Source organism: Bactrocera dorsalis, chromosome 2, assembly GCF_023373825.1.
Source record: "Bactrocera dorsalis isolate Fly_Bdor chromosome 2, ASM2337382v1, whole genome shotgun sequence".
NCBI lineage: Eukaryota > Metazoa > Arthropoda > Insecta > Diptera > Tephritidae > Bactrocera > Bactrocera dorsalis.
Genome location: NC_064304.1, coordinates 89911597 through 90055775, shown reverse-complemented (window position 1 = coordinate 90055775; position 144179 = coordinate 89911597). Strand labels below are relative to the sequence as shown.

Below are 144179 nucleotides of genomic sequence, written 5' to 3'. Positions count from 1 at the left end.
CCGCTCTTTTGATGTTTTAATAATGTATTATGCACCCAACTCTTTCGTTCGCCTCTCTGTATTTACCTTGTTTTCGCAGGTAACTGGTGTCGCGTAATTATTCACACACTCACACCCGCAAACACACTCACACCCTCGTTGCGGTTGTCATGTTTGGTACTTGTTTATGTTTACACTTCATATTTCATTTAATGAAGGTACATAAAGAAAATAAAACAGAACAATATTTGTACATGCATGCTGTTCTTCCCACGAAGTGTTCTACACGGCGTATACGCAACTTCAGCATTTGACATCTAATTTAACAGCGTAATGCCTGCGCGCGCCAGCAAGGTTAGTTGCTACTTGTGCTTAGACTCTTTTGGCAGGTCAGCCTGAATTTTGTAGTTACAGTTATAATGTTATTTGAAACTTTTCAAGGCTAAGGTGTCAGCGTTATCTCACGATGTTGTTTAATATTAAATTGCCACAAAAACTTATTTAAGTTGTTATTCAAACTCGCGACGTAAGAGTTAGTTACCATTTTATGTATTTGCAACAAAGAATTCTACAATTAAATAAAAATTTGCATTAAAAGTAAAATCTAAATTCATCAAAAATATTTTATTTAAATTTTAATAAATTTAATTAACAAAAAAATTTTTATTTCCAGGGATTTTGCAACCGATTAAGCCGGAGCATGTTATTTTTAAATCGTTATGCTATCTTGGCGAACCTTTTTGCTTTAACGAATATTTTAAAATAAAAAAAAAATAATGAAAAATAGTAAAGGCTGTATAAGAAATTATAGAAATTACTGATTTGACTTTATTAACTCGCAAAATTTATGAAAACATCGAACATATCAGCAGAATGCTGAATTTTGGGCAATCGCTTACCGGCATATTGTACTCGTATAAGAAGCATCCTGTCGGTCCAACTTTGTACTGACACGCTTTTGTACTTTCTCAACAATTTTGCAGGGATTCTGAGGCATATTTGAACTTTAAATATGTAAATTTTTATTAGAAATTCTGTTCAATAAAGTAACCCAAACTCAAATACTTACTTTGACAGCTGATTCTTCCGTAAATTCTCTTGTTAGTTGTGTACCCCCACAAGAGCACCCTTTATTATAGATAAAAATAAAAGCAACAATCGCATATGCTGCATGGCAAAGGCATAAGAAATTAACAAAAAATTTTGCTCTGCCTGCACACCAACATCCAAAGAGCTGGCAACCCTTTTGAGCTTTACACATTTTTCCTACAATATTCCAGTAGCAACTCTCCACTGTTATTATTGCATGCGTATTTTTGTATAAAGTGCCTGCTTTCGGGGAACATGTGTGCCTACATTTTGATCCCGAGCATGTCAATTTATCCTCGAGTAAAAAATTACTGAAATTCTAAAGTAGAAAAAATTTGGCAAAAGTGCGTGAATGTGGTGAGGACAAAAACAAAATAAAAAATTATAAAACTGGAACATGCTTACATATTTATGTATGTTATATGTTTTTTGGCTCATTTTTTATCCGCGTTCATTAAACAGTTGGCCATTCTCACGCTGTCGCTCACATGATCTGGCTGCTTCTACTCTTACGCTGCCGTAGGCCACGAGTTTTTAATGGTTTAACAGCTAACGTAGTCACTGAAATATTTATCGGTTTGTCGACTCTTGTGAAAAATGCACTTGTGCGCATTTAAAAATGTTCTATATGCTATTTGTGGTTCCATCGTGGCAAAAATAGTTAAAGGCATAAAAAGTGGCGAGGAAATTGGTTACCAAAAATGCCTCGCTAAAATTTTTTGTTAATTTGTGTAACTGTAAATTTGCAACATTCACTTACCAAATAGTATATGTTGTATGGATGACCGAAGCTGGATGTACATATTTTATAATTGACGTTGTGGTGATTACTAGCATGCGAGTAAAAGATCTTTTTCTGTTTGGTATGCTCAACCTCAGTTTGGTATGCTTCAACGCAGAAGCTGGTATGTATCCAATGGAAAGGTGGAAAATAGCATTGACATATGCACTCATATTTTTCCAGATATATTCACTGCTTTGATATATAAAAAAAATAGTTATACCTTTACATAGCTATTTTTACAAATGAGTTTATGGAAGCAGTGCGTCAGGCCATACTTTTCGAATTTAATTTGAAATAATTATTTAAATAGCGAAATTGATTTTTTTTTTCAAATAACGCCAACTTTGCTTTTAAATGGCATTATAACTCCTAGAATGTGCAAAAGCAGAGTTAATTATTACTTTAGGGACATTACGAAATTACCGTGGCAGGCTAAACAATTATAGCGCTGAAGTGGTCATGAAAGCCACTTCAATCTACTTCGTTCTTAATTATTTAGACCACTGCTACGTAAAGCTAACCTTTTGTTTCTACTTTGCTCTAACTCTTTTGGCCCTCACTATTTTGCTTATCATGAGCCCAGCGAGCTCTAGTCAATACTTTTTGCTAGTAAATTTAGTAAATTTCTGAGCTCAGCTGGAGTCACTTTCGGTATTTGTATCCGACTAAGAAAAGGCAAAGGTTAAAATAACCTGGTTCTCATATCTTCTTCCATATATACATGGTAAGTAAACTATATAATATAAGAATAAGTCAACTTAGTCACTTTGTGATTTATTGAAGACGATCATCGATATATAAAATCTCTGTCGTAAGATATTTAGCATCACAAAGGACATAACTGCAAGTTGTATAAATGCTGCCACATGTAAGGGTATTAGCCGTAATTATTACCCAACATATCTATAACGTATTAATTATTTGAGATACAATTATCTGCGAGTACTTAAAGTTTCTTAAGGTTTTCTTAAGTAGAGAAGCACAGGAACAGGTTTTAAAACAGATTGTCAAGCACATGGGTTAATATTATAATGGTCCAGAGAATCTGGCACGTGCTGACCATTTGTTTGAAGACGGTATAATGAGTATATATTTAGTTATATGTATACTTCCTTACTATGCTGTTCACTTGTGACAGAGGAAAGTTTCTAGCTAAGCAGTTCAGCGCTGGAATTCCGAAGAAATGTTAATCGTGTGAAAAAAATCCCACTGAAGAGGGTCACTTTAGCCGACTGATTGCTCTGTGTCAAAGAGATCGTCAGGGTCAAAAACAATCCAGGAAGATTTCCCGGCATTGCGCAGTGCCACTTGATACAGTAAAATAACTAATGCGGGTCGAGGCACTGAATACAGAATATATTAGCGTTTGCACAATGGCATGCCACTTTAAACTTCTAATCAAATTTACTTCACCCCTCCAACATAAATTTACCGCAATTAAGTGAGTTCAAGTAACTTACGCATGTACGCCATTCACGTTACTGAAAGACTTCATTTGAAACGAGGGTAAGTAATTTATGCCAGTTTGAAATTGCCAGAAAATTAAGCAAGAAATGGAAGAGCCGCTGACAGAGGTCCGCGCCGAATTCATAAGAAGTTATATATTTTCGTATGTAGATGTGAAAAAATGTTTAATGTTGCAATATACCAAGCCAATTAACTGCAATCATTGGCAATTATTTTAATTTAATTTTTTTTTTACGGATTCCTTTTTTAATTTTCCAACTAAACATGCCTTTCAAAGGAAAGCCTACGCTGTAATTGTGGCTGATGGTGTGTAGGAAGCGCAGCATAGGTAATGAAGACGGTGAATAATGGCAGCTGCGAGCGGTCGTCGTTGACTACAACTCACGCGCTGAATAGCCAGTAAATGAGCAATTAAATTTGGCGTAAAATTTATTTGAAATAAGTAAAAGAAAAAACGTAAACTAATAGCAGACTGCCGAGTTTGAGTAGGATTGTGTGAGAAAACAAAAGATCTTAAATAAGAAGGCAATTTCATTTGCTTTAAAAATGCTTTCACAAGAGTGGTGGATATAAAGTGAAACTTGAATGAGGCAATAAAATTGTGTAAAGCGTGGCAAGACTTTTTTTATATACCCACTTTATGCACTCTGGCTTCATGAGCTTAATTGAAGAACTTGCTTATGTGTTTTAATTGTTTATACTTCTTCGAAAAAAAAGGGTTACGATCTGAAACATTGTAAGCGGCTTGTGTTTTAAAGTAAAATCCCCCACAAGTTGCCGAATTATGTAGATAAAGGCTTTGCTGTTATAATAATCTATGAGAGTTCACAGAAAACTCATAGAAAAAAAGGAATCAGCTACAGTTTATACTCGTATGCGAATTCTCTAGGTTACAGAAATGTAGTGAAACTTAAATACATTCATATTCAAGCCATTAATATGCAGTTGACAACTCTTTTGCAAGAGCTTTGTAAATAATTTCTTCCCACATTCTACGAATAAGCAATTCACAAACGATTTAAAACCGCGTAGCCTCTTATTACTGAGCCCACTGACATTCTCAATGCCAACCTTCGCACTTCTTATATTCTTACCACTTCATGCAATTCAACCCTCAGAAAATCGAATTGCAATATATATAACTGTTGTATGCGCGCATTAAATAATTCATACCATATTTCTTCAAGCGTTCCACCACTTATGCGGCCAAGAGTCCTTGCTTTCCACAGAATTCGCGGCATTTCTCAGGTCGACATTTGAGCGCTTTAATTGCCAATAATGAGATTTATAATCGACTTAGGTCGTTAGCGTAAAACGCAAGCATCTATACTTATATATATTCTTTATATATACAATGCGTATATATATACTTGTACAATAGGGTGCTTCGAAAAGCATTTTTAATTTTTTTTTCAACCCCCCTCAAATGTTAGTGATTGACACAAAAAAAAACTCCTCCCTCAAGCCAGGCGCTGTAGCTTAACTCTAAGGGGTCGTTTATTTTTTTTTTTTGTTTCCTATATATTTAGCATAGGAATTTTCGTTTTTTTCATTCAAAGTAAAATTTCACCAATTAATTTTCATTTCTCAAAAATAACCATCACATATTCTGAAAGTTGACTTTTCAAACATTAAAAAGTCCCGTTTCATTATCTCAGTTAGACGATTTAACATAGTGATTTGAAATTTTTTCAATAAAAATAAAAAACGTTTCTGAAAACAATAATTTTGTCGAGGCTTGAAGGAGGATTGCCTTTCGTGTCAATCACTAATATTTGAGGGCGTAAGAATTGAAAAAAAAAAAAAATTAAAAAAATTTTTTTTGAAGCACCTTATTTGTACCATATATTTTTAGCACCATTATAAATGACTGTGCACACCTATAGCGCGAAGGATCTTTTATTGATTGGCATGCGATTCACTTCAATATTATTGCTGTGCAAATAACTGAGCGAGAAATAAGAATGTGAAGTCAATTAAATAAAAATGCCAGCGCAAAGCAGCTTGACGCCAGCTGCAGTGTGGCATCATTTGCCTTCAGCACAAAACCAACGACGTCAAAGGCACAACACATACACAGGCGCTTAAATGGAGTACTTTGTGTAATACGAGTACGCTATGCTAAGTTATTATTTTCTGAAAATGATTATTGATACGTTGCCAGCGATTGTGAGTAAGTTCAAGCGTTCGTGTGCATTGATGTATAATTGCTTTTTGTAATTATATGTAGATGGAGGTGGATATTAATGGGTGTGTGTATTAATCATGTGCCTACGCACTGCTTTATATGTGTTAGGTTATTAAAATATGCCAGGTGCGTATCGCTTGCGTTTTTGCCTGCATGTAATCATTAATGTTTATGCCTCTATTAAAAAGGCCAAAGCACATGAGTACATGTTGGCACATCATTTGTGGTTTTATGTGCTCACAAAATTATGCAAACCTTCCAGGCAATGCGTGTTGGTATGTCTGCTGGAGTATAATATCTGAATTCTTTCCTGCATTTGCTCGTAACTGTGCGCCTTCAGGTGAGTATAGAAATGGTAGTGTGAATGCAGGATAAATGAATATGACTGATTAGAGTGAAAGGCTATATAAAGGTTTAATGGATAGTGAAGTAGTTACGATTATACCATTAATAAGGGCAAGAGGAACTGAAAGACAAATCTTATCCATAATCCATACAACTGATACCAAACTTTTAATACATATATTAGTAAGAAACGCGTTCGAATTTTAATAGGAATCCGAAGGATTTGGATAAGATCAATCGGAAGCTGGTAGAATTTCGTTCTCTATAAATAACGGCTATGGATGGCAGCGCTCTTTATTTCTCCGCAAGTCAGGGACTCAATCGTAAATCTGACTTTTCCCATATAGCATTTAAACGTAGGACGATTGAACAGGTAGTCACACACTTAACAAACTCACCTACGCCTGTTTTATTTACATACTCCATGAAAAAAGTCTTTCACTTAATACTGTACACATATATTATTTGTTTACATGCGGCACCATAAATTTTCCTTTTCACAGATTTCATCAGACTTCAATTCGATTCCATTTAATCATATACTCGCAGCACATATGTCGGCGCAGTCGCCATAAATATTTTCAGTATATCATTACCGACATCGTTTCATTTAATGGCAGCGCTTTATAAATAGGCTTGCTGATGTTTTTATTTACTTACCGCCAACGGAAGGCCTGCTTGCATATGCTCATTCATTATATGCCAAGTGAAATCGCTCCCGTATATTAATTTCTCTTAATTTAATTTCATTGTTATACATTAATAAATTCGCTACGCACGGCAACACCTGTCACACTTTGCAAGGCTGTGGATTCTAATAAACTGCGAGCATATTAATCCAGTACTGGCAAGGATAATAAATTTATATGGACGTATGAGTTCAGCTTTTTTATGAGATTTCATTTGGCTTTATTAAATAATTGAAGCAAAGAAATAAGAAATAATAAACAAAAATCGGTTTATTCGATTTGCTACGTTTACGAAAATCATGTGTGTTTCCAAGTTTCAGTTAAATGATGATGGAGAAGGTAGAACGTAAGTGGAAACTGTGGTGTGATATAAAGCTCTTAAAGTGATTATTATTATTCATTTTCCATTAAAAGCTTCGTTGCATATACATACACATCAGTTTAGGTTAATGAGTGCATAAATAAATAAAATATGAAACGAAATGATTTGAAACGAAGCATTTACATGTGTGTGTATTTGTATATAAGTATATTACAGGAAATCAGTGGCAAACGCATTCCATATGAAATACACTTATAAATAATAAATATGTGAATAAAAGCACATTAATTATAATTCTTTTGTAAAATACGTCAGCCTACAGTTTCCATTCTCATTTCATTACGACGGATTTTGCTGGTTTTCAAGTTGTGCGGATATGACATACTGAAACATTTTTCAACAGTTAGCATTTTAAAATTTCTCTATTAAACTTCAAACAGGAAAATGGATATTATTGCAACTTTCAAACATCAGAGTAAAAGTTTCACTGGCAATTTATTTATCTTCTTTATACGGTTACCCCTAGTGAACTTGGTAATTAAGGCTGTCGAACAGAGGCGGAGCTCGAGAAGAATTTTTGAGGGGAAATACATAATTTTGTAATTGATTTGAAAAATGTGTAACTGTAAATTATAATTTTATTTTTATTACATATTTCAACATTTATTTTACAGCATAAAATAATGCGATTTTACTAAATACATAATTTTGTACTTGATTTGATCGTCGTATTTATATCGCAAGTGCTGAGGATTTCAAATCAATCATGGTATGCCGTTTGCAGCCTTTGAAAGGTCGATTGATTCGTTCTGCAGAATCACACTAAGCGGCTGCGTCAGTAACAAAACATCACTGAGACAGAAAATTCCCACAAAAAACTCGCAGATTTCTACCACTATTTCTTTTCTTGAGAGCGCACACCCTTGAAATACATTTATTTGAATTGAATAGGGTAAATTAATATATTAGCAACTCAAAATCGATGATGGACAAGCGAAAACTTATAATATACTATTTTCGGTAATATTATAATCGATTGTTAAATTGTTGATTTTTAGAATTTTTGTGGCTCACTGGAATAAATGTATAACTTTTATAATTGAACTCTCGCGCTCCTGCTATCGAAAAAGTCGCAGTGTTTCGCATATAGTTTGGATGAGGTCTAAGAAAAACAATGTGAATTATTAATTTTCTTTGTCTAATTGGCATGACATTCATTATAATTTTTGACATAGTAAACCTGAAGCTGAATCACTACAAAATGGTTGCATGATTTGATAATGTTTAGGTTAAGTAAAGTTCAGTATTACATTTGAACCGCGGAACGCAAGTCGCGGAGATCGAACTTGTTTAAATGTAGAAGGATCATTGCAACTGCCATTAATATTGTAGTATGCTTCCACTATTTTTCGCTCTTACTGGTTTTATGAGCTGACAGCCCGTCACACTTGCCAGTTTTTGGACTCACAGCTGGAAAGAGAACAAAGTAAATGTTGAGAATAAAATGCAGTGATGATTGTACCTAACATTTTCCACGCATTATCTAAAATTGGATTTATGAAAAAATTTCACATTCATCCCATGGCAACGGTCTTCCTGTCGAAGATGAACACACAGAAATAATTGAGTGTAAAATTGAGTGATTATTGATAATCTGTTCTCTTCGATTTTTTAACATTACATTCAGAAGGCACATACATTGACAACACTACTTTTTGACTTAATCAAAAAATTTTTCATGCTGCCATATTTTAACGAAATTTTAATGCGTCATTTTAATTTTCATCGACCAGTACCATTGTTTTCAATATCAGAGTGTCAAAGCACAGGTTTGCCATAGTAATTAAACTTTCTACATAAAACCTAATTTAATTAATTTTAACGCCGAATGCCGTAATCTCTTACCAGAGTCTGTCAGTCTGTTTCTGGCTTATTACCACATTAATCACATACATGAAAAAAAATTTGAACAGAATTAGAGGCTTCAAGAAAATTTTACATTAAAAGCTACACAGAATCATTTCTAATTATTACACAATGTACTCGGTGCACTTTCTCCGCCGATTTACGGTGCGAGACAAACACACAAACAAGAATACAGCTGACAACAATGTCGGTGCCGACGTTGGCGCAAACAAATTAGGTTCATTATGGCAGTGACATGTGTCAGTTGAGTGTAATGCAACAGCAATAAATACAGCAACAACAACAATGACTACAGCAACCTTTCAACTATGCAACGAAAAACAGAACATAAATACACAAGTGGCAAAATAAAAGTTAAGAAAGTAGTAGAACTAACTGAAAAAGAAGTAGCGAAAACTTATGGCACATACTGCGGCCGTGTTGTTGTAAACTGCCCGCTTTGTGACGCACCACGTCCCGGTCTAACAGCAGTCAAATACATCGTTGGTGTCGACAGTAACGTCAAAGGCGTCAACAGCTTGCCGACAGCGCATGAAATTGCTACAACAGTAGCACATTGCCACCAATGGTGGCGCCACACTGCATGTTGGCAGCTGGTAAACATTTTTATTAGTGCTGCAAATATTTTGTACGCTGCAACAAGCACAACAAAAACACAACATAATATAGAGAGCGCAGCACAAGCGCCGACTACACGACCGACTATAACACAAATGCAACATTAGAAGACGCTGGCGGCGCAGTGCAACAAGAACGGGAAGTTCTTCCACTTGTTGGCAATATGGCTGAGACAAATTTGCGCTTATCAACTGTGGTGTGTTGGCAGCATAACTGGTGGAAGAAGCTGTGTCTGGAAGAAAAGTGAAGAATAAGTGCGGTTTCAGTGGCAAAGTAGCAAGTTGATGACTTGCAGATGCAGCTGTCATCCACAGGCATCGAATAGTGAGTGTTGACTGCATGGCGTTTGCTGAAGAACAGTGCGAAATCGCAACAACAGCAACACTGTGTATAGAGCCTTACTGGTCCTTAGTACTGCTGCCGCTGCAGCTGCTGAATTTTGTTTAGATTGACAACAATTTGGCTTTATGGCGTGCCAGTTGCAATAACACCGCCAGCAGCTGGTGAGGGAAGCGCACATCATCAGACATACACCACCGATATTTACACATGCAGACGCGTTGATTGCTGTTCACGCCCTGCAGCTTTAGCGACGCTATGCCAAAGTGTCAACTTCGATTCCAAAAGTCAACCTCAACTGCTAAAGGATAACGACATTCACTTCGTGTGTGTGAATACCAAAGCAAGTGGCATAACACTCGAGCGCAGTTAGTTTTGTTTTCACATATTTATCTCTGTATGACTAGGAGGAATAGCTGCATTATGTAGTCGCAACAAGTTTTCACTTCCGTTCTTTTATGCGACATGCTGCTTTAACTTGTAACTAGTACAAGCGAAAGCATATCCATAACATAATATATGTGTGTATATAAATACACACTTTTATCTGTGCATTCATTTGCAGCATATTTACGAATGCTCCCGTAGCTGTGAAAAGTCATAGAACTCAATTTAATGATATCAACCCTGACAGCTACCGCCTCAGTTGGGTTAAATGAAATGTCTGCGCATTATGCCTGAGTATACAGCGCACATATACATACATACATACTCACTTGTGTCTAATGGTTTAAAGAAGTGAGGTGTGTCGTGCGCAGATAAAGACTGGCTTGGTTACGGTTGTTGACGTATTGAAATAATTAGGAAGTATCACAGGAAGTAAGTGCAGAAAGCAGTAAAAGTTCTAGCAAAATTTATACAAAAAGCGGAATTTTAGAACAGCTTTCAAGCTCAAATTTTATATATAAGTTTCACATGGTTAAGGCAAGTAACCTGTACATAGGTTACCAGGCAATTAAATCAGGTCCGAATAATGCACTCAATATACTCCTGCATCAAACGTCTCCAAAATGGACGGCGCAGTTGTGGCCGGGTATACTCCAATGATCTTGACATCTCCCTTTCTATCCTCCCACTAAAATCGGCCAACTCGAAATACTTACAATGCAGAATAATACTTGCCAACAGATGTTACTTCGGACTAAGTAGGCAATTGAGAAGTAAAGTCCTCGACGAACAAAAGCAAAACCGTCTTGGTATATGGTGCAGAGACATGGACGATGATAACATCAGATGAGTCGGCGTTACGAGTTTTCGTAGGAAAGGTTCTGCTGAAGATTTATGGTCTTTTGCGCATTGGCAACGGCGGATACCGAAGTCTATAAAACCATGACCTGTAGGAGAAGTACGAAGAAAATGACACATATCAGCGAATTAAGAGGCAGCGGCTTCGCTGGGTAGGTCATGTCGTCCGAATGGATGAAAACATTCCAGTTCTGAAAGTATCCAACACAGTACAAGCCGTAAGTAGAGAAAGAGGGAGCTTCATGCCGTTGGAAAGACCAGGTGGAAAATATATACAACGCGATTCTTTTGTCGTCTCTTTTCGTCGTCTTAATGAACTAAAGCCAACTATGTATTTCACGCCAAACATAGGCACAAATCAATAGGGATCTCTGGAAAAATAACAGCTTTAGTTAAATTCAGAAAATTTTGTCTTTTGTCCCTCACAGCGGTCGCTTCTAAGAGAGCAATAAATCTGTTTTCTAGCTCCAAGCGTACTCGCTTTCATAATTCATTCGTCATTTAACATTTATGGTGTAGTTTTGTCGCAATTTATCTTTTGCCATTTAAAATTAACCACAATGCCATTTATGACACCTCGGTTTACACGTTGTCTTTGTCACTAAAACAAGCCACTAATAAAAATGCATTGCTCTGTCGACACACCAACTTAAAATATCAACACATGGACGCTCCACCACCCCCACGCCAAACTGCCGAACTGCCTAACTGTGCGTTCTTGCAGCACCGAGAAATTATTTATGAGAATGTGTTGAATATCATAAATGCCTAATGTGCTGACGAGCAACTTGTGCCGGCAGTCGTTATTGCTGACAACGCCAGTTGCTTTGAATTTGCATGAATGAGCAATGCGAGAGTGCCATCGGTTAGCGCTGCAGGCGTGGGTAGGTGGTGTGCTGGAAATAACATTCACACACTTCATCTTTTCGCAATAGCGCTTTCTTCGCCGCTTTCACTCGCCGGCACGCTCATGCGTATTTTTATTGTCACACGTTATATTGTCATTTATTTATGCAATTGACTAGTTAGTTAGTGCATGAATTCTTCAAGGTGAGCGAAAGCGTGAAACATTTTCACTTTGTGGTAAACGAAAAGCTGTTACTCAACTCAAACTGTCTTTGGCACACAAGTGAATGCATGAAAGCCTGTAAACGGAAATTGATTGTAAGTAATTGGAAGGGTGCATTTATTTACCGTTGCTCGGAAGGGTAGTGTAATTTATGGGGTGCCAAAAAGATTGATTTTGAATTGTTTCTGTTTTTTTGTTACGCTATGACCCACTAAGTGCATGTCATAGATCAACTTAAATACTCCATACTATTAGCAAGTGTACTATGAAATAGCAGCAGTCAATGGAAGTTATAATATCTCACAAAATGTATGGAAAAACATTACAATAATATATACGAGGTGCTTTCCAAAGTAAACAGGATTAAAAAAAAACAGAAAAAATGGTTTTTTCGGCAAAATCAATTTATTTTATTTAAAATAGTCTCCTTCTGTTTCAATACAGCTTTGTGCACGGTCCAAAAGCATGTCGAGCGAGTGTTTTAGCTCGTTGGCCGGTATGGCCGCCAGATGCTGGTGCAGAGGCCTGATTGGCCTCTACGTCTGCATAACGCTTTCCTTTCGTAGGCAAATGCATTTTTCCGAAGAAGAAGAAGTCGCACGTTGCCACATCAGGTGAATACGGGAAATAATTAATGGTGAAAATGGGATTTTTGGTCAAATAATCGGTCCCAAGCGTCGATCGATGAGATAGATTCTGAGCAATTTTTGGTCGTCAGTCAATTTGTGCTGAACAAACCGTGCACACACCTTTCGTAAGCCATTTGAAATGGTTCGGTGAATGTTGTACCAATTTGAAAACAAAATTTGGTGTTGGCTCTTTGTTCGAAGGTCATTTTCGCACCGATAACACAAACACACTGACGCTTAAAACGCAATAACTTCACTTTCAATCGACGAAATGTCATGAAACTCACTGGACAATCGATAAAGATAGCCGATTCTAACGCACCAGTGAACATATAGATGGCACCACGGGTTAAGTAATAGTAAATCGATTAAAATATTTTTTATATTTGTTTAGCATATACGAGGGCTGCTATATATATTTCTGGCCTAGGCAACACTAAGTGTTGCCAGGTGCAATCTGACATTTCCATTGGAAAGTTTGACATTTTTTAGCATAACATCACTCAGAACGTTTTGTCATTTAATCGTGAATTGTTTTATTTACAGGGAATTAAAAAATTCATCTCGGCCAAAAAATGGAATAACCTCGTGAACATTTTCGTGCGATCATTTTTCACAACTTTCGACGTGGATTATCACGACAAGAGTGCATCGATGAACTAAAATCTTTGTATGGCTATGAAGCACCATCATATAGCACTGTGCTCGCTCAAAGACGAATTCCGTGAAGGTCGTCCAAAAACAGCCGTTGTGCCAGAAAACACCGTCATGTAACATACCTTCAGATAGAGGCATGCCTATGCATTTCTCCCACCAGCATACATTCGATATTGCATGAACACCTGGCCGTAAAAAAGGTTTGTTCTCGTTGGATCCCGCACAATTTGACAATCGCTCAAAAAAGGCTCGTGTGGATTGGTGTAAAGAAATGTTGAAAAAATACGATCGCGGTGCTTCAAAAGACGTTTATAAGATCGTCACAGGTGACGAATCATGGATCTATGCGTATGAGCCCGAAACAAAACAGCAATCGACCGTGTGGGTCTTCCAAGACGAGCCAAATCCAACGAAAGTTGTTCGCGCAAGAAGCACTTCGAAGCAAATGGTCGCCTGTTTCTTCGGCAAAAAAACATTTTTGACTAAGATTATGCTTTCCGGGAGTGACGATTCTGATTTTGGAATTACTAAACCCCAAAGTTCTATAAATACGAGTTTAGCTAAAAAATTCTACACAAATTATTGCATGTATGGAAGAAGAACGGATAGAAAGACGTCATATATAACATTATTGCTTAAACTCTAAACTCATTCATTCAGTTCAAGACATTTGATATTGTTAACTAAGTTTTCTGCGAAATAAGTGTGTTATGCTGAAATATTTCTGCGACTGCTTTAAAATAAAAAAAAAAAAATTGTCTTACTTTGCTTTTGCTGTTTTCATTTCGCGAGTGGCCGTCTGACAGCATAAATAAACTACTAAGTCAATTTGCAAAGTAAACAACACATTTTGCATACAATATTCATGACTTTTATTTTGCGGGCTTAAGTTCATTTACTTTTTGTAAAATTAAAATTCATAATTTGACGCGCACACTTTATTTCGTTTGCCACTGTGTGGGTATACAGACACATGCCCATTTAGACGCAGACTCTAGGTGAAACTACCCCACAGGAAACATGAAACTAGTTTTGAAGGAAATACTGGTTACTTCTGTACTAAAACCGAATTAGATAGAAAGTGGTCAAACTTGAAGTCATCTTGCATAGAGTTGGTTTTCAGCAGCTGATAGGGCATACAATTTTTGCATGAAAACGCGAAGGACTTCAACTGAAAAAGTTAAATGTACGCAACTGTTTTCAACTAGTATATAACTGGTGCATTTCTGACTGCAATCTGACAATTGACATTTCACTAACAACTATCAATGGAAAACTTGCCAGAGAAAGCGACGGTCGACTTGTGGTTCCTATTATTTGTAAAGTACTTCATAAATAGATGATTTAGGGCAACGCATATACATATACTCAACATATAAGCACATAAGCACTCGTACACGCACAAGCACATATTCCTAATGTTTGTCAAGTTTTCAGACAAATTTAATTGAAGTCTGCGCGCTGCTCTCCGCTAACACTTTCGATCTTTTTTTAAGTCAGTATATGCATGCGCAAGTAGTTACTTGGGGTATATACTCTCTACATGTACCACACATATACTTAAATACGTGTATTTGCATCTAAGTTCCTCGATGTGTGTGTGTGCGCTTTGTTGCCATTATAGCTGTCACCGTGTGGTGCCCAGCGTGCCGCAATAATCACCAACCAGGCACGTTTTTGTAGTGAAAATTACACCCTGGGGTGCCGATGGCGTGGCCGTACATAAGACGAATGTGGTCGAGCGCATAAAACGTGACAAGAATTTTCGCAGCGGCGCAGCGGTGCGCACAAATCCGCCCATGCACACAACCAGTGATTTTCGTAAGTCAAGTAGCTGTTGTTTGTTATTGTTTTTTCCTTTCGCTTTCCTTGCTCGCCGGAGGTTGGGATTGGAGGTTGGAGTGGTAGCAAAATTTTCGTGTGTTTTTAATGAGTTTGTATGCATATGAGTATAATGGGGTTGCTAAGGTAATTATATTTAAATATGCATGCAAATGTGTGGCTGCTTAATGTTGTGCACTCTAACTCAGGTGTAGATTTTACCGCAGTTACCCAGGTACAAGCCGTGAGACTTCGGTAAACAAGCGGGGCGACTTCACATTCCTTCACTTGCTAATGCTTGCGTGTTTTAAATTTGTTTCAAGGAACTTAAAGTTACCGTAGTTTTTACATATGTATGTGCTATATGTAGAAAATTGAGATAAAAAGAGGGAGAAGAGAGAAAAATAAAGTTTCTCTAAAGCCAGGTTTCATGGTTACTCTGATTATGTAAAATATCATAGTTTTATTACATGAAATTTGAAAACCTTCTTTATCAACAAAGTCTTGTTGTTTGCCATTACCCATTCTGAGAATTGTGAATTTTCTGTTCCTAATCAGAAAGCTCTGTTCCATTTTGCTTACAGAGGTATGATGTGCTTAGCCTGCTTGGTCTTGCTTTTGTATCCCCACACAAAGCCCTAGAGTTAGCGGCTACTTACGTTGCTTTTGTCGAGTTCAAGGTTGTTTTTAAAAATAACAAGCTTTTACTTTACAACCAATGTGGATAATGTGTTTTTACTTTTTTTTTGAATATAACAGAATTCTAAACTAAACCGTATTTGCATTTTTGATGAAAACTTTAGCTGCGCAAAATTCCACAGCATTTACAAAATTAAAACTTTTCTAATATACTTGTGGAAAACATTTTCCATTTTAAATACCTATGTGCATATATGTAGTATACTGTCAAAATGTACACTTATCGGCCCATACAATAACAACAAAGGTAGAGCAGGGTTAAATTGTGGGCAACTACATCTAATCACCCTAATTATTGTAAATCGGCACCAACATATATTAGCACTTGCTTTCTACTACTACTTTCTCTCTTTCACTCGCTAATGTGCGTAAATATGTATGTTTACAATAGGGTGTCCATTATGTGCCGAATTATATGGTTTTTTGGAAATACCCCTGTTGTTTTAGTTTTTGTCTCAAAAAGAAGGATCCAACATAAACAAACTTTTTATTTTTAATATAAATTTCTTTTCCCATGTATATAATTTTTTTTCATATTTTGCATTAAGCAACTAAATTTAAAGCTTCGAGAAAGCAATATTCTAATGCAAAATTTTCCGGTACACATAAAAGTCTTAATCATTTTTTCCATGCAAGTTTTTGTTTCAAAGTTATACACAGTTAAAGTTATACTGTACATCAAATGACCTGAGCAATCATACAAGAGATTTATGCATTTTGTGTTGCTCATACGACACGGTGTACTCTGTGAATATACTATTGGGGTACTCACAACCTGTCGTAAAGCATCGTAAAATCGTAAAATTATAAAAAAAAACAAGTGTAAAAAAATTGTTGTTGGATTTTATACAAAAATGAGTTTACACATTTACAATTCTCAATGCTATGTTATCGAATCGTTATAACTTTTAACTTTATGAGACTTGTGAAAACCCTATATATACCTTTAAGAGGAATCTTTTATGAAAAAAAATATTCGAACATTTTTTGTAGATCGAGAAGTTCTTTAATACTATTGAACTTTCTGAAAATTTTAGATTTATCTGCTTTTGAGATAAAAGATATTGGAAAAAATCAAAAACTCCTATATAAAATATATGGTTTAAATTGAAAATAAAAGGCTTGTACCCTTAGTTTTAGGACAAAAACTGAAACTGCAACCGTCGTATCTATCTGGGAAATAACGGACACCCAAATATACATCCATACATATGTACTATAGTATACATGCGCTCCCTTCCGTTTGCTTTAAAGCACCAGTATATGAGTACGAGTGCAGACAAACATGAAAATCTATACATTGGCGATAAAACGGTAAATTAATTAAACTGAATTTTATGTTTGTTTGTTCGATGGGAAATTGTGTAACAAATGCAGCAAAATTTCGAGAGACAGGATTCGTTCGCATGTACATGTTAGACATGTAGATTTTGGAAATAGGAATCAAATGCACGTTGAAACTTTCATAAAAACTGATAAATGTGTATTACATACTTCGATGGTAAATATTAACAGGCATTTAGTTCACCTTTCCATAGTAAGTATATTTTGAAAGTTTGAAAGGTGCTTTAAATATAATTTCCGATTGTCTTTACCCGAGAGGTTTGTGCGATTTTAAATTAGTAAAAATTAGCTAATAAAGGAGATTTATCAAAAAAAAGAAATTTAGTTAGAAAAAATAGTTATTTTCCAACAGCACTGATATGATAAATACACCCATTTTAAAAGATAATTTTGGATATTCAGCTAGATTTTATAAGCTAAGTAAGTTCCTCCATCAATTAATACAATTCCGCCCAAAAACGGGTTCTTAACTCATTTCCAAAGACCACCTATTTGATACTTGCAAACTTTGAGCCAACACTTTTTTCTATTACGTAAAATGTTATTACGTTTCTATTACGTAATATGTTATTTCAGGAAATTCATTTCGTTAAGATTATCGGGTTTTTCGCTTCATTAGAAGAAAGTTAGTTTCTGCTGATCAGTACACTTACAATTATGCCAAAGAATTGATGCGTTAATATTGTATTAGGCAAAATTAATCTCTGCGCCTTCATCGCTACTACATACCTCCATTCGATTGTGCCAGTCTGTTCGCTTTATGTCACTTGCATGTTCAAAATGCACGGCATTAAACGCTATAGTTATTACTGCTACAAATATTGCATTACAATTAAAGATCTTCATCCGAGAAATATCTCTATTCAGATTTTATTTCATTTTGTTTGTCTTCTCAAATACAACTGCAAGCTTTCATGTGCTTTCATTCTTTTGATGTAGCTCACACAGCCGCTGTGATGTCTCGCTCATATAATTGCCATCAACGCGACGACGCTGTTGACATGCATGCAATCAACATTCAGTGCCCCAACAACAAAAACAATATGGAATGAAGAAACTACAAATACAACGCTTCTGTTATTCTTCTCTCAGTGAACTGCGTTGTGTGGCTTACAATACACCTACAGCGCTTATCGCTCTGTTTGCGTGGAAGTAGCTGAGCAACCATGTGAAGATCGCAGAAGAATTCAATTTAAATGCTGCTGAAGGGAGGCTTCTGACATGTGAGTTTCATTTTCCATAACGTGTTCTTCAACATTGTCATTGAAACTCGAAAAGGGTGGAAAATATTCAAGTATAATTCATTTTGTGTACGTTAGTTAGTATATTTATTTAATTAATTTTAAATACAGAAATATGCAGGTGTTTCTTTTTTCAGAGAAAAAGAGTGCTCGGTTAAATTTAAAATCGCTTTGTATCGTATGAAGACAACACATGTTCCCAACCAACACATTTGTAACTCAAAGCTCACTTAATATCGGTTACATCACATTGTTCAGATGAGTTTGCGCTTCTTCTTAGCTAGATGACGTTTTTCGCTAATTATATTTTAATATTTTTTAACAAAAAAAAAAAAAATGTACAAACAAAAACAAATAAAACAAAAAAAGGTATTTCCATATTGAAAATTTGTATATTTCTTCATTGCTCAGTTGCCATTTTGCTCCATAAAATACTAACCTAATTGCGGACGCAAACCTAATTCAGTTAAAACTTTTTGGAAACTTTTAATTTGCCCATACTTTTTGGTGGAACTCCACCTAAACTATCAAGCTGTTAACCTACAAACAATAACTCAACTACTCTTTACACGAAACGCGAAGGAAAAATTTACGAAAGTACCGCAGTGTGCAATGTGAAAGTCAAATGAAATTGCGAGTGGAATTATTTTCGGTAAAAACAAGTTCTACTCTCATAACCGCAACCAAAGCAATTTTCCAGTACAGAAACGCAATCAAATTATATTTGTCTTTCGTTTCACTTCGATAGCCTATGAAGAGATGGGGATGGGAGAAGGGGTGTATTTCGTCTATACCAAAGCACTGTATTTGCTGAATACTCACCTACATATTTAGATACGGTTGCTTATTTACGACTACATATATAGACATATTTACTTATGTATATTCCTCTGTGTGTATATGTATATGCGAATTTTTTGCTCATTAACTCAAATTGTTATCAAACTGCTGGGACCAAGTAAATTTGGCGACACACAGCCTCGTCAAGTGGACCAACTTTTACCCATTCACTATTTATAGTCCGTCACGTCAGCGTCAAAGTATCGGTATGCGGGGCGTTGCGGCCTGTCACGTCCAACAGTCGGTGTGTGCGGTCTCAGCTGTGATGTCCAACGCAACACGGTTGTGGTTGCGCCACAAAACGTGCAGTACGCGTTAACCTGCAACAAATTGTATCTGACAGCAACAGTAAAAGCATGCGTCGTCAATCTTCGAGCTAACTGCCACTTACCTATACAACAATGTACATATGTGCAAGCAATTTTGCGTTTAATTTTCTTGTTGTTCCGTTTCTTTTTGTTTTTTGGTTTAATAATTTTGATGGAACTGTAAATGAAATGTGGTGACAGCCAAGGACGCCAATGAGACAAACTTATACGGCTTGACAATAGAACTTAACTATGTTCAAAGTAACCACAAGTGCAGTAAATTATAATTATGTAAGCGTAGAAGAGAAACAGAGTGATTTTGACTGTCACTAAGCAATCGCTTTTCAATTACAATGCGCAATGTGGTCATTATTTATCACAGGGCACATGCAAACGAAGGGAGATTTAAAATTAGTAAAACTAGTAATTACTGGTGGGAAGTGGCATTCGTAAGGATTGGATTGTGGAAGTAAATTGTATACATTATTAGGTACTTATGCATTTGTATGCCGTCATGTTTCGTTTGATCTTGTAATATCTGCGGATTTTATCGAAAAAGTTTCAAGGCATATGCAAACGTTGATTAAGACTTGCAGGAATGAGATGTTTATATCAAGTGATTCCTAAGAAGTTTGTATTTGGCTCCCGAAGTAGAAAATATCGATTCAATGTACTTATGAAGTAAATATACTCGATCGCATTTAGTTATTGCTGAGAAAGCTTTGAATATTTTCGAAACAGTTTTGTTGAAACCGCTTTGATTTGAGTTCTTGACGGTATTTAATGTACAAAGGCTTTGGTTTAATAAAGTTTAGAGCTTAAGCTCTTCATCTTCCTTCTTTGATCTCGCATCGTTCAATGAGCACAGCATTTTCCTGTACATCTCAGCTCGACCCATAACAATAACTAAGCGATTGAAAAAACAAGTTACACATTCATTTGTACACCCATTTGACAGTTTCAATCTAAGCTCCATATGACAGTGGAATTCTGACAAAAGGTATACGACATGTATTGGCACAAATACTCCTTTTGCTGATCTTCTTTAAGTTTATAATTCATATGTTATAGTTAAATAATACGTTAGAGCGAGCAGTTAAAAGAAACAAAACATTTGTTGGCATCAGCTCATGACAAACTTTCTGCTATTTAAATAAAAAACGTATTGCCTAATTAACTTCTCATCGTCCCATTTAACTGTTTTGGAGCATCACGCCACATAACAGAACAGCTCCAAATTCTCCCAACTTAAATATTACATTCTCAATTAACATTACTCGAATATGTAAATATATAATAGTAAAACAATGACTCTTGTAGAAACCCAAAGGTGATCTAGTCACCGATGCCCAGAGCATACTTAAATTATGGAGGGAACACTTCTCCAGCCTGCTGAATGGCAATGAACGCACAACGCCAGGAGAAGGCGAACCCGATTCCTCAATCTATGACGATGGAGCAGACGTTCCATTATCCGACCATGAAGAAGTCCGAATAGCAATTGCCCGCCTGAAGAGCAACAAAGCGGCCGGCCGAGCTATTCAAACACGGCGGCGAAGAACTGATAAGGATGCATCAGTTTCTTTGTAAGATATGGTCGGACGAAAGCAAGCCCAACGACTGGAATTTAAGTGTGCTATGCCCAATCCATAAAAAAAGAGACCCCACAATCTGCGCCAACTACCGTGAGATTAGCCTCCTTACCATTGCAAATAAGGTTCTATCGAGCGTATTGTGTGAAAGATTAAAGCCCACCGCCAACAAACTGATTGGACCTTATCACTGCGGCTTTAGACCTGGCAAATCAACAACCGACCAGATATTCACCATGCGCCAAATCTTGAAAAAGACCCGTGAAAGGAGAATCGACATACATCACCTCTTCGTTGATTTTAAAGATGCTTTCGACAGCACGAAAAGGAGCTGCCTCTTTGGCGCGATGTCTGAATTTGGTAAGTCGCTCATAATTCCCGTCCTGCTATATGGTGCAGAGGCTTGGACGATGTCAACGGATGAGTCGACGTTGCGAGTTTTCGAGAGAAAAGTTCTGCGAAAGATTTATGGTCCTTTGCGCGTTGGCCACGGCGAATACCGCATTCGATGGAACGATGAGCTGTACGAGATATACGATGACATTGACATAGTTCAGCGAATTAAAAGACAGCGGCTACGCTGGCTAGGTCATGTTGTCCGGATGGACGAAAACACTCCAGCTCTGAAAGTATTCGACGCAGTACCCGCCGCGGGAAGCAGAGGAAGAGGAAGACCTCCACTCCGTTGGAAGGACCAAGTGCAGAAGGACCTGGCTTTGCTTGGAATATCCAATTGGCGCCACGTAGCGAAAAGAAGAAACGACTGGCGCGCGGTTGTTAACTCGGCTAAAATCGCGTAAGCGGTTTCTGCGCCAATTAAGAAGAAGAAAGCAATGACTTAACATGATTTCTCTCTTTTACATTAATTTTAACATTGAAATTTAACATACTTATTAACATACGCATATTTATGTACGTGGGGTCTTATACTTAGCCCACGTAGCATCAAAGTATTAGCATATTTAAACTTAAGCCCTGCTTGAGGACATAAATTTAGGCTGCAGGGCGAGTATTTGAGTTAAGCAAGCTTATTGAAATTCAGTGAAATCTCCAGTGCTTGTCAAAAGAATTACACTCTAGTGGATATGTTGACTGCTGGTATTGGCACTGCTAAAGTGTTAAATGTGCACCCGAAAAATCTGAAAAAAGTTAAAAATATCGAGGTGATGACCTATTGGGTTGTTGGACTTTGCCCACTTCATAAAAATTTCCCCAATTGTTGCTGTTTATTATTTACATATGCACATTTCATTCTTGTGTTTCATATATAGATTGATTAGCTCCATTGTTATGCTTAGTTTGCCAAAACAATTTACTATTTCTGCCATTGTTTGATAGTGTAAGCCTGTGTTGTTGTATGGTAAACACTATAGTAAGCCACACACGAATATTTGTGTGTTGTCATATTATGAATTATTCATAGGCGTGAAATGGTTGTGTTTCCAATGTTGAGCCATATTTTTGCATACATTACCAGATATTTATATTATATAGCGATTATGCTCAGCATATTTGCAACACCCACCAATTTGGTGTTTAGAACAAGCTGTTGAATTGGGGAATTCATATTCTTAAGTGGAAAACAGGCACATGTATGTAACATAAATAATATAAATACATCTATAAATAAACTGTTAAGATAGTTAAAAAATAACAGAAAGAAGGGATGCCTCGTGACTCGGAAGTTCACTTAAACAACCACAGAGAAAGGAAAGTGAGATAGTAGGTGAGAAACTAAAGAAAATTTCTTGAACAAAATCGAAGATTTAAACATATATGTATATAAAAGTCTAAAACTTTAGTATTGATATTCGTCAGATGAGTTTGTGCAACAAAATTGCATTGACTGGGAATTGAAAAATACTTCAAGCAATACAAATAATTTTATACTTTCAAGCTAATTGCTAGCTTCCTTTTAAGTCCACAAGGAAAAAACTTCAATTTGTTTTTTTATATTTTACATAAAATGTAGCTACATATAAACAGGATATAGTACTTAAAATCTGGCATTTTTTTTTCAGTGTGCAATCTCTGGAGGTCCTCAAGTTTATGACGCTTTCATTGGTTTCTGGAATTGAATGCAAAGAATGTTGCCAATGCGTTATTAGTTAGAGTGGGTTATATTTCCTTTCCTTTCACAAAACCAAATTTTTATGAACACAATGTTCTTTCGTTATCTTTGGAGCGTTAGTGATCCCAATCAACTTCATTTTACTATTACCTAAACCCGTTTTTCATGTTTTCTGCCACAATAGTCTCTTTGGGACGTTCACTGCTCTCATCGACATCGGAGTTGATGTAATCACTTCGACCTTTTGTAAACCCCCTAAACTTTAGTTCAACAAGTGTGCTAAATTTGATCAAAAAGTGGCTTCAATAACGCACTAACTGGTCTAATAGACTTCACTAGAAAAGTGGTTGCCAATAAAGTAATAAAAATGAAGTAAGCTTACATTTCTATAGAATATCAAATGAGTGTTGAAATATGGCTGTAATCTAAATAATTCACTGTATTATTAAGTCCCACCCAGTTGTCTGCGTTTTATGTCAATCAAAATTTAATCAACTTGCGTGGGAATTTAATTAACACATAGTCTTCTCAGAACCTAAGGCTGCCTGATCTATCATTTTACATTCAGTCTGGCTCTATCAGCTCCAACAGCCAGCTGTCAGTAAAATACGAAAATTACGTTTTTAAATTCAGTATAAATTTGGCACGAGCTAGCTGAGCTGATGCAAGCAGTAAAATTGGTATTAATGAATTTCATGTTTAACTAATACCAACATTACGATATATGTATGCATGTTTAAACAGAAATTTGTAATGAAATTGGTTGCTATGGCACCTTGAGAGTTTGATGAATGTTGTTGCTTGTCTGTCATAATTGTCTCGTCAGAGCTTGTATTATTTTGAGCCGTCAACGAAAACTTGTTGCGCAAATTCATGTAAGTTTATAATATAAGTAGATGTGAGTGCTAACTAAATAATAATATTGCCTTTGCGCACATATTTGCCGTTTAATTCAGTTTTGGTTAGAGTTAATTTTACAGTATGATTATGGAAATTTCAATTTGTATATAAAAATGGTTTTCTGGTTTGCCGAAAAGAAAGATATTATTTCTTAAAAAAAAAACATATATTATTATGGAAATTTAAATGTTTTCTTATTTATTGTGAAAAACAATAGAATGAAGGTCTGAATATGATATCTTTGGCAATTTTTGAGTAAATTTTCCACTAAACCAAGTCGTATATCCTAAATAGTACGTTCAATATTGACTACTAAAGCCTAAAGGTTGCCCGGTTCATTTCCAAAGACCAATGACTTCAAATATCCTCACAATGAGTAGTCTAATGGTATTAAATGGCTTATTCCTGGAGGCTATACACTGACACAATTTCTTGAAATAATAATTTCCAAAGTTTTCTCGCAATAATTTATTTTTGGACATGCTGTGTGGCATGTAAACCTGTTTTTTTGGAACCAAATGTGGTCAAGATCAACTTCTTCCAATTGCGGCCATAAAAAAAATTGGTTATCATCGTTCTATACGGCTCTTCATTGGCAGCAACGGTGTCACCAGCTTCATTTTGAAAGAAGTACGCACCGATGATTACACCAGAACAAAAACCACATCACACAAAACTGTCAATTTATGTGAATATAATGATTGTTGATGAATAATTTGTAAATTTTTTTCGCACCAGAATCGAAATTTTTGTTTATTTTCCACGTCAATCAGATGAAATTGAATGTCAACAGAGAAAATGATTTTCTTAAACAGTCGTTTTCAAGTTGTTCGATGGCAAAATCAGCAAACTCACGTGTTTTAGGGTGGTCCAGTGACTTCAGTTCTTGGATAAGAATAATTTTATAATGATGCAAGCCAAATCCTTTCTCAAAATCCGCCAGATTGAGGTTTGATATAGTCCCAATTCTTGATATTTGAAGACTGATAGTATTTCCAACAAAAGTTTAATATAAATTAAAAAAAAAGTCTTTAAGCTGGAACGTGTTATTAAAATGATTTTCAATATTTCACCGAAAACTCTCCGCAAGCAGAGCCATTGGGAGTTAGGCTCTGCGTGCGGATTGTTTGGGTTCCCTTTTCTTTATACATAAATCATATTCAGAGTAAAACACAATAATCTTAATATTATGTAATCCAAGTTTTGAATGGACACTGAAACTTTCTGTTTAAATACCATAATTAATAGTTTTTGCCATTCAAGTGTATGTTGAAACGAGTAATAATTGGAGCAATGGCGGAGATAATTAAAATTAAATGAGACAATTTAATAAATATGCAAGTTAAAATATTTAATATATTGCAGAGCAAAAGTAAATGAACCTTAACTTAATTAATGTAGCTTTTTCGATTTTCCCCTCTTAATGTTTGTGTATATTGAGCTCGTTATGCCAAAGGGCTTGTAATAGTAATAATATATTTACCGGCAATAAAATAAAGCGGTTATTATTAAATGTTGCATGCCCCAGGTTTCTTGGCAGTTGATGGAATATGCTTTAATATTATTGAATTTATGAAAACTTACATATGTCGTGTTTGTTGTTTGTTGCTTTATGCACTAGTAATTACAAGTATTTTCTGGTGTAGGACATCAGTGGATGGCAAGGTAAGAAAATCTGATATACATATGTACACATATAACTTATTGCTCGCTTCATAATAGCGTGACATACCATTCCATCGGAAGATCGCTGTAACTGTATAATAGGTAGATCATAGTAGAAGCACTGATAGACACTCAAAAAAAGCTAAAATATTTAACTTCATATTCAATTAAGAGATGGTGTCTCGGCAGTGATATATTCTATCTCTATTAGAACAAAAACAGTTTACTATTAATTTGCTTCCAATATAATTTATATAATTATTGGAGAAGAGAATGACTTTCGAAGGTTTTTAGTAAACATATTTCGAATGTTTCTTCTGAATGACCTCCTTTCAGACTTAGGATTAACATATTCGGGAAAAAATTAATATTTATATTAGTCATATATTTCATTTTATATATGAACTGACGCGACTTTCAATCAAGTTTTATTAGAAAGTATTTCCACTTTTCATATACTTATTATTTATTTACACTATTCTGAAATTAATCTCCGAAGCAAGCTGAGCGGCAATGTCAAACCGATTTGTTCAGTTTGCCAGCTGTTTCTCTTGGAAACTCTAAACCTTCCCAATTGTATTTGCTGTGAGATTTAAAATTAAATTTAAACCATTCAATGAAACGGCTTAAAATAGCTAATTATAAATGGAAAATATTTTTATTGTTATTATTTACATTTTATATTTGCCTATTTTACACACCGCTTATTCGACTTTATGCTTAATTAGTACTTAAAAACAATTTCATTTGAAAAACTAGCAATACGCCATAATCATACCGTTAATTACAAATTTAATACTTAATTAGGCAATTTGGGTTTAAGTGCAAACATTTGTTGATATTGTTATGGCCAGCAAACATGGGTGCTTAGTTATTCTAAAAATTAGCTGCGGTATTAGATTACGGTTCAAAAATTTTATTCTGTCATTTGAAAATTAATATTAAATGTGACTGGTTGCAGTTTTGTTGCTCGAGCAATGTTGGTTGTCATTAAAATTATTTGTGACCTCAATCTGGTATAAATTTGCGGGTAAATTAATTTTTCACTTTCTACCATATATAGCATAGTGTTAGGCGCGTAGCAGCTAGTTATTGCGGGTCAAATAAATGAATAAATTATGCAATGACAATAGTCCAAGGTAATTAATTTTCAGCTCATATTTTGTAGCCTTATTATGTTGCATAATAAGCATTGAAATATTTGTGCAAACTATAGTACATACTATACATACATAATAATTTTCGGTATTTCCTAATGATGTGTTGGCATAAAAAAATTGTAAAAGATTTTTATTTTCAATTTCGATTCATTTTAGTGAATGCTAGTGACAGTAGCTGGGATCATGTACGAGTAACAATGGCAGAGTTGGAATTAAGTTGATTGGATACTATAGAGAAGTTTTAGATTTTATTCAATTTGTATGTATAAATGTCGGACACTGGTATAATGATGATTTTAAAGTAAATCTTTCGCAATTTTGTGCATTGTATTTACCTTTGATTTTCTTTCATAAAAAATTTGTTCAGCAGGACTACACAAAGATGCCAAAAGAAAGTCTCTTTAATTGTATTACGTATCGTAATATGTACATAGGTTGTCGTACATAAACTTTAGACTTGTGGAAAATGTGAATGAATACAATGATCTTTGGCTTTATATTACACTATGATAAAATACAAGTAAGAAAGGTAGCGATCTGAATTCACTCACTTTTACTTTTAAATTTCTAAAAATGTTAGCGAAAAATTAAAATTACTGAAAAAGCTGTCCATATATAATAGTTACAGTACTCGTAGTAACCTTCTGTAAAAGTGTTTTGAAATATAAACTGTGCCTCCTGTCTGTCCATTTATGTAGAAATGTGCTTCGCCTGAGCAAAAATATTGGAAAAGCTGGTAAATGTCGTCAAGCGTTCTTCATTAATGTGAGCTACGAAAAAAATGCTGGCGAATAATGTCATTGTAATATGACTTGAAGGGACATTAGGTGTTTCAGCGCTATGATTTTCGAATAGAGTTTCCAAAATAATTACAAAGCCGACTTTTTCGATGCTAAACGATATAGGCATTTGGTATTGCTTAACTTGTCAGTTTTAGTTAATTTCTCCCATTTTCTCTATCAATTTCTTCGATGAAACTGGATGATTGCTTTTCTTTCCTTGCTTCAAACATAGTCGCTTACATCCCTCATATAAGCATCACTATTTACTATTAACTCTAAAGACTGAAACTATAATAACATGCAGCAACGTTTGTCGATCAAATTTTAAATCGAATATTAATACACTCTGCATTTAAATAGGAATTATGTAAAAATTCAAAAATTCAATTTAATTTTTTTTATTGTCTAACTCATTACAACTAACCTCGAATCGCTAATTAATGATGTAGATTAGGAGTGGATTTCATTATACAAATGTGTCACTGCTGTTTTTGTTTTCATTTAATTTGTATTTGTAATTAAGTCCATATGTTCGCTTATGTTTGGGTGATTTGATAAAAGTTTATTTACTTTTTACACCTGCGCGTGGTCTCGTAAATTAAACTTTAGTCGGCAAATGCAGCAGACATCCACTTTAACTGTATATATGTATTTCGCATATGTTTATATTTATAAGCCTGTGAACTGTAAATGAAATTTCTGTCAAACCATAATTGAATTCGTTTAAAGTGTTTTTATTAACTGGTGTAGTTTTAATATTTTGGTAAATATTTTTTCATTGCTGGCAAATATTAGACACTTAATTGCGTTTAAGTGTAATTACATAGATACTTCATGATAATACTTTGTGCATATGCACATTTTGTTTGCTTTATTTTAATGTAATTTATTCAATAGGGAAAAAATTCTAATTTGAATTGCGGTGTGTATGTGCAAATATTTTATATAATGGTTGGTGTTTGGTTGCTGGCGATGTTGTATCAAAAAAAATATGTTATTAAGGTTACGAGTTTAAACTATTGATGTGTAATAAAAAATTGTGGTAATTATTTTTTTAAAGACTTTCATAAAGTTTGCATATTTAATAATGGAAAATCATTGATTTAAACGAACACGTTGGTATTTATTTATTAACAAAATTATGGCAGCTCTTTAAATTACTAAAGAGGCAATATTCTACTACAGACATGTAAATGTTATGGCCCTGAACATAGAAAAATCTGTCGAAAAGCGGTTATTTATATAAATAACTTGAACACTGTCATAAACAAAAAAAACATAATTTTTTAAATAATTTTTGTTTAATTTGTGTGAATTAAGAAAAATTTTAAGAAATTTTTTGAGTCAAGGGCTAATTAAAAGCTATGAAATTGAGCTCAAAATCATTTTGAGGGTATCAATTGAGGACTATTTTGTTTTGTGGAAACTGTGGCTAAGGAGATTATACCAGCTGCTCCGCTTACTTGTTAAAGAGACTAGGAAAATAGTTAAAAGCACGATAAATATCTTCCTTTCTTCATCAGAAGAAAACGTAAGAACACAAAACCCTTATCCCGTTGGATTAATGTGATAGAAAGTCCGCTTTAACTTCTCTAAGCTGCCACTACTTTACTGCTCTTGAACGTTGGTGCTAGGGTGCAGTGCAGTTTACAAATTGTGGAATTATACTAGTGAAGCTAGTTTTATATAAGCTGCAAAATTTTACTAAGTATCTTTCCAAAATAAACTTTTGCACAAAAATTGCTTATATGGTACACCAGGTTAAACACCGAAATAAGTAAGAAATAACGACTGCAAACTTAGCATACATTTATGAGCTAGATGATAACAAAAAGTCGTAAAGGGGCTTTTACTCTCAACTAGTACGTGATCAGCTATCTGAAACGATAAACAAGTAACCATAATAAAAGTAATGAGATAATATGTGGGTTCACATTTATAGTAGAGAAAGATAGAAGTAATAGGTAGTCGAATGCAATGATCGGTACAGGAGTAGTTCTCAATTAAAATGACAATATTATCAGATACTGTAGTTATTTATAGAAATAAAAATTTTATCAGATAATTTAGCACATCCGAATACAGTAGTTCGAAAGCCAAACTAAAAATCTTTGATTTGAACCGCAGAACTGCTTGATGGTATTGCTGAATAACGATTTTCACTACTTGTATTATTAGTTATTGTAGAAATTGTAGATTGTGAAACGACTGTGTCTTACTGCGGGTATTTCGCTGTCAACCGACTATGGTCTCCCGCTCTCTTGAGGTAAAAAAGAGTGCTCAGTTAACGTTTAAGCCAGTTTGAAACAGCTTTTGTGTGTTCAAACCATATATTATTACAAATATACCAAAATATTATATTATTATTACATTTCATTAATTTTCAATTTTATTAAAAAACTTAAATTTTCGTGCATTTTTTGCGTATACTGATAAGAGCATTGTACATTATTCCTATTTTCTTCAAATAGTACAAGCATAGCCTTTACTTAATACTAATACAAATTAAAACTAAATTAAAGGTATTCAAAACCATTAAGGCCAGCGCTTGCTATTTCTTTAATAGATTATGTGTTGTTACCTCTGCTTTTAATAACTATTATATTGTAATATTACATTCTTATGTCTAAATAAAGTCTAATTTAAGCATATATTTTATGGGTTGCATAATAGTTAAAGATTATAACAATTTAGCTGATTTCTTATATAATAATTAATTCTAATAATGACTACGTTCAAACCGTACCTGAAGAACTATAAGCAGTTTAATGATTTTCTACTTCCTACTTATAAATAATTGTGTTTTTGCTTTAACCGCAACTTATAAATACATAAACGAAGCTGTGCAAATATAATATATATTTGTGTATTATATACACGTGCATGTAGTGATGACAAGTAATTGCTCACACTCACGCTTGATTTTAATGTGCAAAGTTTGTCTTCGTCAATTTGCCGCTCGCTTGCCGCATACTTTGCACTGAAATCATCTAAGCTAAATGTTTTACGCACAAATACATAAGTACATATACACTTTTAGACAAGGCTACATTTGCCCATTGTTTTGGATTGTATTGTGAGGTTCCTTGGTATGGCATACATGGCGTATACGTAATTGCATTAAATGCAAACTTTTGTTAAATTTCTTGGTCCACACACTAGTTTCGTTGCCAACGACACAATTCACCTGCTCACCAGCCATTGTTGACTTATCTGCACGTTGTGATTGTTATTTTTAGTTGTTTGCGCTTTTGGTGTTATTATTGTTGTTGTGTAAGTATTCCGTACTCATTTCATTGATTGCTTGTTGGTATTAAATTTGTGTTGGTCGTTTGGTGCCACTAATCCTGTAAATAGATATCGTAGTAATATATATGATAGATATTTGAAGGGTTTCAGTCAACGAAACTTGTAACAATAGCAAGGCAAAAACAAATACAACAATATGTAGTGGTAGCAAAAACACAATTGACTATGTTTACAGACAGTATTGTTTACTTATATACTTATACGTTTAAGCAGTTGGTACGAGTGCTTGTCATTCATACACATACATATATAAATTCGCTAACAACAGGCGCATACATGGACTATACCGACCTGCTTAAGCGACAAACTGCCAAGCTGTCTCTTATTAACAATTACATGTATCTTGCCTTCTGCATTTCTGCTCAAACAAAGCTCATTTCACTCACTGTCAGCACCAATGCACTAACACACACACATTAAATAGACATTACACGTATGCAAATACATACATAAATAGCAGCTAGTGGTTGTACTGCCTTGCAGCTGTTGCTTAGATTTCAACAAAGCAAATTACTACAGAAATTATTTCCAGCGCTTGCATTGAATTAAGGTATCCTGATCATCATTAGTATCTGATTTCGTGAAATTTAAGCACACAAACAAAGTTTGCCTGTATGTTTATACCAATAAATTACCTTTAGCACTTCTGTGATAGGATTTATAAGCCTCTTTGATTTAGAATGTAAGGTAAAGCAGATTTATTTATTATATCATATTCTTCCTATGAAAATGAAAGAGATGCAAGCAGATCACTGAGAGCAGAGTTGGCTACATTGAATATTTAAGCCTACTTAAGCTAAGCATTTCACTTTGTTATTTTGGATGGATAGCCAGACACAGGAAGGCAACATTTTCATCAAATTGATAAGTTTTTGTTACATTTCGAGTACGAGGAGAGCAATTTTGGTAATTTATTAAACTTTATGTATATTTGATGCTTAAGTTCCCATGAAATTTGTAGAAATTTTGAAAATATGTTTGCATCATAAGAAGAGTGTTGCAGCTGGTATTCTGATTATATAAGCATAAAACTGACAATACAACAGCAGTAACACGATTGATGAGTAGTTGCCAGTGAACTAGACATCGCTAGTATAACAACAAGACAGTAAACTGAAAGGTCCACGGCCTACCATAGTAAAATACATTTTTTAGCAAAATTTGTTTTATATTCAACAGAAGATTTATTCTATGTTTCAAAATAGTCCTCAGTTTCGGCGATGACCACTTCATTCGACCAGCCAGCGCTCTTTTGAGACCTGAGAATTAGAAATAATCGCTAGATCTGCGTAATACAGTGGATGCACAAGCAATTCAAAGCCGAATTCCTGATTTTTTGCCATCGCTACACTGACTTGTTATACGGTGCGTCGTCCGTATGAAACTGCTACTGCTTTTTTTTCCATGCGGCCGTTTTTCGCCGATTTTTTTTTTCAAATGAACCAATAAAGCTACGTAATAGTGGCTATTGATGCTCCTTTCTATTTCAAAGTAGTCAATAAAAATTATCTCATGCGCATTCCACATTACAAAGGCCATAACCTTGCGACTCTTGTGTTTTTTGACGCTTTGGAGCGACTTCATCATATGCAGTCCACTTGGATCATTGTCAATTGGACTTTGCAGTGAGAAGATGTAGCCATGTTTCATCCATTGTAATATATCGACGCCAAAACTTCGATTTATTATGCTTGAATATCTTCAAACTTTGCTCCGAACCATCAACGCGTCGCTGTTTTGGTCAAAAGTGAGCTCGCGCAGTGCCCACTTTGCACAGAGCTTTCTCATACCAAAATATTCGTGAATGATATGATGTACATGTTCCGTTGATATCTTAAGATTGCCTGATATCTTGAATAACTTCCCTTTACGGTCATCCAAAATTATTTTGTGGATTTTTTGATGTTATCTTCGGTAAGAACCAATACATTTGAAGATTAAGGCCAACTAAAAGTCATATGAACTTCATTCTAGTAGTGTCATCTATATGTGAGGTCGGGAAACTATAAATTGACTTATTATGTACTATTGTCTTAAAATCGTCAATTTTTAAAGCTATGAAACACTTTATCTTTGCTTAACAGCATGAATCCATATGAAATTGTGACTTGCCAGCTTTACTAAGCTGACCAATTCCACAAATTTGCAGTCTTTCAGAAAATTAAATTTTATTAATTCTCACGTTAACGAGCTAATGGTGACCTAAAAGCTCTTCGAGGTATACAATTTTTGGAAAACCGTGGCAGCCTCACATATTAAAACTACTTTGGTAACCAATTTCTTTGTTTGCTTCAACTATTCCCCTTAGCTTAGTTTTTCAATTTGCCTCGAATTTGGTATTGAAAAAATTTTATATATTTTCTTGCAACAGCTGCTTTGTACTATATCTAACTTCCGGCTGTTTCCCGAGGCAAAAGTCACCTTCAATTTTACCACTGCAAGGCCTTGTTTGTTGGTTTTATGCACGCTACTCAAGTTCTATGCACACATTTAATCACCACACCCTTTAACGGCACTCATTTGTGGCTTAACAAAATTAAAAAAGATTCCAGGCGGCAATTCCCGCAGAGTACAATAACAACAATAATAACGACCAAGTGTTACTACTCTTGATGTATGTACGTATGCACCATGTCAGAAAGTAATAGAAATGCTTATATACATATCGAAAGAATAGCTAAAAGTTGCAACACGGTACGTGCAACTTGACCTACAGATTTTAATTTCCATGATGGATTTTCAGACTATTGTTTGTTCTTTTCTAAAATATTTGTTTTTTGCCTTCACTTGTGGCAAGCAAGCAATTCGCTTATTGAGGAACTAAGGAAAAATACATATTATGCTGCTGACCGCAGGTGAGCCAAAAGTTAAACAGAAAATTCTAATAAAGAGAATGCCACAAAAATTTACTGCAAACAGCTCAAAAAAATTACTTAAAAACATACTACGTAATTTCTACAATCTTTGCACTACCAATATTCATTAAAGGCACACTCGACCCAGATTTTAGTGTTGGCCAAAGAAAATGAAATTGTTTCACTGCAAAAATTGCAAGAATCTTAAAGTTTTTATACGAAACTATATATAGTATATATACTATAAATATATAGATTGATATACTGGGTGCGCCATACTTTATGTTAAGATGTATAAACTTAGCTTTTTCAGCAATTTTTTTAATCTTTTTTTTTTAATAAAACATTGACTCTGACAACATTAATATAATTTTAAAGCCTGGAAAAATTAGCGACGATTTCGAAAGGAATACTTGCTTTAAGTTCATCAATGTTGTTGGTTACCGACTGTTTCGACTTTCTTTCCGAATAATTAAACAAAAAGAAAGCAGAGCGAGCCATATCAGGAGATCTGTGTGCCTAGCCTATATACCATCATTTTAATATCAGTCGTTCAGAGAATTCTTATTACAGAAACTGAGCATAAATCAGTAGTAATCAATTCCTAAGATCCGCCGATCCCATGGACATGAAATTATATGTAATGGATATAGACTCTGGTGCGGTAAGAAGCTGACCATCTCATTGGATTAGTAATTATCAACGTTGTGCAATCCTTTCAAATCTATAGAAAGTGCACCCTCTATTCAGATATCTCGTATATTTTGCTTAAACAATTCACAAATCAACCTTTTGTTATCATTGGTTTTGATATTTATATACGATAATTTGCATATCTATTTTCTTGCTCATCCAACTCTTTACGTTTGTCTCTGTTTATTTCTTGTTAGTGTGGCTGACAGCAAACCGCCCTGTTGTCAAGCCCACCAACCACTCAAAAGGATACATAAATTATTTCGGCTTTTCTTCAAGTGTTTGCAGAGATTTAAGAGAACTTGCCACAAGCATTATTGTAAGCTGGTAAATATTTCTACAATTATATCAACAATGTGGTCTTGGTGTTTTCTGGCAAGCTCGATTGTAGCTAAATTCCACAAGAATAATACAAAAGGTGTAGGAGGAGACAGAGCTTCGCGGGGAGTTTGATGTCCCTAAATGCCAAATAAATGATTTAATTAGTCATCTAATTGAGTTGAAAGTTGCAAAGTAAACTGAAAGTATTCCAAGTGTTGCAGATTTGATATGGGTATCGGTGGCAATGTTTCTCTCAGCTTAATTGCAAGAATGACATTATGATCTGTGTATATTGGGTTAGTTCAAAACTGCTATTTAGACAGCAACAAATCCAGCTGAATGTGGCTACTAATTTGATGGTGATTAATCTCTGGGGAATCAGGCTCTAACTAATGCAACAGTTATAGTTTGTCAGGCGAAATGCTCAAGCAGTTGGTTAAGGAAAATTTTCAAGCTGTTGAGAATAAAATACTTTCAACATAGATATTTTCAAACCGCACATCAGTGTTTCCCGTTACTACTATGGGCAAAAAGTAGAAAGATTTTTTAATTGATATTTCAGACAAAAACCAATTTTTCCCTTAATGGTATGGTAGTCGGCGATTATTTTTTTTCGCCAGTAAGTGTTTTTGATTGGTACAAATTACTCAAAAAGGGTCGAGAACGCTTTGTCAAGGAACTACGTCCAGGATGAAAATAAGGGAATTCGTGCTTGAGATTCGACGAGTAACAGTCAGATATCCTACTGGCGTCACGAAACATATTAGACTTAGATCTATGCATATGACCTGGAAATGGACGATCAATTGGCCAAATAAGCCGAAGCCGAAAAAACCACGTCAAAGCAGCACAAAAATCAAGGTTGTGTTGACAGTTTTTTTCGATTATCGAAATGTGGTGTATAGTATTCCGAGTTTCTTTCGACCGGCCAAACTGTCAAGAAGGAATATTATTTGAGTGTTATGCGTCATTTCAGGAATTATAGATTTTGAAGAATATATTAAAAATTTGAAAATTGCGAACAAAGTCTTACTTTTCGTTGCTTATAAAAGTATAAAGTATGGCGGCAGGAACTGTGGTTATCGCGAAAGAAACAAGACAGCTTACAAGAAGGATTCACCGAGCCTTAGTTTATTTCTGTATACACTGAACACACTGTACTCAATTCATCCATAGAATAATTTTCCATTTCTTGGCAATGCTTTAAGATTTAATTCCCAACTAATGACAAAAAGTTTGCTATCAATGCGTTGCGATGCTTTAAATAACTTTTTGAGCGCACATTCTGGAAGTTTTTCGTTAATGCCTAAAGTTTGTGATGTCCAACTGTGTCATACAAAATCAAGAAATCCCCGATTGCTGCGCGCAAATCACTTGAAATTCCCATTTCAACGGCAAACAAAGAAAGATTCTATGTAAAAAAATTGGAAGGAAAATTGCCCACTAACTCAATATGAATTGAAGAATATTTTCGATTCTTTTTTGTTTATTTTTGTCACACAAACACATTTTGGTAATTTCAGACCACTTGGCATACAACCATAAACGATGGCATTATGAATGTTCGCCAGCAATTTTTGTTGAATTTGGTAGTCATTTTGGTGATTTTAAGCTGGCTTATAATGTCAGAAATTCAAACGTTGGGCAAACAGACGGAGACGTTGAGGTGAACGGGTAGCTAGTTGCAAATATACCCGGTGAGGAAACTGGCTAATGAGTAGACAATGTAGGCTAAAATAAAGCAGGAATATTGAGTAATTAAATGTCGAGAAAATTGAGTGAAAATGTTGTTTCTGTGATTGTAATGGATTTAGCTATTTTACTTGTGAGAAAATGCAAACTTCTGAGTTATTACTCTCTACTTTCTAATATTTCCTACAGGACGTATTCATTTATACTTTATCATATATATAAAATATTAAACTCCTTCGAGATGTCAATAAATGGACCCATAGAAAATTTATGAATTCAAGTATGGAAAATATTTGTGAGCACAAACATAGAGAGAGAAATGATAAAGCCAAAAAAGGATAAAATGAACCTACAGCAAAACTATCAGAAATAGTTGGCAATCAGCAGACTTTGCTGATAGTTATGACTTGGTGGGTAGACGGCGGTTAAGTTGATTAGGTTTGTGTTTGGTTAGGCAAGCGAGGCGGTGAGCGATGTGCAGCTAGAAGGCACTCGGCTGCAAAGTTGGATCAGTGAACGGCAAGTGTGTTGAGTGGTTCGCTTCGGCTGACTGACTGAGTTACTTCGTGACTTAATGACCAGCTTACTGACTGACTGTCTGGCTGCCTTACTGTTTGGCTGACTTATCGGCTAAGGACTTGCTGGCCGACTGGCAAACCTGTGCATTTCTATAGCCAACTTGACAAATTCAGTTTATGTCATAAAATTTTGAATATTGCTTGGGCAGTGGTTGAGAGAAAAGAAAGTAGGCACGATTTGTTCCGTCAATGCTGCTGGCAATTTGCGTCTATCGATCGAAGTAAGCAAACAGAAGGCCCTGCACACACACACGAAACCTAACACAAACAAACGCTTATCAATTTCAAGCATTCAAGCGAGACACACCCAGTAATCATTCGCAGTCATTTGACTGCCACAAGCGCCAAAAATGCGAACAAACACACAAATTTACACCAAACATACGCATAGACTTAAATATGTATAAAACTATTCGAATGTAAGCACATACATATATACATATCTAAATATATAAATATATATTAAAGTATGCATTTCAATTTCACATCACTACGAGCAAAATAAATATACGATTGTAGTATGCGTAGCAAACGGCTGTGAGGCGGGACAACTCAAGTCGGACCAGCAGCAAAGTCAACATAAAATTCCAACAACAATGCATAGTTCAGCAACTGCTCCACTGACGAACCGCAGCAGCAGACCGTGTGAAACAATAACCGGCGCTCTGCGGGACCAATAGTTGTGGCGGCATTTGTGTGTATACTTTTGGTTTCCGCTCCGGAAACCACTGAAAACCAATTTACGAAATAACATAATTTTGCGAAAAATAAATTTTGTTTGCTGTCACAGCGAAATTCTGCAACACAACGCAACTATTTGCCGCTATGTACGTATACGTAAATATTTAAATATATGTATTGTAAGGGTGAATGTTTACAGTTGCGCATGTTTCGCGAGCGCTCCTGCCTTGCATATCAGCCGTTGTGAGGATGCGGCGCCATATCATCAACGCATAAATGCTCATTCTCGCACAAACTATGCAAAGTAGCCGAATAACGATAAAACTTTTCACAAAAAATACATATTTATATAGAATGTTATATAGTAAACGTGACGGGCACAAGCGCCAGTGGAGGGTGCAACAAACTGCAGCGGGACCTTGCTAAACAGCACGCGATGTGAGGAAACGGAAACTAAATCGATTGAGCTCTAGAAGTGCGCTTTTATTTTGCATATAGATGACTGCTAAATGAAGTAATAAAAGTACCGCTAGGTGTTACTAACCGGTAAAGTGGAAAGTTTATAACGTTTCTTTACGATGTTGCGACAAGAATTCAGTTTTCCTAACATGACTCAACTTAGAAACAAGAGAAACCTTTAACGTTAAGTCGAATTAAGGTTACATATTAAAGAAAATATATATTTTATGAAGGTTCTTATCTTCATTTGATCGGCTATGTTGGGTGGCAGTTAAATGGTATGATCTGAGAGATGATGTCACTATAACATTATTTTAGATATAAATTCATGAAAAAATTCCTGAACATACCAGGTTGTTCAATAAGTTTTGTCGTTCGATAAGAGAGCGCGTTGCTACTAGTGAAATTTTGGGTTTTAGAAAGCGAACACAATGGGTGCTGCGTTCGCTAACAATGAAAGAAAAATACATTCGAATGCGACTCTCTCAGTAATATTTGAAGCGTTTTAAAAGTGCTAAAGTCGAAATGAGACTTGGGTCTATTATCATGATCCTGAATCAAAACAAGAGGCTAAAGAATGGTATGAACCTGGTTGTTCGGCTTCGGAACGAGTTCGTGTCCGAAAATCGGTCAAGAATGTTATGGCATCAGTTTCAGGGGATGTGAGAGGAATTTTGTTTGTGGATTTCTTGCAAACTGGTTAGACAATTACTTCTGAATATTATTGCAAGTTTTTGGACCAGTCGAAGGAAAAACTTCGTGAAAAAAGACCCGGTTTGCAAAAGAAAAATATTATTTTTTATTAGGACAATGCACCGTGTCATATGAACAATTTGGCAATGGATAAAATCCATGAATAAAAGTTCAAATTTTTGGAACATCCACCGTATTCACCTGATTCAGCCCCCAGCGACTTCCATTTGTTTCCAGAACTCAAAAAACGCTTGGCAAGCGTTTTTCATCAAATGAAGGGGTAATAACGGACGTTGAAGTGTATTTTGCAGACTTTCCAGATTCTCACTTCAGGGATGGGATCCACAGCTTAGAGGATCGTTGGAGCAAGTGTGTCAATGTTCATGGTGATTATACTGAATAATGAAGTATATTTTGAATCATAAAATTGTGTTTTTCTTACCACAGAACAAAACTTATTGAACAACCTGGTATTTCAAGGGGTGTACTTCTTCCTTCTGGTTATAACACTCGTAGTTTATGAACGAATAATAAAATAAAATCATTCTTACAAAAAAAATGTTATAAGCCTAACAATTTCGCCTGATTTCGACAGAAAATATTACTACAAGAACCGCACTTCTGCGAAAAACATTAAAGCCAAACATCGAGTTGGTCAACATCAAGCAATACAAAAAAGTACAAAATGGTGAGTGAAAGCAGATCACCAATATGCCACACTGAAGGAGTATAGTATAAGCGAACTCAATTAATTGCACAGCATGCGGTGGCACGTTAGTTGCAGGCAAAAAACTGAATAAATTGTATACTTAGGGCGGGAGTTAGTTTATCTTATTACTTTTGTTGCAGTTCGGTGCGTACAGTGCCCGTGGACGACGACGACGAGGCAGAAGAGGACGTGCCCGTTGCGGTAGAGGCATTTGATGATGCTGTGGAACCTGAAGACGACGTCGAACACGCCGAGGACGCTCTGGAATCTGTTGAACGCGCTGACACCGAGCTCAGACAGGAGTCACGCAAACTTGCCTGCCTGCTGACACTGTCGCCAACGGTTGATGGTTTCTCTATGCCGGACGCTAGAGCTGCCTTTAAAGGCTTTGTTTGCGCCAATTGCGCGGCGATGGCATCTGCTATTGTCCTGGTTGCGGTTGTCGTTGCCGCTGTCGTTGTCATTGTCGGTGTGGCTGACGTGCAATTGACAGGTACGCGTAACGCTGCTACTGCTGTTTTTGCTGTTGCACCGTCTACGCCATGTTTTGTCAAGGCTACGGTCGCTACGCCTTGTTGTCGTTGTTCGGTTTGCTTTTGCTCTAATCGTTCTTGTAAGCTGCCTGAGCAGGCGGCGCTCATCGGCATTTGTGGCATGCACGAGTGTGGCACTGTTGCATCGTTTGTTTTACTTACTGTTGCACTTGTGTCGTTAGCCGTGACAGGAGCTTTCTGAACCACTGCTGCTGTCACAGCTTCCATTGTTTGCTTGCTCATAGCTGTCACCGGTTTGTCGACGCCAGTGTTTGTCAGTTCCGTTGCACCTAAACCGGTTGTTATTTTAGTAGTTGTTGCTGATAGCGAGTTACCTTTAGCCTTGTCATCAAGCGGACTTGACTTCGATGTGTGATCGTGTGGGTGCGCCAAAGCGGGTATAACACCTCTCGAAGGTGACTTGATGTGTGGTGAGGGTGTTGCAGCTATTGCTGATTGCTCACTGGGAATATTCTCACGTGGCGCTGTCAAATTCGATTTCGCTTTAACTTTCGACTTATTGGGTTGTGCATAAATATCCGTACTGCCAGGGGCAATGGCTGTACCGCTATTGTTGTTGTAACCCGTTGTTTTCATTACATTATTGCGTACACCGCCACATTGATGGCCTGCCAAATTCATTAATGTAGGTGTAATTAGTGTCGGTGTCAATGCATTTGGCGTCCCTGCTGTTGTGTTGCCTTCACTTTGTGTGGCTGGCAAATTAGTTGGCTGTTGTATCGCATAAATACGCTCAGTGTGGTGTGTTCGTTTCGCGTCGGCATGTTGGTGTTTTTGCAGCAATTTGTCTTCTACTTCGACGGCAATGGGACGGCTTTCGAAGCTTTGCAAACCCGCACTTGCACCATTACTTAAGAATGTCGTCACACCGCCAACACAACCTGATGTCGTGGCGTTCGGTTTTGAGCCGATTTGAGGATTGGCTGGCGTTAATGATGCTTCCGAGGAGCTATGCATAAGTTTGGTTGCTGCTGTGCCCATTACCTCTTCCGCTCCGCTGCTTGTCAGGCTATTATAGGGCGCCTTGTCAGCTGCGGTGAGCTCAGCGCGCTTAAGCGTCGAGTAATTAGTATCGCCGCCAGCGCCCGCTTGCGCCTTAGGCTTCTGTTGCGGTACTATGGGACCCACGATAAGTGTATTCTGCGTGATTGGCGGCTCGTCTTCCTCCTCGGCTGTGCAATCGTGAGCCAGCATTAATGGTGATGTGGTGATATTGCTGCTATTACGGCGCGTCGAAGGTTTCCTTCCAAGCGTGGAGATTGTGCGCGGTGGCGGAAGTGGTGGATAACGTGCACCCGTAGTGCCGCCAGCACCTAGTGTGCTGCTGAAGTGCGGCAGAAAGCTATTAGGCGGCAATGAGTTACGTTTATTAGTGGTGCGCAGGTCCAGCGTCATGGGTGGTGAGTCATTAGGGTTTGCATGAAATTCGATATTTGCATTGGTTGTTGGCAAAACCTTGGGATAATTACGACTTTTGATAACTTGTAGTTGCTGAGCTGGTGTACGGCAGATACTGGCCATTCCACCATCATGATCATCATCGTCACGACTGGTCACATTTACATCCTCACCACGAAAACTGGTCACCTTTTCATTTTCTTCAATGGTATCGCATATTCCACTGTAGTAGTGTTGCATATCAACTGGATCCGAGTGTGAATGCGCATGCTGCGCGATTGGCATATATGGCGGCAATTGGCCCTGTTGTGGCAATTCCGCCTCACACGGCTCGGTGGCGGCTGAATGCTGGCGGGTAAGCGCATAACGTGTGCTATCCAAAGAGTTCTGCGGCGTGAGCAAATCCTGATCGGTTACCTCTACCTCCTGGCAGATAATTATGTTGCGTCCATCTGACTTTAATTTGTGCACCTCAATCGGCTCTTGCTCCATTACGCTGCTGCTGCGTGCCGATGTTGTGGCATCAACAGCGACGCTCACTTTCTGTGATCCCACTGGCTGCTTGAAACTGCCGCCGGCGCTGCTGCTACGCAGTGAGGAAAACGTGGGCGAAGAGGATTTTTTCGAACCACCCTTTGAGCTGCCGTCCCCACCCCCACCAACACACGCTTTTGCATCCGCAGCGGCGCCGACTGCAGCAGACATCCAAGCGCACACTTTGGTATGTGTGTCCACGGTGGAGGTGCTCAGTTGTCGTGTCATTTGAAAGCCATTAATCGGCGAACGTTCCGTTTTGACCGCTTCGTAAGTGTTCGATTTGCGTACAATGTCCAGAATGTAGCTCTCATCGCCGTCATTTTGCTTCGAGCGCTTGAATTCATCGTCCGTGGTGCCGTCGTAACTGAGTATGCCGCCCAGTTTTCGTTGCATTGAGTGCGCTTTCTTCTTCCTTTGCAGCAGGAATGTCGAGTAAATTATGACATTAAGCACAATGAAGACGGCAATCAGCCCGATGAGTAGTTGTATTGTCGTCTCTGATTTGGCAACTTCCTCTTTGTTGCCAGCGCTGGCTTCGTCACCAACGACAGTGCTGCTACTCGCATCATTACCTGTGCCACCACTGCCATCACTACCTCCATCACCACCACCACCACCAATACCATTGTCATACTCGGCAATTTCCGCTCTTGGCACTCCATAAATTGCATTGCCGCCAGCTAGCGTTGCGCCACTGCCAACACCAATTTCGCTAAAACCACCCAAGTCATTTATTCTAGGCACTGCACTGCCTCTTCCCATGCCAGCTAGCCCTCCCATTACACCATTTGCGGCCATCGCATAGATTTGTTCGTCGTTCGCTTGCTTCGTCACGCCAAAAGTCGGTGGCGCATTGTACATATTCTCTGCAAAGGTATCGCCAGCCGCGTTCGCATCGCTTGCGCTGCCGCCACCATCTTTGTTACCACCTAATTTCCATGGCTCCTGTAGTAGTAGTTTCAATGTGCGTACTGGATCCTCGGCACCATTATCACGTGTGCCAAATTGACTCATGTGCCCGGTTATTACTTCGCCCCCACCATGCCGCTGCACCGGATATGTATGCTGTGTTGCAGCAGTGGCACTACTCGTACCAAAGACAGCATCGGCTCCATTGTACAGGGTTGTATGCAAATACGGCTGCCGTTGTATGTTTGCAATTTGGTTCAGTTCATCGGGCAACTCTTTGTTCCAAAAATTCATATAGATTTGTCGGTACTTATAGCCAATCGTTGGTGGTATGCCTGTGAATATATAATGAAGAAATTTGTCAGTGCCGCTATGTATTTTGGTATGTATGTGTGTGTGAAGAGGAGGTATGAAGTAGAAACGAGTTGATTCAATGCAATGTGTTGCATTGACTTAAGTGAGTAAATGGCTCTGTTTTTTGAAGAGCTGTTGCACTTGTGCAAGGTTCATGAGGGGTACTCCACATATAAGTTTTAAAAGCCAAGCCTCGTTATATAGAGTTTTCTTTATGACTAGTGCTGTCTTATTTATGTAAAATAGATATTACATATGTATATAAATCAAAATATTCATAAACCACTCTTAACCAAGTACATAAGTCATAGACAGATGCCCATAGCATAGATAAGCTCTTGGTAATGACTAACACACTGATCTTCGTATCAACGATTTTTAAGCTTGATCGCAGTAAGTAAGCAAAGATATATTCTTCACTTTATTTGCGAGCCATACGAGAGAAAAAATTGTTAAAGCTGCTGACCCAGGCAATGTTAAAAAAGTACTTGTATGAACACCTAAGAGCTTTCTGTTCCTGTAATTGGTTTTCTGCAGGTCAGTTTAACTCAACGTGGCCTAAATTTGGTTATTAATTTGTTGAAGCTATCAGACCCTTTAATTATAATTATGTAAGGCTTTTCTATGTTATTTCAGTTAAAAGATTTGTGCATTCCTAACTTGAAAAAGTATTATTAACGGGATTTATATCATATCATTTTAGACGATCTGGTCTGAAATGTACCAAAAATTAAAAATATAAGATTTTTTTAATAACTCTATTTATGTAAACTATCCAATTTGATAACTAAATATATTGACGAGAATTATTGAGAATTGGATCATCTATTTTTTAAGGATGCCGGCATTCCATTTGTTATAACGATCTTTAGCTAAAAATGTTTGAATGTCTTACTTTACGGATAGAGTTTACCACTAGTGTTTTAATGCGGTTCAGAGCTGTATATATTTTCTAAAGTACGAAATGATATTATTTGTAGAATAGAAATATATAACAGTTATTCTTGAAGCAAAATATTCGTTACGCGCAGAAATGTTTTGGTATTTAACATCTGGCAATGCATAAACCACCTAAGGGTCAGCTTATTGGTCCTTAAATTTTAACTTAATCGTTCGAAAGGGTAAAAATTTAATTTTACGAAAATATGTTGAAATCAGTTTTATTCGAAATTCCAGCTGTTGCATATTTTGCATGGAATGCTCCCACTGCCATCCTTTGCCCCCACACACCAACACACAAAATCAACGTAAGCCTGCACGAGTGTGCGTATTCGCCTGTGCGCACTTCTTCGAACGAAAGTCAAATTGAATTAAACGGCTACCAATTAGTGGAATACTTTCGCTCGTTACGTTGCACAAACATACGTTTGCACACACATATTTATTGCTTTTATTGCTTTAATAGGCAGTTGATGGTTGTGGCAGTGGCTGAGCGTCTATTGAGCGCATAGCAAGAGCACATAGACACACACTTATTCATATTTATGTAACTGTCTACACAGCCGTATCCTAGACGAAGGCTAGAGCTCATCGTCCTTTTTAGGCTTTTATAAATCTTTATTAATTTAATGGGCTTTTAGGGCTACACACATAAATGGCTTATTACATAAACGGTACGATTTACCGACGAGCTGCGCTCCCTGCAGCCGAAAGGCTATGGATATTTTATTGAGAGCATATTAATCTCATATTGCTTTTCCTAATTATAACAATTTATTTAGTTGCTATGTTTTACATTGCTTTGCTTAGTATTCGGAACAAAAACAACAAGCAATTCAGTAATTTCACAGTTCACAGGTTATATTAATGAGATTCCTTAGTTTCTAATTAAATTTTATAATAGCATTGCTGCAACGTGCAGTCTATTGTGGCAAGGGTTCAATAATATTGATCGCTATTGATGAGGGATTTAGATTCTTAAGCCCTGAATGGAAAGCTTGAGCGCTTATACCTATGCTGCGTGGCTTTATGAGATGAAAGATAGTTGCAGATGTTTACAAAAACATTTCGACAAACATTGGCACTCGGAAATTAATAATTATTAGTCGGTGATGTGGTGGCACGATTGTGCTTCCTTTCTCCCGAAAGAGTCGATTTTTTTGAATAGAGTGAATTCCTGAAAATAGTAGTTTGGAGGCTAAAATCTAAATATAATATGAGAAATTTTGAAGAAAAATAATCAACCACAGTTTCAGAACTCCCATCACATTTGATGATCTACTCCGCACACATAAAAAAAGGCACACTTATATTGTACTATTACCAACTCACCAATATTCATATACGATTGCGTTCGTTTATTAAATTCCGGCCAATCAAGATCATACCTATCCCATTCCAGCGCGTGCAAATTGATGAAACTTCCCTTCCATGGTGCTTTCGGATTTCTGTTGATAATAGAAAATAACAAAATAAAATAAATGCTGGAATTGTCATATGCAACTACTATATATAAACAATTATTTGATGATGTGCAATCTCGGCTATGCAATCAACTTTAAAGGTCATGAAAATTCACTTTCTGCTGGTCGGTTCGGTCGGGCCAAGGAGCAAGTACAAATAAAATTTAAACGAACATTTTCAAAATAAAATTGAAATTCATTCCGGCTTGTGTAGAAATATACAAAAGTATAAAACTTTATTTCTATTGCCAACAGCAGTCTTCACCACTACACACATACGTGCTTATACACACGCGCACTGAACAAACTCACTTGCATATACTGAGTAAGCGCCGTAAAGCTTTCTCCATTGCAGTTTTGCACACATTTGCAGTAAAAATTGAATTTGACTGCATTTCCTAGATTCGCTTACGTAAAGTCCATTACGCACAATGGCCCGAAGAAAACACTTTCGCTTTTATTTCACAGTATCACAATTGCAATTTTGCTAAGTCACAGCAGAATTTAGTTAAAATGCTATAAGAGGATTTTGGGAATAACATTTTCATAAGTCCATATAGTCTAGAAATAATGTAAATATTTTCAGAAGTGATTTCTGAAATGGTTTTATAAATAGTTAATTATATATATGACTTTTGGAAATAGCATGAATAGAATAAATGATCACGGCTGAATTCTGAATGAACTGATTGAGATTCAAAATTGAAACTCAACTGTATTATAATGATCAAACTTCACGATTTTTCCTTAATAAAGGCCTTATAAACGGGTTCAAGCTTATTAGTTTCATAGGCAGGAAAACATTATTCCACATTCTTGATTTCCACTTTTCATGAACAAATTCCCAACAAGACAGGGACACATTCCATAACATGCGCATAACAACCTTAAGAAAGCGATTATATGCATACTTATATATATAAATGGCAAAACTTACCCAGTCTTCGCAAAATTGGTCCAGTATGTCATCACTGCTTCGGAGAGCAGCTTTTCCTGTGCGCCATACGAATTGCTGGGAAAGGGACCAGCTGGTGCGAGTGGTGCACCAAAAATGAAGGCCAACTCTTCGCCCGCAATGCTATGCGGCAACTGTAAATAAATATGTGACAAATTAAAGCAAGACAACGAACAGTAAATTACTTAAGTATTCAATTATACGAGTATATATATTATATAAATAAATACAATATATAGCTTTAAGAATTAAAACCAGTAAAAGTTCCTTAGTTTTCATTAAGATGAATTTATTTGGGACAAAAATTCGATACCTTCAGCAAAATTACAAAATTATACCAATTTATTTATTATATTTTTATTAAACTAAAATATGTACTTCTATTTTAATAAGCAAATTTAAAAAAAAAACGAATAAACATACATAAACTAAATTCATTACAAAATACCAAGCAACAAACTTTTAATGAATTTCTTAAAATTCTTGTTGAAATAATTTTAAATTACAGCATTTTCGAATATATATGCAATAATAAATATAAAACGAAAACAAAACCAAAATATTTACAGAAATGATATAAAGCGCAGCTGAATATTTCGTGAAAAATAAATAAATCGAAGGAATTCTCTCGTGGTTCGGTGAAAAATAGTTTCCTCTCACCTTTCAAATCAATTTACTACCGGAAATTGTATAAAAATTTGCAAATTGCTTTATTGTTGTATGTGTGTGTGTGTATCGCATGCAAATGCTTTCCGTTTTATTTTAATTAGATTTGGAAACGACGTGAATTTATTTTTAAAATATTTATTCTAATTCACACGCAGTGCAGAAAACTATTTTTATTTGCCACAAAATATGCATGACAAGTTTGTGTATCAATGCAAGAATGTGGGTTTAGGAATTAAATTCCCGTTATTTAAAAAAATGTGTACTATACTTGTATTAAAAATATGCAAAATTTTCGCATAGAATTAACTATCAAATATATATATTTTTTTCAAGCAAAAAATGTGCGGAATTTTGGAAAAAATTTGCTGCTCTTTCACTAAAATTAGTTTATTTGTTAATTTTTAGTAGAAAAGCAGGAATTCTTTACATTTTTACGAAATTGCTTACAATATAGGTATGTAGCGGAGGGTAATTGCAATAAGCCTGATAAGTTTACTTTGCGGTAGAGTAACGTTTTTCTAAATTGGCACATGTAACAAAAAAAACTAATGAATTGTTCTTCTTCAATTCATAAATTCCCTATTTGCGTGTTTTTGTATCTTTATTTTCATAATATAATATTTTCGCACGCCCACATTTCGTGGCTGTTTGCCGTTACATTGAACGATTTCCTGAAGTATTTTATAAGCTTATATAGGCACATACGTGTGTCTGTAAGTCTTACCGTGAAATCACGAAACTTTATTAAAAATATTAAAAATTCTAAAATATATGTGCAAGACAAATTTGAATTCTAAACTTCTTATTAAAACAGTCCTCTTATTGAAAAAATGTTCAAAAGGGTTACTAACGCAATCACGAAAAATTGTGAGTTAATTGAGGCAACTTAGCTCCAAATTGATTCATTAAGCAAAATTTCCTTTTTAGAAATCCCAAATAAATAAACGAGACATAAAATTTCTCCTTGGATTATAATTCAATGACGGCGTAAATGTAGACCGTCTGCCAGTCAGAGTTGTTAAGACTTTTTTCCCAGAAGCGAAAACAAAGTTGCTTAAGTTGTACATTTGCGAACGGTATTTTTTGTATTTGTATAGGGTGCGCCATCTTTGCGTCGTCATGTAAGTAACTTTGAAAAAATTAAAAAAAAAACTTGGTTTTCTACAATCAGCTTGGTTTTCGAACAAAACATCAGAAAAGTGACAGATTTTACTGACAATAGTGAAAATGACCTTTTTAAGCGCTGTATCTAACTTTTTCGAGGTCCTCGGGTGCAATGATTTCTGGTGTAAAATTGTCTTCCTAAAAACGAGGTTTGACAATTAAGTAATGAGACTGATTTTATTGCCGCGGTTGTGATAAGCCTGTGACCTTGAATTCCCTTTCTCTTTTTCCGGCATCCCTCCCCTCTCTATTGATATATGTACCATTGGTCTAGCTTGTTTAGTTCGGCTGCTGCGTCAAGTTGAATAGACGTGTGTTTGTAGTGGTCGTCACGAAAATGCAAAAACGAAATCAAGAGCAACGCGTCGCGATAAAATTTTGCGCTAGATTGGGCGAAACAGCTTCGGAAACGTACGCTAAAATTGTAAGAGTGTATGGTGATAGTGCTCTTAGTCATGCCAAAGCTCACAATGGTTGTCTCCGCGCGCCCCCCGCCCGAAAAAAGCTCGCATGAGCAAGTCGAAGGTGAAAACGATGATTATTGCCTTTTTTGATAGCCGTGGAATCGTTCACAAAGAATTCGTTCCACCGGGGAAAACTGTGAATCAAGTCTACTATTGCCAAGTACTCGAAAGATTGCGAAAACGAGTCAACAGGGTGCGCCCAGACATCGCTCGTAACTGGATCCTTCATCACGACAACGCGCCGTGCCACACCGCCCTCAGCGTGTCCCAGTATTTGGCCTCTAAAGGGATCGCCGTGTTGCAACAGCCACCTTATTGGCTTGACATGTCACCCTGTGACTTTTTTTTGTTTATTAAAATAAAATCGGTGATCAAAGGAACCCATTTTGAGTCGATTACGGACATCCAGACGGCCGTGACGAGGGTACTCGCGGACATCCCAGTCGAAGCGTTCCAGAAATGTTACGAAGCATGGAAAACGCGCTGGAATCGCTGTATAGCTGCCCAAGGGGACTACTTTGAAGGGGATGGCAGAGTTGTAGAATAATTTTCAAATATACGGTTTTTATGGAATCAGTCTCATTACTTAATTGTCATACCTCGTAAGTCCAATTAAGGAAGTAGTAGCATAATTCAGAATATTGAAGTCTGACGACCAAGTATTTTTTTTTTGTACGAAAGATTGATTCGCCGATCAACAAGAGAGATTGTGTAGCTTTTAAGTCAAGCATATTAACAAAAGTTCAGAGCTGTGACTGTCTTTTTATTCTATTATTTGTACTTTAAGTTAGGGTTCACTCTATATCTTAATAAAAGCAAAGCCAGCTAACCGTTTTGAATACCAAAGCGTCATGGGAATTTGTCTGCACTTACTACTTTCATGCATTTCTTTGATATTCTATGTTGCCACTGTCAAAGAAGTCAATACAAATCAAAAGTTCAGCAAAGTTTTGCAAGTTTTTGCTTAATATCTGTTTGCAACTACATATTTTCATTCACTTTATTTTGCACTTTGCTAATTTTTGTTTGTGTCAGTAAAGCTGCTAAATTCTACAAAGCAGGGAGTAACAGAATTTCCAAATTAATGGAAAAGTACAAAACATATAGGCAAATGGGTGTACATATATGAGTATTTGTAGGTGAAAGTTTTCTATATAAACCAGCAGTACAGTGGCGAGGTATATAGAAATTATTAGTTAAAACTGAATACGTTAAGCTAAAATATTTCTTATACGATATACTCATATTTTTTTTAAATCATCTTTTTGGACCCGAACGTATAATTTTTTTCTTATTATGTTGGTACCGCGTTTTCCACTAAGAGTGATATCATTTTTCTTTAAAAAAAAAAAAATCACACCACTTATTAAGAAAATTAAAATTTTTTTTTATTAAATGTGCAGTAAAATCGATACAACTAAGTCCTGAATATAAAGTCATTAAAATGACCTCTACGACTTTTTTGCAGGAACAAATTCAATGAACCCAATTTTCGTGTAATTTTCCCACTAAATCTAGTTATATGTCATGAAAAGCACATACAATATTGTCTTCCAAAGCTCGAGGAGAGTCTGGTTTATTCCTAAAGGCCAATGACTTCAAATAATCTCACAAGGAGCAGTCTGATGGTGTTAAATCACAACTTCTTAGAGGCCATTCATTGTCACAATTTCTTGAAATAATCGAGTTTTAAAACTTTTCTCCCAATAATTCGGTTGTTCCACGTGCTTTACGGCACAGAGCCTGCCTAAAATGATACTTAGAAATCATTTCAAACCTACTCAAGAACCCTATATAATATAGAATTTTTAAAGAGAGAAATATAAATACTTTTTATGTGTGGTTTTGCGAGACAAAAGTTCTTAAACAAGAGTGTGCCGAAATTACTTGTATAAATCTTCTATCATACCCTTATTTAAACCCACCATTTTCTTCTAAACATTATTTAATGCTGCTGTGTGATTTCGGAACTATTATATACAAATATGTATAAAAAATATGTTTACTGGTCAAATGTCAAGTTCGTTGCGAGAATTCTCTATTTTTTTCTATTATATTATTGCTTACGATTGTCTGCGTATTCCGTTACTTTCGGTTATCTAGTGTTTACTCATTTTTTATTCATTTCAATTCAGTTTATTTTCGCCAGTTTTCTTCTTGTTAGCTTTACACTTTCATTTTCTCGCCAATATAGTGAAATGAAAACTTCCGGCTTTCTTTTGACATTTCCTTGCCATTGTAATTGTGTGCGAAAATATGATTTTGGCGCAAAACACGACACAAGAAAGCACACACGTGCCGCATATACACTTATTTGGTGACAAGGCCGTATCCTTGCATGTCTGTAACTGCACGTGTTCGGTTATAACCTCAAAGCAGATGCTCCGCCAAGAATTTACGTGCCAGAAAGTGTGAAGTTTTCTTTGCTATGAGGTGTTACCACACAGCAACAACAACACATACGCACACATACACGTTCTCTTACAAATGAGTGTATATTCCTTTATTCACTTGTTAGTTGTGCAAATATATTCGGTTACTTCCGTGTAGCATGTGTTAGCGCTGCGTTTGCGTGTAAGTGTATCAGTTTGTCCTTGTAGACATAAATATGTTTTGTTGTAAGCTTGTTTGCTTGCCCGTGGCATGTGTTCTGCTGTTAGCTCAACATGTCTAACGAAATTCATTGGTTTTATATCCTTGTGCCGCATTCATTCAAAACTTGTCGGCTATTTTGTTCGTTGTGTACATAACTTGCTTTGTTATCATTTGTGACGTTTTTGTTGTTGTTGTTGATTACTTAGTTTTACCATTGGATACTTGCCAAACTGGCGGTTCGCTCACTTTTGTTGTATGGCAGAGTTGCGCTTTACCAAGTTGATGTTCTCCGACAAGAACGGAACTTGTTTCGGTATTACTACAACAACAAATTCACAATGCCTGTGAGGTATTTCTATTCTATTCTTTTTATGAGGTTTCTTAAAAATATTTCAATACCAAAGTAGTTTTAGAGATAAGGTGTTATAAACTCGCCTCAGGTCTCTCACAACTCCTTTAAGCAGTAAATTTCTGTTATCTTTGAAACATTTTTTCGAACTAACTAAGAAGAGTTGTAAGTATAAATTAAATGATATTTTTCTGGCAGCCGACAAGGCGAGTAGCATGAAGCGGCGTCTAACTGACATCAACCTTTTAAATTTTAGCAATTAAAGTGTCGGGAAGTCTTTCAGAAATGCCGCTAATAAATTTTTCTGTGCTTTAGCTATGTATGTGGGCAATCTTTTGCTGATCATTGAGAGATATGGATCAGTTAGAAACAACGTTGGACCCGTTTTTAAATGGATTATGCCGACTTTACTGAAAAACCTGATGACATTGTATAATAATAAAAGGGCTTTTTGGAGGCGTTAGGTACGCAAATAAAACTCGTGCGTATAAGGGTTTTGTTATGATTTTCCCTGGTGGTTTCCTCTAAATTTCTACTGTGGTTCGAGGTCGGCTTAAGGCATCAAATCATGCAAATATTAATTCCATTTTCTTCGAAATGGAACACCGTCCGTCGGAGTCATGAAAAAATATCAAATTTGTTTGTAGTTCCAAAGTAAATTTGTTAGGATTTGTAAGTTGATAAAAAGATATTGTATGTGTTCTGCTCTCAAAGAGCTTTAATAAACAAATATGTACATATTCGTACCTCCTCAACTGGTAACTAAACCACATGCGTTTATGCATCCCTTATTTAATGTGTACCTATTTGCGAGGCAAACAAATAAAATTGCCAAGTGTCAAGCGTAGAAAACCGACCAATAAATAAGCAAACTTAAACCAAACATGAGAAAGTTTAAAGTTGTCAAGCAGTAAGTGAGTAGGAGCGTACACACTAAATAAAATGCTCGTGTATTTATTTATTTACAGTAGAGCTTTGAAAGCAAAACCAGCACTCCGCCTCCACTACGAACACGCTGTGAGCTAACAAGCAAACTCTTGATGCATGCAAACTTTGCCAAACGCCACGACGCGCTGTGTAGGCGCTACGCGTTGTTGCTGCTGTTGTTTATTCGTTTGTTTGTGAGTCCATTGTTAGCTGTGACCTACTGCGCTTCATTTTTCGGCTAAACACAATCAAAGATTTGCGCCAAGTCACGTGGTGAAAGTGCACAACTACATGCGTAAAGAGCGTTTGGCGACCACGAAAAGCGGCAACTTAGAAGCACGCTCGTTGTATTTCGTTTGACTTGGTTGTTGGCGGCCTTTTCCCTTTCCTTGGCATCCAGCGATTTTTCATGCTTTCCGCATTACTTCTACTTACAACTTTACTTACCGCTTATGCATGGCTTGTGCTTCATCCAGCTTTACGTTAAGTTTGCTCTATTTCTTTTTGCCGCACTTGTTTGTATATTTATATATGTATATGTATTTAATATTTCTTAGTAGACCATTATTTCATCTTTTTTTATTTTATTTTATTTTATTTTATTTTATTTATTTTTTCTTCCGCCGACTACATCACAAAGCCTGGTCTTTGAGTTAGCACGAATTTTATTTAAACGCTCTTTTATTTATTTGGCTAAAGGCCAAACATATTTATAAGACGGCTCAAGTAAACAAATACCAACACACACAAGCGCTGCCATGTAAATATTTGTACACCAAAGTGTGTGTGTGCAAGCATTTCGTAGCCACATAAATTTATTTATTTGTCCCGTTAGTGGGCCCAAAATATATTTTATATGCTTGAAAAATTACAACATAATCGAAATAAACGACAAAATGTAAGCGGCAATAACACATATTCTCTTTCTCTTTCACACGAAGTGCCCCAGAGGATTTTTCGGTAAATGTTTTTATGATTGTAAATCTGTAAGCTACAACAAATGATTGTTTAGCGGCGCCCCGAGGGATGCAAAGGTAATTTATGAAAATTCACATATATATCAATTTGGCACTAAAAGCTTCGAATTGCTGCTGATGCCTTCCTTTATTGGCAATAATCATTAAGTATTCATGAAAGTTAAAACCGATGGGGGGGAATAAGTATTGCACGTGTATGGTAATTTTCCTAAAATTTAAAAATTATGCCATTGGAATAATTATTTGGAGAAGAGAAAAATGTATGCACAACAAAAATCGAATAAAATGCGAATTGGACAAGTAAGGAAGGGCTAAGTTCGGATATCACCGAACATTTTATACTCTCGCATGATAAAGTGATAATCGAGATTTCATTATCCGTCATTTACATATTTTTTTATTTTGCTGTAAGATTAATTAGATTAGTAATTCCTGAGATATGGTTTTTCGTCCATAAGAGGGCGACGCTACGCCCATTTTCAATTTAAAAAAAAGCCTGGGTGCAGCTTCCTTCTGCCATTTCTTCCGTAAAATTTAGTGTTTCTGAGGTTTTTTGTTAGTCAGTTAACGCACTTTTAGCCACTTTTCCAAAAAAATTACGTCAAATGTGCCCCCCCTAATGCAATCCTTTGTGCCAAATTTCACTTTAATATCTTATTATACGTGTACCAAGTTTCATCATGATATCTCAATTTTTACTCAAGTTACTGCTTGCACGGACGGACGGAGAGACGGACGGACGGACAGACAGACATCCGGATTTCAACTCTACTCGTCACCCTGATCACTTTGGTATATATATTCCTATATCTGACTCTTTTAGTTTTAGGACTCTCAAACAACCGTTATGTGAACAAAACTATAATACTCTCCTTAGCATCTTTGTAGCGAGAGTATAAAAATTGTTTTCATATCTAACAAGTAAGGAAGACAAATTTCGGGTATAACCAAAATTTACATACTCTTGCAACTTGTAAGAGGTAAAGCTAGTTGTTAATTCGGTCCATTAAATTTTTCACATTTTTTTGCTTAAATGAAGCTTAAAATCTCAGCTTTCAAACACTGTATGGTATGGCACAATGTCATTGGTAGCACTGGAGATATACGACTGCAACGACGTCGATTTACCAAATACGAAAAGACTTTTTCGACTACTAATTATATTATATTGTTGTTAGATCAATCACCGAAATCGAAATGTAAATATACACTCAGGTTAATCATAATGCTAGCAATACGTGTAATCCTGCTACATAATATGGTTTAAAAAGCTTGAGGGTAAGCATTTTATAAAAAAAGTTTTGATTGCTCATTCATCGGGTGATATTCAGTTCGACCTCTAACTTTTATACCGAAATAATGCTAATTTTTATTTTAATGCTCAAAGAAATAGAACTTTTTATGAAAGTTAAATATTCAATATAAATATTAGTATCAATACAAAACATTTCGGGGAATACACAGAGCTTCTCTTGATGGGCTCATATCTTCTTCACATTCAATACATTTAATTCCGCAGCTCTGAGAAGAAATTGACAACACTCAATAAGAGTATAATGCTACACAGCGAAATAAGCATTTTCTTAAGCATTTTATTATTGGCTTATATGTAAAAGCCTTGAAATTATATTAGTTTGCAATTCTTCTACAGTATGTATGTGTGAACTAATCAAGCTGTCCTTTAAAGTGCTAACCTTTGCTTTGTAGACTGTGGCTGCTTGATCACTGCAAAGATATTGTATAAATATGAGAGAAAGTGTAAAGCTAAAGATACACGCATTTGCAAGCAAAAAAATTGTTCTTGCAACCATTCATGCGGCAAAGAAAATATGGACATAAGGCAAACATGACGCAAAATGACATTATAAGACAGTACAAATAAATTCAGACGCAGTTACGAGTCCAAAGTAAAGAGCATTACTCACAAGTGGCTTATTGGAGCAAAATTGTTGGAATGACTGGTATATTTTGGCCAACATGTGATCCTTACATCATATGTCTATGCAATTTCCATTATTATGTGTTATGCAGGAAAAGCAGCTCAAAATCTGGATTTTCAAGAGATTTTGGTTTTGACACCATTACAGTATAAGGCACATATTGTATTTTGGTATAGATACATTTCTATTTCTATGTATATCATTTCATTCTGGGTGCATCTTAACCACTAGTGGGCTCATATGCAACTTGTATTAGAATGTGTGGTAAAAGGTTCTTCTATAGGGTTATAATACTTTTGTATATAAATGTTATTAACGCTTTTCTTGAGTTGAATTGTGGGCACATGACGACCTTCAATAATAAATCTTATGAAGCACATCCTAGTATTTAAAACTGTAATTTTTATGTCGCTTAGCGACCTTAACTTAACATTAAGCTTGATTCTCAGAATAGACCACTCACTTGACTTACCCCAAAAAAAGTTTCCACTTAGGCTGCTAGTTCGACATCTATACAACTAGTAATTTCTAAGCTTGTAAAGACACCCTTTATGTACATATGTACACGTGATCATTTGTTAACTGCTTGAAAGACGTAATCTGGCGTAATGTAAGTTGATGCTTGGCATTTTGCTCAAATAATATGCGTCGAGGAAATATACCCTTATTTGCTATAAATAGTATGTGTGTATGGGCTTTTCATTCTTCGTCTGCGTGCTTGTGTCCGTTGTGCAGAAACTAATCCGACAAAATGAAGTTATGAGTCAAATGGGGTTTTCTTCTCTTTGCAAAAATATGAGCAGCATCATCATCATCTTAGCTGCATTACACTTGATTTGCTGCTGTAATTCGCCCACTGCACTCTAATTGATGAGACGCACAGCGCATTTACTGCACCGCACAGTTATATATGAGCTACTTACATAAGTATGTGCTTGTTTGTTGGTGAGCTTGTGAAAAGATTATGAGGCATATAACTAAGGCTGTGTGAAAAGTAGATATGAGAGAAAGAAAGCACTTCTGACTAATTGAAATAATGACAATCATGGGATAAGCAGAGTAATGTATTTTGCTAGAGATAATGTGAAGCGGAATAAGAAAGTTCAGCTTTTTTTTCTTCTAGCTCTTAATTCAACATTTCAATAAGGGAAAAACTGTGAGCTCTATATTTAAAAATGTCTAGCCAAAGTCCCTTTATACTTTTAAAGCGTTATTTGGTCTAATACAAATTTAGATAGATAAAAAAAAATATATAAGTCTGCTATATAGTGAGTTATACTCCTATATAAAACTCTTCAAAATGACAAGCCAAATTGATTTCTGAAAATAATCTGTCTGTATATCCATCTATCCATTCTTCTGCACACCAGTTCGTGTCAGAAATATCTCAAGTAATTATTTAGATATTCTGATAAAACGTCTTTTCCTGGCACCTTGAAGGTACTAAAACACAAAGCGAGCTATTAAACAGGCTCTTAGTAGGAAAGAGTATGTACATATTTATGCTAATATGATGAATACTTATTACTAGGCTACCGAAGAGTCGCCAGCAAAATTCATTGAGAATATTTTATAGGATCATTCCTATAAGTGGAGATTTTTGGTAATATTCACAAATCGAAAACAAAATGCATGGTCCATTGGTGTCAAATTAAGTTTAGTTCAGATTTTCATTGCCTTCTCTTTGCTTCTTTACTCTTTTACAAAAGTAATAACATTGAACCCCAACAATACCCTCTTCTCATAAAACACCATTTCGAATGCTGTCAACCTACTCTACTTTACAACAAACAACTCAAACATGAGTAGGTTATGCACCTAATAAAGCACAACTAAGATACAAAAATAGTAACAATGTGTTCAGATATTCCTAGTCCCCATATACCGAACATGAGTAAGTGGATTTAGGTATTTCTTAAAAAGTGTTTCGTCTTTGGATACACTCAAACGTACATATGTGTCTAATTTTGTTTGAATTTTGAAAACACACACTCAAGACAGTATACAAGGCGAGTACATCTGTCGCAGCATGCTGAAATGTTTGCATACTTCTTATGCACGTACTCTTACGTTCGAACGGCTGTACAAATACATGTACTATACTACTTATGCACTTTACGCTCAAGCGCCCATTCACTCACTTACGCACTTATGCTGCTTGTATGCGCATGCCTGTGTACATGGTTGTGCACTTACGAATGGCTTGTCGAAAGAAGCCATCACTCGAGCCATGGACATGCGTTTACAAGCCATTAAAAATAACATCATATTTTGTAATGGGAAAAATGTCGAAGAAAAAGCGTTTGTACAAAAATTTCCGCTCAACAGCGTGAAAGTGAGTAAGTAAAGTTGAACTTGGTTGTGTTAAAAAAACAACATTTTCATCGAGCTGCTTATGTTCAAGTCGAATGTGGGTTAGTCTATCAATTTGATATCTTTGCGTACACCGCTCCGTAGAAACGTCACTAGCAAAGTCCATATGCCGACATCAATCTCATGTCAAGTATGCTTAGATTGACAGCAGGTTTTATGCTGGCTTCAATCACACTCTCTTTCATCGTCTTTTCCTGCATTCACCAATTTCCGTTTCTGACACTTGCTTTAATTTCATCGTCCATGTGGGCGTATGATCACTGCAGTATCAAAGTCAGTGTCATCGAAAGAACTGAAGCTTTTTATAGCTTCGATTTTGCCCGTGCATCATGTACTTGTGTAATTTGTGATGTTGATACTGCTTTCGGGAAGTTTTGGCAACCACAGTAACATGTTTGTCTTAATTTCCAATTTTGCTTTCCCAGAAAATAGTTTCTTTTTTAACCAATACCACTAAATTTACTACTTTCACTTCACTCATTCACTTGTTTCGTGCACTATATTTATAGCACTCGTAGTTGTTTTTCAATAAGCACCAATGTACATACATATGTGCACAGATACATATGTGTATATAGAACGAACATCTCATGAAACATGTACGTATCATATCTGTTATTTTTTGTGTCTACAAGAAAAATGATAGAGTGCTACACTGAGAATAATTTTAAATATTCAAGAGAGTAGAGTTTTGTGAGATTTAATTAATAAAGAGCACGATATTATAAGACTGTTCGAAGAACCATTGCAGATAATAGTTGAGTTATACGCCTCTTCGTACTCGCCTATTTTATTGATCGCGGGTTTTGTAAGCCCCTTCGTTGTCTAATACTTAAATAACTTGGTATATTTTTTGGAGCAAGATTTGGTATCTTACGAACCCAATATCGTACTATAATAATTTGTTCTTGCTTATTCTTGAACGACAACCAATTTGTCATTACAACCACTATTTAATGTTGAAGCTCTATCGAGATTCTGTTATGCTTCAAAAGACTGTAGAACAATGTTCAACAGAAAACATCTCCAACTCTGTAGATGGACATAAGTTTATAGATTTTTCAACAGCGATTTAATCTATTCAAGTTTAAGTTGCCTTAGGAGGGGGCGAAAGTCTCAAGTAGATTTCTTTGGACGTGCTTTTTGTCGTAAATATTTAACTGGTATATGATGCAAATTCAAAAATGTACGCACATTTTTCTCAGTGCACCTAAAAAGTTCCTTCAAAGATTATGCGTGCTCTACAGAAGTCAGCTATTGGCATTAGAAAAATATTGAAAATCAAATAATTCGCAACTGAATTCAGAATTACTCAACATCTTTCTGCCACAGTCACGACTGCTTGATGGCTGTTTGGAGCGACGTGCCCGTACAACCAGTGCCCAGTGCAAACTACTTAAATATAAACGAACATTCCGATGCCAACTCCTGTGGATTCAATAATACGCAGAGAGCACTTCAACTCATGCCGTAACGCAATTGGCAGCATTTGGAAACTTTTGGCTACATTAACACTCGAGCAAAGTGAACAAGTCCAAACGCATTACTGCCCGACACTCACTCGAAGTGCTTGCAAAAACTTCGAATGTAAATAAATGCGTTTACATAACCTCACACATTTTCGTTGTACCAATCATTGATTGCACGAATAACAACGAAGCTTCAATATGCTTTTTTTGCGGGAATTAGGGGTTCCGTTTATTTTTCGTATTATATTAGCCATTTGCTTTTCTTTCCGCTTTGTAAACCCGCTCGAATGACTGATCATCATTGATTTTTTGCTTCTTTTTAATGCATTAATGTAATACGCTAACGAAAGGCAAATAAATAAGTCAATAGTTAAATGAAAATATGGTCTGATTATAAAAAAAAACGAAGATTGCTTTATGAAATGCTAAATAAATAAAGTCTAGTCACGAAATGTAAATGATCTCCTCTAACAACGTAAATACAATCTGTAATATTTAATTTACGTGTAACTATCGGTTAAGAGATTAATTAGAAAATAGCTATTAATTTTTAATACATATATGAGAGCAAATACTGGATGATTGGGTTAGCTTCCGTTGTTGCAATTGATAGGAAATTTCAATTTATTCATGACTCAGGTCTGTCTTCCTACGGTTAATCGATTCTTAACTTCTGGTTAGTAGCTAAATCCAATAATTAATTTTAGAAGGTTTGAATGTTTATGAGTAGCATGACTGTGATGGGAACATTGTTGCAAACCGTATGCATAAATCCTTACTTTATTTATTATTTAGCATGAAGAAGTTAGATATTAGAACGCCTCCCTTAAGTTGTTAGTGATTTCATAGACTCAACGAAAACTTTGCGTTCTGCCATTAATCCATTTTTAAATAGTCATTAAAGAAGCATACCAATAATATAGTCATTATTTAAGTTAAAAATAACTATTAAGTATGTCTCTAACTAAGTGTTTCCCCAAAGTACTTAGGTAGTTTCTAGAATGTTAATATAGCAATTAAGTTTGTTATGGTGGTGGGTTCCGACACGGTCGTGGGAGTGACCTATATCTACTAGTAGTATGTATGTGAGCTCACAAAAACTTAGTTTCCACAATTTTAATATTTATCACTAAAACCACTTCACTCCCACTTCAATTATCCTTTTTTCGATTAATTTAATACAATGACATACATTATGCCAACATTCCATAACATCTTTAGCGCATAATAGGATTCTCAAATGTGAAGCATACTATATAACTGCGTCACCATTCAGTTAACTGCCAGTAACTGGCTGATTTATTGAGCTTGTGACCTTAAGAGACATTTATTTTAATACAGCTTACCCAATTTCGAAACTTATTTTAAATTGCAAGGGAGTGAGTCAAGATATCTAAAAGCTTCACACAAGTCAACACAACAATAGCGTATTCGGTTAACCAAAAGCAGTTAATAAATCAGAGGGAACTTTTCTATGGCTCAAGTTGTTGTTGCTTCAGCTTCAGCAGGTTTTTGAGAATCCGCAAGCAATTTGCTAAATGATTTCTAAACAGATATAAACGATATGTTCGTATCGTATGCACAGACAATTTAGCTGCAGCTTAGCTGTTGTTGGCTATGTCAAAACCACACACAATGTGATAAAGGGTGTCCGTTGTGGAGCAATGACATTTTTTAGTAAAAACTGCCACAAATTAAATTAACATGTATAAAGGACAAGAAATCCGGGAAACACTCACTGGGCTTCCTTGCAAACAAAAAATTTACTTTGTGCTGTACATTACCTTCTGGCTGGCTTATTTGCTCACATTTAAGCTCAATATAGCACCTAACTTTCCGTCAATCCCGAAAGCTAGGGGCAAATAATTTGCTACTTTTTGGTGTCTCGTGGCAATATAAGTTGTTTGACCACCAAATTGTTCCAGCGATTCATATCAAAACTACCGTTTTTATTATTTTATTTTTTCACTTTCTACTCATGATTTCATCCTCCAAAAAAACACGCACTATATACTGTACTATATGTGCATATATCTACTTGTATGTTCGTATGTACGATGTCTCTAAGAAAATGCAAAGATGGCAGAAAAACAAAACTTTTGTACGCCAGCATGTATGCTGTTTGTAGACAACAATAAATCCCGTGTGACATTTATACAAAAGCCTGTTACATGTGGCAAACCCGGATGTATGGCATAATGCGCCTAAAATCTTACGTTATGCTCTTTTATTTTACCATATATATACGCATATATTGTATGTAATGTATGTTTGTAAGAATAGACGCCTCCACAATGTAAATACTAACACATTGGCGGTGCCGTTAGGGCATTTAGGGCCCGAGTGGCTTCATTTGGAAGTCTTAGGAAAAAGTATTTTCATGTTTCCACAGATTTTTTTTTGTATTTAATCTAAAGGTGGGACGAGTTTAAGTTTTATGTATAAGCTCAAGAAATATACGAAAAAAAATGTAGAAATACGTCAACACTAATGGTTGGTAAAGGGTTAAAATGAGCAAACCTGTGCCCAAGTAAAGCGAATATGTATTAGAATTATTGTTGCTTATTTTAAAATATTTGAGAAAAATATTTTCAGCCAAAAAAAAAAAAGTATTAATGCGACTAGTTATAAATTGGCATTATTACATCCTCGCGATCCTAAAATCGTAGCAGCCGGAATATTGCTAACATTTTATCATTATTGTGCTGATGCGCTCCTGTATACGAATCTTTTCAATAAGCGCTCGTATGCAGTAAAAAATATTCAGACACTCCAACCGTTGTGAAGCCATAAACAATTTTGCATTTCAAACCGGAATTTAATTAATTTAATTTGCATTGCCTGTATATTGTATGAACACATGTGTAAACAGCACAAAAACAGTGATGCGTGTACACACAACGCCCCTATGCTTAAAAAGCTAAATAAATAAAGGCAAAATCCATGGTAATCATATGCGAACCCACACACCGCCATGTAATGAAGTGGGCAAGCATTCTCTCAACGCATAAAAAATTATGGTTGATATGGTTTTAAAACACAAAGAACAGACTGACGCGCACACACACATACATACATATGTTTATAGCAATACCCAGTTGACAATATGAAGAAGGAAAGAAGTTTTTAACGTTTTAACACATCTTTGTAGATAGTCGTGTGGGTCTCATTATGACGAGGAGACTACAGCGCAAAGAGAATTCATAAAAAGCTTTATTATACTTTTTGCTTTATTGTTAAGAAACCATTCACTTACTGACTGAGCCTGAATGTATACTTTTTTTTTGAAATAATCTCTCAAAAGGGTTATGTGGGTGTCAAGTGAAAGAAACCAATAACCGTCAATAAAATTTTCACGCATCTCTATACTCGTACTAAAGGCATGCAATGACTGTTTTATATTGTTTGAATTGTTATGTTCCAAATAATTCATTCTTTAATTTTAACTACGCTATGATCTATCATGTTCCCTTAGGTTAACTACTAAAAAATTGAAATTAATGAGGTTGGAAACGAGAAGGAAATTTTAGTTCTTTCGAAATTAGGCTTTCAAATGTTGGTTTAGTTTAACGGACATGATAGTACTGAAATATTTAAGAGTACATAAGTGCATTTGTGTTATTTTGAAATTCCTAAACCTTTAGAATGTCAAAACACACACAAACAAACTCATAAATCCGTACAGTCAGGGCGATATTTTCCGGCGGGAAAATGGCTCTGGCCAAACCGCAATTGTGCGGAAGTAGCGAACGAGTGTTAAGCAGCTTCATCTTCTTAGAAAATGAAATAACGAAAATTCAGCAAATGAATGAAGACCGCTGGCGGCACCATTAGCGCTAGTCGCCGCATAGCCGTATGTGCGTGTATGTGCACTGTTTCTTTGTTTGATTTCGGCTCGCTTGTTAAATTTAATTTGTTTGTATTAGTTTATGCTGGCCCTGCAGGCAAACTTCAAACTTCGAAATTAGTTTTAAACCAAATTTTCCTAATTTTGTATGATGTGGTACTGAGTCTACGATAAGAAAAGAAAGAAATAAATTCTGGGAAATAAAATTTATGTAAACTTTGAAATAATATATACAAACAATTTGAATAAATTGAATTCAATTGATATACATATATAATAATTTTAAAAATTGTTGTTATAGAATTAAGGTGGGAATGGCAGTGGCACTAAAATATAGGGTGGGCCATATAAAATTTTAAATTTCGAAGATAGAACGTAAAAGATTGAGTGTAGCGTTTGCTGTATGGCACGTAGCGTCACGTGCTGGAACCAAATGTTGTCCAAGTCTTCCTCTTCAATTTGCTTGAAGAAAAATTCGGTTAACAGTGCGCGATATCGCTCACCATTGATGGTTACGGTTCCTTCTTCATTTTCGAAGAAAAATGGGCCGATGATTCCACCAGACCAAAATCCGCACCATACAGTGATTCGTGCTGGGTGCATTGGCTTCTCGACGATTACGTGTGGGTTTTCTGTGCCCAAATGCGACAGTTCTGCTTGTTAACGTAACCATCGAGGTGGAAATGAACCTCGTCCGAAAAAATGATTTTTCGGTAAAATTGACCATCCTCGGTCTAACGATCTTCTGCCCAATTTGCGAACTGTAGAATAGTGTATAGCGACCCATTTCGTAAATATTAGACTTTTTACTGAATATCTGTCACTTTCCGAATGGTATTTGACGTTTCCAATGTCAAAATATAGATAATTCAAATTTAAAACGTTAGATGGCTCACCCGTTACTTGTGCTCCGGTTAAAACAGCCGGTACAAGAATGTGGTCTTTATTTTCCCAAAAAAGGATGAACTGAACAAATCAGTGTTCTGTTATATAGTAATTGAGTTAGTTCTATGAAATATCTACATATTCAGTATAATGGCTGCAAAATTTGCTGAGCTCAATATGATTAAAAGTTTTAGAGTAAGTATTTTGAATACATTAATTAATTTGTAGACCGTTCAAAGCTGTTCTATTGGCTTAGCATTTGATCTTGTCGGAGTTGAACCGATATTACTGAGTAGTCTTAGTTTACGAATTTAAAATTTGGAAATCAATCTGGAGTCATCAATAATGTTTTGAAAATATATGCGAATATTTTCAATAAATAATATATTTGCTTTTGATTTTCAAGGGCTTCTGGAAAATTTTCTTTAATTGCAAAAAAAAAACATTATTTATTGTTCATACTAAACATATTTACTACATATAGTCATATTAATTCATATTTAAGTGCTGTATATGTGACAAAATATTTTTATAGAAGAGAACCTGCAGGACTTCCAATTTATCCATCTTATTTCGATGATCTTACTCCAAGAAGAAAACTCTGCGAAACAGTTTATTTCATGCTCCATGCATTGGAGAACTTCGAGATCACTTGTGTAAGTATTTTATCTTAAGTACGTTATGAGTGCCTATATTATTAATTAAGAACATACAATAAGAATAAATAACCAAATAAAATTTGCAATTTTTTTCGAGTTCAGCTTATGGTCTCGCAAAAATTATATATTTTCTTTCTCAACAAGTTTCTAATACAACAGCCACAAATAATTTATTGAACACGACAATGAAGCCAATATCAAATTGTTTCAAAAGTATTTGTGTTAACTATGAATATCTGCTATCTTAGCAGACGGCGCTCTGCTGTCAAAAAACTTGCATGTAAAAACAGCGGCAAAGTTAATAGGAGCTTGCTTTCATTATTAATTTATATCAACACTCTCTGCAGGGCAACTGTATCATTGTTGTATATGCGCGCATTGTTTGCTCTACCACTGGTATTTCCATAGAAATGCCACGCTTTTGTCTCCAACTGAATGCCGTTTGTCCTTCCGCTTTGACTGCGATACAAACTTTGTCGGTAGGGCAAACAGCAGCGTTTGTTTACTTCTACTACACATTCGCCAGCTCACAAGCTCATATAGAGCTCTACAATAGATATATGATCACATAGAAATGTAATACATACACATATATTTATGCGTGTATACATATGAAGCGCATGTATTGATATTAGCTACTCCAGTGGCAGCTGGCGAGCGTTTTGTTTTCGATCGCTTCGGTAAAGACATTAAAATAAATCTTTACATTATACACACAGACGCAGACAAATAAAATATATGAAAAATAAATATTTTTCCAAGTGATTGAAAACAAAATTGATGATTGTAAGGCGGATGGTCTTGGCCTTAAAATTAAGAGCTCATTCTTGGAGAGGCTTTGTTAGTGAGATGTAGTAACTAAGAGTATTAAACGAAAAAATATTCGTTTTTATCATTCACCCTAATGCACATACTATAAAGCTTAACGAGCCTGATGACTTCAAGTTTATCTTTTATTGATTTCCAAAAGTAAATAAAGCGATTTGGCGAATTACGGATATTTTTGCAATATTCATGACGACAAATTTAATGGTGTGACAAAATACAGTGCCAAATACAAATAATGTGAGGCATATATCCATAGTGATGGATATGCGATGTATGGCTAGAAAATTTAGAACTTCGAAATAATAACGGCAAGGTTTATTAACAAGTTTTGACGGCTGATAATACTTAGTTAGGCCAATGAAAGAAATAGATTTTTTCGATACCGAAAACATTTCAAAATTACGTTTCTCAAAGTTTTTCGAAAATATACCATATGTATAGTACTATATAAGTTTCAAACCAAAAGCACAAAAAAATACTCACATTGGCATATGGTCCCGTTGCACTGTTATGTCCAAATACATACATATAATTGCGTCGATTAACATCGGCATGAAATAAGCCAGTCTGCATTAGTGGCCCCACTACACGTGCATCGGACAGTATATCGAGTACAACATCGCGATGCTCCGAATTGGTGCCCTTCGTAGGATTGTTGTACATATCCTCATATCTGTAATAAATATTAATATATAAATCAATGTAAGAAGAATGTTGTGATCAAAATTAATATTGCAAGAAGTTCACTCCAATTTCATTTAATGATTTCATTTAATAAATTTTTTGTGGTTTAACGTGAACTAAAGAAATAAATGGTTGTAACCAATATCTGGCGGTATTAATGCCGCATAACCGAATTCCGGATGCTTTCATAACCGTATTTTGAAAATTACATTCTTTGATCAATGAAATGGAAATCAGAATTTCTTGAAGAAATATGTTTATATGACTAAAACCAGTTTGAAAATGGCTAAGTGGCCCCTAGAGCTTGCGCTATCATCGTTTCAGTAATGTTTAATCAAAATTGTCAACCTTACTGCCATTTAATGGCTTTCGTTTTTAACAATTTCATGAACCTTTCTTGTAAAAAACTATGGTGTTTTTTTCTTGGAGATAACCCATCATAATATGCCAACTACCACCATATTCTAATAAATTGAAATATATCAAAACAAACTTACTGAAATTTGATAGCGCCCATATTATACATAAAGCAATATTTGAAACACATATTTGTTTTTTTATTCGTATTTATTATTTAATTATTTAACCGAGCTTTAATTTTTCCTTATTCCCTTTCTATTGAACGTTATTTACATTATTCACATGTCTAAAACACAGCAGTAGAACAAACAGAAAACTGACAATAACTGAGTACTCATAGTTGATGTCACTTTTGGTGCGTCGTTCTGGTAAACGCACAATTTGCCGCGTGTTTGAACTTAGGCCCGCCCGTGGCTACGAATAATGATGATGGCGTGGCTGCAAATCAACGACCAAAAATAGAGATGCTCAACTGTTGGCTGCATGTTGTACCTAGTTAATATTCTTGTTGTTTGCACACTTCAGTGGAATCCTTTACAAAAGCGCAGCTAGAGGTGGTGCGTTAGTGATTTAACCTGGAAGCTTTTTGCATAAAATGCAAATCATGCTAATATTACATTAACCCGTGTTGTTGCTGTAGAGGCGGTGATGCCAACATCAGTGTTAGTGACAATCTGAGAGGCGAATAAAAAGCAATTTTCGTATGGCGAATAGTGAGTAGTGCTGCTCTCAATACAACATATACATATGTGACCTTACACTCCCATTGTTTGCCAACTTAGCAATATATATGGACATATAGCAAATATGCGTTTGTAGTTCTCATAAACAAAAAAATAATAATTTTCGGCATTGTGGTTGCTAGCTTATCAAATATTTATAATTGGCGCTGGCATGGTGATGACATACAAGGAATAACCGCTTTGTAAATCAGAGAGTGAAAATACTGACATTTAGATTGATAGGCTGGCTCATCATTTGGAAATTATATAGATGTTTTAATTAAGAAGAAATTAATTATATTCTATTTTGCTTTTTAGTCGCATGTTTGGTTGCATTTGCAGTTTCGCATGAGGCGCTGCGGGGCATATACGTAATATTTTGTTGTCACCTAGCAAATGTGATGTATTGGGAAAACTAAGTAAATATTTTGCATTTTAGGCAATTCATCAATAGTTGAACTCTTATTTAATGAGTTTTCAGTAGGAAATTTTCAGAATCAAATCGAAGCTTTTCGTAAACGTTGCAGTTTAAATAAATATTAAACGATATTATTAATTTAGATTTGATTACTGTTCATTTGGGTGACTATCTTCATTAAATGAATTCTTAATACAGCTCTAACATGGAATGTAGATATCTATATATGAGTCAATATATAAATCAATTTAATTGACAGCATTAAAAAAAAAAATTATGATGCCAGTGAAGGGAATGTTTTCTTAGTTATTGGATTTATCATTTAAATTCGATAAGAATACTTAGATGAGTTCTTACAACATTCATAAACCGATTTTAAATTAGGCCAAAGTGCTTACGCACGTAAAGTTATTGGTATATTTTGCTTTGCTGCATAATCAATACGACATCAATATTGCAGTAGTATTCTATAGTTCTTCCATATCTGATTAGATGTGTGTGTAACTTATTCGTAATCATGTTCGTGGCAATTCGATGAAGACATTATGAGACTTGTTGGCATTATCAATTAGCAAAATTCTTAGATTTTAGAATTCAGATTCGTAAAGCAAATTATATAATTAATATGAAATAATCCATATCAATTTCATTGTAATCTGAATTATTGCTTTTGGAAGAAGAAGCAGCTGGGCACATGAGATGGCACTGAAAGACTAAAGTGTTTCTTTGTATAAAAATGTATTATATACAAAAGGGTCTACACCCTGTCAAGAAAGTATCGGGAATTATTCATTTTTCTTTCTCATCTCCCGGTAATTTTTTTTCCTAAGTTGGTACAACTGTTTTAAATTATGAAGCCAAAAATTAAGGCGATCTGTCAACCAGTGGGTTTACAGCAGCTGTATATGTCAGTCGACTTCAGCAGTGTTTGACAAATTTTACAAAATTTTTAACGTAACGTATCTGTGTTAAATATTGGCCAAACACTAAACAAATATCATTGAGCAAGCGCAGTATTCAGCTGATTTAGTTCCATGTGACTTCGGTCTATTCTTGTAACTCAAAGAACCACTCCGGGGAAATCGTTTTGAATACGACACGATGGATGATACTCGTACTTTGAAGTCGATAAAATAAATTAGCATGATGATTCATAAATTTTTGTTTTATTTGTAAATTATCGATACTTTCTTGACAGGAAAGAAAGAAGAGCTTCATTTTGTTTAAATATAAGGTTTGACAATGAAGTAATGAGACTGGTTTTATTGCCGCGCTTGTGGTAAACCTGTGACCTTGAAATTCCCTCTCTCTTTTTCCAGCATTCCTCCCCTCTCCACTGATATATGTGCTATCGCTCTAACTTGTTTAGTTCGCCTGCTGCATCAAGTTGAGTAGACGTGTGTTTGTAGTGCTGGTCACGAAAATGGAAAAACGAAATCAAGAGCAACGCGTCGCGATAAAATTTTGCGCCAGATTGGGCGAAATAGCTTCGGAAACGTACGCTAATATTGCAGAAGTGTATGGTAAACGAGTTATTACAGGCGATGAGAGCTGGTTTTTCCAATAAGACCCGGAAACCAAACGCCAAAGCTCACAATGGTTGTTTCCGCGCGCCCACCGCCCGAAAAAAGCTCGCATGAGCAAGTCGAAGGTGAAAACGATGATTATTGCCTTTTTTGATAGCCGTGGAATCGTCCACAAAGAATTCGTTCCACCGGGGAAAACTGTGAATCAAGTCTACTATTGCCAAGTACTCGAAAGCTTGCGAAGACGAGTCAACAGGGTGCGCCCAGGCATCGCTCGTAACTGGATCCTTCATCACGACAACGCGACGTGCCACACCGCTCTCAGTGTATCCCAGTATTTGGCCTGTAAAGGGGTCGCCGTGTTGCAACAGCCGCCTTATTCGCCCGACATGTCAGCCTGTGACTATTTTTGTTTCCTAAAACAAAATCGGTGGTCAAAGGAACCCATTTTGAGTCGATTACGGACATCCAGGCGACCGTGACGAGGGTACTCGCGGACATCCCAGTCGAAGCGTTCCAGAAATATTACGAAGCATGGAAAACGCGCTGGAATCGCTGTATAGCTGTCCAAGGGGACTGCTTTGAAGTGGATGGCAGAGTTGTAGAATAATTTTCAAATATACGGTTTTTATGGAATCAGTCTCATTACTTAATTGTCATACCTCGTATGTATAATAGTAAAAATTTCTCTTATTTTCATTGTAATAGTCACTTCTTAATAAATAATAGTCTGAGTATTACATTAAGTTAATAATTTAACTTTCGGATATTTTAAAAAAATTTAAATCGATCTTAATTTTCATTAGCCACAGTATTTGTGTATGCCTTTCATGCTCATTTATTGTCTATTGTCGCGAAGCGTGTGCTGCTCTTTCCGACTTTCAAGAAAAATACTCGTTATTTGATAATAATTTTTTTTTTAATATCTCTGATATTTGCAGTTAGTTTTAAATTTATAACGGAACGCTTTAATGCATTAAATTATTCCTTTTACTATTCACCTTGCCTGCCTCTACTACAAAAGGAGTATTTAAATTACACTTATTTCCATAATATTATCTATGTACATAGTCTGCTAAAATCAAAATCCCCTTAGAGCGAAGTAAAATAACTAACATGTGAATATGTAAAATATTTTACATATACATATATGCACATTTGTTTACTTAATACAATTAAATACTTGTGCACGCACCACTATGTAGCCAATTTAAGTCTGTGCTTAGTTGTCCATATAGAGAAATTGCAAAAGTTAGCCATGCCCGTTCTTGCTGTAGAAACTAGTGACAACTAGTGGGCTCATAGCTACTAATGCTACACTCGATTGTCTAGTCTTTAATAAAACTTATTTAAGCCTAAAATATTTTTTCTTCGTAGAAACAACTTATAAGTCATTTAAATTAAAACTTAGCTTAACTGAGTGTGCTCTCTGTCAAGAAAACCATAAACCAGAAAATTGAAAATTTAAAATAAAAGATTTCATTAAAGACTAACGAAATTTTTGTTAGCCAATTCAGTTATTATTCAGTGCACACAGCTTTTTCTTGGTTTTAACTAATGCAACTTGTCAACTAGTACCAATGGCTTCCAACTGCATCATCATTCATTGAAGAACTGATTCTAGAGGTTTGAATTTTTCATGCCAGCAGTTAGCTGTCGCAAACGAAATTGCTTTTGCTTATTACTGAGTGCAATTTGAGCGCATACGTATTATGTCTGACATTCTTGCTTATCTCCACTTCAACTCCAGTGGGCGTTTAGTTCTTCGAATCCCATACAAATATAATGCAAAGTCGCTTGAGTGTTGGCTCACATGTTGAGCTGTGATGTTTGTTTGCACATTCGTGCGTTACAAGTTGTTATGCAAACTCAAGCGCACACACACAAACCCATACCCACTTCTATAGTACAAGTGCAGCAACAATTGCAGCATTCACTGCACAACACACACAGCTGTATTTATCAATTCAAAAATGTTTATTTACATGTTTTGTCCTTCTGTTTGTGTGTGTTTTGAAATTGAAGTAGCAGCGTCTTCTGCCTTCCGCAATCGGCCAACCCTTCTTTAGTCACATAAATTTCCGCAGTCAAAATCCTTTCCCTCAAGTGCGGAAATCTTTAAAAAGTCGTAAGTACAAACGGAAATCAAATGTTATGCATGTTGCGTCGCCACACACGGGTGGCTGCCGTCAGTGTGTCCTGCAACTCATTTATCTTGGAATTTTATTCGTTGTAAAATTTTGCGTGTTTCGTACCGTCGCTTCACAGGCGTCAAGTTGCCTTGCTCGGCGCTTAAGTCATACACTTTGTATTATCTTTACACGTGCGCCAGCCTTTAGTGGTGACATTGAATAAATTTGGCAAGTTAAATGGAACCTTTTGGCAGCAAAAACTATGCGTTAAGCCATACATAACACTTGCTTGAGATATTCGCCACTCCTTCACATAATGGTCAAATTTGCTTATGTCGGACATGGCGTATAAGTAATGTCAAATTTATATACAAACACTTTGTCGTAATTTATATTTAAATTGATTTATAATATAAATTTTATCACTCACTTTACTGCTTGATTACAAGTTAAACAGTTTATATATAGCGTTGTATATTATGTAGATATATAAGAATTTGTATATACAAGAGCATATGCATATTTTGATTGAAATTAAATTTGCATTTTTCGTGAGGCATGAGCTCGCTCACATGTCTGTGTGCATAAGTGTCACGATGGTTATGTGCTCTGACATTTTGTCTGAAGTGTCACATGCGATTTCTGGCACAGCTTCCTGAGTTTTTCTTATTTTTCCTTACGTCGTTACTTTTATATGACTTCTGACATTGACGTTAATGGCGTCTTCAATAAATAATAACACTTTGATTGCAGTAACGCACCTTCACTTTGCTGATGAGTTATAACTGACATATTTAATTGAATAAAAACAAGTAAAGGCTTGAGCGTAAATGTATCCCTCGTAAACCGTTATTTTATGCCAAGTATTATAAAAAGTATGGATTGTTTCGTTCTGTTTATATATAATACCAATATTTTCTATATAATATTAAACTGAACTCTAAACCACTCCTTTAATGCATTTATCTCAGTGTATGAGTTATGAAAAAACTGTTATAAAAAGCCTGATGCCCAACCGTTTTTCTGAACAACAATACAAAATACCCAACGCCATAAAGTCAAACAGTGTTTTAAGTTAATCAACAATGCAACTTTTCAGACAAATATTGCACCCACACAATGCAACCAGCATGCAGGAAAGCAACACACTAACCGTCGGCAGACATAAAGCCAGCAATAGCAACAAACCATTGGCCACAAGAACAATAAAAAAGTGTACAATAAATGTTTGCTTTAGAAATAACAGCTGAAAATAAATACGAGACACAGTAATAGCAGTTTGACTCAGATAAATGCAATGCACACAACGCTTTATTGTTTATTTATTTACTTTATTCTTTGTTTCAATTTATTTTACTTTTATTTTATTTTATTTTGCTTATGTGTTTAATGTGAAAGCAATTGTGGCTGCATTTGAGTATATTATGTGGGCACTTTCAACATGTGTGTGTTGCTAATTCATATAAGTGCGTGTGTGGGACGAGAATATGTCTTAAGTCCTTTAAACTCTGGCAGGCTTTCAAATAGTCGCTTTAATATTGCAGTTTTAGTTTCTTATTTTCAATATAAAATTTACAAAATGTAAAAATTACAAAAAATAAAACAAGATTTTAGTTAGAAAAGCTAAGCTCTGATTGCAGCTAGATTTATCAATAAAATATGACATAAGTAGTTACTTAAGAGCAGTTCAGTTATAAACATAAAATAAATAAAGCATAGAAAACAGAATGAGAGAAATTTTTCATATATTTTAACTGTAAACTCCAACAACAATCGCTGTGATTTACGTGAGTACCTAACGAAGTCCTCCTTTTACACCTTGGTCGTGTTCAAGGTCGATCTAAAACCTCTGCCGTGCTATGGGTCCGGCACCTGGCTGCAGTGCGACTCCACACTTACCTGCCTTTAGGTTTAAACCCAATGAGCAGATTGGAGTAAACATCAAGAGCAGACTGCTCACCGTGATTCCAGTTTAAAGTCTCTGGTAAGACCTTGTAGCTTTTGCTACCACCAGTTGAGCGCTCCCAGCTCAACGACTGGTGACATTTGTCGCTCATTGAAAGACATTCACGGACACAGTTCCTGTGGATTTTAGTCGCTTCTTACGACAGGCATAACTTACTGCGGGCAAATGCCCGCTGGGAGATGTAAACTCCAACAGTAAGAAATCTTATTATCTCAGTACTTTTTCCGTGCATTTAATATATGCAGTTCAGTAATCAATTTTATTCTTTTAAGCAAACGCTGCAATAAAGCACTATTTTATATGTGAAAAATTAGACATGCGAATGATTTATGGCTTTATTCGTAGTACAAGTCAGTGTAATCTTTGCTATGTACATATTAAAAAGACAGCCAAAACGTTAACTTCACTCTCACCGAAGCTATAATACCCTTCACAGGTGCATACTTTATAGCATAAAAGCGTAAAAAGTCTTTAACTTGATGGTAATCCGATATGAACAAACCAAATTTCGTAAAAATATATTATCAAATGCAAAAGATTTCCAAACAGGAACCTAAATTGAGTTCTTCTGAAAGCAAGGCAGCTCTATGATACCCATAGTGGACATGTGCAAGATTTCAGATCAATATCTCAAAATTTAGGGACAAGCTTGCTTAAACACAGACGAACAAAGACATGGTTATGACAATAATTATATACATAATAATTTATATACATACTTAATAGGGTCTGCGGCGTTTCTTTTTGATTGTTACAAACATCGTGGCAAACTTAATATGCCCTATACGGGGTATAAATATCCCTCAGCCCTTACATCATTACAATATTCAATCTTTAATCTACAGAATTTAACAAAAGCTTCGAGTTGTAAAAATCAAACCCAGATTTCGCAGAAATACCCTCATTTATCACTTAAATATGTAAGGCGAAATGCTTTTGTAAATTGTGAAAAAGTTTCACAATTTTTACTCTCTGTGTAATATAAATTATTCAGCGAAGACAGCAATCCGCGTTAGCACGAGGGTAATACTTTTTCCATTTTAATCCTTACTGTTATTACTGAAAATAAAATTTTATTCCTTTTCATTACATTTTCTCCCATCTCTATTGTAATCTCTTTCATTTATTCTCATTCTTGATTGCACGAATGTGTACGACGTTTTTTTTTCATTATTGTATCTACTGTTAAATACCGCTGACAATTCGTTTTTATTATTTTTTAACTTGCTGATTTATCGCGCATTTTCACTCTCTATGCTTATGTATCATTAAACTGCAATTAAATTAATTATATTTCTTGTAGTGACAATGGCGCTGACCAAAAGAGCAAACCGCTGACCGAAAAAATTAAGAGCATATACCCTTTTGTGGAAAACATGGTCACCATTGTGAATATACGGTAAAAATTATTAGTGGTATGGCGGTATATGTTACGTATACGCACTGACGAAAGTAAATTTTTTTGCTCTCAAACGCTGTGAGTATATAACAGCATTTTAGTTTAATCTTGTGCTTTGTGCATATTTTAATTTTTCAGCATTTTTATTAGAAATGTTTTAAGGGAAAAATGATGTGAGAGCAATATGTTACGTATACGCACTGCTGAACTATTCTTTTTTTAACTACATACTAATATGATTATAAAAATGCTATTGTGAAAAGTTTATGTATCAATAATGTAATTTTTGCATTTTCTGTTTTATGTTGCTATTCTTGTGTTTTTGTGTGCAATTTTAGTGGAAAATTATAAAGTCGAATTTGCTAGTCAAAGCGTTATATAGGAAAAAAATAGTTTCCCTTTGAAAATTAGATGTGGTCATAATATCTAAATGAATAAGCGTTAATAATGTTTGTAAAGAACGTACGGTGTTTTCTAAAGGCTATATTGCGTATCAAAAGATATTTATATTTCAAATATATGTACATATATATTAACATATACGTTAGAAAACTGTCAAAAAATTATTAATTTATTATAATTATTTATATAAACATAATAATAAAAGAGAAAAAAATATGAGAGAACACCTTAAAACTGATAGCAAACTAAAAGTTCCAGAAAGTGGTAGAACAGATCGATCGGCTACGAAGACTCTCTGAAATTGAAAAATTTCTTGCAGTAAAGACGGAGATATAAGAAAATATAAATACAACAAAATATATATGAAAAATAAGTACATGAATTCACAATAATTTATTCAAATGTTTAAAATTTGTTAGCTTTAATTTAAAAATTGTTGAAGTTTCCTTTTTTGTATATACGTTTCACCCAATCGGGCTTTAAATTTTTTAAATTTGGGTATTTTGCTATAGGTTCAAAACTACAAATTTGTGTCATCAGTTTGCGTTGTCTCCAGCATTGAAATAAACACGCTTTCGTGTTAGTGTATGATGAGAGAGTTAACAACAATGTCAGAAGAATGACGACCATTTTAAATATTTTGCATCTTGCGGCGGGTCAGTTGCCAAATTCTCGCTTAATGGGCGAGCATTAACGCTATTGTGGCATTACTGCACAAAATGAACAAGTACACAAAGTTGAAAATGAAAATACACTAACCAAACGTAGCATGAAGTCAAGAGGAGAGCTGTTACGGTACAAAAATACTGGACTGGATTTTCATTGACATTATACAAACAAAATTTTAAAACACAGAATTATTTCGTACTTTTATATGCACCGGATATAAGAAACCAAAAAACAAAATATGGCAAAATATGAATATAAGATTAGCAAGGGCTAATATTAAGCCAAAAATAGTGAGTTCCACATTTCTGTCTCAGACCGTGCTCTACGTCATCATAAAATTATTTGTTTGATAAATATCCACACATTAAGCAAAAATTACTTTATTCAGCGAAAAGCCCACATCTGTCATAAATATTTTTAAATACTGCAAGGCAGCAACTTTTCCTTTGCCCACACAAGCACATACCTAGACAAATACTCGCATTGATTGAAATAACATATGCTCTTTTAACCATAACTATCGTGTTGAGAAGCACTGAAATATACCGCAGTAACTTTTTATTACTTCAATCGCGCTGTATACACGTTGTTAACATGGTCAAAATGCCATCAAATAACGTATGTGAGCAGAGATTTTGACAGCTTGCTTTTTCCACTCGCGCCTCCATTTCAGTCTGAAATAAGTTAGCAGCGATTTGTTCAGTGATTTCAACGTTGATTTCTTTTTCTCCTTTTACTTTTTGGCGTATAGAAAATAGTGCAGCATTTTACTTCAAAAATTCTTGTTAAAACATTTGTAAAATGTGTGTGTGTGTGGCACAGCAGAGATTTACAGCTGTCACTGCTGTCAGACGCATACGTTAGCACTTAGTTGAAAGGGCTGCAACGTGCCTAGCTGGCTTCACATCATATTTATTTCACCCTTCACTCACTCACACATGGATTTACACATACAAATCTGCTACAGCTTTGCCGTATACTCTTCACCTGGTTAGTACATAACACGTGGCATAGTGTGCGACATTGCTCCCGTGTGAATTTGCGCCCAAAAAAATTCGCCGCAAATTTTTAGAAAAATAATGGAAATATTTTTGCACTTTTCACTTGAAAAAATAGAAAAAAGAGAGCGTCTGCAGTTCTTTGAGCTTTCAATCGGCGCGGTGTTTTTACATCATTTTCATGTCAGTTAGAATCATTTTTCGTTTATTGTTTTATGAAGCTATTTGTTGATGGAAAAATCCACTGATATGCGCAATTTGATTTGTTTTCGTGACGTGGAGTGAGGCTTTTGTTTTGGTTCAGGCAAAAAAAATTTCATAAAATTTTCAAAAATTTTCGGTTAATAGTTTCAACGTTTTATAAGTTACATATACCTTCATTGTTCGAAAAGAAAAATACTTTTCGCAAAATTAAATTTTTTTTTTAAGTCATCTTAGTGAAGAAGTGCAAAGCTAAATCTGCATCTTGAATTGTATGCTGCATTTAATCAGTTCAAAGGAATATTATCTCTGTAAGTTGTTTTAGTTTTTTCTCAAACTCTTTGTTAAGATTCTCTAAACTATAATATGTGACATAACGTTTCACTCATTTAACATGACTTGGAAATCTGTATTCTATGTGTCATGCATTGCTTTCCCAGCAACCTGAAAGAAACTGAGTAAGACTTCTTACTAAAAATCTCTAAAAGCAAGGAATAACGTGAGAAGGCATCATTCTCTACTGATCATCATAGTATCTTAAATATGGTGTTATTACGGCCAGCCCGTTTATCAACTTTTTGTTTTCATCCACTTTCTATTAACAATACATACATACACAGTATATTTTTACACCTTCTAAGCATCTTTATGCCGTTTATTGCCAAAAGCCAAATAAATCAACATAAGATATTTTCAACACAATTTTATTACATATTTCTGTTTTCCAATTTCAGAATTCATCAAAATGTCTTTGCTTCAGTCAACGCCCACAACACCGCTGGTGTTAAATAGCTCTTAGCTAAATGCAATTTCAATCAGGCTGCAATGTTCCGGTATTTTTCATTTGAGCTGCTTTGTAACGAAAAACAATTTCGCGATCTTCCCACCTCCGTATAAAAAGGGATGGCAGCCAAAATGTATTTCGTAGCTTCTAAACGGCCAAAGCCAGCAACCAATCTCGGCGAACTGCGTATAGCATTTCACGTTACTCATACGCCATGTCGTGCACGCGCCTAGCTCATAACGGCAGCGGCACAAAGAGTCAAAGTAGAGTTAAGTGAGCGTGCAAATACTACTAAAAACGTTCAAAGGCTACGGACGGAAAACCTGTTGAGTGGCACATAAATTTTGTAACGGAAACATAAGTGGTGGGCGGGTGCTTACACGTGGAGCATTTGTTTGTTTGTGACTATCTAACATGTACGCAAACCACTTCTTGAGAAATATGGGTGCTCTCCTTATCTACAATTTTTGGAAGGTGAAATGATTTATGGGGAAATTGCAGTGGATTTTTGTAGAAAATATATTTTAGCATGACTTTAGCTCTTTGCTTCGAGAAGTTTCGTGGATTTTGAATCAATTGTAGCGAAGCAATCTAATTTGTGTTTTCTCTGCTTGGCAACTTTCTGTAAAAAAGTGGAAGGAAAAGGATGCAGAAAAACTAAAAAAGATATTATAATGACAATATATATAAATAAATACTAATAAAATATTTTAAATGCTCGGCAAAGTTGTTTGAAAAAAAAAATAAAAAATAAAAATTGCTTGCTTCTCAAAAATTTTAATATTTTGTTTTTAATTTTCATAAAAACTTGATTGATAGCAATAACAAATTTCATTTGAACTTTTCTCACTTGTACACTCTACAATTTTCTGTAAGCTCAACTGCAGCTTTATTTATAATAAAATCGTTGAAAGTAATACCTAAGTCGCTGTTTGCTTTGTATTAAATTCGAGTTTCTTTGTGTGTTAAAGCGCCACACTGAAAGCTCCATATTTACCCACACATTGCGGTTTAACACATTTGAACGTTTCATAAGCTTGAAAATCTCACTCACTCTTACAACGCATTTACACATGTTAACAAGTAGAAATGCAAGCACTCTTCCAATCACTCAACTGTATGTACGTTTGCATGTATGCATATGTGTGAAAAGCGTCATTGAAAACTGATGCCGTTAGTCAGTAAGCATCTCCAAGGCAACATGCATGCATTCGTATATTATCCGCATACACACACATAAACACAAGCCTTATATCAGGCATTCATGCAGCTATGCAACCAGCCAGCGAGCCATCCATCCATCTCCAGCCATCCATCTATGCGGCCAGCAAAGCGGTAAGCAGCCATTCGGCCAGCCAGCTTAAAGTGCTCAAAATGCACAACCAGCAGATTATCTCATAGCGCTTGCTTTGAGCTCGCTGCCGCAAGCATTTATATATGTGATATGGTGGTGGCATGGTTGACATCACTTGGTGCCAGGCAGACCCATTCCGCCCGTTGTAATGTCCGCAATGCTTTTTGGCCTTCCGTTTGCCATTTCTCTTGCAGCTCTACCCTTGTCCTAAATTACTAGAGGATGGTACGTTGGAACGGTTTTTTCCTGTCTGGCATTTGACGAATAGCTGGCAACATGTTGACATAATTTTACCAAAACACATCCACACAGTTGCATTTAAGCCGTACTTACATATATACATGCACAATATTGGCTGAGCTGTTGAAAAAATATGTGCGGAAATATAGAAATATAAAAGTTCAGCGCTGCTCTGAAGCTATGCAGTTTTGCTAAAACACACACATACATATAAAAATTTTCATTTATGAGTTACATTACGAGGACAGTGCAAAAGGTCTGTGTGTTATGCGGAAAATCCATATTTGACTGGGATACACAAATCAGTTCATTAGTAAATCGAATACGATTAAATTTTTGAGCTTATCGATCTTCTTGACACATACTGCAAGAGCAAGTCATATCCACAGGTGCTAGTTCTGATGAAAATGTTAAGAGAAAACCTCTTTGGATATAAAGATTTCACCATTATTCTTTTTCAAAGGGTTTCTAACTATTTTAGTTGTGCAAATCTTTCATTTAAATTGTATTAAGATCAAGACCAAAATCAAAAATTTAACAAAAAAAATAAATAAATGGCAGATCTGGAAGTATTTCCGACACACTGAAGATCAAGCATTCATAGGATAGCAATAATAAGAAGACATCTCGACTCAAAACTTTTAAAAATTCTGTTAGTATTGAAAGTCTCCGTTATGTTATTCCAACTCCTTCTTCTTTTCCATTGGTCTAAGCACTTGTAAAATTTTTAGCAAAAATTCTGGTGCAGCATGATTTTTATGCTGCTCTTATATTTGAGCTTGAAAAACTATAAATGAGGATGACTAATTAAAGCACTCCGTATACGTTAAATGAATCCACATTCTTGCTTTGCTTTACTCTTCAACCACATAATTGAGAATTTCAAACTAAGGATTCAAACTGATTACAGTTGATAGCACTTTTCAAAATTTCACTTCCACGAACTGCAAAAACTCACCGACAAATCAGCTCAACACTGTTTATGGACTAGGGGACAAATTTAGATGCATGTTTCCGAGTTGAGGGTCACTTACAGTAATAGCTGTGCATGTGCTTTTGTGCGACATCTTCGTCTAGGGGCAAAGCATCGAGTTGGAAATGAATTCTAAGTGGCTTTAAAATGTGAACATCACACAAACGTTTTGCAAAATTTTGCGCATTACCCTTAAGAGATCGCCCTTATGCCCTGTCGCAACATATGTGCGCACATTTTACATTAACATGCACGTATGTGTACTTTTAAGTTTTAATGCACTTTTCTCTTTTTTCTCTCTTGTCCGCACCCATCAAATTCGATCATTCTGCATAGTGGCAAAGCACATCAAACACAAGTGCTAACTTCAGCTGACATACCCGGGGTTATGGTTGCAAAATCACAAACGTTCTTGTACAACATACTCTGCATATTCGATGGATGGAAGCAAGCTTGATAGAGCAAGAGTACGTGCTACAGGCACATGCATACATACATACATTTGCCATATGTGTCATAAGTACGAAGTTATAAGCTATTCAAGACACTAAATCATTTGCATGTAATTGAATTGTAGCTAGTGATTTCAAGCATAATTCAAACGTAAAAGCGGAATCGATTTTCAGCTGGGTAATTGAGCCGTTTAGTGAAGAAAATGCAGAATTTGAGCTTAAACTTCAAGAAAGCATTTTTTAAAGTTTCAAAAAATAACGTTTAATGTTATTTTATAAATGTTTATTTTAGTAATATGAGTTGAAATTATTGAAAGAATACTTTTTGCTTTCAAAAGCTGCAGTAAGGTTGGACGAAATTGCTGAAATATCTTATATATTTGTAGTATAATAACGGGTGATTTTTTTGAGGTTAGGATTTTCATGCATTAGTATTTGACAGATCACGTGGGATTTCAGACATGGTGTCAAAGATAAAGATGCTCAGTATGATTTGACATTTCATCATGAATAGACTTACTAACGAGCAACGCTTGCAAATCATTGAATTTTATTACCAAAATCAGTGTTCGGTTCGAAATGTGTTTCGCGCTTTATTTTGTTCAGCGATGAGGCTCATTTCTGGTTGAATGGCTACGTAAATAAGCAAAATTGCCGCATTTGGGGTGAAGAGCAACCAGAAGCCGTTCAAGAACTGCCCATGCATCCCGAAAAATGCACTGTTTGGTGTGGTTTGTACGCTGGTGGAATCATTGGACCGTATTTTTTCAAAGATGCTGTTGGACGCAACGTTTACGGTGAATGGCGATCGCTATCGTTCGATGCTAACAAACTTTTTTTTGCCATAAATGGAAGAAACTGAACTTGGTTGACATGTGGTTTCAACAAGATGGCGCTACATGCCACACAGCTCGCGATTCTATGGCCATTTTGAGGGAAAAACTTCGGACAACAATTCATCTCAAGAAATGGACCCGTAAGTTGGCCACCAAGATCATGCGATTTAACGCCTTTAGACTATTTTTTATGGGGCTACGTCAAGTCTAAAGTCTACAGAAATAAGCCAGCAACTATTCCAGCTTTGGAAGACAACATTTCCGAAGAAATTCGGGCTATTCCGGCCGAAATGCTCGAAAAAGTTGCCCAAAATTGGACTTTCCGAATGGACCACCTAAGACGCAGCCGCGGTCAACATTTAAATGAAATTATCTTCAAAAAGTAAATGTCATGAACCAATCTAACGTTTTCAAATAAAGAACCGATGAGATTTGCAAATTTTATGCGTTTTTTTTTTTTTTAAAGTTATCAAGCTCTTAAAAAATCACCCTTTATATACTTTATCAAAAGGCTTCATTGAACTTACCGATGACTACGTTTGTTTTTATTTTTAATATTTTTATGACCTTTTTTATACAAAAATTTTAAAATACAGCGAATTTCTTTATTATTTTCACTCGTTTTTGAACAGCTGTAACCTTTTTACAACTTCCAGATTTTTTTTTGTGTTAAATTAAGCTGAAAATCTCACCTTTTCAACGCAATGTGATTGGTAACACTGGAGATATACGACTGCAACGACATCTATTGACATAAGACGAAAATACTTTTTCGACTACCAAATATTTGATAATTAAAGCTTTATGAAAGCGCTGCAATTTGTTAGCCATATTTAAAATTTTATAGTAAAATTTTGGACTCCAAATTTTTAAAATGAAAGATGTTTATATATATATTTTAAGCCAACAAATTAGTCAATAAGAACACTCATATCGCACATCCTGGCTCTTTAAATACTTATATTTTAATCCAAACAACATCGATTTTCACTTTTGGTTTCGTTATATCATCTTGTAACCGTAGGCAATCTTCTGTAATGAATTTTATTTTAATTTTATTATTAACCGTACGTAGAAAAATCAATAGCACTTGACCTACTAAGCGTACAAGATAACATTTGCCACCACATGTACATACATATACGAGTATACATTAATGAATGTTGTGAATTTTGCTCTCTGGTCGGCAGCTTGCAGAGTTCAAAAACCTTTTTGTCCGAACTGGCATTTATTAAACAACTTTCTAGGCTTGAAACTATTGCAATTAATTCTGCCAATATTGGTGCAGCAAAAATGTGGTAACGCCTTTTTTTTCGCCCCGACTGTAAGCGTATGATTGGATCGGTTATTGCACTTAAAAAATACTAAATTACAATTACTTTCCATACTAACTTCCGCTTTTGCAAGCGCTCATCGCAGTCGGTTTTGGGCTGCCGCAGCATTTTCAATAAAACTTCTGGCTTTGCAACACAACTTTTGCCCTCAGCCGCATGCATATGTACGTACATACAAATGCGCTTTTGAGTACACGCATATATGTATGTGTGTGAGTTTAGACGCTTGTGCGTGTGGTAATGTGGCAACAACTTTATTCAACAAATGCAATTATTCACATGCGCTTCATTGGGTTTTGCAGGGGCAAGAAAAACGGAATTGAGCTGACGCTAGCAGCAAGAAAAGCTGACAAGAAGCCGTTATTACAGAAGCAAACGACTTTAAATGCAACTATATATTACGAATAAATTGAGATAAACGGCTTAAAGGCCGATGACGGCCACAACGGAAGCTTCACGATTCAACAAGCACTAAAGACTTCATATGAAGATGGCGCATTCTATTGTGGAGTGTGGAGTTTTCGAATTTCAAGGAGCCAATTGTTGATTAAGTAATAAAATTGTTGTATGCAGCATTAGAGCAATATGAAACAAAGCCTATCTTTTTGACGCATAAAGCATATTTTTCTGATATGAGTTCAATATCCAGGATTTTTAGTTTTAATAAATTTTTTTGTTATTTGAAATTCTATAATTACAAGGCTTTGGCAAATTTTTGTTCTTCAATTTCTCTTCTCTTTCGAGAAGACCGAAGATGTGTTTAAAATATATGCTATTTAAGGCCATGTTCTTTATATTTTGAATTTTTCTCACCAAACTTCATTCACAAAATCGACTATGCCTAGCATCGTACGCATGATAAGTACTTGGCTTCCTGTGCCCGTGATTTGGTAGGCATGTTGCGCCTCGCCTATTTATACGCCGACCCAGACACATTACATAACTATGGAAAATGTAATCATAAATTCAATAAATTTTACTTACTTCTTGAGCGTGGCAGCCAATGCTAAATCGGGTCGAACATCAAATCGTGTCTGCATATAGAAGCGCAATAAATTATCGCGCTCATTTTCACGTAATCCTTCTTCGAGTGCTAATGCGCCCAGCGTGTGATACGATTCGGACTCGGTGACGCCAAATAATAAATCATAGCTGAAATGAATAAACCAATAGCGGTAAAATGCATAAGTGTCTATGCACACTAGGGTATATAGAGAGTTGTGTAACTATGTATTTACGTTTGTATATAAATAAAATGCTTGTAGTAAAGCTTCTGCGCGTCAGTCTATGTTTGTTTACGAATAAAGCTGCTGAGCAGTAAATACAGTAGAGAAAGATGATTTTGTGTATAGCATAAGTACCAATATGTATGTAATAGTTTCGATCTGTTTATGTAAATGTGTACATTACATGTGCGTAAATAAGCAAAGTAACGCCAAGCCACAACTACTACAAACGCGTTATCCACAACCATAATACAACCATGAGCGTAAGCGCAATCCAAACCATAATCAACTACTATCGCACCGCATTATATAAGAGCAACAACGTTATATTTCAACTATTTCATATATGCATATGAGCACATGTTGTTACACCAAACCACACACTCACGTAGTGTTATTTATGCATGTGTGAGTGCGCGGCATTTTCTTATACGAAACTTGTTTACCTCAACTTGGCTTATTCGCTGCGGCTTTTGAGCTAATGCACAGGCGTTAATAGCAAATAATGGAAGCGGTAAATTCTACTAAATTTTTGGTAAGCCTTAGCAAAGCGTTTAGCTCGCCTTCGCGCCTCCATTATCTCTGAGAAATGATAATTAATTATTTGGCTCAAACAAACTACTTAATTTTGCATCAAGCAAAAACTTCAACACAAGTATTCTGAAGAAGTTTGCGCTTTTGGGCGTGCCTACAACGCACATAAGATAATAAGACTATATGTGTGTTTTCATGTAATCCCATGCGAAGTTGGTTACCCTACTAAAGACTTTCCGGTTAGTAATACCTTAAATATCAACAATACACCACCGATTAGTCACGCAACCGCTGTATGTATTTTAATTAGTTATTTATACATTAAGAGATATCTGATTGCTAATTAGTAACATATGCGCATAGTTCGTGATGGAAACGGGTTGTTTTGTGTTCTATGGTAAAAATAAGTGTGAATATACAGACTGGGATGGATTACATCTGCTAATAATTTAGAAAATTAAATTCTATACTTCAGCTACCATATTCGATTACTATAAATCTCTTTGTATATTTTCCATACAAGCACCTCATACTGATCGTTCAATTTATATATCAAAATTAAGCGGTGCGCTATCGGTGCTTTCGACAAACGATCTGCTGCTTGTAAAGAAAAGAATGTGTGATTGGATCGATATCTCAAAAACTTGGGGACTAGCTCGCGTATATACAGTCAGACGGACTGGTGAAATCGACTAGCTCGTCATGCTGATCCTTAAAATATATATTTTGTCTTCGACATTTTCTTCTGTGTTTTACAAACTTCGTGCAAACTTAATACCTATAACCTGTTGGGGGTATAATTAATGAATATTTGTGGCTTTTTATGAAGACCACACCATAAAATAAGTTTTGTTTAACCTCTTCATACCTCTCCACCATTTATAATGCTTATACCTTTTCTGAGCAAGCTGATATAGGTTGCTAACAATCGGTTTTAGTAGAAATCTTAACCACTTCGAGAAAAGAGAATTTCAAGACAAATTACTTTCTGGTAGTTGAAAATAATCATCAGCGAAATTTTATAGTTTCCACACAAATACCACCATTCCTAGAAGACCGGAGATTAATCCTATAACTGAGGCGAGATGAATCTTAGTTAGAGCAAAGAGCTTCTCAGAAGACCATTTACTACATATCATGTAATTGTTGTTAGTAGACTAACGTTCAACGAATCCACACAAACACTTTCTGTTTAATATCAATCAACATCTTGTACGCCTCAGCTATAACATCCTCTCATATTTACCGATACGCAGCAGAAAGCAATAATAAAAGTGGTAATTCAGCGAAAAAATATAACTCAAAATATTGAAGATGAAAGCAAAAATATTACGAACCGACTGAAGTGTTCAGTGTATTGTCCCATCACTTTGTATGGCTGATTTGGTATCACATGGCCATCGACAATTGGACCCAATGGAGTTGAAAATTGGGGAAATGATGTTGGTATTTTTAAGATGTCCTGGTAGCTGCAAGAAAAATATAGACGAAAGTATAATAAAATTAAATAAATAAAATAAAATTCGCATTTTACTATAAGCGAAAGATATTCTGAGAGAAGTGAATAGAAACAAGCAATGTCCAAGCAATATATGAAAACTGCCGGTATATTTATATAATAATAATAAATAAATACAGCAGTAAAAGTAGCGGAAGTAGACGTAAACCTACAAAAAGGACGTACAACAACAAAAAATCTCTTCAAAGGCGTAGCAAAGTGGGAGAAAAGGAAATTGCAAATATGCAAAATTTATAGCAAACTGAGTTTATTTCTTTATTTCCGCAGTACAGACCATTGCGTATACGCCATGCAACACCCACACATTTTATGCACAAACACTTGCAAATTTCACACACTATAAAAGGTAACACGTGGGTGATAAAGCTAAATATTTCATAGCTCTACAAAGCAAAGCAGAACGATACACATTTAAATATTTTACTGCTGCTTCTTCTTTTGGCATTTTCCAGCTGAATGCGTGCGTTATTTTCTAAGTGGTAGTTCCGTATGCGCGCGTTAAAATTGAATTACCTGAAGGAGTAAGTTTCTATGCTTCTGTTTAATGCGCCGTATAATAGCTTTATATATTGCATAAGAACATGTGCTTTCGCGTAATAAATGCACAAGGCAATTTCACATTGAAATAATCAACATGAGTGTGAATTGCCTTAAAATTGTAAGACAGGGTACTAGTATGTAAGTTCATTCCTGAAAATGTGCATGTGTGTGTTATTTAACTAAACACATGTTGCTTAGACAGCTGCAGCTCCTTCACAATGAAAACAATTAAGGAAATGAGGCATCAATATACCGCGCAACAAAATTGCTATTGAACTATTTCACGCTTCACTCGAAATAATTAACTTTTTGCGTAAAATTTCATCAAGCCAAAGATGATCTTATTTCCTTTGTGTTTAGCGTTACAATAACATATAATATACTGCGCTTATAAGAAAATTAGTTTATAATAGGGATGCCAACCTTCAAAAAATGTTAAACTGAGCGAATTATTACTAAATGAGTGCATTGTTTGTTAACAGCGTTGCCAACTAACGAGAAAATAAGCTAGAAAACCTTTGATGTGGAAAAACAGAAATATGCTTGATGATAACTATTGTTCTTTTGCATGAAAATCCATGGACGAAGTGCTCAAGTTGTGCAAGCAACACCGTTAGGGGCAGACTTATTTTGTGTACGAACGGAACTCTCTTCCGGAACTCTTGGAAGTTGAATAAACTAATAATATCCAAGGAAAATATTGTTTTTAATTTTTCTGTTTGATGTTCTTTTTAATAAATATTTATTATGTCTTTTTGCTCTTGTAAAATCTTCTGGACGCAAATTGCATACCACCCATTAACGGCAAACCACAAAGCATTTTTTACTCTGCCACTTAAGCTGAAAAATCTCAAGAGCCTCTCATGTGCCGTTGAAAGCATGGATATGTGTATGGGGCAGTGCTGCAAACTGTAGCGATTTCGAGTGACAAATTTCCAACACGTGCTTATCGAGTAAAAAAGATTGAACAGTGAGCAAACCGAAAGAGAAAAAAATGTGAAGCAAAAAAGCTAAAAAATAAATAACAAACAAAGGGTTGAGAAGCGGATTAAAAAAGATTGTGAGCCACAGCAGTCAGTGGTTGAATGAAAGTTGCTGCGAAAAGGCGAGTGCGGCAGCTGTTGTACAACACACATACATACACACATAACGTGTATAGCAAGTACAATATATAAGCATAAATGGCCACCATAAAAATGTAGAACCACACACATCAGTCTACACACATATGTATATAAATATGTGCTATCAAAGGGAATATTTTATATTGTCAACAACAATAAACACAATAGTGGTGGAGAGTTTGCAACAAAGTGAAGACATGCCCGCTTGAGTGATGGCATAAAAGCAGTAAAACACCGAATTGCAGTGGCCAATATATCATAAATCACAGTTGACTGCATCAACAAAAGCTGCCTAAAGATATTAAAGCGACGCCATATATACTTGTAGTATAAACTTTGGTACATAAAACATAAAAATAATAAAAATAAGTGTAGCACCCGGCGCATGTTGATGGATTGAGGTGCATGCCTAACCTGGGAAAGGCCATGGCTATGTAATGTACAAATATTCCACAAGGTATTATACGGCTAACTGTTCGGTAAAAACGGAAATAATAGCAAGACTATCGAATGTTAGTTTTCTTATGGTTAGGAGTAATATAAATTGTATTAGTTCGACATAAAATTAAGAAAAATTAAAAAAAAAATACTTCAGTAGATATAAACATTAAATGGTTCATAAATCCGCTTTGCTAATACCAGGCTCCAATCGAAAATTTTTAGTGATCACTTGATTAAATTTAACTTATTTTCACTAATCTAGAGTATTCACACTGCCGTTGGAGATCTATGAAACAGCTTTTTTTGACATTGAAAAAATCACACCGTTTTGTTAAACGTAATATTTTAATGTTGTTGACGTTTATTTTTGTATGGCTAAACCTAGCTAATATTATATTAATATTTTCTTAGTAAGATTAGTGAGATAATCTACTCAGAAGCCAAATCACGAATGAGTGAGGTTCGGAACATGGTATAAGGAAGTGCTTTAGCAAGCAAATCTTCTCATTGATATATTGATTGAAATATCAATGAGACGGCTGTTGATAATCAAGAATTGGGATCAGAAATGATATAAATTAATTTAAATAATTTTCTCTTCCAAATAACACTGTGTAAAATGAAATGTTCTCGCTAAGTTCTAAGAAGTTACGCCACACATCGGCCTATAAGCACACCACAAAGTCAATCAACGAACAAAAATATTATGAAAGCTCTTAAAATAAATAAAATTCGGTGAAAACTTAAAAATTGTTCATCATAATATAGAATTATGCCAAATAGGAAATAATATCATTAGATTCCCAGCTCTTCTTTAAGGGGCTATACCAGTGTGACGCATGAAAAATTAGGCGATTTTCGTGAATTTTTTTTAAGAGAAAGTATGCTATTGAATATTTCGATCTTCTTTGAACGTAATAAGGTATATTTTAAGATTTTGTTTTTACAAAAGTGTTGGAAAATAACGTTATGGGCTGTCTTTGAAGGTGCCAAAAAAAGTGCCCCAACTGCTGCCATGATTCCGGCCGAATGAGTAGCTGAAACAAAAAACTTCAAAAAGTTCACTAAACGTAAAGATATTTCCTATACAATTTAAAGTTTCACTTACATATGTTTGCACTTCCGAGTGGTCGCTCTTTAGAACACTCCCATCCAAAAACTATTCAAGATACGACCTTGCCGATTTCACAGGATATTTTTGAAAATATAAACTATCGAAAAAGCAAATAATTTTTTTTTTTTTGAAAGTTTCCCACTGGTATAGCCGCTTAAGGTTACTGCATCGAATTCACAACTATATTATCGATAAGATTTCTTAGTATTTCAATACATAAGGTCGCTGATATGACATTTTCAGAAGTCAGAGTGTCAATAATAAAACAATGATAATGTGGCTTAAGTCACCATCCTGCTGCATCCAATTTCTTGATTCTCATCTATCTGAAATGTTAGATATCTGTGTCATTTACGTGATAATGGAGTTTCGAACCAAAGTAGATGATTTTCCTTCTGGATAAACACCGATTGTCCACGAAAGTAGTTCATAAGCTGAAAAAAAGCTAGTTTTATGCTGGTAATAATTCATATTTTCGTCTACGGCAACTAATAACAAATAAAAGAAGAATTTCCGGATTTTATCCCGAAAATCGTCTGCCCACTTAACTTTAAATTATAGAAATTTGCGATTCGCGCAATTTGTTCATTTATAGCCTTATTAGCGCACTGAGTAATATGCTGTTAAGCTGCTTGTTAGCGGCAACACATTGCACGTCAAGCGATAAGTTGACGCACTGTTTGGCTAAACAAAATTATGTCTAATATGTCTTCTTTTCTGATTTCGACATGCAGTGGCACTTGTGTGAGTAAAACCGGAACGTGGAAGTGAAGCGCATCGCGACGTGCAAACAAACTGACGCGTGTGTGGGGAAAATGAATTTGTCTAAACTTTTGTGCTGTCATCTATCAATTGCGTGTGACTATAAAATAATAAGATTTCGCTTCTATCAAGCTCAGCGGTAAGTAAAATAAATGTTGTGTGAAGAAAATTGATTTTCCGTAAGACTTTAGACAAGCGGATGTGTACAGTGAATCAAAACTTTTTGATGTGTAAGAGGATATGTGTGTTGAGAGCTGAGTTTTTTATTTTTATTTTTTTTGGAGAAGCATCAAATGTGTCAGCTAAGTTCTAAATCCTGCCAAGCTAAAGCGGCTGAGTTGAAAAGTTAATGGTGCAAGTTCAGAGCTTGCCAAGCTTGTGTTGAGCTATGTACGTTGTAATGCTAGGAATTTATGGAAAGAGATGGCAGACGTTTGTCGAATGGTGAATACTAAGTAAAATTAAGTAATGGGCCCTATAACTTTATTTGTTCTGAGTTTTAAAAAATCCTGTATGATGCAAAAATATAAGCAAAAAACTAGTTCTTCAATTCTGATTACCAAAATGGCAACAAATAGCCTGACCAGTTCGGATAAAGTTTGAGTTCAATTGTTTTTCTCCAGTTTAGCTGTCGCTTATGGCGCCTCAAGTGAGCTCAGTGTGCGCTGGTCAACTACTTCAAATTTACGCGGTTATATTACTTTTCTAGATAGCATGAACTCCGACATATTTATATTGTACTTGTCGTGGGTAACGTTTCTAACTCTCTACTTCATTATAAAGCCGATTGAATTTCAGACTTTCGCGGGTAAACAATCTAGATTCGATTCGTAATGTTCAAGTTGTCACTTCATCCATAAATAAAAATTTAGACAATCATCAAAGTAATTATCCGGTAGTATATCCTAGTCAAGAATCAATCTAAAACCTAAACTAACTTAAGCTAGCATCAATTGACGACTCCGTGTTTTTTAAGCTTAAAAATTATATTAACTCTGCATTTCCTCTGAGACGCTCGGCTGTCAGTTTCATAAGAACATTAAACATATTATGGAAATTTTTAAATATTTAAGAGCTTAGTAGCAAGTTTGGAAAGCTAGGCAACGAATTTTAGTTTAAAGTGTTCTTTAGAATATTCCACCAAATTTAAGATTGTCAGTAGAAACTCCGACCATCACATGATTGTGACCATAAAGTGTCACTCAATATCGACGTTTTAAACGCACACTTCTAATACTACCTTTTCATGAATCCAACACCTTGAAAACTTCAAATTTTCGAAAAAGTTTAATATCATTCAGACACACGCTAGGAGCACATAGCTACTCGTAGCCATAACCAGAGATTTTATTGATACTCATTGATCAAGAAATGTTTGCTGTTTAGTGTGCTATCTGCTTCACCTTATTTAATTTTTGCTAATATGCACTTAAAGCTACTTCCGCCCTTTCCATGGCATCAAAATAAATACATGAAATTAACATTTTGCTTTCCGGCTTGCCATATAACTTGCAAATAGTTCCCTTGAACACTAAAGTGCAAATATATGGAAATTGAGACTTTTCAATGCAATAAAAGTGTATGCTAAAATTCAATTAAAATTTAAATAAACTGAAAGTACATTACTTGCGTTAACAAAGTTTCGGATATATTCAAATTACACTGAACTAAAGTTTATAATTTCACAAAGCGAAGGAAGTGTGAAAAGTGAAATTGCATGAAATTGCAAACGCCTTAGAAAATTTCGAGTAATTTATGCGTAAACGTGGAAAATATATGTTTAAGCGGAAACGCTTTTTACGCTTTCACTATGCTTATGATGGTACATACATATTCAAATAATTTTGTCAGTGTGTGTGTGAAAGGTGATATTCGATTTTCACAGACATTGGTGCCCTACTGAGGGTGTTTCTTTGAAGCAAAAGATACTCATATAACTTTAAAATAAAAAAAAGAATGTCGATTATATTTTTAATTTCTTTTGCAATAATTTCACAAAACCTGATTTTCTGCATGGGAATGAGGCATGTGAAATATCAAGCAAAAGTTAATTATTGCAATTATTGCGCATAAATGATTGCTTTGCTATTTTGCAGTTAAAAAAATACTAAAATTATCTGACATCACATATCTGTGTCAAGTTTAATAATAGATAATTAATAAAGGCATTTTTTGTAAAAGCTTATTTCCGCAATTTTTCACAAAGCATATTTTCAAATAAAAGCGCGCAGTTTTTTAACTTTTATGTCTAAATACCAAGTAAGTAAAAAATATTCAACTTTTTCAAAGCTTAAATGCGAATGTGTGTAATTGGTCAGTTTACTCAGCATATCATAGCTTGACATGCGGCGGAACTAAATAATTGAAAATTACTTTATCATATAAATATATTTGTTTTCCAACTAGTTAGTTTAATTGCCACATTTATGTCCAAAAAGTTTTTATTCGCATGTCATCGCTGTGCGCAAATACAACTTTTTGATGCTTATGCTGACTCATCAGCCGCTTTGATTCACTCAAGTCAACAAATATTTATTTGCTCTACAATTTGTCAGCATGTTTGGGAAAGTTGCCAAATTAAATGTTGAGTTGAATGTTGGTAAAAAGGTTACTTCTATACTAAACTGCAGCTTATGTGGCTTAATCCCGACCACGTGTGCTCCTATCATTTACAGTTAACACTTTTTTAACGAAAAACTTTCAAATCTGTCATATGAAAATAAGTGGGTTTTTTGTATAACCACTTCATAGGAATGTCATAATTATATATATATTTATATTCTGCTAGGTATAAACCTCTTGCAACTGCCGGATATGGATAACTCGCCGGTATAGTATACTATATTTGGTAAAATTTTAACCGGAAGTATAAAGAGCCGCAAACATTTTCTATTTGTCTCTTAAGGGAGTGGAGTTGTGCTGAGTAAAATTAATATTTTTACTTTGAACTATATTATTTTAAATAGTAAATACATGATTCAAAATGAAGTTCTAAGAAAAGTGGTTGTAGACCGATTTTGTTTACTTTCGAACTGAAAATCTGGTGTTTTTATTTAAATAATGTTCAAACGAAGGCGGACAAATTTTCTAATGAGAGGTATTGAACAATATACCTTCAGGGAAATAATCTCCAGATAAGGTATTGCATATGTTAAAGAGATAGTGATTCTATAACAAGGAATTGAGAAAATTTTTACCACTATAGCATAATTGATTGTGCTTGGTTGGACTGATTATTTATACAAAGTTAATATTTCAGTAATATTGACATTTTTTATCACTTAAACTTTATTATTATTGTTGGCCTAGGAACTGAGTATGAACCGTAAAACAGTCAGACAAATTTTAACCGACGATTTTGGAAAAGTTGTGCCGACAACGCACCGTGCCACACAGTCCTCAGCGTGTCCCAGTAATTGGCATCTAAAGGGATCGCCGTGTTGCAACAGCCGCCTTATTCGCCCGACATGTCACCGGTTATTTTTTTTTTGTTTCCTAAAACAAAATCGGTGGTCAAACGAACCCATTTTGAGTCGATTACGGGCATCTAGGCGGCCGTGACGAGAGTACTCGCGGACATCCCAGTCCAAGCGTTCCAGAAATGTTACGAAGCATGGAAAACGCGCTGGAATCGCTGCATAGCTGCCCAAGGACTACTTTGAAGGGGATGGCGGGATTTTAAAATAATTTTAAAATATACGGCTTTTATGGAATCAGTCTCATTACTTAATTGTCATACCTCGTAAGGCCGTAAAATCATAACACCAGCATAGGACACCTGCTGTCTACTTAAGAGCTATGTACATATGTAGGTGCATAAAATCCATCTTTTATGTAGGCACCAACTACAAACCACAAATTAATGAAATTGAAATTAAATAGGTATTCGGTTTCGATAAACCTTGCCGATATTAAACAAATAGGGAAAATTAATATTTTTTACATCAATGCAATTAATAAACTATGAAAAAATTACTGCCGACAGTAATTTGCTATCATGAATATGTACATATGTATATATACGAATAAATATTCCTGGATAAAACAAAGTATAATACAGTGAATGTGTAAATCATGCCCGTAGCTGAGAGACACATTTTGGGAAAACGCGGGAATTTATTTTTGTGTGCGAGAGGCTTTTATATGGAATTTTTTTACTATTATAAGGATTAAAGTCTCTAAAAATTGTGAATTAATTAAGAACAATATTTTTGCTAAAATGCGTGAATAATGGTAAAAGCGAAACTCATGAAAGTTTGTGTAAATTTCAATCACAAAAATTACCATAAAATATTTTACACTGATTTAAACATACACACCAGAAAACGGCTATAAAGAACCAAACAAAAAGTAATGCATTTTTCGCCCAATAATGGGACTATCAATAAATAATTAATATCATTTAATGCATACTCTCAAATTCGCAGTACTGTATACACCTACATGCATAATTAAGTAATACGAAAGCTATCTAACACTTCTAACCAGCCACTGCACAAAAGATATCCATATATATGCTCTTCGATATTTCTGAACCCTGTTTAAACAATTGGTCGCACGGTTGACACACACACTTCGATATGCGCGCACGCATTCAGCGCTTACTTGAGCACAAAAGCCAGTTATCTGCATTGTTGCTTGGAAGATACGCGGCACATTTGAAGTCCAACACCCCGCCAAGTGGCGCTGCTGTCGCTGATCGCATTAACGCTACAGTGCGTTACATTGAATTGCAAATTGACCGTAAGATTATTCACGCCGCATACCCATGCCCCCTTTTCGCTTTATCTATAGCTTATTTGAGAGCAACTGCGGATGACAGGAATCGACTACACTGAGCACGAATTTTATATTTTAATTAAAATTACAAAGTGTAGCCGATAAAAGTAGTTAAGAATTTCCCAAGGTGGCGCATGGAATTATAATAATTAAGTAATAAAAAGAAGTTGGAAATGCAAATTTGAAGAATGCTAATTAAGCGATAGAAACAGGTGAGGCAGTTGGATGCACTCTATTCAGTATGCAAGCATGTATGTGTGTATAAGATTGTAAGACAAAAATGGCAGAGAAAAGTCGCTGGTAGTCAACATGAACCTAAGGCGCTTACTAAAAAGGAAAAAAACGCACTCTTAAAATATTCTAGATTCTAGTGCTAAGATAACAGCCGAACTCGAGCAAGCAAAGAGTTTCAGAAAGACATTCAGCTATCAATAATAATGGCAAGAAAAAAAACAGGAAAAATAGAAACGCTCAACGAGTTTACCCCTTCCTAAAGGGCATAAGTTTAAACCCTCGACTACCTACATATTAAACCAAAAATAATTTGAACATATGGTCCGCAATTTATCGCACAGTAAAGGTGAGTTCAAATAATGAGAGAAGCAAACAAACAGAGCATCTAACTCATTTCAGAACCAAAATTCTAATTTCAAATATGATTTCTGTAAATGAGGATCGAAAATCCGTACAAGCCATATTATATATGATGTGAACCACTGCCATCTATTTTTGCTATAAACGATAATGTTGTCGAAGAGATATCTATTGTACTTTGTGAGTTATGTTAAACAAACACGATATAGTGCGAAAATGTGAAAGAGTGAGAGAAAGTTTGTAAGCCCATCAACTAAAATAGGGCTACATAATTAATCAATCCGAAAAGGAAATTTCATCATGTTACTTTCCTTTTACAAGGAACAAATATAATTAATTCATCTGTGTTCTGATTAATTAATCAAATATTAAGGCAAGTCATCGCAACAAATTTCGCACAGTGTGTAATAAATTCGCCGACAATGACGACGCGCATTGCGCTAAACCGCATAAATATGCAATGCTTAAGTGAGGCACACATACAAACACATTCGCTTAACCCACTTTAAGCTGCACGAGCAGAGATCAAAGTGTCTATACAAACACAAATGCTCTATTATTTGCCAAAACTCCGCTTGGCCTCATTTACAAGCAACCAAACACACACACGCACATCATTTTACTACATAATGCCCTGCGTTGCTAGGCTGGGCCGGTGGGCAATAATGGAATTTGAAATGCGAGATGTCAGCCCAAACTAAAACGTGATTCTGGGCGTAACCGCCATAGCGCCGCTTTGAGTACTTTATAATTAAATAACTTACCGCTTTTGGCGCAAGCAGGACAGCATCTCCTCGTTGTCATCGTTTAGGGGACAATTGAGCGTGTGAGCGATTTGCATGGTGAGCTGAAGCGAATGATTACTGACCGCCCAGTCTGACATAGCCGAACCTGACATGAGTATGGCGCGATGAAATAGGCCTGTGAGGTGGTGTTTGCCCGTCAAAGTGAAGGACAAAGGCGTCAGCAAGTGTTGCGCAACCAAGCGGGTCATGGCGGCGGTAATATGAAAAGGAGAGAGGATTCAATTAATTTAAATGAAATTGAAGTGTAAATATGTGATAAGTGACAGGATATCGTGTCTTCGTGAAAACCCATTCACGGCGTTAGTTGGACACGTGTACCTGTGTGCGTGTGTATTATTGCCTACCGGATGCAACAGGCGATATCATCAAATAATTTACGCATGCAGCACCTGTGCTGTGTCCCATGAGCGTTACGCTGTCCTTATCGCCGCCGAAAGACGCTATATTCTCCTTAATCCAATGCAGGGCGGCAATTTGATCGAGAAGTCCGAAATTCGCCACAGTATTTTCATCAATACTGGGCTTCAGAAAACCTGCGAAATATTTTAAATGAGAGAATTTAAATTATGTATGATGCAGGACGAACTTGGTAAGTGCAATAAGGTGGTACTATATTTATATTTGAAAAAAAAAATAACATGGCTGGGGTTAATAACCTCGAGTTTGTTCTGCACTGCCTGCTCATTTCATTAAAGATTTCAACTGCATGAGGTTTAAAAAGATCCCACATCAAGTGGCTGAAAGCTTTGTAGTGCAGAAATGAACCTGCTGTACAGTTGACTAATTTTAACTTACTTAGTTTCTGAAATAAGGTTCTCAGGATATCTCTGAGTGTATTTTCTACTAAAAGGCTTTTGTTCTGGTTTAATATACAGGGTAGTAGTAATTGCGTTTGAAATCTCGCCCAGCTTTGTGTTTTAGATTTCGCTTTCACCTGAAAATTATTATTGCCATCTCACAATATCATCTTTAATTTTTTACGATGTTTCTCATTTATAATAGCTATGGTTGCTTCTACTAAGGAGGTTCAATCAATACGATAAATGTTAATACCTTAAATCTTTCTTAAACCAGATCCCTTTCATTATTATTATACGAAGGAATGAGATTTATATATGAGAAATGTTCAACTAATCATTTTTACAGGATATAAGGTAACCTCATTCAAGTCGAAAGATCAATTTAGACAGACATTTTATTACATTAATTTACTCCAAGTATAAAATACAATATGCTCCACATCTAGAGTGACAGACATTTACAAAATTATATACATTTTCATTCAGACATACATAAACAAATAAAATTGCAATTTTACACTTACCCATGACACCGAGTCGATAATTGATGGTAACAACAATGACCTGCCCATAGCTGGCGAGCACTGATCCATCGTAGGGATTGCCACTGTTCCACTCAAAAGATTCGCCATGCACGTACACCATTACCGGTAAACGCTTTGTGGATTGTGTGCCCATATCGTAGGCGTTGGACGCGTCGAATACGCCATCTGCGGCCAATACAAGAAAAAGTACTATGGCATTAAATTTGACTTTGTTAAATGGATTGGTAGGCGAATGATGTGCGAAAAAAAGGTGTCATTCACTGTCACACAACTCCGCGTAGGCGTAGGCAGCGCAATAAGCACTCGGACACGACAGGAGGTTAAGGTTAACACACGGTAGACATTCATGGCATCGCACGAATATATAGCGCTATATCCATATACTTGTATGCATGCAGATATACATATGCATATATATATATATATATATATATATGGAATTGAACTTACCCACACGCGGCACATACACATTCAAGTAAAGACAATCTTCGCTCTCCGTCTTCAGGTAAGGTAGCAGGCGTGTCAATTGCTTGTAACGACCGCGTGACATTTTCACACTTCCCTGCGCCGTGACGTCGGGCAACTGCTGCAGGCAGACTGGTGGTAAATGACGAGCCATTTTCAATCCTTGCCAAGGCAGTGGCGCACCTACACAAGCACAAGTAAAGAATGTAAGAAATCGAGAAAAAATGTTAACGCATGCTGCTAAATTAAGCGAAAGTGTGCGAATAGAAGCAAAGTGGGGAGAAAGATAGATGATAGTACCGGAGTATAAGTGCGAATACGCTTAAGTAAATTGCAGTTGCTCAAATAAATTATAACGTTTTAATTAACTGTTTGAACATGAGGTAGATTGTATGTAAAGGGCAGTGAGGCCAAAATAATTACCTTGGAGAATTTATAACTAGCTTTAATCAGCATATTGCTAAAATTACTTTTGAACCGGGTGCAAAAAAGTCTTATTTAGAAAACAATTTAAACTATTTGAAATTACTATTCTTTATGGTGGTAAAAAAAATTTCATCTCATAAGTAATTTGAGTTTTGAAGATATTCGATAAAAAAAAAAGAAAAAAATGTTTACTTTCGTTGCACCGAAGCGATAATGGCAACCATTAAGTGAACAGTATACTCGTATTTATTGCTACGAAGCATATCCTCATACAGGATAATAGTAGGGCCGCCGTACCAGTCTCTCAGACCGTTCGAAATTAGTGGAAATTGTTTTTTTATAGCAAAATTGAGAGAAACTGCAAATATGATAAGCTAGCAGAGTCTAGTACATCAAAGACACTAGTCGTCGACCTGGATATTAGCACACTAGGCAAGGTATCCTTTTGACATTTTAACTGTAGCTTCACAGTGATATTATCGAATAAACAAATAAGGATCTGCAAATTTGACTTCACACAACCATTTTCGTGAGTTTTATTTGAAAATAAAATTTCAAGCTAACACATGTTGGACCATTGATGAGCTCCACACAGACGTTTGATATAAGCATATCTACAGTAAGACACAAATTATGGAACATATGTACCTACAAAATATTTTTGCTTATTATGAAAATATATCCATATACTAACGGACTGGCAAGTGCATGGTGTCAATACTCTAGCCACGTTCGAATTTCTTACGCCTATATATGTATTTCTTATATTCTCTTGCAAGGTGTAATTTGCATGCGCAAAAATTCGAGCACAAATGTTAGTAGGAGAAGTACTTGCGGATATCTTCACGTTCTCACTTAAATTATATATGTGAGACACCGCACGCCATGTTCAATATGTGAAATTCCGATATTTTGCATTTACTGTTACTTGAAATTAATAAATATTTTTCGACAAATATCCAGAGTATTTTCAATTTCTGCCCAAATGGAACGAAATTTATTTGTATTATTTTTTTTTTTGCTCTTATCGAAAAAAAAAATATTCGCATGGTGAAGCAGAAAATGCTCATCAAAAGGGAATGCTTGCAAATAATAATTTTTATAGATACCTGCGCACTTATTTCTAATGTGAGCAAAGCACAACTCAATGGATGAGCGCGAAAGTTGGCATAAATGGCGTTAATATACCGTTTAAGTGAAGCTGCGGGAATTAAAGAGACTTGGCGGTAGGTTGGGATAATATTTGATGAGCGTTGATATACGAAATATGTTTAAAACATATGTACATATGTATATATAGTATGTGTCTGTCCAAATTAAAAAAAAAGAAGTACACACAGCTGTTAGCTTTAACGTTAAATTGTGGCTGGCACAGTCAATGAGTACTGTTATTTGTTTATTCATTCTGCTTTCTGCAAAGCAGCAAATATGCTTCGTAGGATTGCGTGCTTTGTTTCTAAGTGTGTGCATTACTCTTTTGTTGATTGTATTTGTATTTGCTTTGACGTCTGGAACTCTGTTTGCCCACGTGTAGAGCTTGTGCACGCAAATCTTTATTGTTATGAGGTCCACAGGTATGTTAGCTTGATATTCAGCAAAATGCGTACACATTTTCAATAAACAAGGATGAAGTGAAATTTTAAATAATTAAATATAATTTTTTCCTTGACTGAAATAATTGACGCAGGTACTTCGAAGGTACAAAATGGGTGTTACTCTTTCGATTTTAAGGTCAGTAAATCTGAGAGTTGTTGCCTTTATTGATAAAACAAAATCTAAATTCACCAAAAAAACTATAAATGATCTTATAAACAGAAATATTGAACAAAACCAAATCCGGTTAAAAATTGTTAAACATTTCACAAAGGAAAATTTCATTATTTTGCAGTACCAAATAATCAAATAAACCACAAATAGTATATCTGTTGCTACCTCACTTCTGAGTTGCTATTGCTTAATAGCCATTAGTTGCTCAATATTCTTAAGCAATTTAAAGCCTTCCTATGTGCAATTATATGTGGCATACCATGGCGTATACGCAATGTCAGAAATATTCCATACCTTTAGGTTGGAGCAGTATATAGTATATGGTAAACAGCAAAAGATATTGACAACAATGAACGCGTGTGCTGAATGTGCACGTGTGCATCTCACCTAACATCAAAATACAATAAACATATGTACGCCGCATACACAATTATATAATGTATTAAACACAACTGCTATGTATGTACGTGTCTGCTAGCAGGTGGTGTAAATAACAACAGGATACGCGTGCGACCTCAAACTGATGACCATTTCGACAAGATGTGGTTGTATGGCCAATAGCTACCCGCTACCATAATACTTACTTGTGTATATGCGTCCATTTTGAAGTGTATAATTGTACCATTCGTGTGGTCTGCAGCCACTGCATGGATGTGAATACGAGTGGCATTGCTAAATACGTACACTTAAATGTGACAGCAAGCACTTAGAGCGTGCAACTGGTTAGTATATAAGGCACAGCAAATAACCATTCGTGTATAAGCAAGAACGTTTATTGCCTCCTGCTAATTATAATCACACGTCGATCGGATTTAATTGAGTGGTCAGTGCTTTCGGGCACCCATTAAAATGGTAATCCCAACACCAGCTGTTACAAATCGATAGCTGGTGTATTTGGCTTATTTTAATGTTTACTACCAGCCTACTAATCGCTCTAATGTGTGGAACTGCTTAGCCGGAAGGTAAGCGTGCCGCAAAGCACATTGGTTAAGCAAGTGATTCTACATTATCAGATTCTATGACCTTTCATTCACGAATTTCTCAAATGACTACATGTGTACAATTTTGCTTGCTTCGTTTAAAGTTTCCTATTTAAATGGCATACATGGCGTATGAGTAACTTAAAGAGATAAGTGAACTAAAATGGTAAAATAAAAATTATATGAGAATGTGGGAAGTTTTGGTTATACTATCGCAGATTGTAATAGTAGTATGTAAGACAAATTATAGAAACCAAATTAATGTTACGAAATTAGCACATTTTTATGGATAGTTTTTTGTTGCGAAGAGTGATGGAAATCTCTTTCCTTAGCCGTCATACAACCAACATAAAGAGTTCTGCTCAAATGTTTACTCTAAAAGCTGAGTAAGCCATATAATCTTTAACTTAATGAATGTCTAAATTATCTTGTTACTATACTATGTTTTGATAAAATTTAAACTTGAGAATTATTTCAGCATAAGATCAAAATGGAGCCACTTACTACCTAACGTATGAAAAACCCTTTTTTTAAATTGACTAAATATATTTAATTTCTACAAGTATTATTATCATGTTCACTTTACATAAATAATGAAAATTTTAAATAAAGTATTTTAGTGGCAAATTTCACAAGTTGCCATAAGCACACAACCACCCACAATCCACCGGACATTGAACGGCTAACTGGTTACGTATACGCCACACACCACACATTAGTGACAATAATGACTTACCAACACATGCAATAAGCAGCATGAATACTTAAGCATTGTATTTGCACAAGGGGTCGCCAGCAATTTAAGTTTGAATTTCGTAGTTGATTTCCGATGCAGAGCGCCGTGTTCACATAATGTTTTAACTGCATTTACAACGCCAATTTGCCGTTGTAATTTATGTACACAAGAGCGCGCTTGAAACGTGTCGTTACTAACACCTAAACTACGGCTGTGCCCTCAAAACGGTATATACGGAAGCACACGCTGCAATACGAATGCTATGGTCAATGCCAGAAAGAGGAGGATATTATGGTGTGGAATTGCTAAAATTACCGAAAAACGCAAAACAGCGGTTGATGGCGGTGCACTATTTGAATTTGCAGCTTATATTGCTTTTGCGTGTGTGTAGGTGGCTCTATATATATATATGCAAACCGTATGTGGCTGTGTGGTGTGTTAAAAACAAATTTGAATTATCTGCGTGCTGCCAGCAAAGGAAACGGCAAGTGTGTATTGGTATGTGGCAAAGACAGGAATATAAATGCGAATGCTGTTGGTAAAAATATTTCCATCCGACGGAAATGGTAAATGAACCAAATTCCAGCGAATTGCAGATATTTACATGAAATAACGATAAAACGTCTTATTGCGAAAATATAAGAAATATGTGCTGTTCGAACAAGTGCTTGGAGTAAAATAAAATTTTTTTGGCACAGCAGGTTTTAAATTTAAAAATTATTTATTTTTGTTCCTTTAAACGATTTTTATTACATAATATGATTATATTTATATTTTTCGCCATAGTTATTTTTGTCATAAAATAATAAATATTCACTAAATATAAAATCTTTTAATATTCGCGCTACTTTTCTCGTTGCCACGCGAAGACTACCTTGCCTGCCTAACAGCAACATTTTTATTCTAATGCACAAATTTGGTATCTATAATTAAATCTCTTGACCGCAGAGACGGTGATATTGTCGCCTTCAAAACCACAGGAAAGAAAGTGTATAACAAAGTAGAAAAGAAGGAAGGACACGGTAACTTTAAATGCTTCCAAGTCATTGAGTATCGGCCGAATGAAAATCTTAAAAAGACGTTAAAAAATTATGCAACAAAAAAACGCAGGAACACATATCTATGAAGGGGCTTTTAAACTGTTGTATTTTTTTTTAACTTATTCAAGCGAATTATAGTGAGAAATATTAAAATATCGCAGATTTTTATTTTCTTTTATGAATTCTCGATCGGATGAAATAATATTAGCTACATCTCCTTGTGGTAGTGGCCTTGAATTATTATGTAAAACAAAACAAAATGGCCAATGCTTGCATCAATAAATCATAAAATGTATTTTTATTTACTTAAAGCAGTGGTATATAATAGAAAAAAGCTCCTCTTGATACAATCATTGAATGCTTTGTTTTAGGAAGCAAAACATCTGCTTGAAACGAAGGCGGTTTACAACCCTAATACGGATGCCAAAAAATATAATAAGCGGTAACTACAGCGAGACCTCGGGTATATTGTAAAATTGGAACTCTTCAACTGCTAAAAATACATAGATTAGATATTATTTAAAAGTCTGAACCTCGAAGTAGTAAGGTCAGGTAACTCTAATCAAAGAAAATGTGGAAGAAAAAATCGTTAACAAAAATCTCGATAAAGCTTAAGTTTCGGTAGCGAGAATTTATACAAATTTTATTAACTGAATTATGATACTTCTTCAGCTAGGCCGAATAAGAGGTGAGGTTATGGAGTCCTTACGAATAACTATCGTTTTATTAGGTACAAAGAGTTGCGTATTTTCTTGATGCAGAAAATAAGTCTTATAATTAATAACATTTTGCGTCCATCTTCAATCTCTGCCCTTAGCTTATATAACCCAACCTAACCTTATATAAGCCGTGATACATTCGAGGCCACGCAAACCTTACCACTCAAAATTTTCAAGTATTGTGCATATTTGATTACACTTTATAGACGTACTTTTTGCGGTATAGAATTTTTTTTTTTAGAAATAAGTTACTGACATGTTATTAATCAAAAATATTAAAAATTAAAAACAGCTAAATGTCTCAAAAAAAATTTAAGAAAGTATAGTGGTAAGTTTTACGTGAACACGAGTGTATTTATGCCATTCGTATTAACTTTTCAGTCTGTAAAAAAACAGACCACAATACAAAGAGCACCACTATAATATACTGAACGTCATTCCAAACTATTTACGAACTCCTATGTCTCTTTGAAACATCAAAGGATACACATTCCCAACAATTTGGTAGTTGCAGATTTTACTTACTATGATTAAATCTCCTTAAACTGCAGTAGAAATTAATTACAGAGTTATCATTATGCAGCATACTCGTATGCACATAGCTTCTAATTGTTTCTGCCCAGCAGTTAGGCATCTGGCATCTAAATGAGTTAGTCTGACATATGTGTGCCTCGAGGAACATTTCCTCTTATTGTTACCTGCAAACAGCATGTACTGTGAGGCGCATCAGATTCGAAACTTGTATGTGTGCTGGAAATTATGTGAAATTGTCAGACATTTGTATGTCTGCCAAGCTTCGAGACAAAAGCGTTATTGTTTCTGTAATTACGACAAAATTGATGTATGCCAGACTCAGACTTCTAAGTGTGAGTTCTGCTTTGATGGAGAAGTATTTGCATGCTTTTTAGGGTTAAAGGGTTCATGATAAGTATGAAAGCTTAAACTGCAGAAGGTTATGAGGTTACAAATTGTTAGATGGAAGAAAAACTGTGGAAATTATGACGCCTTAATAAGCTTGCAAGACCACAGAAACGAAGAAACCTACTAATATGCTTAGAAATGCTCTACGGAAAGAAAATAAGTCCAACATCTGCTATACAAGCGAAAGAATAAACATCAACGTTTGGGCATGCGCGATGGGTCTTACGTTGTTCTAACAAAAAGTTGTCAGAAGTTCGGCTGAAGATACTAAATTTATCAACAAAAGCTAATAATCAGCTGCGACGCAAAGGATAAAGCCAACGAGAAAAATTTATGGTTGCTGCCTGTTATTGGTGCTGTAAGCCATAGAAAAGGTTGGACTCCAAAGAAGAGAAGAAACAGAATAGTCTGAGGTTTTACTAAAACAAGTGCTTCTGCGGACTGAACGTCTGACTTTAATTTGAATAGACCTCAGCCGATTGAATGAATTAACGGCCCTCTCAATAACTATTTTCCATTCACCATTACCTTTGCATTCTTTCCGAATAATTCCTTCTTCTGGTACTCGAACTAAGGCTTTTTCAAGAATATATAGTTTTCAATGACAAATATGACAAACTCAGCTGGTTATGTGAGAGAATGTGTATATGGAACCGTCATCGCGCCAGATTTAAACTCATTAGCGGTCTTTCGCTTCGCTTCGGAACTATTATAGTATGTCATAGAGAGTTAAAGTGTTAAGCCAGCCGGCAAAGTGGTTGAAACATATCGAATTCGTTTTGCGTGAAGAAAAATAATAAGTCTTTACAGCATTAACTGGGAATTAGTTAATTTTGGGAAATGGGTTAATTTTTCAAATTTTCAAATTACATATGTTTCTTGGCTGTGGAAAATTAGATCGAGAAATACTTTCTTGTTGTTCAATGAATATGCTATACATCTCATCATCATAATATTTATAGCATTACTCCAATATCAACCGCATTATTCTTACATTTAGATGCATCATATGTTCAGGACTATAACAAAAATTGACTCACCTGGTGGCATGAAGCGGCGACTGCCTACGGGCGCCTCTGCATATGGCAAGCCCAGATATTGATCGACATCACGTAAACCGGTCGACGGATGAAAATGCCGAGTGATGCCCATCAGGCGCCCCTGCTTCATCCGTATCTCTTTGGTGTATTGCAGCTTTTCCGGCACGATGTGGCGACGTTCATTGCTGTGAGGTGCCTTATTATGCTTGTTATGAACGCCATTGGTGCTATGACTATTATTATTGTTGTTACTGGTGTCATCACTGCTCGCAACAGCTGCTGGTTCAACTAATAGGCCATCAGATAAATTTGAACTTAAGGCGATAGCAACGGAATTAGCATTCAATTCAGCGCTCGTGTGCAACCTCTGCTCGCCAGTGTGGAGATTGTTGACATTGTTATTGTGCTCGTTGTGTTTGTGGTTAGCATTGTTCTTGCCCTTTCTGTTTCTGCCGCTCAAAGTCTCCTTGCCGCTTACAATGGGCGTGCTGCTAGTGTTGTTGGTGTTGCTGTGTTCATGCACATTTTTATTAGGCACTTCATTATTGCGTTGGCTATTTTTAAATTCGTCGGCATTGCGAGTGTTTCCAGTGCGGACAGCTGCGCTCTCGTTCGCAAACAAATTTGCCACATTCGCTCTGAAATCGTACAGCAAATGATCGGCATTAATGGCATACTTGGAGTGTTTTAAATTCTTTGCAGTGAGCTGCTTGGCTGCTTGACTTGCTGTGACGGTGCTGCTGGCAGCAAACGGAAGCGGTGTTATCGGTATAGCGGTTGTTCTTGTTGTTGTCTGTATTTTCGTTGCAGAGGATATTTGGAATTTTGGTATTGCGGCCATTTCCCTCTTTATTGCCTCCATTTTGGGCAATATACGTATTTTCGGTGTTGCTGGTGTTGTTGTTGTTTTGCTGTTGAAGCTTTTAGTGGTATTATCTTTGCCCTTGCTACCGTTGCTCGCAGCCTTTAGCGCCAACGCCTTGGTGAACTTCAACAGTGACCCATTGATATCCGCTTTTGCTTTTGTCGTTGCCACTTCATTGCAATCCGCTGTCACTAGGCGCTCATCACTTTCGCTGTCAGGTTCCGGCGGCATGGCGGATGGCATTTCCGCCGTCTTGTCGCGCAATATGGGGGCAAGCGTTGGAATTGCTTCTGTCACTACATCCCCTACAACTTGCCGCGGGGTAGTCATTATGGTGGCACTACGCGTTGTTGGCGTTGTTGCTTTGTGTTGAGGTGGCAACATTGTTGCGCTGATGTGCACCATCTGTTCGCTGCAATCGGTGCTACTTTGCAGCTGTCGTGGTGACGAATGTTTTTGGAATATTTGAGTGTTTTGTTGCTCTTTAGCGTACAATGTTGCCGCCGAGCAGCCATCACCATAAAACCGTTGCTGTTGCACACTGACAAAAGTCAGCCAAAATAGCCAAACGGCTGCGTAGCTAGCATAGCTTTGCCAATGCCAATAGCGTCGGAAATACATTTTGTGGCATGCGGTGTGGCACAGTTTCGTTGTTCTTATGAAGAACTATTGCTGTTGTTGTAAAAGCCTTTAACCAATTTCTAGCGCTCTGTCCGCTTTTTGCGCGTCAAGGCCAGTTTTCTCGCCTGGTTTGCTCTGCGTGCGCTTGTGTGCGTCTCGTGGCGAATTCTCAGTCTTTTTTCTCTGCTTCTTGTAGCCGTTGCTTCATTGCTCATTTGTGCTTGCACTGCTTTGATGTTATCTCCGCTGATTTTATTTTATTTATATTTATATTTCATTTATTTCTATTTTGACTTGTTTTGGTTAGCATTGATTTTGCTCGCCGCTTTGGCTATTTATTTTGCACTGTTTTCTATTTTCGTCAGCAAAATTTTTGACTTCCTTTTGTAGTATAGACGCGTCACTGTCACATTCGAATGTAGCGAGGAATCTGTTTTCGCTTTCATTTCACTGTTTCTTGTCTTTTTGTTTTTGCTATTTTTTAGTTATTTCGGTTTTGGCTTTCAAACTTGTTTGTGCTTCTGAAAGTATCATTGAGTTTTTTATGATCTATTGTGGCGAAAGTTTATGTTTGGTTGCCACACATAAAACACATATTAACAAGTCCGTCCTTTTCGCAAGTGACTTTATTAATCGTCACAAATTTACAAGCCTTTAAGCTAAGCTGTAGGCTGTTATGTAAAAAAAAAAATTGTACCTACATATTAGTCTTTACTGTATTGATTTTATTATACTTATTTCCTTCAATGTGGCTGTGGCTATTTTCTTATCTAGGTGAGAAGTGTCTTTTTTTCTCATTTTGCTATAATTCTTTGGCAAATTTGAGTGAGTTTAGCCCTCTGTTATTTCTAAAGTAACATATTATAAATAGATAACTTAAGGTTATGGATTTCTTCTCCGATCCGAGAACGGGTTTTCATAAAAAGGCAGTCATCACACAAATCAGATCAGATCAGTCTAAGTTAAACATTAATTTTTTAACGCAATTTTTAATAATTAAAAGCGTTTGAAATTACAGTCATCTCTAAAGTAATCACTACTTTAGCCTGCGAAATATTTATTACAACACATAAATATCTAAGTTACATTCTCTTCATATACATATGCATGTATGTATGTACATGCGTTTGCGGGGGAATAATTATTGACGAGCAATTTATGTTTTAAACAGTTTTTGCTTTTGTTTTTATGATCGTAAACAACTTGACCGTAATTTATTTGTTTTGTTTATATTTACGTTTTATTTTTTGCATGTACATAAATTCGGTGTACTTGCACAATCCGGTGCATTGTATTATAATTGTGTTGCGTAAAATATTTATGGCCTCGAACCCGATTTATCGAGGAGTTTTGTTTATTGTTAATTTTCCCTAAAACACACTGTTACTTACATGAAACCCAGTGTGTGTGTTCTAGAACGTATTAGGGTGTGGCTAAATTACGGTTCGTTATATATCAAAAATTGTTAATGAAAATAACTGAAAATTGTATACGTATTTAAGGTAAGGGGTTTAGTTTATTGAAGTTGTAAGCAAACAACCAAATGAAACTCTGTGGTTTTTGTTTAACGACTGACAAACTCCTTATTGCATTGCATTTTTAATTATATAATTATACTGTGCCCAAAAAATAAGGTGACGTTGTATTTATTTTGAAAATTCTTTATTTATTCTTCCAAATCAATTTCATCCCCTTCAAAGTAATCCCCTCCCGATGCAATGCACTTATGCCAACGGCTTTTCCAATCTTCGAAACACTGGTTGTTGTCACTTTCCGGGATGGGCTTCAGTTCCGTCTTCGCCGCGGCTTGAATGTCCTCTATCGTATAAAACGGTGTCCCCGGAGCTGTCTTTTGAGCTTGGTGAACAGCCAGAAGTCGCACGGCGCCAGATCAGGTGAATACGGTGGTTGCGGAACGATATGGGTTGAGTTTTTGGCGAAATGATCACGAATTTTTTCCAAAAAATTCAATGTTTTCGGTACCAGTCGAGATTTGACGCGCTTGAGGCCCAAAACATCCTTCAAAATGGTATTGGCTGAGCCTTTCGATATGCCAACTTCATCAGCAAGGTCTCTAATTGTTAATCGACGGGTTTTCAACACCAAATCTTTGATTTGTTGAACGTGAGCTTCGTCGGTTGAGGTTGATGGTCGCCCTGGACGCTCTTCGTCTTCGACACGTTCACGGCCGGCTTGGAACTCACTATACCACTTGTAAACATTTTTTTAGACATAGCCTCATCACCAAAGGCTTTCTGCACCATCCTCAACGTATCCGCAGCAGAAAATTGATAAGCCCGTAAACAAAATTTAATGCAAATTCTTTGCTCAACAAATTTCGACATCGCAAAAAACGAAAAACTCACTTTTAGCAGCTCACAAAACGACACGTATCTCAAACCCTAATGTACATATATTTTGACACGAAATTTGATATAAATGTGACTGACTACTACCAACCTAAAAAAAAAATAATTCTCCAAATGCTTCGACGCGCGCAGTTTAAATTCAAATGTCACCTTATTTTTTGAACACAGTTTTCCCGTAGTTCTTAGGTGGAACATAGGGCTTCATAAATTGGTATTGACATAAATAAATATTTTTTATACGATCAAAAATGATCGGTGTTTTTCAACCATCTAGCAAGATGGAGAAGCATTGCTGATTTTTTAAATATAAATCTAAAGTTAATAATAATTTTTAACAAATCGATTCTTGAATATAAATTCGTTTCTATTCAGTTCCACAATGCTTTTAACCAGAATGTGGTAATTCTTTTTTACGCAAATCTAATATTCTAAACAAAATTTTAACAACCTACGAACGCCCTAATATAAGTGCAAAAACCTTACAACAGAGCTTGAAACTGCTCAGAAAACCATTGATACAATACTACAGAAGTCGAACTAGTCCAAAAAATTCCAATACGACACCAGTTAATTAGTGGTCCCATTAAATTTAGAAATTAATTTAAATTATTTTAAAATATTATATTAAAATTTAGTTTATTTATTGTTCATTAATAAAACTCTGTTTTTTCTCTGCGCCAGCAGTAAACTTCAAATCGTTATTAGCTGAAAATAATATTTACTTATTGTTAGCGGCCTCCACGGTATGATACACTGGAGAAGATATCGATAGAAAGGCAGGAGAGTCTATTAAAATTTGGGTCAAGCGCAGGCATCTTAAAATATGACTACTCCTCTAAAGACTTAGCAGCTGAACTCCATCTGGTATCACAAAGAACCAAAACTGGTCTATGCGTAGCTTATTGGCCTACCAGATTACCCTAACCCAACCCAACCTATTGTTAGTGCCACGTTATTGTCACTGGGATTCAAAAAAAAACCGATAAGCATACGAATTTTTCAAAATTCTTTTACTCTCTTCACGCTAATTTTCGAATCTTTGATATAAATGTCATTCGAAAAACTGAGATTATCACATTCTAATATGCAGTATTTCAAACTAGACTTAATGAAGATATTTCTTTTATATTTTTGTTGGTTGTAATCTATAGTTCAACAGTGTTTTTGCTCATTTCAAACCAGCAAATGTGAAATATCAGCTTTTAGTAATGGAAAATAGCAGTATTTTGACTAATTGGACCTGCACTTCAAAGTAGTTACCAGGTAATGTATAACTAATGCATTTCACTGTGGGGTAATTGAGCGCATACACTTGTTCATGCCGGTGTTGGCACATATTTGTTTAGGAAATATTGTGTGAATGTGAGCACATATACATATTTCGGGCGTTTCGTAACATTTGTTGCCAATAAACAAATTGAAAAGTGTTACTCATTGAATACAACATTTTTAAATAATAAGTATGTTGCAAACACGATGATTGCTTTATGAACATGTGTAAGTAATTACAAATGAACTTAAATGAAACTTTTGGAAAATTGTAATTGATTGTAAAAAAATTGATTGTGAATTACTTTTTGCGTTGAAATATTAAATTTTCCAACGAAAATGTTTTTAGGGTTATAAACTTTTTAGGATTGTGAATGCATATGCTACTAAGTACACATAGTACTTGAACGTATATAACTATGTATATATAGTATATTTAAAAATAGTGTTCAAACATATGTAGTATGTATATAAATATACGCTGAAATCATAGGCTACAAATAAAAGTATATATTTAGATAGTATATTTGCAGCTATTTCAATTGATGCTCGAACACTTTGAATATAGACGACAAAAATTTAGTTTCTAGCAGTCTTAGATTAGTCGAACATTGGAGAGTTGTGAATCGAACAACATAGCTGCAAATGAAAGTTCGAAGTCGTTTTTCCGCGGGATAAACATTTTCGATCAGTTTCAAGTTCTGTGTTTTCTATAAACAACTTTAATTTATTTCAGGTTCTAATGTTAAAAAATCAACAAAAAATATTCTGACATTCACAATGACAGAATTGTTCTAAAATGTGTATAACAAACCTTTTAGCGTTGAAGATAGCAGTTATACCACTTTAATGAGATATCTGCGACCCAACTGGATTGGCCACTGAACTCTTGTCAAATATGTAAATTTTTGACGAGAGGACGACGCCCAAAGGTGGCAAGCAGATTATTATGTATCATGTGTCCAAACCTTTTTTCGACTATAACGCTGTCAAAGTACGCTGAACAGAACTGTCAAATACTAGTGCTTACTTTGACAACTAGTTTGACAGCTACTACACTTATAAACGATATATAAATATTCACAAAAATCCTCTGCGAAGAGCATGAAAGACCTTAAAATCATAAATATTTGCACAATAAAATATTTATTTGCTTTTACAAGCGGCACATAAAAATTTTTAAATGCATTACAAATAAAGGAAAACAACAACTGTTGCCATACTTAACCCACATACATAAACAAACATATGTATGTATATTTGCACATAAATTCATAAAAGTCTTTTTCATGACTTTGAAAGGCAGGCAGTTCCAGAACATTATTGGCACTTTAATGGCCGTATGAAAAACACGTGTTTAAATTAGTGTTACACACACACACGTGTATACATTGTATAAACGGGAGCATACTTTTATGCAGTGAACTTTATTGCAGCGTTTTCAGGTTCATAAAAAGGGAAATGCAAACCTGTGCGAATTTAACAAAACAAAAAATAAAAAGAGAAAGGAAAAAAATAATCATTTTTTGTTTGTGTGTTGTTAAATACATACATATATGTGTGTGTGAATTCAATTTTTTCACACACCGGTGTGCATTTTCCTGTCGAGTGCAAATCACTGAAATTTTAAATTAGTTCAGTGATTTCGTAAACAAATGATTTAACGTCATGCCTGTAAGTACACATACACGCACAGGTATGTAGGTGTTTGCATTTCTATGCAAGTGTGAGCAAATGTGTGCATTTAGCGCGTGTGTTAAGTGCAATGCAAAACAAAATTGAAAGAATTGCATGAGCATTTAGAAAAAAGTCGGAAAAGGCGGCCAAGCGTACAAATCAGACCAAAGCGTGGCAGGCACGCTGAGCTAAATGTGTTTATTAACTGTTGTTACGTTTTGTTATAGCAAAACTAGAATGTTTTTTGTGCTAGAATTAAGTTGTGCAAATGTTTTTAAGCAAATTGGAAAAATTAATTAAATAGCAATTGTAGGCCAAAGCAGAAGCATTCGAAATGGTGGCACAAATAAGATAAAAACATAAAAGATTGAAGCCCATTGGAAAAGAAAAATTAATGACAAAGACGTATAGAAAAATAATTACCGGCCATCGCAGATCGGAAAGAAGAAGTGGAAAAGGTGAAAATGCATGAAGAGTTGAAAAGGGTTTATCCCGAACTATGCCTTTTATAGAAAGAATTGAGATGACAAAGTAATAGGTATGAAAGGGATCTGCCAATTTTTTCTTAACACCTTTTTCACATAACCTCAAACTTTATGTGAAAAATTGAAATAACCAATTTTTTGTTTTTATTTTTATATAAAAAAAAAACAGAAAAATGTTAAGGAAATTTGTTGTAATTTAACCTTTTTATTTTCGAAATACAACGATAATTTTTTATAGCATCATTTATTTCATATTGCTTCGCCTTAGTATCTGAAAAATATGCTAATTTTCAATAGAAGTATCTTAAATCAAAATATCAGATTAAAAAAACCAGTCTTTAGGCTTTTTTGTCTCTGAAATTTCTACTATTTATAGGAGTTAAAAATATAAGCATTATTGAAGATGACAACAAAGAATTTAAATACACATCTAATTTTGAAAACTTTATATAAACAAAGCATTTATTTATAGAAATAGCATTTATTAATTATCATATCTGTTTTATGTAATCATACAAACAAATATTTTAATTGCTTTCGTTTCTTTATTATTTTTATATAATTATTTGATAAAATTATTTTTATTTTTAATGATTTTGTCATAACCAAAAAATTCAAAATTCCTCAAAAGCAATTAAGAAAATGTTTAGCTGTTCAATAAATTAACGAAAAAGCATACAAACTGCATATAAATATGTATAGGCCAACATGACATTGCCAACTATTGACGACCCACACACTAATTTCCATTGAATTTCATAGAAAGCTGAACACAGTGGGACAGCTTCAAACTATATTATTTGTATATGTACTAAGAAAAAAATAAAATCGTGAGAAAATCTGCCAATGATTTTGGATTGGCTATACAAATGTGTACATACTCATTTATTGATAATCACCGCAGTTAGGATACGAACCGCGATACACAATGTAGTAGCCACGTACTAAAATACACAGAGCAAAGAACAGTCATATTATATATGTACATATATTCAAAGCAAGAATATTTTTTTATTGTAAAGAAGAGTTTTTTTCTATTTTTGCGCCTTTCGTTGAGTAGCACAACAAACGCGTGCCAAGAGTTCAGGACTTAGGAAATCTCTTTTATTTCAAATTGATCTCATTTTGCTATTCATTTATCCCCCAGCATCTGCGTGCGCATGTTAAAATATTTTAAATATGTACATATATCTGCGTGCTTAGCTACAGGTATTACCCTGTAGGAAAATTTTGCACCGCCACTTTTAACACACATGTTGTTTATATGTCAAGCATGTCGATCTTGTCACAAAGTCCTGAAGCTATAGAAGCTTGCTATCGACAAAGAGTTTGCTCGAAGTCTTATCTGTCCTGATGAAGCACACTTTCCTGTCGATTAGAGCAAAGTAAACCCAACTGGGAATGGAGAAAGGTGGGTGTTGATAAGGGTGGAGAGCAACACATTGGCTGGCATTTCTTTTGACATGCTCAAGTCATGATCATTATGAGGAATAATTTATTTGACATATGAAAGGAAAATTTTCAGCTTTTATCATCTTCACTACTCTCCATGTTCGATCACTACTCGATTTTCAAAAAACGAAAATTAGTTGTCAAACAACACCAAAGTTGTTTATAAAAGAGTATATACCTCACTAATGTGGCTTCATCGCTTTTTTTTTTATATCTTCTTTGTTATGCTAGTCCACTTCACCTATATTCTTTATATTATAGATCGTAATTTGTTCGATTCGTCATTCTCTAAAATTTGGCAAGCGATTTTACAGTTAAAGAATATTATAATCTATTTAGTTTTATTTTTATTTTTTAAATTGAAATTTAATAGTATTAGAAGGAAGGTCTCCTTGTTCAGAATATCTTGCAAAAATTTGGTTATTAGAAAATTCTTGCGGACATGCTCCTATTTACATGCGAAATATGGAAATCAATTAGGAAATGCGTACAATGTTGCATTGCAAATCGTAGGCGCCAAACTATCGGTAACCGGCAAACCGTAAAATATTTTCAGAATTTCACGCGCATTCATACATACACACGTACACATATGAAGCTGTTCACAAATAAAGCCTCTACGGTTTTGTCACGTTTTTATTTTTTGCAAGTGGCATACATTTGCTTTCCATATTTTTTGCTAAATTTTTTCTTGACTTTGTATTTTCTTAGCTTCTTGCCCATTTGCTTTGCTTTTGCATTTATTTATGCATTTCAGCATTCAAATTTAAATTAGCTGCGAGAAGTTTTTACGTATGGGTGTAAGCGACGGCAGATGCCAAGTAGCGATAGCGTTAAAAATACTCAACTGCAGGCGTACACAAACAACAATATCCAACGCAGATACGTCAGAGCCGGTGGCACGACGCAAAAACGCAAAAGAGCAGTGAAATATTTTTTAAAATACACTAAAGTAGACAAATGGCAAAAAAATTATCCCATGCAACATGCAACAGCAGCGCACTAAATTGCAATAACAAAACAACGTGATTTTTGCTAATATATTTACAAAACACACACATATGCATGGCTGCTGCGCGCCACTAACTTATTGCATCGCCTGCTACAAAGAACGCTTTGAAAACCCCAATGCGCCGGCAACAATAATGCTTAGCAGCCGCGTTGTAACACAAACGAGCAGCAGCTACTTTGAGTGCCTTAAATGTATTGTCAGCTGCAAAAAAGCGGGCACTGCGCTTTAGAGACAGCAGCCGGTAAGAGGCGAAAGGTCATCAGCTGAGCAGCTGAGCTGCGCTGTGTGGAGAGGTGCATGCATGCGCGGCAGCTCGAGTATAGTCTACGGTGTGCATGTGTATGTGTGCATCCAAGTGCAGCGAGTTTGTGCTGTTTTAACAATGTTTCGCCTGTAAAATTTATTTTTCTTGTACGCTTCATGTGACAGCAAAAATGTTTAACTTTTTCTGGGTACTTTTCGTTTTGCTTCGCCTTCCAGCTGCAACTGCTTAATGAAAAGTCAACAAGCGCTTAAGGCTTCACTGTGGTGCTTTTGGTATTTCTTCCGTCGCTCTTGCTGCACGCCATGCTTGTCAGCTGCTCACAATTTGCGTTCCACTTTTCCTCTAAATATTCAAACTCATAAAAATGCACTTAAGTGCTATTTAAAATATAAATTTTTGTCTAAATTTTTTCGAGTGCAGCAGGCATTTGCGCTAATGCGAGGCATAAGAGAATCACTCTTCTCAACTAGTTTTAAAATTGAGAAAAATTTAAAAAGTTTGGGTCACTCATAACTTTTACATGATTTTAATTAATGATGAGGTTTAAAAGAAATAAATTTATATATAGATTTTCAACATTTTAAAATTTTATGGTTATAACCCAGCATAATAAAATAGTAATACATAGGCTGCTATATATATTTCTGGACTAGGCAACATTAAGTGTTGCCAGGTGCAATCTGTCATTTCCATTGGAAAGTTTGACATTTTTTAGCAAATATCACTCAGAACATTTTGTCATTTAATCGTGAATTTTTTCACAACTTTCGACGTGGATTATCACGACAAGAGTGCATCGATGTACTAAAATCTTTGTATGGCTAAGAAGCACCATCCTATAGCACTGTGAAAAACTGGTACAACGAATTCAATCGTGGCCGACGCTCGCTCAAAGACGAATTCCGTGAAGGTCGTCCAAAAAAAGTCGTTGTGCCAGAAAACATCGATGCCGTACGTGAACTGATAATGCAAGACCGTCAAGGCAAGAACACCTGGCCGTAAAAAAGGTTTTTTCTCGTTGGGTCTCGCACAATTTGACAATCACTCAAAAAAAGGCTCGTGTGGATTGGTGTAAAGAAATGTTGAAAAAATACGATCGCGGTGCTTCAAAAGACGTTTATAAGATCGTCACAGGTGACGAATCATGGATCTATGCATATGAGCCCGAAACAAAACAGCAATCGACCGTGTGGGTCTTCCAAGACGAGCCAAATCCAACGAAAAAAAACTATTTTCGTTGATAAATATGCCCATTTTCATTATTAGGCCAGAAATATATATAGCAGCCCTCGTAGTAGTATCCCAAACGGGATGTATTACTCAAACGTCGGAGACCTTATAACATATAGTAAACATAAGTGATCAGCACGATCAACTGAGCTCTTCAAACCATGTCTATATCTCTGTCTGAAATTAACTTTTCTCTTGTTTTACTTTTCTTAACGCTCCGCATATTTTTTCAACCTTTAAGTTAGTGAATCCACAAATTTCACTTTTATAGTTTTGTTTTAATTATTCCTTCTTACACACATATATTGTTATTGTACACGAAAACTTTGAAAGCAAACGCCACTACATTTGTTTGTTCTATTTATAATAGATTTTCCGTATTCTTTGTAACTAATTTTAGTTTAATGAGCCCGCAAGTAAATATTTTCAGCAATTTATATGTAAATGGTTTTCGCCGCGGCAGTTTGCCATGCCGCAGTCACTTGGAAATTGCAAGCTAAACGAAAACAACAATAACAGCTGTAAATGCAAAACTTCTATACGTTTTTGTTTTTTTGTTGTGGTCGCAATTTTATTTTTGTATCTGCCACGCAGCAGCTAACTAAATAAAATTTCCCCCAAAAATGTGCGTTCGCTGCAATGTAGCGCATTTAGTGTGTTTATGTACTACATATACTGTGTGTGTGTGTGAATGCTGGTGCACTTTGCTCACTACGAGCGCTGTGATATTTTTAAACCCATTTGAGTAAAAACAAATTTCGGAATTCCACAGATGTTTGCATTTTGTGTCATCAACAGGAAAAATGTGCAAAGTGGAAAAACGGAACGGCAAAATACTACTTCTGTATATGTTGGTACTTATAAGTAAATAAAATATGTAAAATAATTGTGGAACAATGTAAATAAAAATTTAATAAAATTGACTGTTAATGGGAATTGATATTTATTTTACTTTTGTTTTTTTTATTTTATTTTGTTGGTACGAACAGTGACTTTGAAACAACATCAAAACTCGAAAAAGACACAGATTTTTTTTTTTTTTGGGAATAATAAACGTTTTTAGGAAAAAATGTTTTTTTATATCGTCACCTGAAATGCAAAATAACGTATAATCAAAAAATTCGAAATTGAGTGTCTTATTGACTACGCTTCACTACATCAAATTATATACGTAATATTAAATATGTTCAACATTTTCTGGTTCTGCGGTCATATATAAACCAGTTTTAACCAATATTAATATTTTGTTTCACTCATGTTCCATTTTATTCCGTATTTCATTCATGCCACTGTAAATTTCTGAAAATGTTGTTACGTTAATTTGCATTTCAGGTGACGATATACTGAATAGTGTAGTGTATTAAGTTTGCAATGAAGGTTTTAACACATAGAAGGACGTCAGAGACCCCATAAACTCTATATACATATATGTATGTATATGATCAGAATAACGAGCTTAGATTTAGACCTGTCCGTCGGTATATACGCAAATTAACCCTTCAATTTTTGAGACATCTAACTGAAACATGTACATGTACTTTTCCAACAAAGAAGGTGCTTATTTGTCGAAACTGTCGATGTCGGGTCACTATAGCATATAGTTGCATACAAAGTCAACAATCAGAATCAAGTGCTGTTAGGGAAACTTTTTTTTTGTCGAGATATCTTCAAGAAATTCGGTATAGATCATTATCTAATGCAATATTTTCAAACTCAAAAGAAATGGTTCAGTTCAGATTGCTATTGCATATAGCTGCATATAACCTGAACAAGTGGAGTCAAGCTCGTCTACCATATAACTTCGGGGCGACAAAAGTTAACCATTTTCTCGTTGTTTTTAAACTACAATACAGATTTTTTAAAGTAATTTTTTGTACTAAGCCTTAAATAATTTTCTTCGAAAATTACTATGCAAATTTCACACTAATTAGTAACGAATCGAACGAGTTATAAAAAAAGTAGCTCTTGAAAATCTTTTTCTTTCGTTTTCCAACTAATGCGTGTACATACTTATGTTATTTATAAGGAACCAATTTTTCGATTGTTTTTTTTTTTTATATTTTATGCAATTTTTTCATATTTTAGACATATTTTTTTGGCTTTTATGGTGTTATTAAATTTTAATATTTTTTTTTTTACTATTAATGAGTCAGCTTTAGCACCAAAAAGGGTATATCACTGATTTCAGAAACTGTATGTTGATAAATTGGAACTAATTTGAAAGTATAAATGGAAAACTTCATAAGAAACACGATTTTTTGTTGTTGTTTAAAAATATTATTTATAGCACCAATAAGAACTAATCTTTCTAATTATAAATTCACGATCCCCAAACATAAACTACGTATGTATGTATTTCATTAGTCGTTCTCTATCAATTTTCGACAGCATCGTCATTTTTGTATAAAAGTATAAACAAACTATGTTAAATTTATTTTTCAGTTAAGTTGTTAAATAATTGCATTTTCAGTCTAATTATAATATAACAAATTGGCAGCATGTCATAATGCACTTTCAAATGTTTTTGTCTAAATATAAATCGACTTCACAATTCACGAAGCAAACTAATTAGTACCAAGAGAAATAGATTGCATTCAAATATACAAAATTACACTTGCACACCAAGTGCATATGTATTTTTAAGCCAAATCATGCACACATTCAAACGCACTCACATGCATATATTTCCCTGTACACATTTCAAAGCATTAGCTGCAATAAAATCCATTACTACGGTTATAACAAGCACTTCACTGACTATTTGCCGTTGTTTGTTATTGTTGTTTTTGTATTTTATCTCTCTTTTTTGATAGCAAAATTCAGCCGATTCCTGTTGCGCTTTCCCGCTTTGTTTATCTACCAAATTGCCTTCAGTTGCTTTCATCTAAATCTGGCTGAGTTGCGTTGGGCGCTGAGTGAGCGATTGTCACATTTGATTATTTCTAAATAAACATTCCGTGCGCAAGTTAACACATCCCACATACACTGTACATATGTACACACTTGTTTGTAAGTATGCATGATCAATTATTCACGTTTCAGCACTGCGAGGGTGGCACACGGCGGCAAACAACCAACGCGCTGGCGGTTGAAGCACAAAATCATAACGTAAATAAACACTTGTGTATGTATGTAGCGTGTTTTATCGTGGACTACGCACGCTTTGACGCTTCCGAATACACATGTGGATATGGTGGAGCGTCAGAGTTTTGCTATGCGTCAAAAACCATTTCGGATTGTGGATTTCGCCAACGCTTTGCCGCAATTTCAGCAGCGTTTAATGCAGCACATAAATTCTCATTTCACTTCACATGTTCCATCAATAAATTGTAGGCAGTCATAGTGCTGTTTAATGTGTGTACACACATACATACATACATATGTATTTATACACTTTTATTTTTCTTTTTTTTTTACGCAACAGCAGCACATTTGGACGCATATGGAAGCGTGTGTGTGCTTAGCACTGCTCCTTCTTTCACACTTTATTGAATTTTATTTACACTTAACTTTCATTTAATTTTCTTAGATTTTATCGCACAGCTTATTTTTTATCTTCCCCACTTTATATTCAATATTTAACAAAATTCCTTGGCTAACTGCTGCACGTACATACATACATACAAACATACTCGAAATGCATATAGTATTACTTTTTTATAGACCATTCTGCAGTTTATTCGCTTTCCTTTTTTCCTACGCACACATTCAATTTAATTTGCTTTTCCACTTTAATATTTCTATTTCACCGAATTTTCTTCGTTTCGCCCGTTTAGAGTGTGTTGAAACGTCCGTTTGGCATCTTTGCCAAAAGTCAACTAACGTAAGAATTTTGTCACGAGAGCGCCCTTAGCTAAGCCGCAGCGCATTGCTCTTCTGTGAGGATCTTCGCCTGACTTTTGTATAAGAATGATCATCACAATCTCGGCGATCAACAACTCGGCGTTGTGTTTGCTGAGCACAATGTTCCCCCTCTGTTTTCGTTTAGCTCAATTATGCAGAGATATTTTTGGGACAATTTACTTTGAGTCGAGCATAGAGAATATGAAAAACCATATGGAGATAGAATAAATAAGAATAATAAAAAGAAAACATTTGTTGTGAGATGAAATCTATGGGGATCTTTAAGACAATGGTGTGCATATTATTGGGTAAAAGTTGATGTGCCCTAACGAGGAAGCATAAGAATTCATTTAACACGAGAATATATTAATCCTGAAACATTGAAATATAATATGAAATTACTGTTACAACATTCGTCATGAACCTCAATGTCAAGCAACCCACAATATGTGTGGCCCATTTTTTATGCTATAATGACTCGATCTAAATAATTTCTTCGGAGATGGCACCATTGCCGTTGACAATAATCTATGCCAAATTTCTTTAAGATATCTCCTCAAATTTACAAGTTTTTCATACAAGTACTTGATTCCGACTTCGGTCAGACGGATAGGCAGGCGGACAATGCTAAATCGACTTAGCTCATAACGCTGGTCAGTTATATAATATATTTTATAGGATCCCAATGATATTTGCTGCGTGTTGAAAAGTTCGTAGTATACCTGATATACCCTATTCCGGGCATACACATTTCAAAGTGTTCGTAACTTCACGGTAAGGATTGTAAAGATCATAAGTATTTAAATGATAACGCCTGTACTACGAAGTAAACTAGTTACGTCACATATTATCTAATACGTGTCAAACAAAATGTCATCGATTTAGAGATCTGAAAGTTGATGGCTCTTTCTTTCCGGCCGGCGTGTATTCGCCGATTTTGGTTGATTAGATTTTTATATAGGAAATCTAAGGCTCAGTTGACATGATCCACGCTTCCAAATACTGCAACTTCCTTTCCTATATAAGATTATTTTAAGACGAATATCCTTATCATGTTATCCTTGCAAGCTCTTGATCTGCGATGATTTCATCCGTGAAGCTGAAGAAAGTACTTTACACTATTACAAAGGATTATGTTAGCGGCTTTCATTACTTTTAAGTTAACCTTTACTCGACGGAGTGTATAGTTTAATTCTTTTCAAAGTCTGCAAGCCAAATCACTAGTTCCTAGTTACTAAATATATACATGTAACAAATGAATGCAGGTACACTATATACAGCAGCATTCCTCCTCCGCAATGCGCCCGTCTCTTTTAAAAGTAGGCAAAATCTTGCGGAGAGCAAAAATTCAAATAAACTTGCGCGACATTATTTAAGTTACACTAGACACTATTATCTCGCTGCACGGCAGCAGCGGTGATTAAATTTCCCATCTTCGTTAACTAAGTGTACGATTATAGCTTATGTCCACTTTCTTATTGTTGTTGTTGAGCATTTTACATTCTACAATTTCCCCAGGTACTTGCAATGCTCAGTTACTTAATTGCATGCAACGACTGACTACCCTAAGGTTCGGACCAAATACGAAGAAGAAGAATAAGAAGAAGAAGCAAACAAAGGTAAAATGCAATCACCGTCGCACTATTTACGTTTTCAACGCGAGCGCGTTGCACCTTAAGTATATACATAAATACCTGTTCCAATGTATATACTATATATATGTAATAATATAGGTATGACAATATATGCATAAGATGCCAACTGCAACCCCTCAATGGCACATTGTCTTTATGTAAACAGCTTCCTTAACTTTTCGTTAGTTAGATTTCCCGTTTAACCGCCGATGCTATAGATCTAAAACTACCAAATCTCCGTGTTTTCTTCACACTTGTTTTCGCAGAGCTCTTATAATACTGGCGTAGCCGCAGCTTCTTGTAACTAAATTCGCAAAATAAATTAATGCTGTCAGCAAATTTTTTCTCAATGTCGTAAGCGTTTCACGGAAAGCGCTTGCAGCATCTTACCTTCGCTTTTCCCTTTGATACCGCCGCCGGCATCACCGCAAATCTTTGGGCAGGATCTGCGCGATTTAATGCTGCTCCATCCTCTGTTTTATTCTGTTGACTTTCTTGCGAATTTTTTGCTTTTCTTCTTGTATTTGTATTCGCATTCTTTACTCTGAGCGTACTTATCTTAAGTTTATTGCTTTTAATGTTATTTCATTCCGCTATTGTTTTATTTCTTTCCAATTTTCTATTAGGTGTCACTTGATTGTCGCGACACAAAGGAAAGCTTCGGCGCGGCAAGCAATGGAGTCGCACCTCGTCGGCTGGTGGAAGCGAATCACGGTGAAAATGGTGTAAAATGTAATCTCTAAAATATGTGGAACAATTGCGGACGAAAGAAAACAAAAAAACTGTGGAATGTTTAGAACTTTTTAAACAGAAATTGTTCAATTAATTAATGAATTTAGTAATGTGAGCTCACAGCTTCGGGTGTGTGAGTTCAGGTTAATGGAAATACTATAACATCATATATTTTTGGTTTTCAATAATACCTTTCTTGAAAACTAATTACCTGCTGACTAATTATATAGGAGAGTTAATATGACTCGATCTTAATTTAAGAAATCAGCGGGCAAGAATAATCTCATTTGAACAGTTTGAACGACTGTCCGTTGTAATGTCCAGAACGTGGCACAAATTTATTGAGGCTTCTGGTTTGTAGAATGTATGACCACCGAGATATTTCTACCTATGTCAAGAGAAAACTAGACAATAGAAGAGATGTTTCCATCTCAGATCTTTAGTAGTTTTAAAACTGGTTAAAAACTCTGCGTTAGAATCCAGCCAAGTCTGAAATAAAAACTAACGCTTATCTACTATATATAGTATACACTTTCGGTTACTCAGTCAAAAATTATATGTACTGAGTAGGATAAGGAGGTATTGGGTAAATTTTGCTTTCTGTGTGTTGGAAAAAATATGAAAGCTAATTTAAGAAAAAAAGTTAAAAAAATCATAAAAAAATCTTAAAGTGGTCTTTAAATTTCAGAAGTCGCTGTTTTCGCCAGCATTAAAATAATCCGCTATATTAGTCTCACACAAAGTCACATGTACGCATTCATTTGGTGTTTAGAAAATAACGGCAATAACTGTGCAATAATGAAAACCATAAAAGTGGCAACAAAGACCGCAAATTATGGAATACCATACGAACCCACATAATTAAATATTCAATGCAAATTTATATTCATGTAAATATACTCACACATATGTACATACACATGTCCAACAACCCTCAGGTATATTTGTAAATATCAGGAAAATCTGAAATATACTGCAGCGAACATGAAATAAATCAAAAATCACTTTAAAAAATTCCGTAGCCATAAATCATATGGAACACACACATGTACATATTTGCGCAGACATTATTTATTATTATTTTCAATAGAAATTCACTCAAACAAAACCACATGTCCACTTTTCGTGGTGAATATTAGTAATTGTTGTAATTTGAAGGTTCTCCTTAGCAACGGAAGTTTTAAGACTGCTTTTCTACGCTCTTCTTCTACTTCCTTGTCCATAAGGAGAGGTCGAAATATTGATTTTTAACTTTTACATGTGAGCTATAGGTTTTTTGTTGTTGTTGAAAACTTCATTCAGTAGAGATATCCTTCGCACATTCTATTTTCAACTAAGTTGTGGAATTCGAACCTCACTCAATCTCTTGACAAGTACCATAATCAGGTATTTCATTATGTTATAAGTATTCAAATTGTCAATAGTACAGTTCTTATTGGTTTTTATCATTATTACATAATCTTGACATTAAATGGACATTCAAAAGTGTATGAAGTATATCCATCGCCGTTTTCGACTTAGGATTCCATCATTCAGAATCATATTTCAAAATAGATTTTTATTGCCTAGAATGAAAGAGTAAAGCCCTGCAATTATTAAACTTATTTTCACTTACCCTTATGATTTTCGTCGAGTAGCAATAAAGTTGTTAGAAAATAAAGCACGAGAAGGTTTCAGACAGTTCTACATAGTAAACTAGATCTTAATTACGATGATTGTAGCGCATTAGCTCGAGGACTAACATTTTAGCTGGTAGATATTCCTTTTTTTTTTTTTTGATGTAAGCATCAATTCCAATACAGTCCATTGACGAATCTGCTGTCGGGTGAAATTCTCTTATTATCTGCCTTAAGGATCATCATCCACAAAGCAATTGTTTTTATCAGTGTTGCTTTAGAACTGATGAAGTCAAATCGCAGATACTCTAATGACGAAGAGATTGACCATCTTTATATTTGTTAATTCCATAACCACATTTAATATCTCGAAAAGCAGAAGTCACAACAACAAGCACTTTATATTTGGTTAGCTAAGTAAATATTTTAAATATTGCTATCAACAAAAAATATGATAATGTAAAACTTTGTTTAATTACATACATACATGTCAATTCACAAACACATGCACAAAAATTGTCAAGAATTCTCTTTAATATTTGCATTGATTTTTGGTTGTCTTGACTTAGGCAGCAATTCATTGGCACTTTTGTAAAGAAATTATACCTATACCCACCTATTATCTAATTCTCATATCTCCTATTATCAAATTATTTGTAGCGCATTAATTTAGTCTCGCTATTTATATGGTATTCTTAGAACAGAATATTCAAAGCAAAATACTATGGTTACTTAGCACCTTTCAGCTTTTGTATAAACTTTTTTTGGCAGAATGATAAGGCAACCATTAAAGTCGCACAAGCAAGAAATGTAAATTATCTCATTCCCAGAAGTTCATGTAAGCAGAACAATTGGAAATTGTCAATATAAAACACCTATACGAGTGTATAGTAAATATTGGCCAATGTATTGCATACATTGCGTCGTGTTTGAGGTATTACCAAAGCGGAAATAAGTAAATACCTAAAAGAAATATTTACTTGAGTTATTTACAATTAGCAATGAAGTGGCATAATCATATTACCTTTGGAGTTCAACTTACAGCGCGTCAAATTGCCTTTAGTGAGAGAAGAAAAATAATAAAAATTTTCAGTTTAAAGCGAAAGCTCTTGGAAAGAAAAAAATTTGGTAATACGGTCACAACTAAAGACATAAAAAACAGGTAAGAACTTCTTGTCGAAATGATGCAGCTTATTGATCATTTGAAAAAACATGAACACTTGATTAATAACGGTATTTATTTCGATATCTAAAAAGGCAATTTACTTATTAACTAGTTTTTTACCATTGTGCCCTTAAAGCATTATTCTGAACTTCTTTATCAAAGCAGTTTTTGCGCTTCATAAACCAAATTTAGTTTCGAATTTCGAAAAAGTCTTATGACACCTATAAGAATTAATTTAAACTGGAATACTCGCATACGAATGACTAACAAATTTCTAGGCAGAGGTTTTAAATGAAAAATAGAAACTACTTTTACGGATACCTTCAAATGTTTAAAGGATGTTAGAATGTAGATACATCTTAATAATTAAGGGGGTATTCTGGTCTAGGATTTCGAAAAAAATCGATTTTTTTTTGCATATTTTGAAAGTTTAGACTTTCAAAAATATGACTTTGGAAGAATTTCTCAAAATTCGGCCTATTTTTGGAAATACAGCCGATTTTGTGACGTGGCGTCCGTGTTCACTAGAATTGTCTCCTAAACTATAAACGCGTTTTATTCGAAACTACTTTTTTTGAGGTGGTTGACATGATATCTCAAGTTCTAATGAACCAAATTTGGTACTTATCTTCTTTCCGCAATCTTCTTTATGCAATACTCTATCGTGTCTGCCTTTCATTTCCAAAAATTTTGATTTGAAGTATTTTTAAAAAACTCAAATAGGTCGAAAAAAATGCGGTCAAAAAATTTTTTTTTTCAAGTCGACGCCATTTGGTATTTTTTTTTTTTTAAATGGTCAACCCGATAACGACATCCTTACTAATGAAAAAATGTTCTTCTTCTTTGTGTTTTAGATCTCTCTAGAAGGGTTGAAATCACGTCAACCAGGACGCACCGTTTTTTGAAGCCCCCACTCCACCGGCCATCTTAACGAATTTTGCTTTTTTTTCTTACAATTATTTTTTTATATTATTAAAATGTCAATAAAAAACATATAAAAAATGGATAGTAAAAATGTTTTTCATTCTTTTCTCTTAGTTTAAAAAAACCTAAAAATCATGCCTCTAGACCAGAATACTCCCTTAAGTGAATAATCCATGGATTAAATCATTGATCAGTTTAAATATTTTTGTTGATATACGTATAAAAGTTTTGATCTATTAATTTGAGTTTTCTATACCTAAAGGAACTGGTTTAAACGGTCAGAATATTATTACCGATACAAAAGATTAACTTCTAAGCATCATCATACCAAATCAACCGTCACGGCAAGTTCTATAGACGCGTTCATTGTCATAATTTGAGACCCGCAATGTGATCAAATAAGTGTTATTCTCTGCAAGAATAGTTACCAGATACTATATATCCAGAAACTGGAACTATACCATGCGGTTGATACAATGCTTCAGCACATAACTCTTCCTTATTCTCTCCTGTAAAATATATCTCAGCCATATTATAATGAAATTTTGCTAACTGAACGTACCTCGAGCACCAGCAAAGTCAATAAACACTTGCGAAATCAGTTAGTGCATAAAAGCAAATTACTTTCTCTTCACTTAGCGTTTGGCAAACAGCTTTTCGAGCAGCGTAGAGAGGTAATTGGGAAAATTTACCAAGCGAATTATATAAAAGAAAACTGCTTTGTGTAAATCAATTTGTTGCAAGCAAGCAAAAGACAGACAAGTCAGCCACTGTTATTATTTTCTTATTTGCATAATTTGAAGCGGGTGAAAAAATTACAAAGAGTTGCAAAGAAACGCTGAAAGAAGTAAAAAAAATGTTGTAAAATATAAAGTAAATAAGACAGTAAAGGAAGTGAAATTCGAGAGTGCAGAGTGAAAAAATATACTCAAGCCAAGGAAGACACTTGTAGAGACGGTATTTCCTTCCTTGACCGACGCGTGCTAGCACAGCAACACCGCGTTTATTGGTGGCCTCTTTTTGTATACATTCTCTCCACTGAAGTACGCTAAACACATTTATTTTATAAGTCGCTTGCAGGACATTGTTGCTGCTGCAGCATGGTGCTAAACTGAAGAAGAAAATTGATCGTTTTTGTAATGCTTTTTGTCATATTTTACACATTACTTATGCTGTTGGTATTCGTACCTTTGTCTCGTGGCAAACTTATAAGTTCCCTTTGCCATTTCTCTTTTTTCTACGCAAGTTTTGCTTCTCACTTAAATTGCTCCGTTTTGTTGTTTTGTTCTTACTTTGGCGTTGTTATCTTAAGAGTTTTCTTTATTCTTTATTACCCGCACAATATATCAAAAAAGTGCGCTTATATGTATGTGTGTGCACTTGTGGTACCTACTGTTTTTCGTGCTTCAAGCGTGTTGCTGCATGCAATTACGCTAATCTAATGCAATTAAATGCTTTCGCCTTCAACAGGCAATACGATGCTAATTAGCTGTTAATTGCAGCTACTAAGCGTATAGTGATGCTTCCTCCTCCATGGCATTCGCTAGTCTCTTAGTCGTCGGAAGAATGTGGCACAAGTATGTCAGTCAGTGAAGAGAGGTTTTTGCTTATGCATGCTTAAGACATTTAAATTTCAATTTAATGAATTCACAATTATTTGTTTAAGATGCTGTAAATTCACAATGGAAGGTAGATTTGGATGAAAGCGGTTTCATGTAACCGATATAATGCCGAAAATATAAATGTTATGTACATTCGTCGATAAATTCGATATTTTAAAGAGCTTTTTTCACTAGTACATGAGTCAAAGCCTATTTCTGGCAGATGTCCCATCGAAATATGCCCAAAAGCTCTAAAACATAAACTTATGTCAGAAATGTAATTATTTCAATTCTCAGAGCTTAACCGCAAATCAGTGCGTTTCTCTTATTGAAATCACACAAAACCAATGTTCACTTAGAGATATGCAATTTCCTAGATGGCTGGATATCGAATCAGCTGTCAAATCAAACACATGTCAGTTGACATTTAGAAGAGCGATAGCTGTAAACCCAGCTGTCAGGCTAAACATAAGCGTTTGACATTTTCATGCGAATTCAGTAATTGTGGCATTCGCTCAAATCGGTGAAGCGGTAAATTTCTCGCACAACAGTCTTGTAAATAAAGTTTCAATTTACGGAATGCGAGCAAAACTGAACAGGGTTTCAGTATTCTTTCGACTTTCTTTTGGAGAGAAAAAGTTATTGTTTGGCACGTTATTGCTTCGACTAGTAATGAAGGTATTATTATAGCACACTATACTTGCATGTTTCTTTAAATTGACGACAGATCAAATGTTACCGTGAATGGAAAGTGCCATAGGCAAATGATTTTGGTTGTTTCGTTCTTGCACAACAAACAACTATCGACTAAGTGCAGCAAGAGATGAAGCTATTAATGGCACAAACTTTATGTGACCGAATCTCATTAAGAAATTAGCCTTCTACATTATAATATGACTTATCTTAGGCTACTTAATGAGGTGGGATTATTTTAGTGTCGAGGATATTTTAAAATGATTCCCGACTAATGCTGGTCTTGTTTCTGGGTGCTAATAGTTGTGAGGTATACAAGTTATTCTACATAAAAACAGATGATGAAACATTTATGTCGACTCTCTGGAGGGATTTCCGTTAAGCACACGCAGCCTATATACTAGAGTATTATCACATATCTGAACGCATTCATCAGATCCTACTTTTCAAAGCATCTATCGCCATTTTGCTACATATATCGTAACAATTACTCACGAAATATTGCTGCCACCTTGCAGAAACACCAACGCATACTAGGAGATCGTGCGTAAGGTTTCCGTGTTTCCTTCTTTTCCCTCTTCTTTTGACGCGCTTCTGCCCATTTAGCAGCCGTCGGCAGTTTGCAATTGTTAATCCGCCATTGCTATAACCACAACTGCTATCAGCGTTTTGTTTTGCTCATGTTGTTATGCGCTCTCACGCGCTGCAGCTGTGTTTTCGCTACACTCCGGCGTCCTTGGCCGCTTAACTGACGCTGTAAGTTGTTTGCTCCTATAACTATGCTACTAGTATGCGTTTGTATTCCGAGCATTTCCTTAGCGGTTTCTCGAATATTTGTTGCTTCACTCGTTATTGTTTATCTACTTTTTACGTATATTATTTATTTTTAATTTTTCACAAAATTTGTTCAGCACGTTCACTCAACTCTTTCGAAATTCACTCAACTGCCGAGGCAACCTGTGCAGCTGCGGTTTGGGGGTGGCAAGTGCGCCTGCAGCTATTTTGCATTAGACCGCGCAGCGGATTACTAAGCGAAGCGCGCATAAAATTACGAGAGGTTGGAAAACAAAAACAAAGTGTAAGTAAATGAAATAAATTTGAATAAAGTGAAGCGCTGTTTTCCACTAGAAAAATGTGAGTTCCGCCCTATTATTTTTTGCACACTCTTTCTCCGCTTCTTTGCGATTATACTGATTTTTTCATTTATCATTTTCGTTTACTCAGTGAGAGTATTTTTGCATTTACTGCCGCCACACACTTCAACGCTGCTCGCACGCTTGCACAGTTAATCCTCTAGGCACTACTAGAAGAAAGGCGGTAAACCAAAAGACTGCAAAGCAGCAGGTAAGCTCCCACTATCAACTTTGGTTTCAGTGCTTTTTTTGCTGATTTTTTTTCAAGAAAATTGCTTTGCCTTAAAGCCAAATAAAAAATGTTTGCTTGGGAGTAGCTAAACTTTTGCGGCGTTTCGCACGTCTTGAGTTTCCTGCGTTATCCGTGAAGCTGAACAAGTGGGACTTAGCGGCTCGCCAGAAAAAAAAAACAAAAACAAATATTAAGCGCAGAGTCTACACAGTTTTTGTTGCCTGCTTTGCAATAGCTATATTAAAATTTCTCTGTTTCAAACTGAACTTGAGGCCACTCAACCCACAAAACTTGCATGCAGTTGTATGAGAAAGCAAATAAGCTAAAACTAAGTTAAACTGTACTCTTCACCGCTGAACTCAATTCAACGTGCAACTAAGCGTTTTTTGTACTTCTGACATTGCACAGATTTACTCACGTCTCCTTTGTGCATAGCTATTTTTGTTTTACTTCTTCTACATAGGAGCATATTTGATAAATGAACTCAGGTTCAACAGTTCTGCCGCCTGCAGTTTTTTTTGCTACTTTCCCCTAGCCAATAAAGCGGAGAAATCAATTTGCCCGTCTGTAGTGGAATGGAAAATTAGCGGCGAATCAGTAACATAGCGTCGACCCAGGGCCATGCATTTTTCAACTCTGACAGAATTTCAGTTTTATTTAATTTTTCAATTTATATTTATTTTACAAACATTTTTTGCCGAAATTGCTAAGAATTCCCTAGGGCAATTCATTGTTTTATTACATTTATTTTTTCCAGAGAAGGAATTTATGTTAACGGTGTTTGTGGTTTTACTTGAAATTTTCCCCGGAAGTTCTGTTACATAAAACAAATACTGAGAATGATTTCGAATTTTAATCTTTACCTCTGCTTCTTGTAATGAGGTTTGATAGTGAGAGTATCTTATAATTGCGACTGTTAACTCTTTTCAGTCCGAGTAACGAGTGCTTATTTCTAAAGATTGCGTAGCCTCGAAAAACGGAAAATAAATAAAATATTTCCTTCACTTTTGTTATTAAAATAACTTTATGCTTAAGAACAATAATATTTTTTCTTCTTTTCACAAATCAAACTAATGTCTTTTGAATGATGCGACTAAGAGTACTTCCAGAAATAACTCTTAGTTCTGTCCTATCCAATGTAAATTATCGACTTGGGTGTCTTTGAATAATAAGTTGGCACCTTTCAAGACATTCATAGCTTTCACTATAGATGTGTGGTTTTGAACTTAAGCCTCTCGGCCGACATAAGCTGCCGATTTCAGGCTTCAGTTATCTTCGATAAGGATCGAAAATGAACTAACTGTGATGGAACTACTCGATATACTGAGTCTTTCGTGTCATTACTCAAGCTTCTAGACGAAATGATTGATGCAACGCACAAAATTGTTCAAGAGTGCGGACGCAAGATTTACTATAAAACTAAATTCTGTCACGCTAATATAAACTCACACATGGAAATGATATATAGTGTCTTAAAGCTGTTAAGAAAAAAAAAACAATTTTATCGGCACATTCTTTTGTTATATAAGCTATATAAAAGCACATATATGCGAATCGGACTTTTCTGTTGGCTCCTACGCTCAGTTTTTCTTGTTTATATTTTAATTTAGTTCATTTAATTCCACTTCTAGTTGAATGTACTTTTTGCCAATGTCAACTGAGCTGCCAAGCAACCGCGCTCATTAGCTCTGCTCTGCCTTCATTCATCTTTGCCGCTATTTCCGCTCTTAAGTGTATACCAGTAGCTAATTATATCCAATAGGAGAATAATAACTATTAGTGTGTATGTATATACATATACATATATACATATATATATAGCTTTATGTGCTTTCCGGACATATGCCTCGCCTTTGTGTACTTTGCGTACTTATGGCTGCACATCTGCTTTGAATTAAGCACGTCATATCCTGTTCCACTGCCCTTGAAGCTTTGCAGAAAATGCATCATTTATGAGCGAGCAAAAAAATGTGGAACTTCTTTGTATAAGAAGTATAAATAGTATAATAGCGCCGAGCGCAGGGATTTGCAGATAAATGTTGAAAAATTAACCGCAAAAGTAGAATTTTCACATCATTCACGCTTTCGAGAGCACTTCATGAGCAATGCAAGGAGCTGTATAGTAGAGTGTGGCGTTGTTAAAAACACTTGAACACTCTACAATCTTGAGCGCATTAAGCGCATTTTTTAATTAAATTGCAATTTAATAACCATCATGGAGAGCGCCAAAATTGAGCAGCCACAAGATAAAGCAGAAATGCAGGAATAATATCGTAAAGAAAAGAGAAAAGGCGTTGATGGTGAGTATAACGGCCGATTCACATACAACTTTCCTTGCTTTGCTTAACAATTCGTGATTTCATAACATAGCGAAGAAAGCAAAAGGTATGTCAAAGTGCTGCCTCTGCTTCTTGCTAATCCAAATGGTGACTGTTGCTTCGCAAAGCGTAAAAGGGTCAGTGTTGCCAACATTTTGCAATTGTGAACGAATTCATAGAATGCATACATCGAAATTTTCTTTCAAAGCGAAGCGAAGCGAAAGTTGCATGTGAATCAACTATAACTGTAATTAAGGATTTCTTGTCATATTTTTATACTTCTGTATGAAATAAAATTCGCTTAGCGTTAATTTAAAATGTATAACAGCTGTTTCGGTGCATTTGTCTTTCATTCAGGTTTCGGTTTTAATGCTTCGAGTTTGCAGCTTTCAATCATTTTATTGGTCTGTTTCAATTATGTCAACACAAAAATTTAAATGTGGAAATTTTATAATTGATTGTTGTTGTGTGCAGCTATAAAAAATGTCTTTCATCAACGACTTGTAACTAAGAGTAGAAAACACGAGAATATTAAGCTTACCATATAAGCTTAGAGACGCATACTTTCTACTACATAAAAAAATACAAGTAAGTTAACCCGATATGGTAGTTAGAGCAATTGCGTTCTTTGTAATCCCTTCTTTATAAGATTACCATAAGCTGTTTGTAATATTTTTAATAATATTTAGAACAGAAAGTTCTTTACATGTTAGTCAGTTCGAAAAATGATCGAAATCAGTCCATTTAATGATAAAAATAAAATATAAATACAAGGATGGTTCCAAAATAAACAGGACTTTTTGAATTTAGTCGGTTATAATCTGCTATCTTCATGACATTTCATCGATTGAAAGTGAAGTTGTTGCATTTTAAGTGTCAGTATGTTTGTGTTATCGGTGCGAAAATGAGCTTCGAACAAAGAGCCAACATTAAATTTTATTTTCAAATTGGTAAAACTTTAACTGAAACCTTTCAATTGATGAAACGAGATTAAGGCGATGATTGCCTATACCGTAGCTAAGTACACGAGTGGTTTCAACGTTTTCAAAGTGATGAAGAGGAAATAAATGACGATCAACATGTGGGCCAATCAAAATCCGTGATCACCGGTAATGCCATCGAAACTGTGCGTGAATTCATCAAAAATTAGCCGAAATCATCATTATAAATAATGGAAATGGAATCAAACATCTCTAAAACATCGATTTATCGCATTTTGACTGAACATTTGGGCTTACGAAAGGTGTGTACACGGTTTGTTATGCACAAATTGACTGACGACCAAAAATTGCGCAGAATCCAACATTCGAAGGACATCGTTGTGACCGATTATTTGACCAAAAATCACATTTTTACCATTAACCACTTCCCGTGTTCACCTGATATGGCACGGTGCTCCTTTTCTCTTTTCGGAAAAATGCATTTGTGCATGAAAGGAAAGCGTTATGCAGACGTAGAGGCCATTCAAAAGGCTTGCACCAGCATACTGGCGGCCATACCGGCCGACGAGCTATGTAAAACACTCACTCACAAACAGCCGAAGGAGACTATTTTGAATAAATAAATTGATTTTGCTGAAAAAAATATTTGTTCTGTTTTTTTTTTTTTAATCCTGTTTACTATGGAATGCACCTTGTATATTGAATTTATCATTATTTGTTCTTAAGCCAAAAAAGTCTGCCGGTAAGTGATGGAGGCACCTCAAAACCATTCAAACGCTTTAAATTTTAAAAAGTTCTGAAAGTAGCGAATATTCGGCTGTACTCAAACTTGCCACTTATTTATTTATTTTCAGTATACTTTCTAAGTTTGTTAAATTTCTTTACTTTTGATTTCGTAACAGCACTGAGTCAACAACAGTTTTGTTATGTTACTTATAAGAATAAAATGGCAACATTTTTCCTTCCCCATTTTGATATTCTTTGCTGTTTCAAGATTGTCAAAGGTAGTGCTTCGCAGAAGCCGTTTAACTAACTCTCTGAATTGAGCAAAACTTCTAAGTTAGTGCAATATTAATTTTTCGTCTTAATCCGAGCGAATAACTCTATGATTATTCCATTAAAATTGAAGACTCTTGTGATTTCCTTGATTATCCCCCACGTATTCCACCATGTACCACTTGTGAAACAAAACAGTCATAAGTTGTTAACAGATAGGTGATTCAAAAGTTAACTGTACAAATTTATCCGTGAGCAAAGTGGAGTACAGTTGAACTCTCTGCTAAAATCTTCTTAGTAAATTTGTTAAGCAAGATCTGTGTATAGCTAAGTTTTCCATTGTATGTTCGTGTTTTGCCCTCTATATTTGCCACTTCACTTGTTTATTCCCCCTTTTAGCATAACACTATTCAAATTCAAATGGAGGGGACGTCACACTATGAAGTGTCACGTGCTACATGCCGCAAGCTAAAAGTCTCTGATTTTATTTTTTTGGGGGATATAATGCCGCAAAAAATTTTGCTTATACTTTTACCGTTGTTTAAGGTAAGCAGTTTGTTTGCTTACTTTAGCGTGAATTTGCATTTTCACAGAGGTAAATTAGAAAGGGCTAATTTTTTCATATTGCTCACAGACGTAAGCCAATTATAATATGGCAAAATTTTTCTAGTATATAATAAGAGTGTAGTCTTTTGAGTAATGTTAGACGATTTCAAAATGAAATTTGTATTTAAGGAAACCATTCGATCTAGCGAGTATTCTTTCAAACAGATTTGATTTGGAAGTCGATCTTTGCATGGGATGCATTTGTCCATCTTTAAGCTTAAGTGAAACTGGTTTTTGGAGTGGCTTCATTTGGTTCAAGATGCAAAATTATTAAAAAACATTTGATTGTAATGTTGTATGGAACATATGCAGATTGGTAACCAAATAATACAAGCGAACTTTGAGATGTATGCATTACAATCTCTGATAGCCATATTATGAAGATAACAAAATAGGTAAAGTGTTGATCCCCTAAATTGTATTGGTGTTCTCTATATCAAAGGCTTTAAAAATGCTATCATTTTTCAGTTGTATCAAATTCTGGCTTATGGCAAGGCATGGTTGAAGTGAGGGTAAGCGTCTGCTTCGATAAAATAAAAAATTGATTATCGATTTATTTAAAAAAACTTATGCATACGCTTTAAGGTTCATTATTTAAAAAAAATATAATATATTATTCCTTTCGCAATAAATCATCCGGAAAGTTACATCGTACAGTAAGTTTTTGTGGATTAATTAAAAGAGTAATCAAAACCGCATGAATAAGTATTAAATAAGTCAACATTTGACAATAGTTCCTACAACATATTATAAGAAAACAGTAATTAGATAAAATTAGAGCACTAATTGTTCTTCAGCTAAATTTACCTGCGAAAAGTAGCTTTGCTTGAAGTACAAGTATTACATATTATTACACATTACCGCTCAACAGTGCTTCTCCATCGCGTCTTCACAAGTTTTTCATAAGAAAATGCTCTGTACAAAAATATCACCAAATCCCTAAGCAGATAAGAAATCCCCTCCAGTAAATACGCTTATATCCGAAGACTTTGCATTTTCCCTAGGTTCCATGCACTTGCTTTCTCAAATTAGTGCAACAACCGCAAAGCATGCAACATGCCATATTCTCCTGTGTGCATACGCAACAAATGTATGCACATCCCACAGAGACTGTCTGTCTGCGTCAAATGCCGCGGTTGCGCGCATAGCTTAGCGAATTTTTTTCTCGCAGTAAATACAATTGCGATTACAGATAAGAGTATGTAAGTATATACATATGATATGCAAATGTATAAGAACATGAGCTTGCGTGGACTCCCAACAATTTCAGCAAATATACAAATATTTTTATGTGCAAATTTATGTAACTAAGTAGCAGTAAAGCGACTTATATACATCATATATATAATATAACATTTACAGAGATAAGTATTCTCACATAAGGAAATCTGCTCAGTAGTAGTATGATTGATGGTCCTACAAAGTGTTGACGAAAATAGCACAGCTTTGAGTGCACGATTGCTGGAAGAATTGGGGTGCCCACATGCATTTGAAATTTCGTATTTTTCATACTGGAGTTTGGCATTAGGGAAAGTGCTGAAGAACTGCTTAGATTAGTGGCTACTTGTAACATCATCATAGTACTGAGTTATTTATAAGTAAGATGCCTCAAATGTTCAGTGGATTAGCTCAAATTAGTGTTTTATTCCACTAAAAATATAAAGTTTTTTTAGAAATCAGAATAAAATTTCTTTTGATATTATCTTTCTAGGTTTAGATTGCTTTATTAACCTTAAATAGTTTAAGGGATAAGTAGGTTTTTTTTTGAATTTTCTGTTCCCTTAATGTAAAAACCCACTTTACCATTGGAAGGTTTCGAAAAAGGCCTAAAAATAATAATTAGAGATATGTCAATTTTCAACGTTTATGCCCATCTTTGTATGCTTTTTCAGTACCTTAAACTTTAAACGCGGTTTTCTCAAACCACACTTTTTTAAATTGGCGGACCTGATTCCGGTCGAACTGCTCAACCGGTTTGCTTATTTTTTTTTTAAATGTACACAAAACGCCTGGTTATCGTCCCAATATTATTTTTATAATTTATTGACAATGTTATGACAAAATTTATGCAAAAAAAACATAGGAAAATTAAAAAGAAAACGTTAATTACTTTTTTATTTATCAACATTAACATACTTTTTAAGAACAAGTTGGATTTTTGTGTTTCAGATGATCCAAACATGAGAAATCGTGTTCGCCAGTGAAATAATTGATATCAGAGATTTTACATAATAAATACAGATATTTGATAAGATAAAGTTGTAAGGAGTCAAGAATACAAAAAAGTGGAAATGGTTCATTTTAATTCACTGTAAAGTAGTAAATATTTGCAAAATGTTTATAATTCTTTACATTGACACAAATGTAAAAGATTAGATGACTTCGTAGCGATTTTAAAATAATAGATTATGTGTTATTTGCATAACAAATTCATATGCACCTACACTTGTATAATTTTGAACGTGAAAGTGAGCAGTTTCGTAAATGATTGTCAAATAGAGATGCTGATTTAGCATAAATAAAAGGTATATTTGCAAAGAAGACTAAGATAAACATTTATGCAGGTATGTGTTTCAACAAAAACAACAACTAGTGTTAAGCAGCTTGCAAATTTATAACTGTGTATGGAAACCCGAAAGGTTCTATGGAATATTAACGGGATTTTGCAACATCGTTTTCAGATCAATATGCATATATTGAGATTTTTGAAATTAAGGGAGGAGCCTGCTTTAGAAGCTTAAAAAATAGGATTACTTTTTTTGCTTACATCTCTTTAAAAAATATCTAAGAATATGTCCCCAAAGTTATAAATGGAAATCCGAAATATTTTCGAAGCTAGAAGGAAAATAGTGACCGAGCGTCTAGTAGATATATGAGCGATTCAGCAGAAAGCGAACATTTTGACGGGCGATTTCTCGGTTTTTAATTTTTACGAATTTACTGAATTAGCAGCAATACAGAAAAGAAGTAAACGTCCTATCGAAACGAATCAAAATGCGTTGTATTTGGAATTAAATTCTCTTCTAGGTGAACCTAAAATACCTTAAGAAAGTTAACATTAATCCGGTTTGTAAAAGATTTAAAGTAAATTTTTTTTAAATGCATTTTTTTTAATCCGCGAAAAATTGTTGAATTTTTCACTTTTTGTTCAATTTTCTTGGTTCATCTAGGAACTAAACTATTGAAAATTAAAAATTTCTTTTGTGTTTTTGCTTCAGATGAAAATTGCGACCTGCATCATGCCAGCCACACAGAAATTGCACACTCGAGGCGCCTCCGTAAATTTCTTCAAACATGAAGAATATCTAATGCATAATAATAAAAAAAATTTAAAAAAACTCTTCAAATATATAAGAATAAATCCTAAAAATTTCATTTCAATCAGACATTTCTTTCCTTTCCAAAAAAATCCTTGAAAATATAGATTTTTTGAAGCCTCTAAAGCAGGCTCCCCCCTTAAAAAGTTACATTATTAGGCCATATTCAAAAATGTAAAATGAAAGGAATTTTTGCAGTGGTGAAAAATTTACCAAAAATTTTGAAAAAGTATTTTTTTCTTTCAGAAATAATCTAAATTTTTCAGTCTGTATGGGTAAAACATAGCTATAATTAGTATAACATTGAAATCCCTGCTAATTTTTCATATAAACTGCTTATTCTCTTTTAGAAATTGTCCCTACTCTCATGTACGAGTAAGAACTATCCACCATAACATCGGGACTTCGGTTTCGGTATTCAACGTCACAGGAATTATGCAAATACATATACGTTTTGAAGGCTTGTAATTTTAGTTTTACATATAAATATTTTCCCACATACACAGACTTATGTGCAATTAAACTATGTATACAGTTATGTAGTGGTATATAAATTTCTGAATTTGCAGAATTCCTTGTTCTCAGGTATTTTGCAACAAAGCTGGAAATAAAGTTTAATAGCGCCGGGTCATTGGTTTTAATAAAACGAATATATGGTCTATGGTATTTAGATACATATACATATGTGTTAGTAGATATATGTGTTTGAGGAAGCAGAAGCTTACTCGGTGCTTGAAAGTGCTTGTCGTAAGGAAAGTGTTTTGATAGTAATGCTTTGGCTTAGCAATTTACGCTTGCAAATTATTCATTTTATTTGATTGATGTAGGATGTAAAAGTGATAAACGGCCTTTTATTTCTGCATAAAATATCGCTTTGACATGCATTTTGCGGTCAATGAAAGTTTAATTACACAAATTATCTTTATGCATCTTTAATAGTTCTTGGTAGTTCCGGACCAATGTGTCAAACTTTTAATGTCAATTTTGAGTCAACAAAATACATCGTGGTTTTTATTAAATTTATTTCAATTGTTTTATCACTTAAACAATACTTTCGTTAATAGATGTGGGTGATAACTGAAAGTCACAAGGTATATGGTATGATACCACTTATTTGTTTAGAAAGTGTTGCCCCTGAAAATATGCTTTCACTACTATATATTTGACTGTAAAAATAATATAGAAATAGGTAGTGTGAAATTATATATTGCTATTAATTTTTTATGATTGAAAATATTGAAATTAATTATTTAGAACTCGCTTTATCAGTTTAACCAACAGCTCTTTGCTGGCGTCACTTATTCAGGGATTACATGAATGCAATTGCACAAACTGTAATCTGCCATGCAACACTTTATCAATCAATATCGGCTTTGAGCAAACAGGTGTTATGAATTTATAGAAATTGCACAATTGTGAAAACAAAAATATATATAAAGCGTTATGCCTGATTAGCCGTTTACAGTTGATAATCTATACATGTGAATATATACACTTTGTGCAATTTCAATTTTCAGAGAAAAATAATCGATTTAGTTGGAGTTTTACAACACTTAAAAGCTTTTGTTGTTAGACGGATTTAGCTTTTCAGAAGAGAATACCATATTCTACATCACTCGCCGAATTTCGGAGATGATGCAACAAAATTTTCGCACACATATGGGAATAGATAAATATCTACTTTTTTCTACTCATACTCCATATTTTATTTAACGATACCTTAGCCAATCAGTCGTCTATTTTCTGAGCTTTGAGTCGCTTCAAATACGCTTCACCTCTACAACTTTTTCAAGAGTTTGAGACACTAATTCTTTCTTAGTGACCGAGGTACATTTTTAAGCAGCGTTCAGCTTTCTCTCTGTTGTTCTCGCTTTTTCTGTGCACAGCTAACAACTTCCTTGAAGATAAAACGTCTGCTGCGAAGCTTTCTTTATTACCGCACTTTGCTTCAGTAAGAAAAGGGCGTCTAGGAATCCAATCGTTCTTAGTAATGCGTATCTTGAGTACTCATAGAATAAATATTCTATATCCTTTTTAATTACAGCTCCTTGTATACATATTCTCAACGAAATATTAAGCTTCCAAAGACCATCAAAAACTTCGATATATCAAATATTATCACTGAAATATTGAACCAATTGGCGCTTAGTAGAACATATTTCAGCATTTAACGCACTAACACCAATCATTGAAGTGAAATTTTTCGAAAAATTTATTTATTCCGCTGACAGCTTAATACCTACATACATATGTACGTATCCGTAGCAAAATAAGCCGGACTTTAAACATAACCATGTGATGTCACTGGGACGCAGGCCTTTCAAATTGCTCGCTGAATATTTTATTTTCTTTGTTTGCGCTTTTCATTTCACATTTTGTTCTACATTGTTGTTGTACACCATTTGTTCTGCTATTATTTTAGATGAATTGGATTGAGTTTGCTCTTGATTTGCTCAATGTTATGCATAGCTCGGTGCAGTCAATTTCGCTGGTGCACAGTTGGATTCAGTGTGCGCCGTTTTATTCTAAACAACGATTTATTTTGTTTACCTTTGCATTGAGCATTGGAAAAAGTGTAACTGATATGAAAAGGCTCAGCAATCAGCCGTCGCTGCACAATTTCTGACATTTAGTTAGAATAAAGTTGTGTTCAATAGAAATTCACTTTGTCGGTGAGCGTCGCTCAATTGCTGCTGTTAGAGACGGCTAAGCATTGCCGGCAATTGTTGATGGGCGCAACTGAGCAGAAAAAATCAATGGTGAATGCCAGATTGACTATATATTTCATGTTTGAATTGAACAGATATCAAAGTATATTCAAAGTTGATACATAGAAAGATAGAATTCAGATAAATTGTTCCAACGGCTCGTTGCCGCACCACAGTTCATGTGCAACAAAGTTCCCATATGTTACGTATAGTTGCTGAGTTGTGGCAACTGAGGTAGAAAAAGAACACAAATCAGCCAAAAATATTGTTGAAGGCGGCACTCTGGCGTTGAAAGGGAAAAATTTCCATTTTTACTGCTGACTGATAGACGTGAGTTCAAATGTGGTGTCTGCGGTGGCGGTGAACTGGACTCTGTGGGTTGATTTGTAGGATGCTGGGAAGTTAGCAAAACTTTTAGCATGTGTGTACGACTGACTTATACTTGGGGCCAATGGAGTTGATTTTAATCTTCTTACAGCGTGCATTTTTGTTTAACCAGAATCACCAAATCAAAAAATGATGTGTACATGCATCTTCTACTTCTTTACTGCCGTAGACACCGCTTAGGCGGTGATGGCCGAGCTTCTACATACTCATATGTATGTATAAAAGGAAGTATTTTGTGTTGAAGTGCCATCTATATGATTTTTTTCAATCGAGATTATTTCTTGTTGGCAGTGTATGATAGTCTCTTGCTTGGCAGAGTAAATCAAGGCACAGAGAATGCACAATTGACGTTTTCAAGTAGACCTTGAAATGTGCTAAGCTTCGATTCTTGGTAGACATAAACGTTAGCTTTAAAAACAAGTACTTCTTCTAAGTTTTAAGTTTTATTTTGTTCGTCGTCTTCAATTAATAATGAAAATCTAGAGTACAGATTATTTATTTCTGCTTTTATTTACTAATATTTCTGAAAAAATTCTCAGTACTTTCATTCCAATTATTGCTTATATTACAAATACATGGAATAATATGCACGTTAAAGACAATTTTACGTATGTCTTTTAGTATAAATTCATAGCTTTAATATTTAATAACCGGCTAAGCTAGTTTATATTTATATGAGAGGCGCAATTCACTACAATTCTGAATTATACAAACAATGTGCAGAAATCGTGATAACTTATTTGTATTGTCAAATCAGTTAGAGCGACATCCATTATATGTTGTCGAACAGCACTAGTGAGCATTTTGCCATATAAGAAAATATATTGGAGATACTGGAAACGACATTTATAGTGAAAAACATTAAGTTCGGAGCAACCCTTAATACCCTTAACAATTACTTATGATTCGTTTTAAGTTTTGAAAAAAATATATCGTAGAATGAAAAAGTTTCCATACAAAGATGTACCTAATTGGAGGATGGAGTCATGTGTAGAAGTTCACGCAAGTGAGGAAAGTTCTCTGATCGCCATTCACTTGGGAGTGGCCAGAAACGATTCTTTTACATATGACTCAAGCAGCTCACGTCTTCCGGTCTTTGACCAAGTATCCTCTGGGTAGCCTAAGAACATCCGTTTGAAGGCGAGCTAAAGTGAGAAGGCGAAACATCCCCAGCAGAGGGTTGTGCGCTGGGTTTGGGACCCGCTGCGTAAAAAAACACCCCCAATGAAAAACAACAAACAGCCTCGGATGAGAGACCCCCTTTTGATGACGACCATGGCAAACGAAATAAGGACTATGATTTGAGGGCATGTCCGGTCCTTTAATTGGGAAGGTGCCGCTGCCCAGCTGGTAGATGTCCTCGTAAAGATAAAGGCTGACATCACCGCCGTCCAAGAAATGCGATGGACGGGACAAGGACAGAAACGCGTAGGTCCTTGTGACATTTACTACAGTGGTCATATAAAGGAGCGCAAGTTTGGTGTTGGATTCGTGGTGGGAGAGAGACTCCGTCGCCGAGTACTATAATTGACTGCGGTGAATGAACGTCTAGCCACAATCCGCATCAAAACGAGGTTCTTCAACATATCGCTGATTTGCGCCCACGCCCCGACGGAAGAGAAGGACGATGTGACCAAAGATGCTTTTTATGAGTGCTTGGAGCGCACTTATGAGAGATGCCCCCGCCACGATGTCAAAATCGTGCTTGGCGACTTCAACGCCAGGGTGGACAAAGAAGGTATCTTT

At 35.3% G+C, this 144179-nt stretch overlaps 1 protein-coding gene across 3 annotated transcripts; it reads right to left on the bottom strand.

The window, feature by feature from the left end:
• Window positions 1-29505: 29505 nt before the first annotated feature.
• Window positions 29506-121495, bottom strand: LOC105230312 (uncharacterized). Of its 3 annotated transcripts, none has more exons than XM_049448280.1 (13): window positions 121241-121495; window positions 106343-108349; window positions 98699-98896; window positions 98228-98413; window positions 97248-97436; window positions 96862-97018; window positions 86562-86693; window positions 84449-84616; window positions 66498-66687; window positions 46851-47002; window positions 45783-45898; window positions 39860-43492; window positions 29506-31116 (listed from the first exon to the last, which is right to left on the bottom strand). In XM_049448280.1, the coding sequence occupies exons 2-12, from the start codon at window positions 107826-107828 to the stop codon at window positions 39885-39887; spliced, it is 6582 nt and encodes a 2193-aa protein (XP_049304237.1). In that variant the 5' UTR covers window positions 107829-108349; window positions 121241-121495; the 3' UTR covers window positions 29506-31116; window positions 39860-39884. The 3 variants fall into 3 exon arrangements, with proteins under 3 accessions (XP_049304237.1, XP_049304236.1, XP_011209314.3); XM_049448279.1 differs by having other exon boundaries at window positions 29507-31116; window positions 39889-43492; window positions 106343-108499; XM_011211012.4 differs by having other exon boundaries at window positions 29507-31116; window positions 39889-43492.
• Between the last annotated feature and the right edge of the window lie 22684 nt (window positions 121496-144179).

Bases quoted from the DNA above. Each gene is read 5' to 3' on its own strand.
- LOC105230312 (XM_049448279.1), bottom strand. From the start codon at position 107,828: ATGTATTTCCGACGCTATTGGCATTGGCAAAGCTATGCTAGCTACGCA. The intron at 97,437-98,227 runs GTAAGTGTAAAA...AATATTTCGCAG, and splicing joins TTATCGACTCGGTGTCATGG to GTTTTCTGAAGCCCAGTATT. The intron at 47,003-66,497 runs GTGAGTATTTTT...ATTTATTTACAG, and splicing joins CAACGGGACCATATGCCAAT to TTGCCGCATAGCATTGCGGG.